The 144179-nt window shown below is 43.2% G+C and overlaps 13 protein-coding genes across 19 annotated transcripts in view; 10 read left to right on the top strand and 3 right to left on the bottom strand.

The window, feature by feature from the left end:
* Window positions 1-109, top strand: part of lmod2b (leiomodin 2 (cardiac) b) — a 6980-nt gene extending 6871 nt beyond the window's left edge. The window contains exon 6 of the mRNA XM_056578835.1: window positions 1-109. This exon is cut by the window's left edge and continues 585 nt beyond it. The gene's annotated coding sequence lies outside the window, so the exon portion shown is untranslated.
* A 3070-nt stretch (window positions 110-3179) lies between these two features.
* LOC130372607 (E3 ubiquitin-protein ligase TRIM39-like) lies at window positions 3180-5205 on the top strand. Its single transcript, XM_056578709.1, has 2 exons — window positions 3180-3217; window positions 3323-5205. The coding sequence occupies exon 2, from the start codon at window positions 3325-3327 to the stop codon at window positions 4897-4899; it is 1575 nt and encodes a 524-aa protein (XP_056434684.1). The 5' UTR covers window positions 3180-3217; window positions 3323-3324; the 3' UTR covers window positions 4900-5205.
* A 642-nt stretch (window positions 5206-5847) lies between these two features.
* On the bottom strand, window positions 5848-7743 carry LOC130372244 (protein FAM133-like). Its single transcript, XM_056578120.1, has 2 exons — window positions 6978-7743; window positions 5848-6578 (listed from the first exon to the last, which is right to left on the bottom strand). The coding sequence occupies exon 1, from the start codon at window positions 7594-7596 to the stop codon at window positions 7018-7020; it is 579 nt and encodes a 192-aa protein (XP_056434095.1). The 5' UTR covers window positions 7597-7743; the 3' UTR covers window positions 5848-6578; window positions 6978-7017.
* A 2578-nt stretch (window positions 7744-10321) lies between these two features.
* Window positions 10322-39801, bottom strand: LOC130372245 (actin nucleation-promoting factor WASL-like). The gene is given in 12 exon segments (XM_056578121.1): window positions 10322-12889; window positions 13356-13461; window positions 14159-14635; window positions 14638-14711; window positions 16025-16178; window positions 17708-17750; window positions 19209-19407; window positions 24632-24655; window positions 26091-26187; window positions 27971-28057; window positions 29331-29465; window positions 39304-39801. Coding segments are annotated over 12 exon segments (1563 nt in total). The 5' UTR covers window positions 39409-39801; the 3' UTR covers window positions 10322-12827.
* A 10613-nt stretch (window positions 39802-50414) lies between these two features.
* tmem229a (transmembrane protein 229A) lies at window positions 50415-52240 on the bottom strand. Its single transcript, XM_056578261.1, has 2 exons — window positions 50926-52240; window positions 50415-50480 (listed from the first exon to the last, which is right to left on the bottom strand). Exons 1-2 carry the CDS (start codon window positions 51949-51951, stop codon window positions 50415-50417), a joined length of 1092 nt encoding a protein of 363 aa, XP_056434236.1. The 5' UTR covers window positions 51952-52240.
* A 4297-nt stretch (window positions 52241-56537) lies between these two features.
* Window positions 56538-60509, top strand: LOC130372743 (uncharacterized). The gene is made up of 2 exons (XM_056578893.1): window positions 56538-58005; window positions 58128-60509. Exons 1-2 carry the CDS (start codon window positions 56731-56733, stop codon window positions 59823-59825), a joined length of 2973 nt encoding a protein of 990 aa, XP_056434868.1. The 5' UTR covers window positions 56538-56730; the 3' UTR covers window positions 59826-60509.
* Window positions 60510-71622: 11113 nt separating this feature from the next.
* Window positions 71623-74549, top strand: LOC130372750 (uncharacterized). Its single transcript, XM_056578906.1, has 2 exons — window positions 71623-71931; window positions 72588-74549. The coding sequence occupies exon 2, from the start codon at window positions 72595-72597 to the stop codon at window positions 73537-73539; it is 945 nt and encodes a 314-aa protein (XP_056434881.1). The 5' UTR covers window positions 71623-71931; window positions 72588-72594; the 3' UTR covers window positions 73540-74549.
* A 1624-nt stretch (window positions 74550-76173) lies between these two features.
* On the top strand, window positions 76174-89299 carry LOC130372751 (uncharacterized). Of its 2 annotated transcripts, none has more exons than XM_056578908.1 (2): window positions 76174-76380; window positions 77142-79347. In XM_056578908.1, exon 2 carries the CDS (start codon window positions 77149-77151, stop codon window positions 78085-78087), a length of 939 nt encoding a protein of 312 aa, XP_056434883.1. In that variant the 5' UTR covers window positions 76174-76380; window positions 77142-77148; the 3' UTR covers window positions 78088-79347. The 2 variants fall into 2 exon arrangements, with proteins under 2 accessions (XP_056434883.1, XP_056434882.1); XM_056578907.1 differs by lacking the exons at window positions 76174-76380; window positions 77142-79347 and adding exons at window positions 86295-86481; window positions 87241-89299.
* Window positions 89300-91760: 2461 nt separating this feature from the next.
* Window positions 91761-103101, top strand: LOC130372745 (uncharacterized). Of its 2 annotated transcripts, none has more exons than XM_056578900.1 (2): window positions 91761-92175; window positions 101378-103101. In XM_056578900.1, exons 1-2 carry the CDS (start codon window positions 92030-92032, stop codon window positions 102306-102308), a joined length of 1077 nt encoding a protein of 358 aa, XP_056434875.1. In that variant the 5' UTR covers window positions 91761-92029; the 3' UTR covers window positions 102309-103101. The 2 variants fall into 2 exon arrangements, with proteins under 2 accessions (XP_056434875.1, XP_056434876.1); XM_056578901.1 differs by lacking the exon at window positions 101378-103101 and adding an exon at window positions 93100-95179 and having other exon boundaries at window positions 91839-92175.
* LOC130372744 (uncharacterized) lies at window positions 95625-100764 on the top strand. Of its 5 annotated transcripts, none has more exons than XM_056578899.1 (3): window positions 95625-95869; window positions 96402-96476; window positions 96953-100764. In XM_056578899.1, exon 3 carries the CDS (start codon window positions 96960-96962, stop codon window positions 98061-98063), a length of 1104 nt encoding a protein of 367 aa, XP_056434874.1. In that variant the 5' UTR covers window positions 95625-95869; window positions 96402-96476; window positions 96953-96959; the 3' UTR covers window positions 98064-100764. The 5 variants fall into 5 exon arrangements, with proteins under 5 accessions (XP_056434874.1, XP_056434873.1, XP_056434872.1 ...); XM_056578898.1 differs by having other exon boundaries at window positions 96357-96476; XM_056578897.1 differs by having other exon boundaries at window positions 96331-96476.
* An 8842-nt stretch (window positions 103102-111943) lies between the features above and the next one.
* On the top strand, window positions 111944-114697 carry LOC130372749 (uncharacterized). The gene is made up of 2 exons (XM_056578905.1): window positions 111944-112112; window positions 112539-114697. The coding sequence occupies exon 2, from the start codon at window positions 112546-112548 to the stop codon at window positions 113527-113529; it is 984 nt and encodes a 327-aa protein (XP_056434880.1). The 5' UTR covers window positions 111944-112112; window positions 112539-112545; the 3' UTR covers window positions 113530-114697.
* Window positions 114698-116917: 2220 nt separating this feature from the next.
* On the top strand, window positions 116918-121576 carry LOC130372746 (uncharacterized). The gene is made up of 2 exons (XM_056578902.1): window positions 116918-117438; window positions 118397-121576. The coding sequence occupies exon 2, from the start codon at window positions 118404-118406 to the stop codon at window positions 119451-119453; it is 1050 nt and encodes a 349-aa protein (XP_056434877.1). The 5' UTR covers window positions 116918-117438; window positions 118397-118403; the 3' UTR covers window positions 119454-121576.
* A 5830-nt stretch (window positions 121577-127406) lies between these two features.
* On the top strand, window positions 127407-129950 carry LOC130372747 (uncharacterized). The gene is made up of 2 exons (XM_056578903.1): window positions 127407-127549; window positions 128011-129950. Exon 2 carries the CDS (start codon window positions 128018-128020, stop codon window positions 129056-129058), a length of 1041 nt encoding a protein of 346 aa, XP_056434878.1. The 5' UTR covers window positions 127407-127549; window positions 128011-128017; the 3' UTR covers window positions 129059-129950.
* Window positions 129951-144179: the final 14229 nt, after the last annotated feature.

Genomic DNA, 144179 nt, shown 5'->3' with positions numbered 1-144179 from the left:
TGTTTGGGATCCTCATACTAACTTGCCTGTAACTTCCCGAGCAACAGAAGAAAACTTCTAACGAAAACCAAACAGTAGTTAACAGAAACTAAACAGGAACCCATCGGGTAGGAGGACTAAAGCCACCAGGAAGAGGGATCACTGGGTCCCTTCCCTGATAGGATATTCTAGACAGAGGATTAGTTACCCTGGAGCAGGACCAAGCCCAAAAGGTTGGGTCCCAGATGGGGAGATCCAGAATATATATCATGGTGGTGGTGTGTGTGTGGGGGGGGGGGGGCGTCACATCAGCCAATGGGAGAGTGATGAGTGATGAGTGATGAGTGAGAGAGAGAGAGAGAGAGAGAGAGAGCGAGAGAGAGAGAGAGAGCGAGAGAGACTAACATAAGGGGAGAGAGTGTAACAGACAGACCGATAGACAGAGAAAGAGATAGAGAATATGAGGTCAACCTTATCACACTCATAAATCCCATTATAATCCTGTTTGTGTGTCTTGGAAAGTTTCCCTCGGCTTACAAGAGCCGCAGCTGTCCAGAGACAAGTTCCCAGTGACAGCGTACTCATTCTCTACACCAGGGGTCCCTCTCTTATGGACTTTGTTAATCTTTTTGAGGCACCCAGCCCACTGATAATGTGGTGTTTTGGGACTCATCCATAACCCAATTATCAAAAGAAGCCATACCATGAAGCATTAGTAACTAAAGCTATTGAAGTAACTATACATTTTTTCAGATCAATTAAAATGACCATGAACATTGTATTTATTACCAAAAATACTGGTTGATCATTTGGTAGATTACCTTCAGTGTCCTCGCGGGCCGCTCGAGGAGACGAGACACTCGCTGGTGTTGCTAGGGCGCCATCTTCAGTTTGGACCTGGAACTGCTAGTCGAGTCATCTCACTATTGGGTGTTATATTCTAAAGACAATTATACAGTAGTTAATTCCGACCAAGTTATTAGGTGAGTGCTGCATGCAGCGCTCAACTATTGTTCTTCATACGTTTTATTCTTTCTTTCTTTCTTTCTTTCTTTCTTTCTTTCTTTCTTTCTTATTCTATACAAACTATGGGACCTATCCAGTGGCGTAAATATCGACGGTGCAACCGGTGCACTGCACCGGGGCCCAGACGCCGTCAGGGACCAATGGTGGAAGAAAAAAATAAAGACCTATGCAATCGCCTAGGGCGGCAAATGTGTCGGGGGCGCCCTCTGGTGGCGCCCTTAATTAATAAAATTATACGAAACAAGCAAAATGAAACCACACATGTTCCCAAAACAGACAAGGGAGGGGGCGGGGGATTCATTGGAATTAAATGCCACATGGTGACAAGTGTTTGTTATCTCTGACTGATGGTCAACTCGATGGTCTGGTTCGTCTGCTCTACCCTGAGGCACATGACTCAGAGTCAAGGTCATGTTTTATGAGGTTATATTGCATCTGGGAGGTAAGCCTTACATAACATCCAATGTTAATCAATGTTAAATGACAACCATAAAAGCTTTGGTTTGAGGCACCCAGCCCACTGATGATGTGGTGTTTTGGGACTCATCCATAACCCAATTATCAAAAGAAGCCATACCATAAAGCATTAGTAACTAAAGCTATTTAAGAAACTAAACAGGAACCCATCGGGTAGGAGGACTAAAGCCACCAGGAAGAGGGGACACTGGCTCCCTTCCCTGATATGATATTCTAGACAGAGGATTAGTTCCCCTGGAGCAGGACCAAGCCCAAAAGGTTGGGTCCCAGATGGGGAGATCCAGAAAATATATCATGGTAGTGGTGTGTGTGTGGGGGGGGGGGGGGGGGGGGGGGCGGTCACATCAGCCAATGGGAAGAGTGATGTGTGTGTGAGTGAGTGAGTGAGTGAGTGAGTGAGTGAGTGAGTGAGTGAGTGAGTGAGTGAGTGAGTGAGTGAGTGAGTGAGTGAGTGAGTGAGTGAGTGAGTGAGTGAGTGAGTGAGTGAGTGAGAGAGAGAGAGAGAGAGAGAAACAGACAGACCGATAAACAGAGAAAGAGATAGAGAATCTGAGGTCAACATTATCACACTCATAAATCCCATTATAATCCTGTTTGTGTGTCTTGGAAAGTTTCCCTCGGCTTACAAGAGCCGCAGCTGTCCAGAGACAAGTTCCCAGTGACAGCGTACCCATTCTCTACACCAGGGGTCCCTCTCTTATGGACTTTGTTAATCTTTTTGAGGCACCCAGCCCACTGATAATGTGGTGTTTTGGGACTCATCCATAACCCAATTATCAAGCATTAGTAACTAAAGCTATTGAAGTAACTATACATTTTTTCAGATCAATTAAAATGACCATGAACATTGTATTTATTACCAAAAATACTGGTTGATGGATCATTTGGTAGATTACCTTCAGTGTCCTCGCGGGCCGCTCGAGGAGACGAGACACTCGCTGGTGTTGCTAGGGCGCCATCTTCAGTTTGGACCTGGAACTGCTAGTCGAGTCATCTCACTATTGGGTGTTATATTCTAAAGACAATTATACAGGAGTTAATTCCGACCAAGTTATTAGGTGAGTGCTGCATGCAGCGCTCAACTATTGTTCTTAAGGGCGCCCTCTGGTGGCGCCCTTAATTAATTAAATTATACGAAACAAGCAAAATGAAACCACACATGTTCCCAAAACAGACAAGGGAGGGGGCGGGGGATTCATTGGAATTAAATGCCACATGGTGGCAAGTGTTTGTTATCTCTGACTGATGGTCAACTCGATGGTCTGGTTCGTCTGCTCTACCCTGAGGCACATGACTGAGTCAGGGTCATGTTTTATGAGGTTATATTGCATCTGGGAGGTAAGCCTTACATAACATCCAATGTTAATCAATGTTAAATGACAACCATAAAAAGACATATAACCTGAGCACACAGGGAGAGGGACCGGGTTGTTCTTAAACTTAAACACTTCTAAATCTAAAGAAGAAGAAAACGCACAGTGCATATGACGTAAGCGACACAGTACATGAATGTGCCAACATTCCAGGTGTGGAAGGAGGCAGGAGTTAGGGGAGGAGCGGAGAGAAGGTCCTGTTCAGGAATCGAAACTTAGCTTCAAAGGTAGGTTTGAATCTAAGTTTCGAAAACTTAGGTTCAAAGAAACTAAAGCAACCCAACGTGGAAGCAGTTCTCTTTTTCAGGAGAAAGAATTATCAATATTTGGAAGAATAGTCTGCAGGCATAAACCACAACAAGGTGAGTAAAACAGAACAACTTTGAGACAAGTTAAAACCTTTCTTGCCGTTATGAAATTAGAAATATATAATTGCTCAAGACATAAACTTTGTCGTCTGTGTCTAGGAATGGCCTCTGCTACTTCTTGGTCTGAAGAGAACTTTTCATGTTCCATCTGTCTGGATGTATTCGACAGCCCAGTTACCACCGCATGTGGACACAACTTCTGCAGAACCTGTATTACTAAGGTCTGGGATGAACAAGTCCAGTTCAAATGTCCTCTTTGCAATGAGCTTTTCCGCACAAGACCTGATTTACGGATCAATACCTTCTTATCAGAGTTGTCTACTCAGTTTAGAACGTCTGAACGAGTAAACAAGCAGCATTGTGTTAAACCAGGCGAAGTTCCCTGTGACTTCTGTACTGGGACCCAGCTGAAGGCCGTGAAGTCCTGCCTGATGTGTCTTATCTCTTACTGTCAAACCCACCTGGAGCCACATCATAGAGTCGCAGGCCTGAAGAAACATCGGCTTGTCGAGCCTATGGACTGTCTGGAAGAAAGGATGTGTAAGAAACACAATCAACTACTGGAGCTCTTCTGCAGGACTGAACAGGTGTCTGTATGCCAGTTCTGCACAGAGGATGACCACAAGTCCCATCCTGTTGTTCCTCTAAAGGAGGAATATGAAGTGAAGACGGCCCAGCTTGGGAAGATAGAGGCTGAAGTTCCACAGATGATCCAGGAGAGAAAACTAAAGATTAAGGAGATCAAAGAGGCAGACAGACAGATCAATGCTCTGATAAGCCATGTTGAAAAGTGGCGGGATGATTTCAACAAAACGATCAAAGAGAAACGGAAATCCACAAAGAAACAAACTGAAGACCTCGTCAAAGAGCTGGAGCAGGAGATAGAAGATCTGACTAATAGAAGCTCAGAAGTGAAGCAGCTCTCACACACCAAAGACCACCTTCACTTCCTCCAGGCCTTCAGATCCCTGAAGGATCCTCCACCCACCAGGGACTGGACGACGGTGGAGGTCCGTACTCAGTCATACATACGTACCATAAGGAGTTCCCTGGATCAGCTGGAGGAGACACTGAACATGGAGATGAAGAAGCTGCCTCATGATGCTGAACTGAAGAGGGTCCAGCAGTATGCAGTAGATTTGACTCTGGATCCTGATACAGCTCATCCCGAGCTCATCCTGGATGGGAAAGGAGTACATGATGGAGGTTTAAAGAAGACACTCCGACACAGCTTAAAGAGATTTGTAAATTGTTTATGTGTTGTCACAAGGCAGCGCTTCTCCTCAGGGAGATTTTACTTTGAGGTCCAGGTTAAAGACAAGACTGCATGGTGTTTAGGAGTGGTCAGAGCTTCGCTCAGCAGAAGTGGTTGGATCATATTGACCCCTGAGACGGGTTGTTGGACTCTCTTCTACGACAAGGATGGGTTGGTATTTAGAGACGACCCTAATGTCCGTCTCCCTCTGAGAGCTGCGCTCCAGAAGGTGGGGGTGTTTGTTGATTATGATGAGGGTCTGGTCTCCTTCTATGATGTGAAAGCCAGGGTTCTTATATATTCTGCTACTGGTTGCACCTTCAGTGAGCCTCTCTATCCATACCTCCGTCCCTGTTCAGGTTATGGAGGTACAAACTCTGCCCCCCTGATAATCTCACCTGTCAATAAAACAGTCATTTGATAATAAAATATTAAAACGACCAAAACACCAGAATTCCTGAATTTAGAATCTATGCAAGATCTGAAATATCTGCATTAGAAGATCTTGAAGAATAGCACCCATTATAAGGATAAGAATACACTAAAGTAGATATGTGTCTGTTTTTGCTTTCACGTTTAAAGCTATACGATTGTTGCAGTTATGTTGAACATGTTTAGAGGATACATTTTTATAAATAACCTCAGTTTTTTAAATTTCTATTGGTTTTAACTTCTGACTAGTGAATAACACAACAATCCATTGTTCTTACCTTTGTGATTTTAATAAAAGGAAAAGTCAAAAAATGTAATGTGTGCGCCTACATTGTCATTGTAATGGATCATTTCTGTGGAATAGATACATTGCAATAATGTGTTTTTTCCATTTGTTTGTTTCCTAAAACCCTTATTTTGACCATTTCGAGATTGATGGAACGATTTAGATCACTGAAGAAATAGTATTTGATGAACCGGTAAATAACTCGATCCCCATCATACAACCTTTCATGTTTTACACACTTACACAAAGCTCAAAGCTACATGCTACATGTTAAGATTCTTACCAAGTACCGTGACTTTGTCTCTTCAGCCCTCCTCTCCTCTCTCCTTCCTCTCTCTTCTTCTCCTCTTCCTCTCTTACCTTTTGTTATGGGGTAGTAGAGCGAGTGAACTCAGGACCCAAATGCTCGACCCAGACAGTAAATTGAAGGGTCTTTACTGAGGATCAACAAATAGGTAAAGGCGGGACTTGAAGGCTGGAGGGTAGTTGGACAGGGGAGGGTTCGGCAACAGAAGGGTAGTACATACATACACATATATACATACATACACATACACACACACACACACATATACACACACACACACACATATATACACATATATATATATATATATATATATATATATATATACATATATATTGTTACGCACCTGGCCTAGGGGCGCCAGGCTACACAACAAAAAGACAGGAGACAACAGTTTCCCAAACAAAATAAGTATTTAATCAAACCAAACCAATCCAAGTGCTCAACTTATAATAAAAGTATGGGATGTGGAAGTCAGTAAGTCTGTAGTGTGGAGTGTGTATGCATGAGTGGATTATAGGTGTGTGTGTTGTTTTAACATAAGTGTTGAAAGGTGTGCATGGATATGGAGCTGAAAAGAACAGAGAGGGAAGGACTGGGGAAGCAGACTCTTATAGGGCGTTGGCACCCGGGCCCAGGTGCACGCCAATCACCCCTAATGACCCATTGAGTAGGCCTAGGTCTCTGCTCCCCAGTCCTAAAAACAAATGGAAGACACAACATACAGGGAACCGTCACACCCCCCCCCATAAAGACGGAGTCCCAAAGGGATCACCGGCAACCCATTTAACCTTAGATAAATATATACTATCTACTCCCTGTCATACCCAACCTCTACTCCAATGGCCGCCTGCCCACTGTCACAGGCCTTCACCCCAGCAACCGGTACCACGGAAGCACTTTAAGGGGTGCAAGACAGACAGAGGCAAAAAGGACCAACGGAGACCGGACCTCAGTCATGAGGAGCCCGTGACAGCGCATCGGCCACCACGTTCTCCGCCCCTTTAACATGACGAATGTCCAGGGCATAGGATTGCAGGAACAGTGACCATCTTATCAATCTCTGGTTTGGACACTGCAAAGAATGTAAAAAAGTCAGAGGGTTATGGTCTGTATAAATAACCAGGGGGGTACTACCGCCAACATAAACATCAAAATGTTGCAGAGCTAAAATCAAAGCCAATGCTTCCTTTTCAATGACAGTAATTTAGCTGGTAAGAGTTGAATTTCTTAGAATAGAAGCTAACAGGTTTATCTATGCCCAGGTTGTCCTCTTGCATTAGAACGGCCCCCGCCCCCACATGACTAGCATCAGTGTAGACTGTGAATGGCCTGTCTAAAGGGGGAGCTGCAAGAACCGGAGCAGTACACAAGATCTTTTTCAAAGTTATCCCTTGTATAAATCTTGGCTAGACTGCCGAAAATTTCAATAAGTCCAGCTTCAATATGAGGCTGGCAAGACAAAAGTGTGTACGTCTGTAGTGAGTGAGGTCCCAGCGATGAGGCCGCGGGTCCTAGTCGTGCTCCGAGCCCGACGCCGTCCTCTTCTTACTCTTCCTCCCGTGCTTCTTGTGCTTCTTCCGCCTCTTCTTCTTGGATTTTGTTATTCTGTCCTTCTCTTCACTGCTTCTATTTTTCTTCTTGGCGTCAACAGCCTCTTCCCCTTCAGAGACCACCGAGGACCCTGAGGAAGAGTCCTTGTGAATTCGCTCCGCCTTTCTCTTCCTGTGCCGGCTCTTCTCGTCCTTCTCATCACCTTCCTCCTTGATTTTCTTCTTCTTCTTGCTCTCCGCATCAGACTCTGCAGCCGAGCCGTCTGAAGCTTTCCTGGCCGACGACTTCTTCCTTTTCCGCTTCTTCTTTACACTCTTCTTTTCACCCTCATCATCTTCCTCTGTTACCAAGGGAACAGAGGTCACCACTGCCGGCGGCGGCGGGACCCCAGCCCAGACCTTAGCACCCACTAGGTCGTTGCCCAGGATCAGCGTCACACCCGGAATAGGCAGTGCTGGGCGCACAGCGAGCTTTGCTTCTCCCTGGAACAGTTCACATTTTAGGACAACATTATGCAAGGGAACCAACAAAATATTCATGTCTATGCCCCGGATAGGAACCTTATCACCAGTGTCAGAAACATTAGTCAAAGGGAGAACACCAGCTTGGATGAATGAATCAAAAGCCCCAGTGTCCCTCAAAATAGTTACCGGTACTTCTTCCCCACCATGCACCAAAGACACAGTCCCCTGCATGATAAATGGACGGTAAGAACTCAGAGCTACAACTGATGTATCCTCATTTGGACCGAAAGTAGGTGTAACACAAGTGGACACCGGACGAACTGGAGCTGCCGTAGCAACCCCTTTTGGTTCCCAATGACCCGCCTTAGGGGAATTTAACAAGAAGCAATCTTTTTTCCAGTGCCCCCATTTGTTACAGTGATGGCAAACCTTCCCCGAGTCACGCACATCCCTACTGTTGTTGGCGTTAGCTCTGGAATCGACAGGCAGAGGTTTATTAAATCGGCCATGCGACTCACTGGCAGCAACATAATTGCCACCGCCCGCTCTAAACTCTCCACGGTGCGTTAAAACAAAGTCATCTGCGAGCGCCGCCGCATCTGCTGCGTTGCGTGCTTTCTGCTCACTGATATATGTTGCCACACGAGCTGGAACAGAATCTTTGAACTGCTCCAAAATCATCAAATCTTGTAAGCCTTCGAAATCCTCCACCTCCGAGGCGTTACACCAGCGGTTAAAGCTCGTCGTCAAATCACGTGCAAATTCCAAATGACTTTGTCTGTCATGTTTCTTCCAAAATCGAAACCGCTGCCTATACGCCTCAGGAACGAGCTCGTATGACTTCAGTACCACCGCCTTAACACGGGCATACTCTTGACTGTCAGCCGCATTCATAGCCGAAAAAACCTCTTGCGCCCTGCCTGTTAAGACGCACTGCAGCATCAATGTGCGCGCCGAGTCAGGCCATTTACGCACATCTGCCACCCTCTCAAACATGGCAAAGAATGCCTCAGGATCACGTTCGGAAAACTTGGGCACCAGACGTAGATTGCCACTAATGTCAAACCCCCCTGCAGACCGTTCTGCAGGTTCTGAAAACACTTGTGCAGCCGCTGAAATCTTGCCATCCCCTATCAAGTCCAGTCTATTTTGCTCTACCTGCAACTTAGCCAGTTCTGTCTGCTGTTTCATTTTTTCAATAGCATACTCACTATCTAGCCTAAGTTGTTCCCGATCAGTTTGTAATTTCGCTTGCAAAATGATTAATTCTTTTTGTTGGTCGAACGTCAACCCTGACATGGCTGCTGGTGAAGGCACCTCCATTGCGGCACCTACTGCGGGAGAAAGAGACGCCTCCTCTTTCTTATCCCGTTCCTCAGTTGAAACCGCTATACCACATAGCTCTCTTTTCAAAACTTCCAACAATGTCTCCTTTAACCTTCTATCACTAGCTTCAATTTTCAACCCAAAACGATCTGCAACGTTCAGCAATTGGTCTTTGGTGCATTGATTTAAGAGCTCCACCGAGGGAGACTGAACAACGTCATCCACTGACACCATCCTGGGTATTGTGCGCTTTAAGAGCCTCCTAGCTGGCAAACCAAACAAACTAAATACAATACAAGTGTCCCCCTAGCCTATATAAACCCCAGCTAACTCCACCCTCTTCGTGTGCCGGTTGCGGAGGATTTCTACGCACTGAAGGCCACCGCAAAGGCCTAGCTCATACCAAAGGGGAGGAAAGGCAACCAATAACTGGCGACCCGCATGCCCCCCTTAGCCGTGCCCCCGAGTCGAGATATTCAGTACGAACTTCTCGCTACTGCCGCACCTGACGCACCTAGCCACCCCCCGGCCTAAACCAACGAGCTATTTTACCCAGGCAGCTAAGCGCACCTACCGGGGACACTCGTATCAAACAAATACAAAAAAAAAAAAAATAAACAACCAGCCAGGCAACTGTTGGCGTCCCAAATGACGTTTACTTAGCTGCACAACTACCAGAAATAAACAAGTCTCCAACCGCACAAAATGAACCAAACAGCTACCGTACTGTACTGAAATAACCAAACCTAATCAAATTAACTCAAATTTAAACAGATGAATTCAACTCATAACAATTAACTGCATCTCCCCAAAGTCTGAATAACAAGCCTGTAACATTGCTTTGTCTACTCACCGGACTGTTGACCAAACAATGGAACGACGGAACCTCCCGGAAAGATTCCCAACTGACGTCACTCCATTCACAAATCCAATACAGGAGTGAGACTAAATTGACGCTCCAAACTCACTGTACAAACAACTTATTGGACGAGCCCCCACTTTGTTACGCACCTGGCCTAGGGGCGCCAGGCTACACAACAAAAAGACAGGAGACAACAGTTTCCCAAACAAAATAAGTATTTAATCAAACCAAACCAATCCAAGTGCTCAACTTATAATAAAAGTATGGGATGTGGAAGTCAGTAAGTCTGTAGTGTGGAGTGTGTATGCATGAGTGGATTATAGGTGTGTGTGTTGTTTTAACATAAGTGTTGAAAGGTGTGCATGGATATGGAGCTGAAAAGAACAGAGAGGGAAGGACTGGGGAAGCAGACTCTTATAGGGCGTTGGCACCCGGGCCCAGGTGCACGCCAATCACTCCTAATGACCCATTGAGTAGGCCTAGGTCTCTGCTCCCCAGTCCTAAAAACAAATGGAAGACACAACATACAGGGAACCGTCACAATATACATACATACATACATATTTACTTACGTCATCCATCTTTCATGTCTGCGACAATTCACTGGTTATATGCTTGCATTAAATAAAGCAGTAAATAAATACATGCCATCTGGGAGATGCTTTTATCCAAAGCGTCGAGACCCTGAACTCTGATCTTAGCATGGGCCGATGCAAACACTGTGCTCCACCGAACAAGTTAGACAGGAGGACCACTGTGTGTTGAACTCACTCAACCCACCTTTTTATTCCGTTGACCCCTTCATCTTCAACGAGTTTCGACATCCCTTTAAAAAAATAAAAAAATAAAAAATGAACTGGTAGTTAAAGAAAGTGGTTTTAATCTACTTGAATTAAGCCCTGGTCGGACTTCAATAGCAGTTCTCCTGGAAGTAGAAGCAACTTTGATCCACTACTTAACCATAGTGTTATATTGCCTCACTGAAAGGTTGTACGAAAGAAATTGACTTTCGACCATCACTGCTTGTGCCAGGCTCTCTGAAGTATCGCATAAACGTTTTTATCTGGATAGACTACCGTCACACCTGTTAAATACTTACAATACATGGAGTTTGTCACAATTAAAAAAGCACATACTTTTCTGATAATATTTTAGGGGCAGGTCAGGTTGGACATCTTGCTCAGTGATCCATACAATTTGTACAATAAAATTCATTAACTCAAACAATCATGAGTCTTAACAGCTCAGATAACTATTACACCAAATGATCAGTTATTATTGCCAATTATGGAAAGTGAGCTGGGTTTAGACTGCCGTGAGCTGGTTTGTTTGCTCAGTACTAGACCTGCTCAGTACTGTTTCTATAGTTCCTGAAGTTCGTATCTAAACCAACACAAATGCTGTTCAAACCGGTTTCGTTATCCATAGCAATGCCATGAAAGGTGTACCATTACAAATGTACTAAAACAAAATGCAACTACAAGTTGAGTACAACAGAACGACTACAAGTTCATTTTTTTGTATATTTTAATTTTTTGAAAATATATTGGTGCCAACAGCGCAGAAAATGGAAGAATGGAAAATCAATAAATCACTTGGGACTAATTACAGAGCTAATTGTTGGGCCGAAAACAAAGATACGTCAAAAAAAAGAAAGAAAATAATGACAGTGAGAAACTGTGCTTCATTGCGGAACACCGTAGCCATGATGATATAAAATGTTGAATTATGACACAGTATGGTTACATTAAGTTTTATCAAGAAAGTTCATAACAAACCCTGATAAAGTCTCGACAGCTGAATCATAGAAAAATAAAGGAGCTGTAATAGCTCCTTTAAAAAAGTTTTAGGGATTTGAAGCAGTCTCTAGTTTTTTTTTGTCGTATGCTGTCCACTTTGCATGATACACTTGAAACCCCAGAAAGTATGCATATAATCTAGGTATCTTTACGATGTTTGTATACTTACTATGGTTTAAGTACAAGCGTTCAATAAGATCACTGATACTTTCGTTTCTAGTCATAAACCGTTAGCATGTAGCTCAATTCTTAAGCAAAAATATTGTATCTCTTAAATTAAAATGTATTTATTTCTTTTAGTTTTTCACAATGTACTGAACCTCTGGATTAAAACCAAAAAATACTTTAAACTGAAGGTGAAAAAAAAAAACTAGTTTAGAAAAGAAAAGTGTATCTGTAGTGTAGTGTAGTGACAAAAGAAAAAGTACAATCCCATAAAATTCACAGACAGCCACCGGTTATGTTGCGGCACACCTTGTGTATACGTGTTAATGCATAGTTGGATGTGTATTGGTTAAATGCTTGATGAGGTGTGGTTTACCTTGATAGTAAAGTGTAGGTACGATCCGCTGCGATATGGACATGAAACTAGCCCATAGTCATGCAGAGTCTTCCTCTTTCCATTTGTGCAAAAATATACCAAGACTCAGAACTCTGGAGCAAAATTTACAATTGATAAACGGATAAAGCTAAATATTTAGGAGAAGAAGAGAATTTTTTTTTTCCTTCTTCCTGTGTTTTAAGAAAATAAGAGCGCTAAACTAGGATCATTTTTCGAATAAGTAAAAATAAACTACAGAGCAATTGGATATGAAAATAGTCTTGTTGAATATAATTCTTCCCCCCCCCTGATTAACAACAATTGATTCTTTACTAACCCCGCCATTAAATCGCTTATCTAAACCAGAAAAATAAACTCTAGCTCGAGAGACCCTATGATGTCATGATTGCACGCGTCAATCGGGGGAATGGAGGGAGGATTTTGCAAAAGCATGATAGAGTAAGAGTGACAATACCCGTCAGTATCCATCACCAGGAAGAGGAAGGCAACAAAATAAATCAGGAAAGAGAGTAAGAAAAGACGAGAATAGAAAAAGAAAAAAGGTTGTTACATTAGGATACCAGATAGACATATTTACAGATTAAACAGCATATTGCACGGATTAATAATAAAAAAAAAAAAAGCTTAAAGGCAACAAAAATATACAGCAAATCATTGGAACATTTACATTTATAATCCGAATGTGAAAGATTTTTCTTTTCCTGTTATTAGTGTTGTAATAATCATCTGGGAAGGGGTGGGGGGGGGATAAGGAGCACTAGTCTTCCCATTCGTCATCGTCCTCAAAGTCCTCATCTTCGTCATCATCATCGTCCTCATCTAGATCACACGGAGCAAAACAGCAAGATGGTGAAACCTTCTTCACATGCTGGTTACCGTCGCAACATGTACTGTATTTTATCGAGACTCAACGTGAAAGGCATTAGGACTTAGTGTAAGGAATTATAGATTGTGTATGTAAGAAAAAGTGTTAGAAAGGGCAATCTGTTAACTGAAAAGAAATAAAACACATTTTTTTTAATAATATTAAAATGGAGGGTAAATATACATCGATTCGTCTTGTCTCGTTTTCTTGTTTCTTGTTTACATATACATATACATATATGAAGCTCTTGGCTTGAGTGGGAGTGAGTGAGTAAGTGAGAGAGGGTGAGTGAGAGGGTGAGAGGCTGAGTGAATCAGTGAGTGAGTGAGAGGGTGAGAGAGGGTGAGAGAGGGTGAGTGAGAGGGTGGGTGAGTGAGTGAGTAAGATGGAGAGAGAGGGTGAGTGAGTGAGTGAGCGTACCTGAGGAGTGGATGGCCTTGCTCCTCTTCTGCATCACCTCCATCAGGGCCCCTACGATGCCCGCAGAGGGGGCGGCGTTGGGGGCTGGCCCTTCGCCCTCCACCTTCTGCACCGACACAACACAAGCACAGAGGTGAACGAGTGAACCAGAGCGCTGAACGAGTGAACCACGGAGGTGAGCGAGGGAACCATGTCACGTGACTTGGGAGTCACAGGAGGCGACATACGCGTGACAGGAAGTTGCTGCTTTGAAATCAAACAGTTAACATCTCGATACCGAAATTAGGGTTAAAATAAAGTGTGACGCCAGTGACTTATAGATTCACCGTACTGAATATCCAGGACGGCTATTGACACGGAGGCAGAAGTCCACCTTTAGTTAGAGTCTCACATGAGGGGGAATCAAATGTCGTATTTACCGAATGCACAGTACAGGACAGTGAAGTTCTCGAAAAGGCCAAGACATGTGCCAATTACGTAAAAAATAAGAACTAGAAAATAAAATAGTAGGGGTTGCAGCTATACTACAGATGACCCTAGAAACACCTTTACACAAAAACACCATGCCTCTGAGAAATGTGATTATTGTTAGACTCTTTAAAGTGGATAAAAGCGTCTGCTAAGTGCCCTAAATGTAGACGCGAGTGTAAATGCTAAGCGAAGATGCTAAGCGTAAACGCTTAGTGTAAATGCAGAGTGTAAACGCACAGAGTGTAAACGCTGAGTGTAAACGCTGAGTGTAAACGCTAAGTGTAAACGCTAAGTGTAAACGCTGAGTGTAAACGCTGAGTGTAAACGCTTACGGCCTTGAGCTGGATGCCCTGGCGGATCTGTTCCAGCAGCGAGTCGCGCCCCGTGTTGGACGACACCGGCCGCTCCTTCTGGCTGTCCACCTTCTTGAGCTGCCGGCCCTCGCGGATCTGGTTGAGCAGGGCCGACTTACCCCCGCCCTCGCCGTCCCCGCTGTCCACGCTCTCCGACATGGGGGGAGGAGCCGGGGGAGGGGGGCCGGGCGGAGGCGGCGGCGGGGGAGGAGGGGCCGGGGCTCCGCCCCCACCACCGGCGGAGGAGATGGGAGGGGGAGGGGGGGGAGCCGGCGGCATGCAGGCGTGGGAGGGCGGCGGGGGAGGCGGGAGGGAGACGCGGCTGGGGGGGGGAGGTGGGGGAGGGGGGGGCCCGCCCGTGCCGCGGGAGGGGGGCGGGGGAGGCGGAGCCGAGGTGGGCGCCCGGGACGGGGGAGGGGGTGGGGGGGCGCCGCGTCCGCGGGCCGGGGGGGGGAGGGGGAGGGGCCGAGCCGTGGTGGGGGGGGGGGCGGGGGTGGAGGGGGGCCGCCTCTCGAGGGAGGGGGAGGGGGGGCTGGAGAATGAACACAAAAGAAAAAACGATAAGTCATTCAGAAAAAATGATAAAGGCGTGATAATGTCGGAAAATAGTTTGCGCTTGCGGAAGACCAATCAGAAGTCAGGAGGCTCTCGTTTGAAATGACAGAGTCAGACGGTGGCTTGTGAGATCTGGGTGGTTGGAGGAGATGCGAACACGCTCAAGCCTCTGCGTTTAGTCGGGTTGCTGGTTCCACACCATGCAAGTCACCACTTCAACTCTTCAACTATAACAGAATCTAACAGAACTTTAACAACAGCCAAACACAGCTGGGCAAAGGGGGAGCAGATCTGTATTCGAAAAAGTTAGGAGAAATGAAGCGGACAAAAACGAGCTTCACACGTTTCTTGAAAAATAAATCGGGAGGGCAAAAAATAACCACACACCCACAAGATACGACTACGTAAGTTGTGAGGTCATGTTCAAGGTCAGGGCGGCCTGTGAAATGACAGCAAGAGACTAAAGGACACGAAGAGTCCCATGCATTGACACCTACCGTTCCAGCGGGGAGGACCTGCGGGCACAACCACACCGGTCAAACCACGTCTGATAGACCGGCCATACAAAACCCCTTACATCCCAACATTATGAATGATTACAGCCTGATCAATACACACGCCCACTCCCATTTCTACCCCTTACCCCTTCCCCTTACTCCTCCCCCTTTTGAAGGGGTAAGGGGTAGAAATGGGATTGGGCCTATGAGTGCAGTAGGGTCATAAGGAACATTACATCGAATTGATCCAAACCCATGGAAGGTACCTGCATGATCTAAACAGAAAAACACTAAGGAAAGGCCACTGTACCCAACAACCGCCAGTTTCAACATTTGAAACTAAAAATGGGTGATATTATGCCACCAGGGGTGGGTGTGATCAGCCCTCAAAAGACGCTTGGAAATCTGCCTTTCCCTGTGTTTTAGTGACATCTCAAGGAGGCGTGTCCACCTAGATGCACGATGGATAGATGAGCAACGTTTGCTGCAGTCCACTGGGTAGGCTGTTAGACTGATCTATCCAGCACACATCTAGGTGGACACGCCTACTTGTGATGTCACTAAAACACAGGGAAAGGCAAAAATGTCTAACCGCAATCACACCTGGTCGAATAATAGATCCCCTTTAAATTACGAATAACATAACGTTAACATAAAAAACATTTGTTATAAAATAGCCAATACAATCTGGTCAAGACTCAATGCTGCTACACAAAGCGAAGTCTTCCAGCCTCACATGGACCAGAGGGGAGACCCTTTGGGTAGATCCTTCCTCACCAAGCGGCCCGCTCACCTTGTCTCCTGAGCTCGTTCTTCACCGCCTCCACGCCGCCCTTCTTCTCGATGAACTCGTAGATGACCTTGGACGTCTCTTTGTCCTTCAGCTGGGCCTCCGAGATGCCGCACATGTCGAACAGGTGCTTGAGCTCGGGGTCCAGGTTGTTCAGCTGGGGGGGGAAATCATGCGTTTGATGAGGTTCTGGGTGTTTGTCAGTTAAGAAAGTTTGGTTGAAGTTACCCAGTGACCCAAAAACAGCCAAGTGGTTTTAGTAGTTGGATTTCCTTTAATATACGCTTTGCTAAGGTTTGAAATAAGATGTCACTAAATAATCTTTTTATAGCTTTTTTATGTGGTGCAGAAGGGCCACGACAGGCAAAATGGCCCACTGCTCAGGTGGCTGTAGCCCCTGCCTAGGTCCATGGCCTACACCCATCTGCACGGGGAGGTAAACAACAGTGTACTGCCCCCTAGCGGTACTTAAGCAGAACTGCCCTGCATTATGTCGCAGATGCTATAGGTTCATACGTTTACTATTTAGGACTACATGAACACCTAAATAATTGCACTCTAACTACAGATATCAAGAAGGGCTAGCAAAAAAAGCTAAGCAAACCAATATTTTTTGACCTCAAGTTATTAAACGTGCAGTTCTAATACCTCCAAATAAATTTGAAAAAAGGTTAATTCTTTTTTTGGGATACCTAACGATTAATAAGCAAAATTCAGCATATGCACTCATCTACTCAAACGGCACCCAAACACAAACACGTATTTGCATTACCATTCCCATTAATACAACTAGTATGAATAACCCAGATGCCTGGATAGAATGCATTCACATCCCCCGCCACCCACACCCCAGAACATGCGTTCACATATCCACCCACCCAGGCCGTGTTGATAATCCTCCCTCTAATAACACTAGCTTGACTTCATACAGCACAATACAGTGTGTACATGCTTCCACTGTCACCCGTCCCTCTGTGCAGCGCAGCATGGCGGCTTTCACAGGCCTCCGTGTGTGTGACTCCTCTCAAGGCCGTGACACAGGGTGAGGCACGACTTACACAGGGATCGGGCTCAGTCATTCATGTGTTCATCAATGAGTTTGTTTGCGTTTATATCCATTTGATAAGGGTGGGTTAATTTGTTCCCCCGTGCATTAAGAGATGCACCGGCTCAGTCGTTCATTCAGCCATTTATGCTTTCATATAATATTTAATTCTCAAATCTTTCCGTAGCATCCATCTACCCATTTGTTAATTCATCCATCCATACAGCCAGCGATTGAGTCAACGGACGCCCAATTCATGCATAAAACCACCACTTCTTTCGTCCTATTATTTGCCATTTCATCCATCCATCCACCCTTCAGCCTTATCTCAAAAAGGTGATCAATAGCCGTGACAAAAATATCCCTTAGGGGATTTCAGACCAGTATTTAAAACCATGACTTTATTAAACCGTGAATTTTATTAATCCTCATAATCTGCCAACCTGACGCCACATTTCTCTAATCCGTCATAATTACTTTCAACCTTTTTTACGGGGCGTAGAGTCTGGATTATTCAGATTCACAGTTTCACCCCAGAATATGTTCTTGCTTAAACACGGCTGTGAGTTTAGCTTCGCAGTGTAGCGTCGCTGCCCGTTTTGTGAGTCGATTTGTATGCAAATGTGCAAGAGTTGACTTACATCAAAGCCTGTGTTGGGATCCCAGCCCACGTGTCCAATGTGCCTAAAAGGGAGGGAGAGGGAGAGTGTAAGTCAATACAGGTAGAGAGAAGTTGTAAGACAATACAGAGAGAGAGAGAGAGAGAGAGAGGAGAGGGAGAGCAAGAGCGAGAGAGAGCAAGAATGAGAGCAAGTGAGGGAGAGAGAGAGGGTGTAAGACAATACAGAGAGAGAAGAGACAGAGAAGAGAGGAAGGGAGGGGAAAAGAGAGCGAGTGAGTGAGGGAGGGGGAGAGAGAGAGGGGAGAGAGAGCATGAGCAAGTTTGTAAGACAATACATACAGAGGGAGGGAGGGCATCAAAGGGAGACACTGATCAAATGCCACATTAATATTGAACGAGTTACAAAAACAGACCTTCGGGTCCATAGAAGTGAAATACGTGCAGAGCAACAAACAGTGTGATGGTGTTCGATCCAGGGAAACATGGTTAATTGAGCCGCTTCTTTTTAAAGAAAAATCTCGACTCCAGTCTACACTGACAAAACGGTGATGGACAGCTGTCTTCCAAGGAGCCTACAACGACATCTTGGACTGTGTTCATCTAAATCCAGTTGATATTAACGCCATTGACCCCGTTCCACCATCCACATATCATACCGACCATGCTATGCTAGGCTGTGCATCATCTTAGATTATGTGGATTAATAATGCTTAATCAAAACCAGTGCGCATTAAAGTGCGTGACGGGAGGATGGGACGGGGATAGGCCTCAGACTAGTGGACCAGTCAAATGCTGTATGAACGTCTATGGTGGACCCGCCAGGCACCGACATGCAGACACAAATCTGACCATCGAGTCGGGCTTAGAAATACAATTATGTGGAGGTCTGATCCCCGACTCTATAGTTATTTGCACAGTGTACTCCCCCACCCTACTCGCCTCTAATGTCCATTTCTATAGCTATAAACGACCCTGTTGTGCACCGACGTATTGAAGCCCATAGACGACGTACACAGGCACATTTATGTATTGCTGGATGTGTCGAAAATTTAAACGATACAAAAAAAATTGTAATGTTTGCATGCACACATCTAAAACCTTCTTGTACATGTAATACATTAGCGTCATTTATCTGAAGTTTTAAACTATATTAGAAAGTATGCGCTGACTAACAATAACCCTACGATTCAGATACAATTCTATGTAGTGACTGAAAAATGTTACTCACTTGAGGAAGTGTGTAACAGAACTGAAAAATAGCAGCAGCAGTAGATAAAAATCAAAGATTCCGATAAAACAGACCGGCATCCAAACAGAACATGGCGTCCAAGGACGACGTCCATGGACGGCCTATTTTTTCTATGGGAGGGATCTTTCAGTCACTACAATGACTTTTATTGGAAGTTCGGTGACTACTAGCTAACGATATGTAGGCTAGATCGGAAGCCGGTCAATTTTATCGTATTTATTTTGATCTGGCCTACGTGTCACGATTGTACGGAGTAAGTACGGTCGCTCACTGGAAGTTGCTGGGCGTGCCGATGTCCGCCTTGGTCAGCCTCTTCTTCTTCCCGCCCTTCACCTTCTTCTCCTTCTTGGGGAAGGAGGAGAGCACGATGTTGTTCACCTGGGAGTTGTTATGGTAACGGTGCCCGCCCCCCGGGGCGTTGTGGATCTCGGGGTTCTTGATGTCCACGGTCGCCATCGGCAACGCCGGACCTTTAGTATTCAGACAAGACGGACGGACGGACGGAGGGTAAGGAGGACGTGGTTGTTAGGATGAGGTGGGGGAGAGTAGAAGTACAGCTTTAAAAAGGTGACATATTATACCACCAGGTGTGGGAGTGATTAGCCGTGACAGGCCGTTTTGAAAATCTGCCTCTTCTGACATCACAAGCGGGCGTGTCCACCTAGATGACGTATGATGGATAGATGAGCGACGTTTGCTACGGTCCACTGGGCAGGCTGGTAGACCGATCTATCCAGCGCACATCTAGGTGGACACGCCTACTTGTGACGTCAGAAGAGGCCGATTTTCCAAACGGCGGTATAATATGTCACCTTTAATTTTATTGATTTGTCATCTACCCAAATAGAACCCTTTGGTAAGAATGGTTGTTGGTTTTTCTAACGATGTACCCCAGGTGCATTACAATTAGCGGACCCTTAATTAGTGTAACGAGCGACACCTGTGTTGGTCCTAAAGTGACACCTCTGCGGAAAGGAATAAATGATGAAAGAGTCTTGAACCTGACTTAAGTTTGCTGTACAGGAAACAGATTCAAAAACAGACGGGTCTGATTAATCATCTCAAATCCAGTAGGAGCTAGACTGATTAATCAATAGCCGAGGAACAAAGAGATTGCAGGAACTTCAGGTCAACGGATATTCTGTTATGTAAACCTTTGCATAATGGTTACACAAATGTTGTTGTTGTTTGAAGAACAGGCCGCTGACCTATATTACTTTTTAAGAGGATGAATAGCGTTACGTTAACATTAGGTCATAGTCATAGCGACTTAAATTATGTCACAGAAAATTTGATGATACGTTTAAGATTATTAGAAGATAAGAGATTTTGAGCAGGTTTTAATGGAGAATTTACCAGAAGATCTGTCCAAGATTTAACCCGTGAACTAATTGATAAATCACAAAACAATCAACTACCATCGATATTTATATTTCGGCAAAATGTAGGTGCCATTAATGTGAAATCTTCCAATTTTTCTGCTTAGTATTTGTTAACAAATTGACCCATTTATGTTTAACACAAAGCTTAACAAAGACGATGAAAAAACGTCAAGATAGAATTGGATTATTCTATTATGAAGACCCTGTGTGTATACTATATAATGTGTTACTTCAATGTTGTCTACCTGAAAGAAAAAGACAAAGAATCTTGCCCTCAAATAGACGATGTTAAGACCAATTGAATATTAAAAAATGGTCAACACCCAAAACTGTCAGTTGAAACAAGGAACCCAAAAAGGGTGAATCCCATCACAAACAAAGAACGTCAATAAAGGAAATATTCAAGATTTTTCTACCTTTGAGGTTTGGTCAAACTACTAAACGGAGCCATACAAAACACACAAGTCGTAAACCAAGGTGCACCAACACACTTTCTACAACATAAACGGAACTTCAATTAATGAATCAGACAACAGTACCCGCTGATGGTTTCAAGTTAGCCTGGCACTCTACCCTTTTCTGGATCTACCAACAACCTCACAACACAAAGAACCTCACCACCTCCACTCACTACCCCGCGCATGCCACTGATCGTCGCAACCCACTCAATAAATGTCTCATCGTTAAATCCTGTTCAATAATTCCTCCAGACTCCCCTTTCTCTTTACTGGTCACGGTGCAAGAGCTGTTGTTGGACTCACTCACTCACAGAGCCATCACACAGTGCCGACAGTCCTACAGGTCCGCCTCTATGACCCAGCACCAGGGGTGGCCATGCAGAAGGTAGGGTGTAGCGTCCACCTACCTCTGGCCACCATCCCTTTAAACCAATCTCTCGCGGGGCTCACCGGCCGTCGACCCATCGCCGGCGAGACCGAGCGACTCCGGTGTTTCCTGGCGCCACATCCGCCCCCCCCTCTGTCATCCCCCCCGCCGAAGGAAGTGGCCCTGTTGACCTCCAGCAGCATCCTCTTCCCTAACGCGCTGCTGCCACGGGGACCGTCGCCGTGGCAATAGTCGAGAGACTGGCAGAGCTCCTCTTGGGGGAGGACCAGGCAACGCAAGGTGGACAGGCAGCCCCCCGGCCCCAGGGCCTGCCCGGGTACCATCCCCGTCGGGGACGACCTCCCCCCACCCTTAGCCCTCTCGACTCCACCCTCGCACACCAGCTCGTCCGCCGGCGTGGAGAGGAAGGTGGTGCAGAACATCATGGTCGCTGATGGAGATCGGGCATCAGCCAAAAGGGATAAATACTCTAATCCGTCCGGAGTGAGAACGAGAGAAGGCGTCGATTCTGGCTCCTGTTCTCCTGATTTGAATGCAGGGTGAGGATGTTGGCTGCTGGTTCTAATGTAGCAGTAAGAACAGGAGTCCACATGCAAGATATCCTTTAGATTTGGTTGAGGTTGTGTCCAGTTTGATGTTGTAGACAGCTGGTCTGTGCAGGTGGAGAAATCCTACTTTGTCCTCGGCTGTGATATGCCAGCAGAAGCAGATAAAAAATAAAAAAAAAGCCCTATGGTACGACTCCAAACTTGTTATGCAAACACCGTCAGCTCTCGTTGCTTCAGAGATACGAGATCCAGGAGCGATCGGGCCAGGGTGTGCGAGACACAAGTCAGGAGACCGATCTCTGATGGGGCAACACACCCAAAGGCATCTTCTCACATGGTGACTCGGTGAGGTGTCTCGGTTATCCTTGACCTCGCGGGAAGTGTGACGATCCTGACCCCATCTAATACAAGAAAGCGTTGCTGGGAGATGTTCCGGCCATCTCGGCACCGACTAGGTCTCCTGACCTCCTTTGGTTCCTTCCGTTGGCGTGTGGTTCTCCATGTGACTTGATCTTCTTACTTCTGCTTGATGAGCTGCATCTTCTCCCCTCGATCCCCTACTCTGTTCGGGTATCTCCGTTTGGTTTAGGCGTCTGGTGTATTTCAGCGGAGAGCTCGTCCAGATTAACGTGATTGGGTCCCAGCCCTTTGATTCCCCGCCCACAATATGTCATACCCTTATCTCCAAAACATGCTCTCTCTCTCTCACACAAACTCCCCCTTTTCTCCCTCTCTTCACACACATACACACATACAGAAGATAAATCTAATCCAAGCAAATTATTCTGTGGCTGGAGTTTACGTAACCATTTAAACCGGTCCGCGTGTAATCCCATGTTAATCTGGGAGGTTTCTAAATCATCAAGTATCTATCTCTCCTTTATATGGATATAGGAGAGCGAGATCAGGAATAGATGAGATTAGGGGAAGAGAATACGAAAGGGACAAAAGAGAACACTGAAAACACAATCATAGTTAGGGCTAACAGGAAAGGGTAAACTCCCCTTCTTAGCTCAAATTCGAACAAATAAAAAAAGGAGGGTTGGGGGGGGTGTTAATACCATGGTTACGACCCACGCCTACTTTGAGATACTTAACGCTGTCGTTGAGTATTGATATTGTGAGCGATGATGCATATGAACTGAGTCACACACACCGTATCCAAGAGGTTTAACCCTCTTTGAACACGGATATCAAACGAAGCCTTTCCCAGACGGAGATGCACGTAAAGCTCACCGCCGGTGTCCCTTCGTCGTGACGTAGGAGTATGTACTTAAGTAAGTCACAAAACAAACGCCGAGAGGAAGGTTTATAACTAGAGGGCAGAGACTGGCAAACACATAGGACTTGCTGCAGTTTTTGACTTATAATAATGACATATTTTAGTAAGGGTTTCCCATGTTGATGTTCACACAAGAGATATAAACAGGTAAAAAAAAAGACGAGTTTGGGTCGACTGTCCCTTTAAGAGAGAAGCTGAGGATCCTGCATAGGAGGATTTGTGCATTGAGACATCAGAGGTGGGAAAGCAAGTTTGCTGAAGGCAGAACCACAGTGTGTGGTAAGGGGAATACCGGAATGCAAATGCCAACCCTTATTCAACCCAAACAAAGTTTCATGCCATGATAAAAAAAAGTCGGGCGACGGTGATATAACTCAACAATGAATTACCCTCTGCGACCAACCAGCAAGATACCAAATACACTGACGCATTGTAACGACACAGAGTTGTTTGGCACCATTTGAAAACACGCCAAGAGACTATTTGAATGCAGTCTAGCAGTAGATAGATGTTGTTTAATGAGTAGCAATGGCATTACTATTCATAGTCGGTCAAGTATTTTTATCATTCTCTATACTTACCATTTCGACTTCACACCTCTGCTTTTCTTAATTCCTGACCATTTTTAATAAGGCTACTTTACATAACACCTCTTTCATGCAGAGAAAAGTATGAGCTTATTAAAACCACCATGTGTGACAATTATATCATCAACTCCAATAATCCCAAATTATAGCCACCCATATATGGGAGAGAGACAGAGAGAGAGACAGAGACTGAGACAGAGACATAGACAGAGAGAGAGATTCAGGAAGACACTGAAAGCTTGGGGTAGGTTAAGTAAAACCGGTTACCGTTAAACTCACTATACCACACTTAAATGCTTAATCCACACCAGTCAGCAAACAGGATTATGAGCATTTGGCAGACATACAGGCAGTTGACACCAGGGACATGCTACCTGATGCGATGTGACACTGTCTGAAATCACAACATTCTGCGGATTTTGAAAAGGTACGATGTTGAGATTATAGGTGGATGCCTGATGACAACCTGTTAAACAAGGATTGTCTAATTGAAAAAATTACTGACTTTGACCTTGAACAGCCTATTGAAATATTGAATCGATGTTCAATCTACTCCATCAACACTGCCATTAATTTAAATTAAGTTTAACAGGTGATTAAAAAAAAGTAACACAAAAGGAGATTCACGCTGGTCCAACATGTCACATTGCTGATTGTGTTGCCTGAAAAGAAACTTGTGCGATTGAGCTTAACTTTCCTTTAACACTCCTCATTTCGGTGAGCAGAAATTGTAATAATAATAATGATTCATTCCGATCATTTGCCCGAATTCAAATCTAACTATGCATAGTATTGAATCTATTTAATCATCAATCATTCAAATCATTAACCCAAGATAAAATATATGTAAAGATAAGGCGTAGAATAAACATTTAGTGAAAGAAACTGCACCTGACGTCGTTTCACTTAACCCCCAATCTTGTACCATTAAATGCATACGAATGCCCTGCAGCCCCAGAAAACCACCGTAGACTCTGAGTACGAGAACTTTACAGTGAGCCAGTGAAGGAACCCCAGGTAGTGAAGGTGATAGATTTTGAACAACGTACCATTTGGAGGGTCGCGTCTTTTCTCTGTGAACACAGGACAAAATAATTTTATTGCATCACCGGCGTGGTTACAGGAGAGAGGAGTGGTGTTAATGGAGAGGAGGTGAGCGGGGGGGTATTAGCTTGAAGCTTTAGTATTACATGAGCATCATAGGAGGACATTTGGTTATGTTGAAGGAGGAAGTAGATTGGTTCATCATTGATGCGTTGTCGGTTTGTGAAAGACACGCATTGAGACGGTTTGCATGGAGAGGCGAGCAAGCAGAGGGAGGATTAATGAGTATACGGAAAACTGACGAGCATCGTTAAAAGGTTTCTACCCACAGTCAGACGAGAGGTCAGGCCGCCGACTCATTTCTAACCCAGTAAGTAACAATTCATGTCGACGATGCAGGGCACATAGTAAGCAAAAGGTTGGTCGATCTGAGAGGGCAGACAGTCAGACAGAGAGTAAATAACCGGGGTTTGTCCTCTATGGCGGACGGGGGCGACACAAGCACACACATCGTTTTAGTGCAGCTGTGCGCCGTACCCTGGTGGCGGAGCAGATGTGTAGGAGGAGGGACAACGATGCGATCAGCCGTTGAGGAAGTGAGTAACAGAAGTGGAAGAGATGGCAGCATCGTTTTGAATCAGGCACGAAGAACTGAGATTTGTGGAGACACCTTTTTTTGCACAACGTGCACTTTGATATCACATGGAGCCTAGAGAGCTGACCGCACACACACAGTACTATATTAAAATGAAGATCTATCGATCAGAATCGACTACGGATATATCCAGGCAGTTTTAAGCTGTTTGTCCTTAGAAAAATGCTACACAATTCAACTTTAATTTAATCAAAATATTAAATGGTCCAAGATTATTCAGAGATATTAAACTAGAACCAATAGAGGGCTTCCTGTTTTCAACTTCAGGGTTTGGCGTAATGACAAGTATGAACCGCAAATAAGAAAGATTAGATTCAGAAATGTGATTAGGCAGGAATGTTTTTGGAGACGTTAGATTAGTAAACCGAGGCAGATTGTGGAAGGTTTAAGGTCGGCTGGAAAAGGTTGTTGTTGTTGGCATAAGCAATGGAGCCGGGCAATAAATAATGTTATTAATAACAACTGTGGATTCAAAATGATTATCACTGATATACAGGGACATAGCTTGTGTGTAACGCTGTCACTTACAATTTACTAGTTTGATCAAGTAAAAAAAATAAAAAACACATCACAGCTACTAATTATCAGTAATTATTGTAAATGAGTGTAGTGCCTCATTTACATTGAAAGAGTCAGATTAAAACCAATGACATATTTCTTAATCTCATAATATAAACTAAAACATAAAGTGTGAGTTTTGGGCGTTATTTGATGGGTGTCTGAGTACAGTGTGAGGTTTAGACTCGTGATCAGGCGAAGGGCAAGCGTTAGCTAGCGGACGTGAAGGATAAAATGTTCTCAGCACTCACCAGACTTCCTCTGTCTCCTCCCCACCAGGTCGGTCACCCCGGCCCGGAACCGCTTGGCCTCCTCTTCGCTGGCAAAGTTCAGGCCCACCTGACAGGTCTAGGGAGACACACAAACACACAAAGACACACACGAATCACCTTGGGTCTCTGATTCCAAGGGCTGCTTTGCACGACGGTATTCAAACAAGGTTATTGCTTTGATTTGTTTGTCACACACTTTTCTGTCTCTTTGGAAAAAAAAATTCTAAATGCAGTTGCCACAAACACACACACTTTATTATTTTTATAATTATTATATTTTATTTCCCCTACAGACAGTAAGTAGTGCGTTATCAACCGCCCTCATGAAATAAATAAATGTCTAAATGTAGAGAGGACATCATGTACTTGACTGTACTGAATGACCACTACTGTAATGACTGAGCACTGTAACACACACACACACACACACACACACACACACACACACACACACACACACACACACACACACACACACACACACACACACACACACACACACACACACACACACACACACACACAGTGGCTGTTTCAAATATAAAGTCTTCTTGGTTCTCCTTTCTCTCCTAAACAAGCAGCCTTACCAAGAGGCCATTGGAACAGTCAGGAGCAAAAAAAAAATTAAAATTCAAAAAAAAAAATGTACACCACGGCCTCACTACTCTTAAACACATCATTAATGTGAAGCACAAAATTACAAATGTAAAGTAGAGGGCTGGAGTCACTGAAATAAATCTTGGACGATGCAAATTCAACCAACTCTACGACGAGCAGTCGATTGATCGGCGCAAGTCATCTCTAGATAAACCTAAACGGACACAGGGCAATCTGCTCCACCTGCTAGCCCAAAGATCACGTAACTGCTGGTTTAGAGGAAGTCAGTGGGTTTCAGATCCATTCTTAGTCCCAGTCTGACTCAGAGTCTGGTTACTTTAAAGCTTCAATGTAAAGCAGGTCGCATCCCAGACCAGCCATGTCGCGCTGCCTAGGACAGCGTCACGTAGCGGAAAGACAAATTAATACGATGGGGCTGCGATCTGTGCCAAGGTGGCAATTCTGGTATGATCATCCTCAAAGCCTATTGAGTGTTAAACACGAAGGTTGATGGAGAATCGCAGACGACAGGAAAACCAATAACCAATGAGAACGTGGTCGAACAAGTGCATATCGACCCTTCAATCGACCACAACATGACAGCCCTAATATAGCATGACCTTATTAATATAAAAAACGACATCAATACTGTGAAACACTAAATCAATACTGTAAACTTGTTAAGCATGACCTCATTAATGAAAAACACTACATCATTACTGTGAAACAATCATTACTGAAGGTCAATCTGAACTAAACATGAGAAATTTCCCAACGAGCGAGTGGGCATGTTGTTCCCATCGTGTGACTGGTAAGAAACCAGGACCATGGAGTTGAGCTGCTTCGTATTTTTCTTTTCACTGTATTTTGCGCCCCAACTTCTTTCTACTTCCTACTCTTTTGTTGATATTGAGGATACATCTACATAAAAGGCAGTATATTGACATCACCACAAAAAGAGTCAGCTTTAGGGTGTTGGTATCCTCAACTGCCATCTTTGACGAGTTGTGACCAAAATTCTGCTACTACAGCTGCATACATTTTGCATCACGTCTTGCTTCATACACGCTCTACCCAGGCGCCACCCCGCACCGAACGTACACAGAGTATCTCCGATACGTGTGAACATGTCTGATGCGGCTTATCTCCTGCTGTGTGTCATGTGTGAAAGGGCGACCCCATATCATCCCGAGTTAATCCGGAGATTGTGTGTGAATGGCCTGCAGGAGAGTTAGAGACAAACGAGAAAACACGCCACTTACGTCCCCGGGAAACGTGATAAAGTAGGACTTAGATGTGTTGAAGTTGAAATTGTTGTACAGCTCCTGTTCGAAGGTCATCTTGGCCTCCTGTGGACGGAAGAATGACACGATGAATGGCCAATCGACCGACAAAACGTGCTCTCCCCTAATAACAAAAATTTGTTCATTCACGTTTTATTTCGAACGTTCATATGGTTGTCGAACAAGAATTTACATTGCGAAATTTAAGAATTACATTGGCATCTGAGATTTTATTCTTTGACCCATGAACTGGTCCTGCCTAGCTCAACTGGTAGAGGGTGGAACTGTCACTGCAGTGCTCTATATACTGTCACTGCCATATATAGAGCATCCCTATGCTAGTGGAGTGGCTAACCAGGAATAGTACTTTAGCACCTTCACTGCTAGACGCATGTTATACGACACTCTACATAGAAAGTAAACCGGCGATATGACTTAAAGCAGTGGTTCTCAAATTGGGGTACACCTAGGGGTACTTTGGCATCCTGCCAAAGTGATTTTTTTTTTTAAATAACACAAAAAAGACACCCTGAGCAAGTTTCAATTCTGAAAGCTAGACAATAGAAAACCAAGAACAAGGAAAAATGGTTGAAACGTAAAACAAGGAGAAATTAAACCAAGGGGAAAGGAGAATCCGTGAAAAAGAAAGTGAATCCAGAATCCCCAAAATGTCAGTTTCAGGAAGAATACTTCTTAGACATAAAACTAGTAGAAAAAGTTAGAGAACCACTGTCTTATGGCTGGTTCAGACTACACGATTCTCAGATATTCCTCCACGATTTAACATGTCACACTATGCGATCACAGAGCCAGGAAATCGGGCCTTGTCTCGTCAGAAGACTGGCCACACTACAAGATTCAAGGGTGCGATGCTCTAGAATCTTTAGGCTCTGTCCACACGAACCCGAGTAAATATAAAAAACGCACATTCGCAATGAAAACGATCTCCGTCCATACTATCGTTTTCGGAATGTTTTGCATCCACGTTCCATACTGAAATGATTTTGATAAACGGTTGTTGTCATGGTTACGTGACAAAGATCCCATTTGTCCACCTAGATGTGTGACGGATAGAATAGCAACGTTTACTACAGTCCACTGGGTAGGCTGGTAGACTGATCTAACCGGCACACAACTAGGTGGACACGGCCACCTGTGATGTCATAAGGGGCCGATTTTCAAAACGGCTTGTAAGGCTAATCACACTCACACCTGGTGGCATGTCATGGGACCTTTAAAGCATCCACCAATAGTCATAAACATTCGGTTCGTCCCAAACCGCAGAAGGTGACGGACGGTGGTCTCAGCCTCCTGGAGGTTCACCGGGAGAAGGACCCACCTTGAGGTCAAAGACCCTGATGAAGTAGGACCTCATGGGGTTGTCCTTCACCAGACAGGCCACCCCACAACTCCTCTTGGTCCAGTTGGAGCCCCGTTCCGCGGTGTAGACCTGGACCACTGCAGAGGCCAGCGCCTGGAGAAACATTGGAGGAACACATGGAGGTTCAAAGGTCAACGTCTGCAGTACCATCAATGAAAGAGCAGGCTGGTACACCACTGGTTAGTGACGATGGACTCCCGGCCTGGATTTGAACCCAACGTCTGCACTCACACCTGGAGGCGTCCTTGGGCAAGAAGCCCCAAATCACACCTGCTCATTCATGACTAAGCGCCTTTATTACATTATGCAATGGCCACTAAAGGACATTAAACATTAGGGGTGGGAAAAATATTAAATTTTTCGATGCATCGCGATTCTCTCTAGAACGATTCCGTCTCTTAATAATCTGAAGTTTTTTTCTTTTATTTTTTCATTAGTTCGCCTGCTACAACATTCTGTTCGTCAGATGGATATTTTTTTAATTATTTAATTTATCTTCAGTGTATATTGGCCAATCTCATTTGTCTTGACACGATTGCGATTCAGTTTACACATAGCATCCCCTCAAACTCACAGCCAGACACAAGAACTCCTAATTCAAGAGCAGCTTTTTCTTTAATGACATAGAAAAGAAAGATTAGAAAGAAAAGAAAACTGAAACCTATTTTTTACATACTTCCGTATTGTGTTGTAATGAAAGCTGCATTCATTATTGCATTGTTCATAGAAAGTCATATTTGTGACAAAGCTTTTTCTCTAATAAAATATTAGATAAGTTAATTCATCTGTTGATGTCTTTAGTGATCATCACAAAAGTAGGAAGTGATTAGCAAACCCTGAGTAGCAAACTCAGATGTATGCATATTTTTTTGAAAATCACGCATGGAAATGTACATAAAAAAATTTGTTGCATCGATAATTGTTTTAGAATCGAATCGTTGACCTCATAATCGGAATCGAATCGTGAGGTGCCAGGAGATTCCCAGCCCTAGTAAACATGAGTATCAGAAAAAATTGTACTTCATATTTTTGGATTTATTCTCTAATATACTTCATGGGATATAAATAAACCAATGGTCTTAAAGTTGTTACCATAGCATTTAGCAGTGGTTGGGGTCGCAATGGGTCGCATTAGCAATCAAACATACAGCCAATGTGGATGTGTTCTTGTGAGGCATAATAATAACCTGGCTGTAGGACACTGGTTGTGCTTCCAATATGCAAACACCATTGGTGGCTTTGTTTGAGCCACATACAACGGCTAGCTGTTTAGACACGGTGGAGTTGACAATACAATTACATTTCAATGAAACAGGTTACAAAATATTCATGGGTGCCGCCAAATGCACGTTAAAACTAGGACAAATGTGTTGACAACTGCAGCTGAACCTGATGAGGCACTCGTTTAAAGTACAAAGGGTGTTCCGTCCTCATCACAACACAGGTGAGTCACATGTCTGAGAAAATACCTGCTTGAGCAAGTGACCACAGTCAGTCAGTCAGCTGGGGAAAAATAACTCTGACCTGACCGACTGTCGAGATCAATGAAAGGCAAGCCCTGGACATTGAACCAATCGTGATCGTTTTATATGGCGGCATGTGGCTCAGAAGGGAGAGCTGGTTGGCTGGTAACCGGAAGGTTGCTAGTTTGATTCCGGGCTCCTCCTAGTGTCGAGTGAGTGTCGAGGTGTCCCTGAGCAAGACGCCTCACCCTAAATGCTCTCGACGAGCGGCCTGTCGCCTTGCATGACGGACACCGCAGTCGGTGTGTGAACGTGTGTGTGCAATGAATGGTTGAATGTTAGGCAATGTTGTAAAAGCGCTTTGAGTGGTCACTGGTTAGGAAAGCGTGATATAAATACAGTCCAGTTATCATATGCAAGCCGCCCTTGCCGACTTCTTGTCTCTTGTGCCAGCACCAAGACACCCCATTACCATTCAGTGATTCAGCCGATGCTTCCCTGAGAGCCGCATACAGTGGACTCAGATACGGGTCATTTAAGGAGCACGTTCGGGTTCGGCATCATGCCAGGTAGCCACTCCAATCTCCTGCCCACTAATCAAGGTATAATTAATACTACTTTACAGAACACATTGACTCGTGTCTAGACCAAGAGTTGTAGAAACGCACAGGATTCCCGTTGCTCCAGATAATGGTCGACCTCCCCCACTCCCAGTCCATCTGTCTCTGGCCACAGGCGGTTGTGAATCATTGATGAGGCAACATGTCATTTCATGGATACTAACAAGCGAGGAGAGCAGGAGGTCTGTGCACCAGCCTGTACGTCGGTACATCAGTTACAACCCTTTTGTCTGCAGCCGTGTCCAATGCAGAAGTGGTACTCGTTCTCAGGGACAGCGTTCAGTCAATGCGCCATCAGCTGACAAAATCCACACATGCCATGTTACTATGGTCGCACATGCCAAGAATGAAGCTTCAGTCCTGGCACGGACCTGAATATAATCGTCAATGAGGTCGCTTGCATTCGGAGTGGTGATTGCCCGAGTGTGCTGAAGTGAGAGAAACATCACCCCCACATTGCAAAACGGTGGCTGACGGTGAAGAAAATGAGACCTGTCCGTCCTTAATGTCGAAACGGAAAGAGTTCACACCACCAAAAAGCTGAAAAATGTGGTAGAAGCGAGGCCGTCTAAATTAGTCACAAGGAAATAAAAAAGGGAGGAGACACTATGACGCGCATAGTTAAAATATTCCAGATCCACTTCTTGGAATGCATTCCAATTCCATGATCACTTATTATTTCACTTCATAAACACGTAAAGATACAAACTGGTACCAGTGACCCGAATCTTAAATTGCCGTGCGCGAGTGCGGTCAACAGAGAGCAGCAGCCTCGGTGAACAAGCCCACCATGTAAAGTGAGAGCACAGTGAGCAACAAGAGTATAACAAATGGAGTACAGGAAACTAACGTATTTGGCTCCCACAGGGTCTAACTGGAAGGGGAACTGGTGCGATGGGGTCTACTATGTCACTGGGGGATATAGTCAAGAAAGAAAAAAACATAGAAGATGAGTTGGACTTTTTGCCTGGGCTATTTGTGGTTCAATAGCATTGACATTTAGATGGCACATCTCAGTTTAGTAGAACAACCCTATAGCTTTAAAAATATCCACATCTAAATGGATCGACCCCCACTTTGTTGACTCTCTCCCTTTGAGTCACACTTTTAGCAAACCCCTCACGTAATCTACGGGCCTACCAAGCGGATGAGTGGGACGCCATTGAGTCCTGCTCCGACAGTCACTTAGTTGACTGACGAGAGGAAGGAAGGCCAGGAATGTCATGACAATGACATCATCTCTTCGGGGGTGTAGCCTGTAGACCGCACCATTCATTACATTTGTGTTCGTTGGCTATGACTAGAGCCTTTCTGCAATATATCAGTTTGGAGCATGAATGCTTCACTCAACCAAAATATAAGTTGTAGAAAGCAGAAGTAATTATTAATATTAAGTCATTTGGTTATGGTGACCAATGAATGGAAAAGTCGAATAAACTCAGTATGAATGCATGATATACTTGCCTATAAATATTAGAGTAATGTCCCGAGCAAAGAAAAAAATGTAAAACAAATTTGCCCTTCCCAACTGGCCTATGGAGTACAATAACACACATTTTTAGCATACCTCTATTGTACAATAACACTAGTGCGCCAATATATCAGTGCATTCCACATTATAATAATAATAATAATAATAATAAATGAAATTTATATAGCGCTTGTAAGGACACCACATCATGTGTGAAGCCAATTTTGCTGCTCTTGATGTGAGCGTCTCAAAAATCGGCATCCCTATGACAGACACTTTCACTATGCCTAGATGTCCACTCCAATTGCCTTTCATCACCCTACTCTTAACCAGTCAACCGTCAACTGACAATCATTTTCCTAGCATTAGCCGATGACTCAGCGTTCTCCATGAAACCTCAAGGCACCACACCTTATGGGAGGTGGAGAGGAGCTAGGTTAGCCAAACAGCTATGATGTGTGAAGAATGTCTTTGGAATCTACTAGTGCTGCAGTGTATGCTGATCTTGGGCGTCGCTTTCTCACCCCTCACGGATGAGTGAATCATCGTTCTGTGAAGCACACTCTGTTTTACAGGTGCAATACAAAGTATTTAGAATTGCTACGGTTTCAATCACGATCTATGAAATACAGTCTCAAAGAGGAACGCAACTAAACATGCTAAATAATTCCTAGGAACATTTCAAAAATGTTTAGAAAAGGTCATTTAAATCACCGTAAACTAGCTATGAATGCTAAACCCTCTTTCACTTGCATCTCGAATGACTTCCTGGAGAATGGCAGGGAACCTTCTTACAACCGCCTCTTTGATACGGTCCAACACGGTTCACAGGCAAAAGTACAGTGATGAGAGGCCAAAAGATCTGAGTCCCGCTGGTTTATAAGACTCATACTGAGGGTCTTACTTCCAACGCCTTTTAACTCTCAATTAGTAACTCGTTAACCCCAGATGAAAGGCAGAGTGAGCGCACAACACTACTAGTCACAAGGCTGCAGAGACTGGGAAGTATTCGGTCCGCATCCGTACCCCAAGGGGTCTGCTCTTTTGATTGGCCAGATGCTTTTAGGACATCATGCTGGGATTCTCTAGAGGACACTGATGTGGATAACAAGCCCTCCAGTCTATGTTTATAAGTAGCTATGAAAAGAAAAGGCCTGGAATATGTCAAGTCTAATAGAATGACACCAAGATTTGTAATCTAAATGACATTCAATAAAGTTTTAGAATATAGACAGAAAAAAATCTGTAGCCAATTTGGTAGACACTGTATGAATCACAAAATGGTGAGACTTGAGCATATTCATGTTGCCCCATACCCATTCAAGTCGGCCCGGCTACATTTCTTGCGATGATGATGCGGCTCTTAAGAGCTGTGCGTTTCCCCTTTAAGAGACGGCTCCCTGTTTCTGCTGCCTGGGGCCGCCCCATCTACCCTATGAGCTCTGATTGCTCCCGACAGGACCAAAGGCCGCGGGGTGAAGAGCGCCTGCTTATGAGGTCATCAAAGCCCGACACGTGGCGTGGCGTGCCGGCCCTGACCCGACTAGTCCTAGCGCGATCCAGTCCTCGTTACGACCACTCCCTCTTGATGAATCTGTCCATACACCTTAATCCCTGTCCGTGGACATCGCTGATCCCTCACACAATAACCCACTTGTTTTTCCACCCAGACATGTACATCCCAAAACCTCTTAATACCCAGTCCAGCTCGACAAAGACAATACCCCTCGCAGACAACGTTGCCTGTTCAATTATTAATCTAACCAACTCCACATTGTGTTCCGCCCAAAATAAACGACTCCTTGTTTCCCCTTTATATTTGCCAAAAAGGCAACCTTGAGCATGAGTATATGAGCATATGTACTGTAAACAGAAGGTGAGGAGAGAAAAAAAAAAGGCAAGAGAAGGATAGAAAAAAAGCTCAGGAGTGATTACGTCAGTGACTTGGCAAGATCCTCAACAACAGAAGCAATCTGTTCCCCGCCCACAGCTCCATGGGGGGATTACATCTTTGACGAATCAGGCAATAAATAGTCGGGCTGGTTATATTTAAGGGCTGAACTTGGGAGAATAATGAGGGGCAGGATAGTGTTAATGGGTAACGCATCAACCTTGATCCCAAACGTTTAACGCTTGATGCCCTAACCTCTAATAACCTGCTCCCTAATGGCTTCTAACTCTAAATGTTCCTGAAAGTCACTTTGGGAAAAAAGCAGCTGCTAAACGGCTAAATTGTAGGCCACAGTAGAAACGGGAGAAATGAAGAACAGCCGGGCAAGCAAGAAAAAGAAAAAAGGGTATCTGGAAGGTGAAAATAGGAGGGAAAGAAGAGTCATGTTCCACCACTCCAGCAGAATTCACCCAAGGAGGTCTGCCAGGGAACTTCCTGTATGAGGGGACTGCTGATCAGGCAGTACACACACACACACACACACACACACACACACACACACACACACACACACACACACACACACACACACGCACACACACACACAATCGCTTCCAAATTGTGCCCAGTCAGTGAGCGTTTGCTGATGGCTAAAACAGCACAAGGAATAGCAATGAGAATCCCTCAATCGCCTGCTTCCTTTTGGCTACAAAAAAACACATAAAAACCAAACCCCACTGTCTCTGTGAAGTTGAATCCATTTGCTACAGAACCTAGACTTCTACTCTAGGTTAACTTAGAGGGCACGCCTATGCCCATGTCAGAGTATTTAACATTTATCTGATTTGTTGATTTTTATACCCAATCATGATTGGTTTGATTCCTAAAGTCCAAAAGCTACATTTATGTGTTGAGGAAAATTAATACTTTTAAAATCAACAATTAAAATACTCAAAAGGTTTTGGCATCAGATTTATGTCGAGAGAGAAAAATGGTGTATTGCAACGACAACGTAATTCAGAGCAGCCTGACTTGGCGACCAAGCAGGTGTCCGCTGTGGGGCTGCCACGCTAGGCTATAATCACCAGCAGAATTGACTATCAACACGATCATTAGCAGGTTGCCCTGTGGGCAATAGACGGTCATCGATCCTGTGACAACAAAGACAGACAACAACTCACAAAACCCTCTGGGTATCTTTAGGAAAGCAGGAGCCCTTAAGGTAAACCTAGGAAAATATTACAGTGCATCCACATGAAGGACACGGGAACTTTGTCCTAGGTTGCATCGGTGCCAGCTAAAATATAAATAAGAAATTAAAATCTATTGTGGTGACATTTCCAAAGGGGTGTGACACCACGCAGACATTAGTTGACGTTTTTTTCATCCCATTTACATTCCCGGTTCAATGGTGCAAACACGTGTTTTATTTGAATAAGGCTTTAAAAGGTGAAATCTATAGTACCACAAGTAAGTGCCGACTGGAGGAACTCAAAGGCTTTCGCATCCACTTTTGGTGGATCTGAAAGCGCTTTACATTCAGGGCAGAGCTTCAGTGTGAAGCGGTGCCAGACCACATAGTAGAAGATAGTACTTAGCATTGTGTGGCATCTTATCAAAGCTATCTTGTTGTACGCAGGGAATGGGTTAACCTGGCAATTGAAAATGCTTAGCACTTGTTTCTATGAATATCTTCACCGTACCGACAGCGATATATTGTTTCTCTATCTTCTGACAAATGTATTTATTGTAAGTCTCTTTGGATAAACTAGTCTGCTTAATGCTCTACATGTACATGCAAATAGAGAGGGTAGAGCGAACGCATTGGAAGGTTCTACTTTAGGTCTTGTTCTTTGTTTAATAGGATGCCTGGTGATAAAACAGGCCTATCATCAACTGTATTGCAATAATAACCCCTTCTAAAGTAAACATGCAGCACCAACCAAACACAGTTGGTGCAGTGCATCCTGCAAATGTACCCCGTTGACTCTCACAAATGGTCCTCTCCTAACTCTCACACACATGCACACAATCACACACATGCATTCATGCGTGCAGTTACACAGCCAAGTCAAGGATTGTCAGGAATTTTCTGGCTATAGCCCGCCTGGGTCACATGGTGTACGACTTGTCAGCCGAGTACCTGAGTGATAACGTCACCAGGAAGTGTAACACAGACACACCTTCCTGCCTTTGGGGGCACAGGGAAAGTCTATGCAATGGCCTTGCAGCATAGCTAGTTAAGACGCTTACATTGACGTTAAACAATTAGGTTAAGTCATGTATTCATTACGTGCTGCAGCACAACGCTAGACGATATGATTAAGTCAAGACACTTGATTCATTTGACTGTGTTGTCTGCTTCTCTTTCTTCTTGATCCTATCCTGCTAAACTAGTACATGAAAGTAACAGGGTTAGGGGTTTGATTTCTTCTTTGGCCGACCATGCCACACTCACGGCATTGCAGGACAAATTGGAGAAAAGCATTCACAAAATGGCATCTATTTAACTTCAGCCTCCATGTCAACTGAAATGTCAGTACAGCACACCACGTTTTTGCTTACTAAACCTCTCGCCAGTCGTGAATCAACAGTTGTGACAACAAGTTTGCTCAGCCGCAGCTGCTAGGACACACCACAGTGGCTGGTTTTATTCACCTACGAAGCAGGAGAAAGGTTATAGAAAGTCAAAGATTATGGACTTTGCATTTCCCTCCATGACTTCATGTGATTGAACAAAGTGAGGCCGATGTGGTCCATGAGGAAGGGGCTATCGCACATCCTTGATGCATATCTGCTTTTCAGAGTCCACCATCATGATCACGAAGAGGAAGTGGGACAAGAAGCAGTAAAAGGGAAAGTCTTGCACTGTGCATCATTGTGTACTGTGAACACAGGTAGAAACAAATGAGTCATCACCCTCCCAGTACCTCGTAACAAGTGGTGTGTGTATCGCGCCCATACATAATAACGTGATACCATTTATAGAATTTGTGACCGATTTATTCCCAACCAAAACAGAAGCACTCCACACTGTCGGCCATTAGCATTACAATGTTGAGATTGATTTTGTCAGCAGCATAACAGAATTTGATAAAGTGTTTACTAGTATACTATAGAAACGTTTATCCAAAGCATGTACAGAATATAGTTAGACGTCTTGCTGAGGGATCCCTCCACTTTACACTGCGAACACGGAGGAACTAATCGAGCAAGGAGACTACCCTACTAGACACTACCCAATGTACTACAGCCCACCTTCAGAAGCTGAAGGGGGAAGAGAGGCAGCGAGCAAGAGGACTGATGCATCTTTTTAATAAAGATGGCAAGCAAACATGAAACCAAGAGAAAACATACACCTTGGCAGCTTGATAGCTCCACTAGCTAGGTGCGCTTAACACGTAGCCATAGCGCCATGCAGCAACACAGGTTTGATCCCCACCTGTGGACCTATGCTACAGCCTCCACTTCAACCAGGATTCCGGTCTCTCTTCATTGTCCAGTCCATAAAAAGGCACAAAATTAGCCCCAGAATCATTAAACTCATTGGCTAATGCCAGTCATAATGACAACATTATGAATTTAAGTCTTCATGTCTGTAGGGATAGTAAAAGTTTGATTGATCAGCATGGTATGCATCAGCAAAAGCTGTTTCTCAACTGAAGCGTTTATAGACGACTAGTTAGATCGATTCCCCCCCAAGAGGCATGTCGTTATGCACAAAATAAAACTTCAACAAGCAATTCTAAACACCTTACAGAGTGTCGGCTATATTATCCAAGGCATGGTGTTCAATCGTGACAGAGAAGCTGGTCCTGGTGGAGTTCCAGGATTCCTAGTTGACATGGAATGTCCAAAACACAAGACATTCTGCATGTACACACAACCCGCCAATGGTTGTCCTATGTTGTTTTCAACATGCAAACATGCAAAAATAAAGCTAGACTGTTTATGGGGTTTAGGTCTTTAATCCTAAGTCTCAAGTGTTGGTGAGAGCCCAGAACAGGGAATTCCTGACTAGTTTCAGGTATGTCCAGCTTCCCAGACATACAAACATGTCCCATGCATTCCTTACCTCCACGCATAGTCAATGTCCGAGCCGGGATTCGAACCCACTTTCTCGCTCTTCCTGAGTAACCCTGACCCAGTGCTATTAAATGATCAGACTTCATATACCTCAAAAATACACCCCAGGACGAATCAAAGCTTCACCTCACGTACGGCGACTACCGCACCTGGGGACTGGGGAGCCTCTCTCTACTGGGCCGGATAACTGGGGGACGGGAGCCTCTAACTGGGCCGGACAACAGGGGGACAGGAGCCTCTACTGGGCCGGAGCTCCAGGGGACTGGAGACTCTACTGGACCGGAGCACCCAGGACTGGGCCGGAGCAGGCGGCGATGTGGTGCATAAAGACCCGGGGACGGGAGCCTCTACCGGGCCAGAATGGGTGGCGGTGCGGTGCGGTCCATTCGGGATCACTTACCATGCATTTCCTGCCGAGGTGGTTGAAGAGACATTCGTTCTCCTGTGGTGTCAGGAGAATGGACCCCGCGCTGGGTTGCCGCCGTTGCGACGGGTGTCCGCTCATGGTGGATGGGGTGATTAATGCAAGTTTTCAATCCGACGTGGAAGTCAATAGACCAATCCCCCAGATAAAAGATAAATAAACAAGCCTCCTGTTCCGGTCATTCGGGCCTTCCGACAGGACTCCTCGCACTGACGGGACTCGGGTCGGGTTCGTGATTTCCCCCCCCCCGCCGCGGTTCTGCAGGATCCTCGGTGTCGAAATGAACGTGCGGTTAGGTGAAAGCAGTACTATGTCCCGTTTGTCTCTGAAATGCTGTGGAAAACTGCGGTGTCAGTCTCCTGAAGACGGAAAACAGGTAACTTTTCCTTGGGAGTCCGGCCGCCTCAGAGCCGAGCTACTTCCATTCAACATGGCAGTGCATGGACGATACCACTGTGTCTGGGAAGGATAGGGGGGGTCGGTCCTCGGTGCTGTCCTAGATGATCAGAAATCCTGTTTCCTGAGACCCTTTGAATAAATAAAAGCATTTAATCATGTAATGAGATATTCTGAAAATTAATGTATAACCGTTTGTGGTGGAAAATAATGAAGTGGGTTATGTCGAGTTTTTTTTCCACATACCCCAAGTATGGGATGGATGGTACGTGCTTAAACGGCCCGTAGTTTTGTCCATGACTGGAATGTGTGTGTGTGTGTGTGTGTGTGTGTGTGTGTGTGTGTGTGTGTGTGTGTGTGTGTGTGTGTGTGTGTGTGTGTGTGTGTGTGTGTGTGTGTGTGTGTGTGTGTGTGTGTGTGTGTGTGTGTGTGTGTGTGTGTGTGTGTGTGTGTGTGTGCGTGTTTGTGTACGCGCACAGAGTGGAAAGATAAGGGGGGGGGGGGGGGGGGATATAACCGATTTTTTTGGTCGTGGGAGAAAATTATGTGAAGTGTCTTGCAGCTGGAAGCCTCTCAAGACGCTTTAAGGCGATGTCACCAGTAGCCCCAAAAAGTCAAATATATCCCTACTTATAAATTTCAGTGGCATTATTTACATGGCGTTTTCATTCCATGTAGGGTTGTCCATCAGGTTGGTTCCTTGGCAGCCCACATCTAGGAGATGATGTAAGGTTAATTTTGGGTCGGGCAGAGAACTATAAATACTCCAAACAAAAGAAACAGTTCTCCCTCTCTGCTCCACTTATGACATTTCAACTCAGGCCAACAAGATTGCAAATACACCTGCAATTAGCGTAAAGCCTGCAGAATGTCTTAACTTGGTAGTTTAGCGCACACCATTGTTTTTACGTTAAGTTAAGTACGTGTAACATATTTTCATTGGAAATTACAATCTAAGACCATTTGAATGCAGCCTGTGATCCAAATAGGCTCTGGTTTCAGAGTTCAAGCTTCCCCAACCTGAGAAAGTCAGACATTACATCATAGCAACAAAAACATTGCAGCATAGTGGTCACATTAATTATTTATTCATTTTAGGCTTTTATCCAGTGAACGCAGAGACAGATGATGAAGGATTAGACTGTGAATACAGAGACGGATCATTAAGGAGCAGGTAGGGGGTCAGACGGTGAATACATAGACAGATGAAGGATTTTAAAGTGAATACAGAGAGACAGATCCTTGAGGAGCAGGTGGGGGTTGACAGTGAGGGACAGATCATTAAAGAGCAGGTGGGGTTTGACAGACAGATCATTAAGGAGCAGGTAGCGGGTTAGACGCTGAATACATAGACAGATGATGACTGTGAAAACAGAGACGGATCATTAAGGAGCAGGTAGGGGGTTAGACAGTGAATACGATGAGGAAGGGTTTTAAAGTGAATACAGAGAGACAGATCATTGAGGAGCAGGTGGGGGTTGACAGTGAGAGACAGATCATTAAGGAGCAGGTGGGGGTTGACAGTGAGAGACAGATCATTGAGGAGCAGGTGGGGTTTGACAGTGAATACAGAGACAGATCATTAAGGACCAGGTGGGGTTTGACAGTGAATACAGAGACAGATCATTGAGGAGCAGGTGGGGTTTGACAGTGAATACAGAGACAGATCATTGAGGAGCAGGTGGGGTTTGACAGTGAATAAAGAGACAGATCATTAAGGAGCAGGTAGGTTGGCAGTGAGAGACAGATCATTTAAGGAGCAGGTGGGGTTTGACAGTGAGGGACAGATCATTAAGGAGCAGGTGGGGTTTGACAGTGAGGGACAGAGACTGGATTAATACATTAATAACTCATATTCTGTGTTTGTAGTTGTAGTCTTTTGAAGGTTCAGGGCCTCATGGACAACAACAACAGCTTAAAAAATCGTTATAGACCTATAGAATCTCCATATCACCTATAGTACCCTTCTCATGATTCATTTGAATGTTATTCTAATGTGTACAGAACAGACCCGCAGACATTCTTCTCCAGAAAAGCCTTAAGGGGAAATTCTCAACCGGTCAGACCTGAACGAGACGCTCAGATTGCTCAAAGTTTGTCCCTTCGCATTGAATTGAAGCTGTGACGTTGGAGAGAAATATGTTTGTTCGCCACTAGGTGGCGGCATTGTACCATTTAGTTCTATATCGGCCATTAATGGTCGATATAATGTTCAATAAATATCAAATTGAAGTATATAGGCCAACAGAACAGCAGGCTACATATTTTAAAAGTATAAGTAAAACTGTAGCCTACAGAGGTGAGACGAAAAAATATACAGGGTTGATTATTATTTAGTATATTTAGTCATTCCAGTGAACTTTAACAATTCTAAACAAATATTATTTCACTGCCCTAATTCATGCATTCAGCCCAAAGTCAATCATTACGCAAATATACCTAAACATTGTGTTGTTTAGTATGGACGTATAGGCCACATTTTTTGTCCTGGTAAGATGTAATGTAAGAACGCACTACATTTTAACACATACAATTTGAGTCGCCCTACAAATTGAACTCGAAAATATGGTAAGGTTTAGATGACAGAAAACAATAAATCCTCATACTGACAATAAGTTGCAGTCATTCACAAAGGGAAAAAAACCTTCCTGGCAGGCCACCACTTGATGGCAGCAGAGAGCTTCGTTAGGACACCATGTTCTGCTGAAGCAAGACTCCGCATCAACAACTCTGCACCGCACTCTTCGGACTTCACTTTCTAGGACAGGGCGGGAACACAATGTTCCTCTGCTCCTTCCTCTGGCTTCCTCTATTTTATACTTCTGGTCACGTTTGAGTGGACTTCTTGACACTTGCAATGACTTGGAGTAACCTCAACGGTTCCATTCAAAACAAAAAAAAACCACGCAATATATTTGAAAGCAGGAACAACATGCACCCCTTAAATACTGGTAAATGATTAACTTTCATTGGTTGGCCGGTTCTCACTTTGTAAGGCACCCTGAATGGACTTTGTGTTTGAAGGGTGCCACATAAATAAACCTGCATTTCCATTGCCTCAACTTATTTATGCTGCTTATGCAACGTGTTGTTGATTTTTTTATCCACTGACAATCGTCCTTAATGTTTCAATGTCCCATTTTCAAGGTGCCTCACGAGATGTCCCAGCTGACAGTGAATCAAATCGGGATCGGGATTACATTTACATACATTTGTATTTTCAATAGAACAGACTACAAGGCGCCACCATCAGCTCCCACTTTGAATATCAGAATCATGGCTCTGGTGTTGTCCCGATGAGCCAGTGTGGTGCCCGTTTTAGATCCATGCAAATCGCTAACGTCCTCATCAACCCGAACAGACTATCATACAGAAACAGGCATGTAGGCCTACAAGGTGAGACGTCATCTCACGTTGGTGCGCAGGTATAGCGTCTGACTGCCTAAATATGTTCCTTTGTGCGTGATACTGTTTGACACACTTTGCGATGTTGTTAGGTAAAAGTGTTACTTGTAATAGTCCCATTTGTAGTAATCGATGGATGTTCCTTAGCTGGTGCTTTAACCTCTTTAAAAAGTCAACCTCCACTACCCTAAAAGGAATGTTTGTTCCTTCGAAACCACGGACAAACTGGAAACAATTTGGTTGAATACATCAGGGTGAGCTTGGGTTACTCTGACCCAGCAGGGAGAGGTTTTCGGGAAACTAAGTAGAGTTTGGTTTCTAAGTGTAAGAATCCCCAACATCCCCTTACATCACCTTCTGTCATGTGTGTGTGCGTGTGTGCGTGTGTGTGTGTGTGTGTCTGCGTGTGTGCGTGCGTTCCTGCGTGTGTGTGTCGAGGGAGGGGGCTTGACAGTGTAGAATGCATGGGGGGTCGATTGAGGTTAATTACATTAAATGAGGATCTCCGCCGACCGTACAGACATTACAACAATCCACAAGTTATTGTGAATAAACGTGATATGACCGGTTTTGCAAGTGCTGAAGCCCCACGCCCAACCACTGAATCGCTGTTTGGATTTGCTTCAAATATTCGGCCACGTCATTGTGGTGTTATGAGAGCTTCTCGCTCTCCCTGCTCAATAAATCATAGGTTGCTCAAATGTGTCACATTCCTTAAACTTAATCGCTCTCATCTGAAGAGGATGATGATCAATTTGCAAACAAATACATTTGCCTCTAGGTATACGTCTGTATGTGTATGCACATTCCAAGCTCAACGGCTAGAGCAAGGGTCGGTGGTTCAATTCCCACTTGGGTTAATGTATGAACCAAGTGCTTGGCAAATTGGTTATATGAACATTCTTACTTTATTGTTTATCTTTCTTCAGACAAATATACTTATCATAAGTCTCTTTGGGTAAAAGCGTCTGCTAAATGCCCTAAATGTATACATAAATGTTAATGCATGATTTGTAGACACTTTAATGCATGATAAAAAAACACAATTGAATACAGATTGGATTTGGTTCTGTCCGTTGTCGTCTCAGCCACGTGAAGCATTGCCACTCTCCAGAGGACTCTTTTGCTGCCCTGGCCGTGCAGACTCCCTCTCCTTTGCCTAGGTGTGGTACTGGGAAGGTAACCCCACACCACAGACCTCCGAAAAGGGCCGCCGACAGACACAGCCTTCTGGCCGGACAAAAGGGGGTTTATCAAAGAAGTCCTCGGGGATGGGTCTCTCTCTCTGTAGGCCGGGTTTGACGGCCGGACAATGACTTTAGTGACAGACGGAGCGAACCAAAGGGGCTGTGTGGCTTGCCTTGTCTCCTCCGGTCTGAGTCCACCTGTCCCGGTTTCTGTGATGGCTCAGTGCATTGTTGACCATCACTGGGGAAGGGAATAGATGGTTTGCACAATGCATTTGATATGCCTGGTCTTTGTGTGTTGAGTTTATCGCAACGATCGGTTCTCTGCCTATACAACCACACACGTTCGGCCGTCGACCTCCCCCTTCCCCCCACAGTGTCTATATGTTTGCCTTTAGTTTCTCCTGTATTCACTTCGTTTCATTCCCTCTTTTCTTCCACATCCTGAATCCTTGTCGGTGCAACTCCTGTGTTTGAAACTGAACCTGTACTTGTTGCAGGTTCAATAATGGCTCTCAAATGGTGTGATGCCTCGTTATATTGGCCTATTCTGGAATGTTAGCCTGCGTCCGGTGACTGACAATTTTCTGTCTGTCAAGATGGCTGAATGTTTTGTTAAAATGTTATATTTTATAGGTTTTCCCTTAACTTAACAATACATTTTATATCAACGTTTCTAGACGTGTATCAACGTGTGTTTTATCTGTTTGTTTGGTGTTCAGAGGGGGGGGTGTTTACAGTTTTCGTATACATGCAAGTATGTGCTTGTTTACGGTCTGTGGCCTATTACCATTTTCTGTGACATATTGTTTTCCGTATTTTATGCATGAACATGCATAAAATAGCAGCCAAGAAATTGCTTCTTGGCTGCTGTAACGGGATGCTGTGACCATAACCCTAACCCTACCTCTAACACATTATCACACATTATAAAGAGACCTTTTGGTGTCCACAAGGCGACCCTAATAATCACCTTATTAGAAAGATCTACTGGCCAAATTCCTATCGCATTCTTTGGAATTTGCATTCCAAACAAAACTTTTCTTTCCAATGCGTTTCGATGGAGCATTTCATGTTGCTTCATGATCACTTCCTGTAGGGCTAGAGCCCCATCATTGATGATCATGTATGCCCTGGAGGCCCTCTTTGATATCAAAGAGACCCTAGCCCTCTAGCTCGCTGCTAAGTGTACTTGACCGCTAGGTAACCCACTAACTGCATCACTTCCTTCAGGGCTTCGGCCCCTAAAGTGATATGTTTAGTATACCTCAATGCCCTTATGGGGCTCACGAGGGGAACATCGGGGCCCGCCTACAATTTCCGACCATGGGGATCCTGCATGTTCCCCCCAGGTGCAACGGCAACGAGGCCTAGGGAAACGGGAACACCCACACCCACACACACGCGCACGACGCGCACACACACACACACACACACACACACACACACACACACACACACACACACACACACACACACACACACACACACACACGGACAGATGAATTTGACAGAGTGCTGCTCTCCATTAGCAACCTATCAATAACATTCGATGGAGATGAAAACGTTTTTTACGACCTTGTTTTGCTAGGCAGTAATGCACATTTTTCAGTGTTAATACAGTGTTCATTTTCTAGGAAGCAGACTTTGAGAACGTAGCCTAATTTAAGGCTAGTAGACAATTCTGTCCAGTCACACACTCACATAGGAAGTGGTAAGCAACTTGATTACTTTCTGTTCCTCATCACAGCTTCCTCTTCTTATCAGAGGAACAAAGAACAAAAAAAAAAAAAAAAACACAATTATATTTTTTTTCCCTCCTGGCGCATATTTTTGCGCCCCTTCTATATCTCCAACCAATATTTTGACATTAAAAAAAATAAATCTAACATTAGGGTAAAATGAGCCAAAAATCGAAAACGGAAGGGGAACCTACCTCCTTGGTTTCGTCAGAACATGCTAGTACTATAAGGCGTTTGGTTAGAGTGTTTTCAAGAATCGAGAATCAAGAACGAAATCAAGAAAATGAAGAGGCAAAAGCCATCCGGGGCGCAATTTTTTCCTCTGTGGATTTTATTCTTGAATTAATGTTTGTTCATCGTTGCGATCGTTGTTGTGTTTATGTGAAAGAAATGCAGTTACAGGGCAAAACTGTTTTTCAAGGTTGCAATTCAGTTTTCGTGGGGAATTAACGAACTATTCTTTTTTTTTTTTTTTTTTTTTTGCGGAGGTGGGGGGGGAGCGCCAGGAGTGAAGCTCGCCTAGAGCGCCAAATGTGCTGGGGCCGCCCCTGAACGGAGCTATCCAACATTTTGGCATGAGACAGGGTTGACAGGCAAGAACTTGTTTGTTCTGCTCCTATTGGCGTCTCATGAGGTGAATATTGAATGGGAGGAGGAAGTTTGAAGTTTGAAACTACAATGGAAAGGGTTTGGCAGAGATAACCTCCTGGATTACGTGTGCATCGGAAAGTCTGTGGGTGGGGCTAGGGCGGCAATTTAAGGTGTTACCTTTATTATAAGAAACAACATGCCCACGGACACACGCACACGCACACACACACACACACACACACACACACACACACACACACGCACACGCGCGCACACAGGTGGTGGTAGTTAGTATGAATCCAATTTCTAAACAAACAGCATTGGGCTGTGCTCCCAAAGGCCCCATCAGAGTGAAAATATAGCCCTTATGCCTGCTTTATCGCACCATGTAAGGAATACAACTGTTGGTCCAGCCTAGATTGAACATTGAGTGGTGGTTGTAGGCTTGCTGTGAAAACTGTTATCCAAAGCAAACTGACATCACACCCAGAGGGCATTTGGTCGAACCCTTATTCAAAGTGTGGTCAGTTGTAAAGAAGTCAGTTGTAAATGTGGATTAAAATACTTGAATCACGTCGGTTGTAGACATGGTGGGGCATGTTACTTCCCTCCCTCTGTTGGCTGTAGTTTGTCAATGACGGTTGAAGTCCATAGCTACAGTCCTTCTACACGTATTATTCGTTCTACTTTTATTTAAATATCTTTGTTTACTTTCTGTCCTTACAATATCCATTGTATTGCGTTGGGTGTTACTGTGTTGAATTTCTTTCGCCCTGTTAAGCACACAAAATACATGCTCTTATCAACTATCTGTGGAATAGTCAGCAGGGAAGCTGCTGAGAAATTCAAACCCAAACTTAAAACCTCTCCCTTAACTCTCTAATTGGTCTCCTAAGACTCTCCGTTCGCTCTCACTATAGCTAAACCAACCTGTTAGCCGGCACTTGCCTGTCCCTGCTGCTGATAGGTGGATAAGAGGTTCTCTACATGTGTCAGGTCCACCCCGCCTGTCTACCCATAATCCTCTCTGTTTAAGTGTGTTGCTGTGATCGTGACTGGACGCCTGGACACCCCCTGACTGCTCCCAGCCTTCTCACTGGCCATATTTCATATTTTTATACATGTATATGTTTATATATAAGCCCTTTTAGATGAAAAATGCAATTGACTTGACTTGACTTTTACTTATTCACTAAAATATCAGTATGTAAATAAGTGTTATAATAACCATTATCATTATTTATTGTTATGGTCATCATGTACAAATCCTGCTGAATATTAGTCACCATACAATCAAAACATGTTTACATACATGGGATTATTTATATTATATTATTTCTACAATTATATACTGGCTGTTATCACAGTTGACACAACAGAAGGTCTTCCTATAAGGTACGCTCCTGTTGCCTCATGGTAATGAGCCTTATGGAGGCTGTTCGATCGCACAGATTCAGGGATTCCCCTTGGTGCGTTGCCACTTCAGGTCCTTCAGGTCTGTGTCCCCTGTGTGCGTGTGTGTGCGTATGTGTGTGTCCTCTGTATGTGCGTGACCCATGTGTGCGTGTGTGTGTTTGTGATTCCCCTTTGATTGTGTGTATGTCCCCTGTTTGTGTGTGTGTGTCCCCTGGGTGTGTGTGTGTGCGTGTGCGTGTGCGTGTGTGTGTGTTGCCAGGGTTGTAGACGTTGTCTGCAAACACATACATACACAGATGCATTGTATTGGCAACTGTGAAATAGAAAAGTTTTGTTTCACAATTGAAAAAAAGATATAGTGTATAACGTACCTTGTGCGTTTGGGATTATTACAAAGATTTACACTGTGTTATGCAATCCATGTTGCTGTTGGTGTGATCCACAAACAGTTCCAAGGCACATAGTCCTAAAGGTCAAGTTGTACGACAACTGTTAATAATAAATCCTCTTCCATAATGTGATTTCAACCTGAATCCTGGTATTCTGCATTCACAAACAGCACCGGAACTAGTAAACTAGAATATTTAATTTTGTATTTAACATTAACCGTATCCTAGAAAAAGAATATTTGATATAAATTCATGAAGAGGATTCAATGATTAATCACACAGCAGGGACATCGTTAATGAAAGAGAATAGCACCTTCATTCAACCGAGAATTCATTTAACCGGCAAAGGGTCAGCCGATAAAGAAAAACAAGAGCACAAGCAATGTCCGTGTTTCACCAGAGGGGGTGCTGTTCTGTGTGTTCCTTCTGGGTCACTTTTTAACTAGTGCTCTGGCCATGGGTTGCTCTTCAATTTAGACTGTCCCCTGAATCATTTTTGTGATGTTTTCAACTATTCCAAAACAGAGTTATATATTAGGTAAATAATAAAACAAGACTGTCATCAATGCTGACTCAGCATTGAATCAGCAATGTCTTGTTGTTTGTGGTTTGTGTACACAATAACCAGCACCTTCTAGATGTACAAAAGGAGAAGTGGAGCGTGACAGCGTTTTGCTGTTCAGCAACTTCATGCATGTCTCCGGTTTTCCCTGGAGCCCTTCAGTTGTTTTTCAAACTGATGTGTTTTCCATCAGCAAACAATAATGGCCATGCAGCAAGCCACAGGCCGTCACGTGTGAGCATTCATAAAAGACGGTGCATAAAACATACTTGACAGCTCTTGCCAAATAGAAATCAATTATGCACTAATGGGCGCATTTAACTGCCTTTTAACAACAACAAAGTAGCCTAGAACAAACATATTCTGGAAAGGCATTATTTAAATCGTGGCTTGTTGGAAAATAAAGAAAAGAACATTGTAAACAATAATGATTGCCTGACAAAGACACACAATTATTTAGCAATTTAATCAAACAATCTCCTCACATGAAAATAAACCATATGTCAGGCGATAACAATGGCTGCCAGCGGGCCGTCATAAAAGTGTGTTTCCGGTTTCGCTAGCGAGACAGATGCCCCATAGTAAACACAGGGCTATTGTCTCTCCAGTCCAGCTGCCTCATTGGATATCGAGGCAAGGCACTCCAGCATAGGGGACAGGGGGAGATTCATTGGATCCATTGAATGATTCACAGTATATTCAGCCCCATCGCTGCAGGTCAAATCCAATCGGTTACACTTCGCTTCCTCTGGCTTCATGTGACTGCGAGTGTTATCCGTTCAACTCTTTCATACGTCAATAGGTTTCATTCAAGGACGTGGCCCGATGTGGACACAAACGCGAACAACGGTGGTAAGAAAGTGGTATGTCCTTTAGAGAGAAAGAAAACAAGTAGGCCTAGTCTATATATTTGTTACTGACACAATAAACAAGGAACAATTTGGGATTGAATTTAAGGCGTCTTTAAAATATTTGTCTTCTTATATTTTCGTTATTTTATGCTTAACAGCAAATATTGACGTATCGGTCTGGCCTTGGTCTTCCTGGAGGCTATGTTCCATTTTGCACAACATGCAATAAAAACAAATTGTAAAGGCATGCTAGTGAATAGTTTTAACGCACTTCCAACACCAAAGAGGGGTGTTGAGTTTACTTACAAATTACAAAAAATGGTGATACTGTTTGTCTGAAGGAGGCCTATAGGACCCAATGTGAATAACATTCCCAACGGTGAAATCACAATCATTAGAAATGGCAGTGTAGGACCGATCAATGAGTCAAACCTAAAGAACATACTCATACCCAGACAAGATAGCAACAAATATCCTCCCAAATCCCGACGCATAAATATCCTCCCAACTTTCAATTCTTAACAACCCGGTTTCACAAGAGATTTCCGTCACACCTTCACCAGGAAGTTGCTATTCGTGTTTGGCACCGAGAACAGGTCAGGCCGGTTTCCACTCTGTAATGGAACACCCACATGCTCACTAAGGAAAGGTCCCTGACACAAGGCCCCGGCCGGGAGCCACACAGTCGACAATAACAGGTCTAAGCCAGGGTAGGCCGAGACCCTAACGCCAAAAAAACTATCACACTCAACTCTGTCAGGAATGTAAATAAATCAATGAAAACGTCAATCAACTTGATCCACAATAATGAAAGGGCGTTGCTTACACTGGAATTGTTTTTATTCTAACTTGGGACCGTGTGTAAATAAATATAGTTAAAAACACCAGAAAGAATAAACAATAACAATCCCACATAAATAAAACGCCTCGTTTGCAAATTCCAGTGCCTGGGGGTGCCTTATTCATCGTTCATAAAACGACTCTTTACACAACTTACAACAACTTTTTACTTAGATCCATCTTCCCACTCTCCCCCTCCTCCTCTCCCCCCCCATCCTCAACCTCCCCCGACCCCCCCACCCACTGGACACGGAACAGCACGTTGGACAGGACGTCCTGGTACAGACTCAGTCCCATCCAGCCGGGCAGGTACACGATGGTCACCAACCCCATGAAGTTACCCGGGTAGTGGGAGTAATCCCACGAGCACGCGCCCACCTGCCTCAGCGCGAGTCCCGACGTGAGCTCCCAGGCGTAGATAAAGGCCACGTAGAGGGGCAGCCGCCGCCACGTGCCCCAGCCCCACGCGTAGCGCAGGCGCACGTACAGCTTCTCAACCACGAAGCTGCAAGTGCCGTACATCAGGAAGGACCACAGGGACGTGTGGCCGCCGAGCGCGCGCCGCTCCATCAGGTTGAAGGCGGCGGTGAACACCACCTCGTCCAGGAAGCCGTGCATGCCGTAGAACACCAAGTGGGCCATGTCCGGGAGACCGTTGAGTCCGTGTTCCGGGATACCCTTGAGGCCCCCATGCTCGGCCACCTGAACCCCGTTTTTGTGCTCCGTGAAGCCGGGGTGGGGGCGGGGGTGGTGGTACCGTAGTCGGGACAGCCACGGGTGGAAGACGCGGGAGAAGTATAGCGCCACGAGGTACTGCACCGCGATCTGCAAGGGGGTCACCCCAGCCAGCGCGAGCCCCGGTCCCGCCCGCGAGCCTATGTTTACACTCTCGAGGAGGAGGATGTGCAGGCCAATGTACACGCAAGGGTAGAGCACGAGCGAGAACACCGCGGGACCAACGGGGAACAGCTTCCTCCGCGCGTGGAGCCGCTCCAGCGCCCAGTGGGTGAGGCAGTGAGCGAGGCACAGGTACGGCGAGGAGTAGCCTACCAATTTGGGGTCCCGCTCGAAAACGATCCCCCAGAATGAAGACAGCAGGACGTCCACGGCCACCCCGTGCATGCCATAGAAATAAAGCCGCATCCAGCGCGGGAGAGCCGTGGTGTTCTTCGTGGTCTTCGTCGCATCATCATCACCGGTCGTGTTTAGTCCGGTGTTTGCGTCTCCGCACCGGCTGGCCATCATCTCCCGAGGATGAGGAGGGTTACTGCGAAAGCTCGCCGCTGCGGGTCTTTCTTTGACGCATGTTGTTTTGTGTGTGTGTGTGTGTGTGTGTGTGTGTGTGTGTGTGTGTGTGTGTGTGTGTGTGTGTGTGTGCGCGCGCGTTTGTGCGTGTGTGTCTATGTCTGTGTGTTTGTATGTGTTCGTCGAAGTGTTGTGTGGAATAGTCTCTGCTGCCAGGAGGCTGGCCGTCTGATAACTCTTGTGAGAGACTCACGAGAGAGAGAGAGAGAGAGAGAGAGAGAGAGAGAGAGAGAGAGAGAGAGAGAGAGAGAGAGAGAGAGAGAGAGAGAGAGAGAGAGAGAGACTCTCTCTCAGACTTCGGAGCTGTTAATGACGGACGACGACAATGGAAGCGCGTTCATTTCGACATCGATTAAACCCGTTGGTAGGCTACTTTACGACAGTCTCACTGATCTGCGGTTATATGGGGAGTTTCACCATGACGACGAGGCACCACCACACTGTCTATTTCTGGAAACATCCGCTTGAACCAGTTAAAGTGGCCTCTTTCTGTGCTGTTGCATGGTCTCATTCAGAGACAATTATTTATGAGACCCAAAAATAACCACACAACCAAGAGATGTTTGTTACGTGGAAAAGATAGTACAAAAACATGTTTATTCAGCCCACATTGTCCACGATAGGACACGGCATTATTACACAACGTGCCTGGAGCTCATGTTGGCCTACTGGGTTTGTTATATCCTGTAGGACTGTCTGCAATTTAATCACGCCGTCTGCACGACACTATAGAACTGCAGTAAGACGGTTCTACCACAGGGGGGAGCCAAAGTACAGGCAATGAACTGATAGGAGAAAGACTGAGATATGTAGATAGATGGGGACAATTTAATCTTGCAATAAATGGTGCAATCAAGTGGTATATTTCACAAAATATTCACTGACTAGCTACACTGTAAATGGCGCAATACATTTCCAGTGTAAGCAGGGTAGGCATAAAATAATAAAAATACTTTCCCTTACTGCATATGCTGCGGAAATCATTCCAATCATACTTATTATGGAGAGAATGTTGTTTTGAGAAGCTTATATCGGACGAGAATTGATCAAATGTAACAGACAACATGCGTGTCATTATCAGAATTCATGAGAAAGATGGATAGATGCATTTCCTACACTAAACACTAGATGACACCATCGTCACACGTTTTCAAATCGCCATGGGTGGGCCCAACCTCTTTACAGATGCATGCATGATGATCAACTCTTGCTGCAATCACCGAATTACGATAACAATTTTCACACTTAGCTATCTCTGAGCTAATCTAATTACACTGTATTGTTTTGAGTTTTCGTCTTTTATGATTGAATGATAAGATTGGTCTAGTGGTTATGTTGCGTTGACTGGCAGCCAAATTTGTTGGGTTAGACTTTGAGCCCAAGGGGCGGCAGACTACCCTGCAGGCATCCCCGAGGGAGATGTCCTAACCTCTACCTGATCATTCATGACATTTATCCAAGGGGATTCCCCATCAATCGGTTAGGAATGAAGCATCTGCTAAACCACAAAATGGTGTGAATGACTCCTGCAACAACCCAGTTGACAACCAAATCCCTCTGGTGGAAATTTCGATAATGGTAAATGGTAAATGGACTTCATTGGCCACCTAAAGCGCTTTACAATATTGCCTATAACATTCACCCATTCAAACACACATTCACACACTGACGGCGGTATCAACCATGCAAGGCGACAGCAAGTTCGTCAGGAGCAGTCAGGGTGAGGTGCCTTGCTAAGGGACCCCTCAAAACTCAGCTAGGAAGAGGCGGGGATCAAACTAGCAATCTTCCTGTTACCAGCCAACCCGCTCTACCTCCTGAGTCACATGCTTCCCTAATAACGAAGAAAATCACCTCAAACTCGAATGGCCTGAAATAGTCAGCCCAAAGGCTCACATTTCAGTGTGGATCGATCCAAACATCTGAGCCAAACATAGCCGGCTTATCCCCTGTGGGGCTCCAAATAGAACAGGAAGTCCCTCAATCCTTACAGATTGCGCTTGGCAGAGGTTCCGCGGACGTTCCTCGACAGATTTCCTCATCAGACTTGTGTTCTTAAGCTCGTTATACTGTTTGCTTTAAGAAAAAACAAAAAAAAACAGAACGTCCACTGCGATTGGGTGATTGATCCGACAGTCCTCTGACCCTCCCTCGAGAAGGGATTGAACACGACTCTAGTCTCTGGGCTCTTAAAAGCGCTCTGGAAATGTAATTTCAGAAGCCATTTCCTCCAGTTTGACCCGTTATTGAATGGAAGAGGGAGGTGGGGGGGTGGCTGGTGCCACTGTTTCCGATTGTGTGGTTCTTTGCGTTTCCTGACCCTGCTTGACTTTATAAACGCGCCTTTGTCTCGTCAGACGCCCTGTGTGCACAGGCTGTTTGTTTCCTTCTTTCTCACCTGTGAGAAACAGAGCGCATCCATCAGTGTCAGAGCGGATGCAAATACCCGCACGCATGTGACGTTGTGTCCTGGTGCACGTCACGTGTGAGAGGGAAATGCGTGCGCCTGTGTGTGTGCGCATGTTTGTGTGTGTGTGTGTGCATCCAAGAGTTGAAGGTTATGCAGTCGGCGAGATATCAGTCCTCCAGATACACAGAAAATGTTTGTCGCACTATTCCCAGAGCTGTGTGTGTGTGTGTGTGTGTGTGTGTGTGTGTGTGTGTGTGTGTGTGTGTGTGTGTGTGTGTGTGTGTGTGTGTGCCTTCCCTTTCTCATTAGGAATTCCGTTCACTTGAACAGAAAGGGCCACACCCAGCAACACAACTCAGCCTCTTTCTCTCTGTAGCATGGCCTTCTGGTAATATGGTTATGGATCATTGAGGATACTCCTTTCATTTTCTTTCTTTCTTTTTGTTCCTTTGCTTTTTATCTGCCCCCTGAAAACCATTTAATCTGGGCCCTCTCTCTCTCTCTCTCTCTCTCTCCCTCTCCCTCTCCCTCTCCCTCTCCCTCCCTCCCTCCCTCTCTCTCTCTCTCTCTCTCTCCTCCCACCATTTGTCCTCAACTTTTACTGTTTCTTCTTACCCTCTTACATGCCCCTCTGCTCCCCTCCCAGTCTCCCCTCCTCCTCCCAGTCTCCCCTCCCAGTATCCCCTCCACCAGTGTTAAATCCTCAAATCCCAGCTGCAGCCTCCCGATGGCCGTCTCCTCGCGCCACGTTAACAACTTCCAGTCGCGGGGTTTGTTGATCTGCTCGACTTCGGGAAACATGTTGACAGGAGACGCATCTCCCCGTTCCGCTCCCTCACCTCCTCCCCTCTCCTCTCATCCCCTTCCCTCTCTCCTCCGCTCCTCTCCTCTCTCCTCCTCTCCGACCTCCATTGCCCTACTCTCTCTTGTTATCTTTCCTCTTTCCAAGCATCGTCTCCTCCTCTCTGTTCTCCTCCCCTATCCTCCTCCTCTTCTTATTTTTCTCTCTCCTTGCATCATCTATTCCCTCTCCCCTCCTTCTCTCTCTTCTCCTCCCCTATCCTCCCCCTCCCTTCTCCACTTTTGCTTGCCTCGCCTCGCCTCTCCTGTTCCGTTCTCCTCCCCTATCCTACTCTCCCTTGTTATTTTTCCTCTCCTTGCATCGTCTATTCCCTCTCCTCTCTTGTTCTCTTCTCCTCCCCTATCCATCTCCTCCCCCTCCCTTCTCCACTTTTGCTTGCCTCTCCTCTCCTGTTCTCCTCCCCTATCCTACTCACCCTTGTTATTTTCCCTCTCCTTGCATCGTATCCATCTCCTCCTCCTCCTCTCAACGTTTCTCCCCTGCTCCCCCTCCCTTCTCCTCTTTTGCTTGCCTTGCCCCTCCTCTGCCCCTTACCCCGCTCATCATCTATTCTCCTCACCTTGCGTCACCTACCGGCCTCTCCTCTCCGTATTCATGCTAATATCTCCACTCCTCTCCCAGTGAACCGGATGTAAACGCCCACATCAGACTGTACCACTCTATTGTATTTATCTCCACATCGACGTATCCATTCATGATATGTTTATGTTTTAATGTCCAAATGTTCTGCCTGTTTCTCGCCTTGATGCAGACATGTTTTTGATGGATGTTATCCGTATTGACCGGGGTTATCTCTGTCCGCTCCACCTTGCAGCTTCATTCTTCCTGCTTTATCTCACCCCCCCCCCCCCACCACCCCTCTCACCCCCCTGCCCCGCATCCCTCCCCCCTCCCCAGTGAACTCTGTGACCTTCCCCTGAACCTTTTGACCTTGTTTCCTTGAATCACTTCCTCCTCCAGTGCACAACAGTTTCAGAACTAGATGAATAATTAAGTGAGGGTGAGAGATGAGAATACACAACAGAATTAAACGTAGCATAAATAAATAAATAAATAAACAGATACACAGTGTAGACGGAATAACAGTCTGCAGCCTCATTACAATATTTAGGACATAAATCTAACTAGACAGACACATAGAGAGAGAGATAGATAGAAGGACAGATGGAGAGAGGTACTGTATTGTGTTTCATGTGGTGCACATCCTATAGGGGTCCTGTCGCCATGGGATACAGAATCCATAGAAATGTTAAGCTTGCTGGTAGTTCTACCATGAGGACTCAAATCACGCGCGGCTGGCCGCCAATCACCAGCTACCAATCACCTGCCTACACCTGCTCTATAAAGAGTAGTCTAACATATGTCTTGCTGCTCAGGTCTTCGTTCAACGCATGAGCTGCTTACTGTGCTTTCGATTTCGCTTCGCTAAATCTCGTCGCCTAGTACCATGTCGTTTAATACATACCCAGAGGCCGTAATGTCGGATTTCGATGAGGACGCTTTTCCTCCATCTCCTGCCGTATCACGTAGGAGTTCGCGAATCCAATTAAAATCGGCTTCTTGGGCGTCTTGGCCAACCAAAAAACTGCTGGAACTCCTGACCCAAGAAGGCGTCCCAGTGGAAGTCGGCTTGTCGCGGGCGGATGCCCTGCAGCTTGCCGACACAGCGCTGGGGGAACATCTCCACGCTCCACTCTCCCCAACGTTCACTCCGGATGCCGCCGCCGCTGGCTCCGCTGCTGCGACGACTACAAAACCCGGCAAAAAGCGCGCTGGTCGGCTTACTACTTCCGGCCCGGCCAAGCGAGCGCGGAAAGCCGGTAATTTCGTTCCACGGGATCCTCATCACCACCCCCAACAAATCCCCGACGCGGACCTTCGCCAGGTTCTACACACCCTCGCCGAGTCGGTCCAAAGCCTCGGCGCCAGGATGGATGCTGTTGAAACACCAGGCCGCATTCCCGGACGGGTCCAGGCCCTCAACCCGCCGTCGTTCATCGCCACGGCGCCTTTTTCCTTCCAGCTACCATCCGGCTCGGCTCCTTCCGCCTCCATAGGCTATGCTCCCGGCACGTGCTCGGGTACCACGGCTACTGCAGCCCCCGCGGTAGCCCCTTTCGCGTATTCGCTCGCTACTGCTCTACCAGTCCAGCTCCAGGGTAGGAGCTTTATTACGCCCGCCGCGGCTACGGTTTCTCAGACCACAAAAAATAATATAATCCAGGGCAGAGACGTTAATCTCGCGGCGTTACTGTTACCCTCCCCCGCCATAGAGCGTCAATGGGTTGATTGCGGTGACGTGTCCGTTCTTCTGAAAACGTCAGACCCTAGACTTACGCGCAATCTCTCTTTTGGCGAGTTCGTCATTACATTCGGGATTTACAGAGACATTATGTGCCAAGTTTATCCGGATAGGAGGGCAGAACTTGACGCTTACCTCGCTATTATCGCCGACCTCAACCAGCGCTACGCCGGAACGTTATTTTATGAATATCATAAAGCATTTTCTGCCAAGTCGGCCCAATGGATCTCCATGCTTAATGTGAGGATTGATTGGTCCACTACGGACACCGAGCTTCTGCTCCACCACTTCGGTGGCCATCAGTCAATTTCTTGCGCTATCTGCAGTTCCCACGGGCACACAACGGTGCTATGCCCCAAGACCGCTACTACCGCCCCCGTCTATGCCCCTAAAACGCCACTCGTCCATAGTGACGTTAACGTAAGACCACCGTGCGATCGTCTCGGACGGGCTGTCGTTTCTTTCAATGGGAGGCCTATCTGTAATAATTTTAATGAATCTGTCTGTTCTTACTATCAATGTAAATTCTCCCACATTTGCAGCTTTTGCAGGGACCCGCACCCGAAAACTACCTGCCCCCGCCGCCAAAGGCCGGCAATTCAAGGGAGGGGCCATCCCTCCAAGAGATTTTAAAATCTCACCCATCTACCCCAATTAACATTGCTTCTCTTGCATCATTCCTCTCATCGCACCCCGACTCCGGTTTTGTAGACCATCTCATCACGGGCCTTTCACAGGGGTTCCGGGTGGGAGTCCTTTCTCCATTGTCCACTAAATATGTGGCAAAAAATCTCCAGTCAGCTCTGGCAGAACCAGAAATAGTGTCTGCTCTTCTGGCTAAAGAGCTTCTCAAAAATTATGTTATCGGCCCATTTAGTTCTCCCCCCTTTTCTTTCTTTAGAATAAATTCTCTCGGCGTTGCTACCCGGAGATATTCAGGGAAAAAACGTCTTATTTTTGATATGTCTTCTCCTCACTCTGACTCTTTCGCTAGCGTTAACGAATGTATCCCACCAGAACCATTCTCGTTGTACTATGCCACTATCGACCACGCCATCGCGTTGATAAAAATCGCAGGCCAGGGAGCTTGGCTCGCTAAAGCCGACATTACAGATGCTTTTAAAATAATGCCCATTCATCGGTCCGATTGGCCGTTGTTCGGTGTGAAATGGCAGTCTAAATTCTATTTCGCAGTTAGACTAACATTCGGGTGTAGGAGCAGCCCCCACCTCTTCAATTTGCTATCTGAGGCCCTATGCTGGATTATGCTAAACATATGTAGGTTGCCATTCGTTCTACATCTGCTGGACGATTTTTTGCTTATTGACTTTCCATCCAACCAAACCAGCGTCCTGGATACTCTTAAGAGAGTGTTCAGCGAGATCGGAGTTCCCTTATCTGAAGAGAAAACAGAGGGGCCAGTTACCGCAATCGAATTTCTAGGGATTCGCTTAGACTCGGATAGGATGCAAGCATCCCTCCCGGACGAGAAACTACAGAGGATCAGATCGTTTCTCAATGCGTTTATAACGTCTGCTGGAGTTACTAAACGTGAAATGCTCTCACTCCTAGGCCACCTCAATTTCGCTATGCGTATTATACCACAAGGGCGCTCGTTCATCTCTCGCCTCCTAGATCTGGCACATTCGGTCCCAAAACTGAACGACGTGATACACCTCAACGAAGGCTGCAGGTCCGATCTCAAATTCTGGTCGTTCCTCATCGCTAACTGGAACGGAATTTCCTTCTTCTATAACGACACGCCTGAATCATCTGATTCTCTCGAACTATTCACTGATGCGGCCCCCTCGGTCGGGTTTGGGGGTTTCTTCCAAGGCCAATGGTTCGCTGGGAGATGGCCGGTCGAATTCCGCACATTCGCCTTCGGGTCAGAGTCGTCTGCGTTGTTCGAGCTCTACCCTATTGTGGCAGCTAGCGTTCTGTGGGGCCAAGCATGGCGGCGTAAACGTATCACCATGTTTTGCGATAACGAAGCAGTGGTGGCTATCATTAATAAAAAGCGATCTGCATGCCCCACTATCATGTCCATGCTCAGACGTCTCACATGGCAGTCCGTCACTCTCAATTTCATCATTAATGCTGAGCATATACCTGGTCACCATAATAGTCTTGCTGATTCTCTCTCTCGTTTCCGTTTCCAGGAATTCAGACGTCTATGCCCCGCAGCGAATACGGACCCAATAATCAGCCCACCCTTCCACGAACTCCGGCTGGATTAGGCAATAGGCTAAATTCGTTGCTAGACTCCGCGAGTGTTTTTATGGCAAAAGCTTTAGCGCCATCTACCCTCAAAGCTTATAGCTACGCGTGGTCCCTGTTTAATTTATTTTGCATTTCCATGCACGTTTCAGTTCTTCCAGTGTCGGTATCTATTGTCTGCGCTTTTATCGTCCACTGCTTCGAATCTCATAGACATAAATTGTCTACGATTCGGGGGAATATAGCTGGTATTCAATTTTATGCTAGATGCCAAGATCCTGGCTCTCCTAGTCTATTTTCGGCTCCCGCAATCCGTCTTTTATTGAAGGGCATGTATAAATCGGTGCCAAAAGTACCAGACAAACGCTCTCCTATCACACTCGATATATTGAACAGATTAGTGTGCGCTCTTAGAGCTGGGAAATTCCATCCTTATTTTAACACATTACTTGAGACAGTGTTTCTCACAGCATTCTACGGGTTCATGCGTCCAGGGGAATATACGTCTCCTACTCAGACTTTTTCCCCTACACGGGGCCTGGCTTTTGCTGATGTCACCTTCTCTGCAAGGCATTTTTCCATCTTCTTAAAACGGTCCAAAAGCGATAGCCTAGGGGCAGGTGTTACTATTATCATCTCAAGAATCAACAACTCTCTCTGCCCTTACGCTTCCATGCTCCTTTACCTCAAGCTCCGGCAATGCACGCCTCCCGAATCACCTCTGTTTATTTTGCCTAACGGCTGGCCAATGACTAAAGAGTGGTTTAGAGTCCATCTCGCGAAGGTGGTAGAAGGGTGTGGCCTACCTTCTCCCCTCTACACTGGCCACTCCTTCCGGATTGGAGCGGCAACTACAGCCGCTGAACAAGGGTTGCCGGACGCGTCTATCAAACGGCTGGGAAGGTGGTCTTCCACAGCCTACGAATCCTACATCCGGTCGAATTCAAGGTTCTTCCATCAAGCGCACACGATGCTCTCTAACGTCGGTCAAGGCAGGTTTAACACGTTTTCAACTATAGCTGTTTCTGGCGGCTGTTTCCATTCCAGGGTTATTCTAGTCTTAGTGTCAAGCTGTTATTCTAGTCTATTCGTTTTAGTTACGCCTATATTCTTTCTAGTGTTATCGAAATGTATTGTACTATGTATTTAACTATAGTTATTGTCATACGCCCAGCATGCCTGTTGCGTCCCGTTTTTTTTTACGCGATAAAGGTTCGTGATGATGATATTTTGTCATTATTTTCGTTGCTAAAAGCAACATTATTGCAACTACTGGTGGTGGTGGTTATCGGGTACTAAATTCATAAAGCAAAATTCGGTGTCATAACTCAGGTTAACCTGCAGCAACCCCGGCGAGTGTGACCACGTCGGTGGATCATCTAGAAAACACTCTTGAGTTCGCTGTCACGTCAGTGGCGTTCATAGGAAAATAAAACTCAAGGTTGCAGCGGCAACCCCGGTGAGTGCGTTGCTCACGTCGGTGGGAACAACTCGGGCACTCGTGAGTATGACCACGTCGGTGGCACGTTATCTAATACTCATGGTTTGACTGCAGTAACCCCGGTGAGTGCGTTGCTCACGTCGGTGGGAACAACTAAAAGCACTCGTGAGTTCGTTGCGCACGTCGGTGCGGTACAACTCAGAACTCTAGTTCGTTGCAGCAACCCCGGTGAGTGCGTTGCCCACGTCGGTGGGAACAACCCAAGCACTCGTGAGTTCGTTGCGCACGTCGGTGCGGTACAACTCAGAACTTCACGTTCGCTGCAGCAACCCTGGTAGTGCGTTGACCACGTCGGTGGGCACAACTCGGGCACATGCAAATTTAATTACCACGTCGGTGGCATAATATCAAACACTCAAGTGCAGGGCACTCGGAGTTCATTGAACACGTCGGTGTTTAACACGGAAGTACACAATATTTGCTGCAGCAACACCGGTGAGTGCGTGACCACGTCGGTGGCACATCAAGGGCACTCGTGATTTCGTTGACCACGTCGGTGTTCAACATGAAAGTTCACAATACTTGCTGCAACAACACCGGTGAGTGCGTGACCACGTCGGTGGCACATCAAGGGCACTCGTGAGTTCGTTGACCACGTCGGTGGTTCAACGCGAAAGCACTCAGGTCACGCAGCGACCCCGGAGAGTGAATCGACCACGGCAGTTGGTACAGCACGAAAGCACTCGTGGCTCGCTGCGTAACAGCTGCAGAGTGCTCTAAATTTTAATTGATCTCGCTGAGGTATTTTAAGTCAACTGCTTTTACGTGATTCATCGATCTCGCTGACGGTTTTTAAGCTTATCGTTTTACGGTACGTATGATTGACTCTTAATATGTCGTATATTGGGTATGCCTTTTATCTTCCAGAAGCAGTATAGATCCTTGTCCACTTCTTCTACGCGGGTATGTATGGTCTCATTACCCCCTTTCGATATTCTATTTTTGGGGTCGGCTCCGCCCCTGCCAGTCCCGGCAGGACATGCCGAGGTATCTTAGCTACTTCCGGCGTAGGCCTACGTCCTCTCTTTTGGGGAAGGCTCCGCCCCTGCTAGTCCTGGCAGGATACGCCGAGTCCGCACGTTATCCTGGATCAGTGACGGGGCTCATGCCAAAGATTCACCATGCAAAATATTCCCATGTCGTTATTTAAATAAATCCTGTTCATACTTATCGGTGATCAAGTCTTTATGGGAGAAATGTTAAGCTTGCTGGTAGTTCTACCATGAGGACTCAAATCACGCGCGGCTGGCCGCCAATCACCAGCTACCAATCACCTGCCTACACCTGCTCTATAAAGAGTAGTCTAACATATGTCTTGCTGCTCAGGTCTTCGTTCAACGCACCTCCATCCACCCCACCACCACCAGGTCGGCCCAGTCTACTTGTCCAGGGGAAGGCTCCGCCCCTGCTAGTCCTGGCAGGATACGCCGAGTCCGCACGTTATCCTGGATCAGTGACGGGGCTCATGCCAAAGATTCACCATGCAAAATATTCCCATGTCGTTATTTAAATAAATCCTGTTCATACTTATCGGTGATCAAGTCTTTATGGGAGAACCGTGTGCTCTGCTCTGATTGGCTGAGCCTGCCCCTGGCCAGCGTGTAGCATGGCCTTCTGGTAATATGGTTATGGATCATTGAGGATACTCCTTTCATTTTCTTTCTTTCTTTTTGTTCCTTTGCTTTTTATCTGCCCCCTGAAAACAATTTAATCTGGGCGTCTCTCTCTCTCTCCCTCCCCCTCTCCCTCTCCCTCTCCCTCTCTCTCTCTCTCTCTCTCTCTCTCTCTCCCCCCCCCCTTCATCTCACTTTCCCTCAAACTGTCACCCTTTCTGTCGGCTCACTCTCCCCCTCCCTTTTTGTATGTTTTCATTCGATCCATCTCTCCCTCCACCCCTCTATCACCTCCCCCCCCCCCCCCCCCTCTCTCTCTCTTGTTTACTATCCATCCATCCATCACACACACTCCCACATTTTGTCTCCGCAGGGCACTCAGATCCTGTCTCCCGTCGCGCGTTGGAGGAGGGGGGAGGGAGAGAGGGGGGGGGGGAGACGGAGGAGGAAGCACAAAAGGGGATTTCACAGCGAGAGCTCCATCTTAGCGACTGATCTCGGCTCCTGTTTTCAGCAAATTATCACCTCAGCGGGGGGGCGGCGGGGACACAATCGCTGACGACGTGTGGACACAGCGCAGACGTAGCAGGAAACCAAGTAGCGTTTCCGTCGCCGTCGGGTTGGTTTAGCGGTGCAGCACAGCAGTGGGTGTTTGTCTGGGACGAATCAGGGGCAGCAGACGCACAGCAGCCCGCGTCCAGTCCAATAAATGGAAGGCCAGATTCAGAGTGTGTGTGTGTGTGTGTGTGTGTGTGTGTGTGTGTGAGAGATAGTGTGTGTGTGTGTGTGTAAGTGCATTCGGGTCTGTGCGCCTTTGTATAAATATCACAGAACAGTCAGTCCGACAGCCACTAATGCAACGTAATGGTACATTTACGCCTGAAGGGGTCCGGTTAAAATAAACAGCTCTGGATCCACACACACACACACACGCACACGCACACGCACACACACCATCTCTATCTCACGCACACACTCTCACACACACACACACACACACACACAAACACACCATCTCTATCACTCACACACAAACACAATCTCTCTCACACACACAAACAAACTCATTCACTCACACACACTCCATGTCTATCTCTCGCACAAACACACACACGCCATCTCTCGCACAAACACACACATACCATCTCTATCTCTCACACAAACAAACACAACAACACACACACTATCTCTCTATCCCTCACACAAACATCATCTCTCTCATTCACACCAACACCCACACTCACACACACACACACAGACACACACACACACACCGCTCCAGGGGTTACAGACTCTGCCCGACCTTTGACCTGAATGTCTTATTAGCAGAGCGGAGACTTTGCGTACCCAGGCTTGAGGCGGACTCATCGTGTTGTGTTATACTTATAGCCGCGATGCGTCTATCCCATACCCTCGTTAAGGATTAAATAATGCACCTCTGTGCACTTCTCCTCAAAAAACGAGTTCACAAACCACGGTGGATGAATGCTGGCCAGGCAGGAGAAGGATACAGCGGAAATTGCGCAGGCGGAAAATCGCAATCAGCCAAGAGGATGTACGACATTGGCCTGGTTTCCCCCACTCACATGTCATCTGGAATGGAAGCGTTCCGTGTCGCTGTATATGCCAGATGTCAAAATGAAATCCTGTCCGTGCTGTACGATGTAGACTGGAGCGGAGCGCAACAGATGTAGGCGGGATTGCGTATTGGCTTTAGGGTGGGGGGGGGGGGGGGGGTGGGGGGTTGACTCCCAGCCAAAAGGTAGGGTTTCAGTCTCAAATGTCCCCGGTTGACCCGTAAGCATCCTTGAGCAAGGACGCCTAATCACTTGACCCTGTCCTGAACGACTGGAATCGATGGATAAAAGCAACTACTAAAGTAGGAGGAAAAGCCAGGAGCCTGAAATGTATTCCTACTATCATAACTATTATTAACGGAGATTGCATTGAAACATTTACATTGAGGGCATTTAGCAGACGTTTTTATCCAAAGCAACTTTGTTAGTACATTTTTCAGAAGAAAGAGAAACAACAATATATCGCTGTCGGTACAGAAAGGATCTTCATAGAAGCAAGTGACAAGCCTTAACAATAGAAACAAGTAATAGCAGTTATGCACAATTATGCCGAGGCATGGAATTGTATTAACGCTGGTTATACCTAATTAAAGACCCATATTCTAGGCACTTTTTTTCACACTTGATAGAGAAATCCTGAGGAATTCGATCTGGACTGGAAGCCATCACCCATCGTGCTCATATACCCCGGCCAGTTGAAGAACGTCCACAATTGACCGGGAACAGATAATAACCTAACACCAAGCACACACACACACACACACACACACACACACACACACACACACACACACACACACACACACACACACACACACACACACACACACACACACACACACACACACACACACACACACACACACACACACACACACCGTGACCCACATTTCGGATAGAGGTGGTGTAGAGGCCTACACACAGCAGGTGCAGCTCGTTATTATTCATTGCGACTCTTTCGGATTCGTCTCCACCGTAGCTGTGATTACTGACTCGTTTTGTGATTGCTACACACAAAATAGGCCATTCGGAGATGCACTTGTGTTTTAGCTTTCAGATTTAGATCAATTATTTTCCAAATGTCTGATTATGAGCCACTTGGGTCATAAAGCTAAATCCGGGCCGGCTCTCATTTCAATTCCCTAGGCGAGATAGGCATTTATCTCTTTTATAAATTAAGATTACTTCTCAAACAAACAATTAACAAATTAACAAATATGTAAACAAATCAAAAAAGCTGAACATCATAACTTGTGATAAACAGGTAGGATAACGTTAAGACAATAAATCCTCAAGCAAGAAAACTTTGCACTGTTCGCAGAGAACATTAAGAACTTACAAAGAAGTTAAAAATAGACAAAGCAATATTTTTCCATGAAAGAATTATGTGCAGTAAAAGTCACCAAAGTCCGACAGTCCTAGTCAAGAATCAAATATTCTTTGCTTCAACATGTATTGGAAAGGAGAGAGAGAGAGAGAGAGAGAGAGAGAGAGAGAGAGAGAGAGAGAGAGAGAGAGAGAGAGAGAGAGAGAGGAGAGAGAGAGAGAGAGAGAGAGAGAGAGAGAGAGAGAGAGAGAGAGAGAGAGAGAGAGAGAGAGAGAGCGGTAGAGAGAGTGAGGAGTATAGAGGGAGGGATTGATGTTGAGTGTGTAGGAGAGAGAGTGAGATGTGAGGGCTGAGAGTTCTAGGTCGGGGAATGGGGCGTGGTATCCCCATGGTTACGACCCACGCCATCTTTGTGATAGTTTTCTAGCAGTCGTTGCGTATGAGCAGATAATTCTTGAGTGTATCTGGACGGTTATAGAGATGATAAAGTTTGCCCAATCGCAATCAAAAAGGTGTCACTGCTACTGCGGAGTATCTAGCTATACTATAAATACAAAAACATATTGGGCTTTCCTTCACTCGTCCTCCACTCCTCCTCCTTTCCCTGTTTTCTAAACTGAAGGCTTGGACGGTTGGACCTCATCATTGTGGAAAACTCAGATCGCTCTTTGATCGGTAAGTCTCAGACTTGTTGTGTTGCGTATCAAACAGTGATCTGTATAGATCAGTCTATGGAGAATAAAAGTAATTCATATCCGTACATTCTCATTAATACATACATTAATCTGGCATCATCTGGAAAAAAAGGAATTATTGCAGCCCGGAAAAAATGACGTGTATTCGTGTGCGCTATCCATCAGTGTGTAGACAGTCTTACTCATCTCTCTAATGATATCATGAACCCATCAGGCTCCACACATCATCATCATCGTGCATCACTTGTCAATGTGAAATTTGGCCTACTTCTGCACCACAGCCTGGATGCAGAGAGCAGATGCTATTACATTTACTTACAATAACACTTAGAATACATTTTTACGAAAGCCACTTACAAATGAGGCTGAATTCATTTTAAGTAATACTAAGTTGTAAGAAGCTACCAATTTTTTTCCCGACCTGCTGTTTCAAACAAGTGGAAAGGATGCAGGGAGGCTAGCAGGGTTTAGCATTTATTGACAATTATAAGCGGTAGTGCAATAGTTACATTACCAACAAAACCTTTCTAGTGCTTTCTAATTTCAACAGCATTAGTACACCTCAAATCTCTTTACGTTCCTTGTTCTCACCTTCCTAATACATTTAGAAACTCAACTTGGCGTTGTGAATATTGAGATTCAGGCTCTCAGCGCATTGTAGGAAAGAACCGCAACAACAACATCCTCATCGTCAACAACACCCACATGGGATGAACCGAGAGCCTACCTTAGCTAACGAGGTCCCTGGGCAGTCGGGGTTCCGTGTCGCAGCCGAGTGGTTGGTTTCCTCTCTGGCGCTTTGCCTCGGTGAACATTTGATTGGCTTTTGATGGAAGTGTAAGCGGGGAACCTAGATGCTAACCCTAGCCCTTGATTTGAACTATGTGTCCACCTGTGGTGTAACAAGTTTAATACGATATCGAGGTTTCTCTCAGATTTGTTTTTCTTGATTGTATAAATAATAAATACTGTATTCTCATATTTTGTAACTTAAGCAGACGTTTTTATCCAAACCGACTTCTTCAAGATACATGTCATTAAAGGGATATGCAGAGATATCAATAGATTGGCATTTTCTTGTTTGTTTTATCAAGATTCCGATTTTTTTTCAAATTCAAAATGCGTAATTTTGCATCCAGAAGGGGAGATTGCAGGGTTAGCAATTACTTTCTGTTAGCCACTTCCATTGACTTTCAGAGTTACAGCTCTGGTTGATGGGAAGGGAAATAGATTACAAATCACTTTCCAATGATTTCCAATGTTCTTTGAATGGGGGCACACTCAAAACGAGTTAGTAACATAATAACATAACAACATGGGTTTGTATGCATATAGGTTTTATACATAGAAATCCTGCCCAAATTGTCTATGTCCTATTCTGTACATGTGCCGCCTCTTATTCTCTGTGAATGATAATAAGCAAAGCTTGATTTCCTTTGTCCTCCATTCCTTCGCCTGAACTCTCTTGTTGAGTGAAAAATAATTTCTGCCTGCCACTACCTCGAGACATGCTTGACTGACAGTACATCTTTCGGAAAGCGCTTATCACCTTTTTCGACTTCTCTTACATTGAAGGCCCGAGGGCAATCGTTGCAGAGGCTTAAGCAAGTGGAGAGATCGCCTGTGAAGTGATTGATTTACGATGAAGACTTGCTAAATGAGTGGAGCTCTGTAGTGGTCACTTACAGGTGACCTGCCGAGTTGGGCGCTCAATCAGTCAGGACTTGTTCTGAAAATTACACCCTACCTTTTTTAATGTCCCTCGACAATTACCAGTTGCCTATTCTTAAGTCAATTAAAAACATTTTTATACTGTTAAACTTAATATTCTTTATCTTAATGCTGTTGCTGCATTTTTGCATATTCAGTTTGTTCGCAGTTTAACAACCCTGCAAAGTACAACATACTAGCTAACTGAAGCAACCTAATGCAATGTTCCAAACTAGCTACATGTAATAGCCCAGCCAAATGCAATAACTTAGTAAGCTACAGAGACCTCGCCAACTGTTATTACTTTTCTCAATGTAACTGGCTAACTGCCATTACATAAAACCAATTGCAGGACAGGGGTTTGTGTGGGTGTATCAGTTTACAGTGATAACTCTATATGACTGTTGATTTGCAACGCATTGATAATGTTGAAAATGTTTTAATATTCAGCGAATATTTATATTTAAAAAATTATCTTTGAATTAGTAAATGTGTTCTGTGTTGTGTTTTATCAAGGTCAACCATGTCGGAAAGTTATCTGATGGGCTTTTTAGTCCTCTTTCTATCAATTCTTCAGACTGAATCAACTATCAGAATTGTCAACTCAATCAACGACCTGAAGAAAATCCCCTTCGACCAATCGGTGCCCCAGCACAGCCTTGTGCTGCTCCACTGGTTTGCCAACACCATAGAAATAGACAACAACGACTTGATAGAGCTGATCTTTGAAACAAGCAATGGAGACTATGGCACACATCACTATGGAAACTATGAGGGAGTCCTGGATCCAGTGCCCTTCGGCCACCGGTACTAGACCCTCGGCAACATCAACCCCATGATCAACAATCAGAGAAGGTCTTTGCCCTCTTATTACACCAATGACCTAAACCATCTGTTGGGGCGTGAAGTCCTGAACAGGGCTTGCATCATATTCACACTCTCATCCCAGAACACCATCGGCCAGGTGTACATCACACAGCACTACCAGAACAGTCAGGGTCTGGGGTCTGGGTACGACCCAGTGCACACCTACCGGATCAGCATCAACCTCTTGAGGGAGCTCAGAGTCTTCTCCTTGGACCTAAGAGAACACTCCGAGCTGTCAGAGATCGGAGGCGACTTCGGGAGCAGCATCGGCAATTCCGAATCTCACTTTAAAGGAAACACGACTGTTCTGGTAGTGCTGTGTGATGTGTTCGAGCAAGCGAACGTTGTGTTCGAGCAAGCGAACGTTATGGATCAGCATCAACCTCTTGAGGGAGCTCAGAGTCTTCTTCTTGGACCGAAGACAACACTCCGAGCTGTCAGAGATCGGAGGCAACATCGGAAGCGGCATCAATGACCACGAACTTTCGTCTGTAAGAAAAACGTGGGGCCAGCTGGCGTGTGTCGGACTGCTGTTGTTCATCGTGATCAACGAGAGGAATTTGCCTTGCAGACTCAACAGAGCTCGAGAACCGAAGCGTTCTCCAAAACGTAACGTTGGAGAACCGAAGCTTCCTCTGAAACCTAACGTTCGAGTACCGGAGAGTCCTCCGGAACATAACGTTCAAGCATTAAACGACTACAACTACATCCAACCTAATCAGGACTGGGACAATGATAAATGTTGACCTACAAAATACAAGATACGCAGAGTAATATTAGGAATAATGATAGGAATAACCATAATAACAATAATGATAGCCTATAAGAAATATAATGATAATAACATAATTCCAGAATTTAATTGATACTGCACTTTTCAAAAGCAGATTACAAAGTGCTTGACAGAATAGAATGAAACAAGAAGAAAGTACAGAATAAATTATGGATAATACAGGGAGGAGTGATGATAGTGCTCTACAAGAACCAGCGGGACACCAGTGGGGAACCCTTGAAATATCAGTTCAACTAAAACGCTATCGGGACAGGCTCCACAACAACATACGTTTTTGCATTTGCTCTACCAGGGTGGCAGACAATATGTGAACAATATCTTAACAATTGTAAACCTATGTTAACTCCAGGGAAACACGGTTGTATCTGGTAATGTATTGATCCAGATGTGTTTAATCAATCTTTAAATGAGAATGATTCAGACCGGGTAAATGTTTTGCACATGACAAATCAAGTACTGCTGGGTGTGTGTGTGTGTGTGTGTGTGTGTGTGTGTGTGTGTGTGTGTGTGTGTGTGTGTGTGTGTGTGTGTGTGTGTGTGTGTGTGTGTCTGTCAGATTCAGATTCAGATTTTATTTGTCACATACACAATACATTGCAGTGAAATGAACCAGTTACATTCCGTCCAAGAAACATAAAAGACAGTGTGGGGAGACAGGACGGAGAGACTGTCAGGCGCTTGTTCAACAAGAACCATGCAGCCCGCGTTAGATAAGAACGTTTAAAAAGCTAAACAAGAGGGTGACCAGGGGAACAATACCCCAAACGATGCTCCTTTAAGGGGGGCACAGTGTAGGGATTAGCAAAAAAAAACACCTCAACACATAAGCATCAAATCAAAAACATCACAAACACATATGGGAGGGGGGAAGGGAGTTGGGAAGGGGAGGTGTCACAACTCAGACACCGGGAGGCGGACGCAGCCGACAGGCGCATCACATCACTCGCGGCATACTGTGCTGCAACGAGGGAAGGGGAGGGGGAGGGAGTCCAGTAGGCGGTGAGTCCAGGGGGTGTGTGTGTAATCTGTCTTGTGTGCGTGTGTGTGTGAGCTCAAGGACTCCATCTCCAATGGACTCAACAGTGTCTCTCCCATCTTGGTGACGAGGACACGGCCGTCGCCGTGGAGGAGACGACCTCGAAGAGTTCCGACCAGAGACAAAGTTCACAGGAGGTGGAGGGTGGGGGGAAGGGTGGCAGGGCTTCTGTCTGCATAACAACCAGGGGAGTGGAGAGATATCAGCCTTCCAAGGCCGAAGTGGGGCAGCCGAATAAAGATAACGATTGCTTTGGGTCAGGCCGACTCTGCAATTTTTTGCCAACCTTAAAGTCTCTCTGATACTCTCTGTAGTGTTCCATTTCCAGAATCCAAAAAGCCACACACAATTGTGTGTGTGTGTGTGTGTGTGTGTGTGTGTGTGTGTGTGTGTGTGTGTGTGTGTGTGTGTGTGTGTGTGTGTGTGTGTGTACGTGTACGTGTACGTGTGTATGTTTGTATGTTTTATGCTTATAAATAAGTGTTTTTTCATTTTCTCTGTACAATTAGGAAGTACAATCATTATGTGCCTGAATAAATGTATCTTAATCTGTAAGATTAAGATAGTGTGAGCAGTGTGGTAAAGCCGTTTTTATCTCGGGTCCAATTCCTACGTTAGGGCGCAGGAGCGAGTGTTTTAGTAGACTATTAAGCCTTAAAACTTGTCTTCGGGCCAATTCCGGGGAAATGAACGTGGGCTTCATTGAAAATGTCGGTGTGTTGTGGGACAGAGAGTCGCTCTACTCGAGGGATGGATTACATCCAAACGTGAAAGGCTCACGCCTGCTAGCAGCTAACCTTCACTACACAGCGACATGCAGCCATTGCCGTGTCCGTCCTCGAGGATGACTGCCTCTCTCAGCCATCTGTCCACTTCCGGTTGAATCTACGAGCCCTCTGACAGAGAAAGTTAAACAGGGTTGTATTTAAAGCCACAACAGATCAGGACTACGAGCTCAGACGACGGCAGACAGGATTCCACACCAATACTGAACCGTAGCCTAACAGGTAAGCAGCTCACACCTCAAAACTAACGAGACATTGATTTTAATTTAATATTTTCGAAATTAAGAACTATATGTACGGATTTGTATTCATAATCCACTATGTGTCAGGGTCACAATGTGTGATTTGTTATTATCTATATGTATTTTTTTATTAAACTAAGTAACTTATTACCACAACAGGTTTTATAACTAATAGCAGGACAGGGGTCTGTGTGGGTGTATCAGTCAATAGTGATAGCTTTTTTTGACTATTATTGTAAATGCTTTTTTAACTGCCATTATTATCTATCTATCTTACTATTTTTTTTGCATATGTTTTCTTTTACTTATCTATTATCTTATTTTATTGGATGACAATGTTTATACGTGAAACACTTTGAGTCTGCCTTGTGTATGAAAAGTGCTATATGAATAAAGTTGCCTTGCCTTGCCTTGCTGAAATTGTAAATCATTTATTTGGAACTGTTAAAAGGAAGTTTTCCTGTTATTGAAAAATAATGCACATCCTTGGAACTTTATGATCAAACAGAATCTAGTATTTAACAATTCATGGTATCCTAAGATGAATACACAATTAATAGGATTACGATTTTTAAAAGTCAATTGTCCGTATTGAAAAAACTTTTCCTTGAATGTTTTTTGTTGCGTTTCTTCAAGGTTGACCATGTCGGAAAGTCATCTAATGGGCTTTTTAGTCCTCTTTCTATCAATTCTTCAGACTGAATCAGCTATTGGAATACTCAATTCAATCAACGACCTGAAGAAAATCCCCTTCGGCCAATCGGTGCCCAAGCACAGCCTTGTGCTGCTCCACTGGTTTGCCAGCACCATAGGATTTGACAACAACGACGCGATAGTGCTGACCTTTGAACCAAACCACGGAGACTATGGCACTCATCACTATGGAAACTATGAGAGAGTCCTGGATCAACTGCCCTTCGGCCAACGGTACTACACCCTCGGCAACATCAACCCCATGATCAACAATAACGGAAACTCTTTGCCCTCTTACTTCACCGGTCAAATAAACCATCTGTTGGGGGGTGAGGAACTGAACAGGGCTCGCATCATATTCGCACTCTCCTACCGGAACACCATCGGCCAGGTGTTCATCACACAGCACTACCCGGTCAATCAGAATCAGGGGACTGTGTATGACCCAGTGCACACCTACCGGATAACCATCAACCTCTTGAGGGAGCTCAGAGTCTTCTCCGTCGACCGAAGACAACGCTCCGAGCTGTCAGAGATCGGAGGCAACATCGGAAGCGGCATCAATGACCACGAACTTTCGTCTGTAAGAAATACGTGGGGCCAGCTGGCGTGTGTCGGACTGCTGTTGTTCATCGTGATCAACGAGAGGAATACGCCTTGCGACAGAGCTCGAGAACCGAAGCTTACTCCAAAACGTAACGTTCGAGCAAGCGCAATTTGGTACACATCTGTGAATCTTCCGGAAAACAACTTCAACTACAGGCAACTTAATCAGGACTCGGATGATGATCAACCTTGCTATACATGTCCTTCTGTGTTCAAGATATGCGGAGTAATAGTAGCAATAATAATAGCAATAACCATAATAACAATAATAATTATATACATTGAATGAATTATGTTTTTTTATTTCTGTGAAATGCCAAACCTGTGGCCCATCCCATATAGGATTACAGGACACCGATATAACTGCACAAAGCGTGCAGTTCATACAAAATCCAAAACACACCATACAATACATTTCATCCAGCACCGAATAAACACACTTAATATAAAGAGACATATCCGGTTATATGTTGATCCAGATGTGTTGTCAATCTTTAAATGACAACGATACAGACGGACAGGTTAAATGTTTTGCACTTGATAATTACTGTTGAGTGTGGGTGTGTGTGTGTGTTTTATGCTTATAAATAGGTGCTCTTTCATCTTCTCTGTACATTTTGTAGGAAGTACAATCAGTAAGTGCCTGAATAGATGTATCTTAATCTGTATATCTTTGTTAATAGGTTTAATGCTCAATAAAGGAGACAATTAAATTAGAGATGTTTGATGTTCGCAAACAAAAACACTGTTTGCGATAACGAGTTAAAGGGACTGCCTTCATTATTATTATTATTATTCTGCACTGGGAGTGAGGGCGGGCGGTACCACTACAAGTTAGTAGGGGTGTTCCCGTGTGGGATGATACATTTTTTCCAGCATTTGGCTGTGCTACTAGGTAAAAATAAAAATAAGGTAAAATTCAAGACCTGAATGACATTGGATGACAGTGAGTTCACCGACAACCAGCAAGGACACCTGGAATTAAATACAAAAACACTGTTTTCAATAGCGAGTTATGGTACTTCCTTATTATTATTATTATTATTATTATTATTATTATTATTATTCTGCTCTGCAGGTGAGGGTGGGCGCTACCATTACATGTTTGTAGGGGTGTTCCCATAGGAGGGAATGTTACATTTGTGAATACTTGAAATATGCAGAAATACAGTGAGGGCTCTGAACTTGATTATTATGGAAGCATGATTCTCATACATGTATGGTCAATACTTTAGAGTTAAGTTGAAAGATCTCTGTAATGTTTTTTTTTTAAGTTTGTAGGCTTACTTGACAAATGTGTAAGCATTTTTGGATCTTAGGATCACCGGGCCCTATTTTAACGGTCTGAAACGCAAGTGGGAAGCGCAAAGCGCAAGTAGCTTTGTGGGCGGTTCTACGGCGCTATCGCTATTTTACAGGCGGATACACTCACTCGCGGTAAAACAATGTTTTTCACGATCAAATACTCATCAATCCTAAAAGTTATGGGCATGTAGGCCTACACGATGTCTCTGTCAAGAAAATATGTGTTTGCTGTACGGTGCAGATGCATTTATTTAAAAGTACAACTTATTACCGCTGCATCAGCTGTTCTTTCCCAAATTATTTACCAAGAATGTGCGGCTAGGTAGATGAGAGAAGCAAAGTGTATGCGCGAGGTGCACAAGCAATCCGTATGCATCGCATGCGCATGTATGCATCCGCCCTTAAAATAGCATCTGAACAACGCGCCACTGACTTTAAACCAGGTATTTCCTAGTCAGTAGCGCAATGGTATTCAGAAACGGCAAAATACCGTTTGCGCCAGAACACGCCTCCTCCTTCCGCCGAACCGCCCCTTGGGGCGCATGATCAATCCCTAATTTACCGGCGAGTGGCGGTGGTGGGAAAAGAACGCTCTGCGCCAGTTGTAAACTAGCAACGACACATGCGCCCAGTGCCGCTGCTAGCTATTTTGGGGCCCTAAGCATAACTCCTTTATGGGCCCCCCCCCCCCGAATTCCCCCTACCAGCCCCCTGTGCTGGATTGTTGACCGGGGGGGGGGGGGATTGTTGACGGGGGGGGGGGGGGGGGGGGGGGTCATGTGCGGCTCCTAACACTGGGCTGGTGGATAATTCAATATATATATATTTTTTTTGCCATGGGCCCCCCCTCTGCCTTGGAGGGCCCCCCTCCCTCTGCCTTGGTTTTAAGTTTGTATCCATAAATACAAACTTAAAACCAGAAGTAAGAATTAAATTTTTAATTTTTAATTTTAATTTTTATTTTTTGGGGGGCCCCTCAGGACTTGGGGCCCTACGCGTAGCGCGTAGTGCGCGTTATGGGAGCGGCGGCACTGCATGCGCCAGTGACTAAGTCACTTGCGCCGGATGCAAGATAGGGCCCTTAGAGTTTAAGAGGTCATCGATGGGAAACGTTGTATTCTAACAATTTTCTAAATTCAACAATTCAGAAAGAATCTTGGTTATATCTTCCAAACGAAACCGAATATTTAATCACTGAACGAAAGTTATGGTAAAAAAATTCACATTTCTTGCAACGATTGTTATTAAAACCCATTTAATGCTGAATCAATATGAAACATTGCATTTTTCATTGAGATGAAAATAAATGTCAGTCGTCTTGTTGTATTCACAGACTGACAGAAAAATGTGACGTGGACGCCCGCATATAGAAAAGAACAGGTCAAAAAACATCGCATTTTAAGAGCATTTATTGTAAAACGACTACGTATTCCGCGAAGTGTTAAGACCTGAATGACATTGGATACCAATTGTCACACACCAACAAACCAAACCAGTCAGAACACACTTCTGGGTGTGTTGACAACAAACATTGTACGACTACAATTGGTTCCACAGAGAATGTGGGCGGACTTCCAAAATTCCAATCATGCCACCTTTTATGCCAAGTGACATACAACTTAAATTGTACCTCTTTGAAACAGGTTCTAACATCAGTTGCCCGCCCCAAACAAGAGAAGGAAGGACTATTCAAAAATCAAGAGTTTAATTTACGGGGAAATAGAAAGTTAAGCAGGGTCGTATTTAAAACCACAACCGATCAGGACTGCGAGCTCAGACGACGGCAGAAAGGATTCCACACCAATACTGAACTGTAGTCTAACAGGTAAGCAGCTCACACCTCAAAACTAACGAGACATTGATTTTAATTGAATGCTTTTTAAATTCAGAACTATATGGGCAGATTTTGTGTTTATAATCCACTACGTATCAGGGTCACAATTTTTGCTTTATTATTGTATATATTTTTATTCTCCAATGAAGTAAGTTTTAACCACAACAGCTTTTATTACTAATAGCAGGACAGGGGTTTGTGTGGGTCTAGCAGTTGATAGTGATAGCTCTATTTGACTGTTGTTGCTGGATTTGTAGATTATTGATTTGGAACTGTTAAAAGACAGAGGTGTCCAGTTATTGGAAAATAATGCACACCATTGGAACATTATGACCAATCAGGATAAAGTATTTAACATTGCATGGTATACTAAAATGTAATAAACAATGTTTCACAGATGATCTATATAAAAAAATGCAATTTTCTTTAAATTAGTAAATACAATACGGCTTTATTAATCCCACTAGGGGCAATTTGTTTGAGCAGATTGTTGTACATACAGTAACATACAAACAACAAATACACATGCAAAACTACGGAGCGTTTAGTAGTCAAATTGAACGACTTGGAATGGCGGTTAGTTCTACAAGCAGGTAAAGCATAACAACGCCCTGATGGCAACAGAGGAAATTCACTTGCAAGAACATAAGAAGCCAAAACCACTACTGCTTTCTGGAAGATTTTGCCGATTGTAAAAAAATATCTCAAGTCCCTTTGTTGTTTAAATGTGTTCTGTACTGCGTTTTTTCAAGGTTGACCATGTCGGAAAGTCATCTTATGGGCTTTTTAGTCCTTCTATCATTCCTTCCTACTGCATCAACTATTGGACTTCTCGACTCAATCAACGACCTGAAGAAAATCCCATTCGGCCGATCGGTGCCCAAGCACAGCCTTGTGCTGCTCCACTGGTTTGCCAACACAATAGAATTGACCAACAACAACAGGCTAGAGTTGAACTTTGACCCAGACCAAGGAGACTATGGCGCTCATCACTATGTAAACGTTCCGGGATTCCTGGATCCGCTTCCCTTTCGCCACCGGTACTTCACCCTCGGCAACATCAACCCCTTGATCAACAATCAGAGAAGGTCTATGCCCTCTTATTTCACCAATGACCTAAACCGTCTGTTACGGGGTGAGGTACTGAACAGGGCCCGCATCATATTCTCGTACTCGTCCCAGGACACCGTCGGTCAGGTGTTCATCACACAGCACTACCAGGCCAGTCAGGGTCTGGGGACTGGGTACGACCCAGAGCACTCCTACCGGATCAGCATCAACCTCTTGAGGGAGCTCAGAGTCTTCTCCTTGGACCGAAGAGAACACTCCGAGCTGTCAGAGATCGGAGGAGACTTCGGGAGCAGCATCGACTATGACAAACTTTATTCGTTAAGAAACACGTGGGGCCAGCTGGCCTGTGTCGGACTGCTGTTTTTCATCGTGATCAACGAGAGGAATACGCTTTGCGACAGAGCTCGAGAACCGAAGCTTACTCCAAAACGTAACGTTCGCGCAAGCGCAATTTGGTACGGATCTGTGAATATTCCAGAAAACAACTTCAACTACAGGCAACTTAATCAGGACTCGGATGATGATCAATCTTGCTATACATGTCCTTCTGTGTTCAAGATATGCGTAGTAATAGTAGGAATAATAATAGCAATAACCATAATAACAATAACAAAAATATACTATTAATGAATTATGTTTTTTTATTTCCGTGAAATGCCAAACAAGTGGCCCATCCCATATAGGATTACAGGACACCGATATAACTGCACAAAGCGTGCAGTTCATACAAAATCCAAAACACACCATACAATACATTTCATCCAGCACCGAATAAACACACTTAATATAAAGAGACATATCCGGTTATATGTTGATCCAGATGTGTTGTCAATCTTTAAATGACAACGATTCAGACGGACAGGTTAAATGTTTTGCACTTGATAATTACTGTTGAGTGTGGGTGTGTGTTTTATGCTTATAAATAGGTGCTCTTTCATCTTCTCTGTACATTTTGTAGGAAGTACAATCAGTAAGTGCCTGAATAGATTTATCTTAATCTGTATATCTTTGTTAATAGGTTTAATGCTCAATAAAGGAGACAATTAAATTAGAGATGTTTGATGTTCGCAAACAGAAACACTGTTTGCGATAACGAGTTAAAGGGACTGCCTTCATTATTATTATTATTATTATTCTGCACTGCGAGTGAGGGCGGGCGGTACCACTACAAGTTAGTAGGGGTGTTCCCGTGTGGGATGATACATTTTTTCCAGCATTTGGCTGTGCTACTAGGTAAAAATAAAAATAAGGTACATTTCAAGACCTGAATGACATTGGATGACAGTGAGTTCACCCACCTCCAGCAAGGACACCTGGAATTAAATACAAAAACACTGTTTTCAATAGCGAGTTATGGTACTTCCTTATTATTATTATTGTTATTATTATTATTATTATTCTGCTCTGCAAGTGAGGGTGGGCGCTACCATTATATGTTTGTAGGGGTGTTCCCATAGGGAATGTTACATCTGTGAATACTTTATGTATGCAGAAAATCAGTCAGGGCTCTGAACTTGATTATTATGGAAGCATGATTCTCATACATGTATGGTCAATACTTTAGAGTTAAGTTGAAAGATCTCTGTAATTTTTTTTTTTTAAGTTTGTAGGCTTACTTGACAAATGTGTAAGCATTTTTGGATCTTAGGATCTTAGAGTTTAAGAGGTCATCGATGGGAAACGTTGTATTCTAACAATTTTCTAAATTCAACAATTCAGAAAGAATCTTGGTTATATCTTCCAAACAAAACCGAATATGTAATCACTGAACGAAAGTTATGGTGAAAAAATTCACATTTCTTGCAACGAATGTTATTAAAACCCATTTAATGCTGAATCAATATGAAAACATTGCATTTTTCATTGAGTAGAAAATAAATGTCAGTCGTCTTGTTGTATTCACAGACTGACAGAAAAATGTGACGTGGACGCCCGCATATAGAAAAGAACAGGTCAAAAAACATTTATTGTAAAACTACTACGTATTCCGCAAAGTGTTAAGACCTGAATGACATTGGATACCAATTGTCACACACCAACAAACCAAACCAGTCAGAACACACTTCTGGGTGTGTTGACAACAAACATTGTACGACTACAATTGGTTCCACAGAGAATGTGGGCAGACTTCCAAAATTCCAATCATGCCACCTTTTATGCTAAGTGACATACAACTTAAATTGTACCTCTTTGAAACAGGAAACATGAGTTGCCCGCCCCAAATAAGAGAAGGAAGGAAATCAAGAGTTTAATTTAAGGGGAAATAGAAAGTTAAGCAGGGTTGTATTTAAAACCACAACCGATCAAGACTGCGAGCTCAGACGACGGCAGAAAGGATTCCACACCCTTACTGAACTGTAGTCTAACAGGTAAGCAGCTCACACCTCAAAACTAACAAGACATTGTTTGCTTTTTTATTGTATATATTTTTATTCTCAAATTAAGTAAGCTATAACCACAACCGGTTTTATTACTAATAGCAGCAGGACAGGGGTTTGTGTGGGTGTATCAGTTGATAGATAGCTCTATCTGACTATTGTTGCTGGATTTGTAAATCATTGATTTGGAACTGTTAAAAGACAGAGGTGTCCAGTTATTGGAAAATAAAGCATGCCCTTGGAACATTATGACCAATCAGGATAAAGTATTTAACATTGCATGGTATACTAAAATGTAATAAACAATGTTTCACAGAAAAAAATGCAATTTTCTTTAAATTAGTAAATACAATATGGCTTTATTAATCCCACTAGGGGCAATTTGTTTGAGCAGATTGTTGTACATACAGTAACATACAAACAACAAATACACATGCACATCTACGGAGCGTTTAGTAGTCAAATTGAACGACTTGGAATGGCGGTTAGTTCTACAAGCAGGTTAAGCATAACAACGCCCTGATGGCGACAGAGGAAATTCACTTGCAAGAACATAAGAAGCCAAAACTACTACTGCTTTCTGGAAGATTTTGCCGATTGCAAAAATATCTCAAGTCCCTTTGTTGTTTAAATGTGTTTTGTACTGTGTTTTCTCAAGGTTGACCATGTTGGAAAGTCATCAAATGGGCTTTTTAGTCCTCTTTCTATCAATCCTTCGTACTGAATCAACTATTGGAATTCTCAATTCAATCAACGACCTGAAGGACATCCCATTTGGCCGATCGGTGCCCAAGCACAGCCTTGTGCTGCTCCACTGGTTTGCCAACACAATAGAATTGACCAACAACAACAGGCTAGAGTTGAACTTTGACCCAGACCAAGGAGACTTTGGCGCTCATCACTATGTAAACGTTCCGGGATTCCTGGATCCGCTTCCCTTTCACCACCGGTACTTCACCCTCGGCAACATCAACCCCTTGATCAACAATCAGAGAAGGTCTATGCCAGGGGTGCCCAACCTTTTTTGACCCAAGATCTACTTTTCAAGTAGCCAACCTCCCGAGATCTACCAGCAAACCTACCTTCAAGCGGGGGGGGGGGGGGGGGGGGGGGGGTAGAGAACAATTGTTGACGGGGGGGGGGGGGGGGGGGGGGGGGGTTGTATCGTGAACCTACGGACTTCAGTGGGGGTTTCATTCCGTCTGCGCACGGCACCTTCTCAACGATAATCAATAATCTTCCTCCCACTCAGGGTGAAAATGGTAGGTCTTAGCTTGTTTCCCCTCAGCCATGCCAACGTTTAGGAGTGTGTAACTACTGTTGACGGCTTTCAACTGCTGTTAACAGCACATGCGCTACCGCGCGTATATGTCCCGCGCAAATTTAATTTCATTAAAAAAAAAAAAAAAAAAAAGTTTTTTTTTTTTTTTTTTCCACCCCTCGCGATCGACTTGGGATCTGTCGGCGATCTACTGGTAGACCGCGATCGACTGGTTGGGCACCCCTGGTCTATGCCCTCTTATTTCACCAATAGACTAAACCATCTGTTAGGGGGTGAGGTTATGAACAGGGCCCGCATCATATTCTCGCACTCCCAGAACACCATCGGCCAGGTGTACATCACACAGCACTACCAGGCCAATCAGGGTCTGGGGACTGGGTACGACCCAGAGCACACCTACCGGATCAGCATCAACCTCTTGAGGGAGCTCAGAGTCTTCTCCTTCGACCGAAGACAACACTCCGAGCTGTCAGAGATCGGAGTAGACTTCGGGAGCAGCATCGGCAATTCCGAACTTCACTTTATAAGCAACACGTGGGGCCAGCTGGCGTGTGTCGGACTGCTGTTGTTCATCGTGATCAACCAGAGGAATATGCCTTGCAGTGCCAACAGAGCTCGAGAACCGAAGCGTCGTCCGGACCATAACCTTCGAGGAGGCGCAACTCCGCCAATGTACAATCTACAAAGCTACAACAACTACAGGCCGCCTCCTCAGCCCCGGGGGGAGGATCAATGCCTTACAGTAATATTAATAATAGCTGTAGCTGTATATGTATACAAATTCAGATATTAATTTCTGCATATTTCGACAGCAGATTACAAAGTGCTTGACAGGATAGGACCAAACCAGAATAAAGTACAGAATAAATGATAAATAATACAGGGAGGAGTGATGTCAGTGCTCTACAAGAACCGTCGGGACACCAGTGGGATCCTTCACTAGAGTACTGGGCCACACTGGGGAACCTTTGAAACATCGGTTCCACTAAACAAACGGCATCGGGTCAGGCTCCACAAAGGCATACGTTGTTGCCTCTTTCAGGGTGTCAGACAATATGCGAACAATAGCTAAACAATTTAAAACGTATGTTTTAAGCACACCCTGTAAATCGTTACATCCGGTAATGTGTTGATCCAGATGTGTTTCATTAATCTTTAAATTAGAACGATTCAGACAGACAGGGTAAATGTTTTGCATTTGACAATTACTATTGTGTGTGTGTGTGTGTGTGTGTGTGTGTGTGTGTGTGTGTGTGTGTGTGTGTGTGTGTGTGTGTCGGTGTGTGTGTCGGTGTGTGTTTGCGCATGTGTGTTTTTTATGCTTATAAGTGGGTGCTTTAAACGATTTTCTTTTCTCTGTACATTTGCTCGAAAGTACACTCAGTATGTGCCTGAAAAAAAAAAAAAAAATTCTGTATTTCTTCGTTGGTAGGCTTAATGCTCTCTGCATTAATTGAGACAATTAAGTGAGAATCTTCAAATTAAATGCAAAAACACTTACACACGATAGTGAATTACACGTAGGCTACTTCCTTATTTTTCTTCTTATTATTATTAATCCGCAATGCGAGTGAGGGCGGGCACTACCATTACATGTTAGTAGGTTTGTTCCAACGGGGAATGTTACATTTTGGTGGGGGGATTATTGGTGAATACTTTAAATATGCAGAATTACAGTGAGGGCTCTGAACTTGATTATGATGGAAGCATGATTCTCATACATTTATGTTTCATAATCTTAAATTAAACATTTAAAGATTTCTGTAATTGTTTTTTTCAGTCTGTAGGCTTACTTGATAAATGTGCAAGCATTGGCAAGTGTTATGTTTTGATTGCTGGATTCAATTTATTTGGCATATAATGCATGTATTTACATCCCACTTGTTCTTCAAAATCAGCACCCTTACTTTTGTAGTAACCTAGAACAAAATCAATAAAAACATTTTTGTTTATTTGTGTTTCTTACATTTTTGCTAGTGCTCCTAACCTTCTGAAGTTTGGAACACCAGGGCTACCAAGTAAAAAAACAATCCCAAGACCTGAATCACATTGGATGACAAAGAGTTCCCAAACCTCCAGCAAGGACACACTTGGTGCAAGCTGTTCTATTCAGTGTTAGAGTAACGAGGTGTTTTGAAGAACATTGGAAGACAGCCATTGGTCCCCAAGGGAATGCGGAAAGAAATCCAACGATCCAGTCTGAGAAAACGCCAATCATGGCAATTTTTACAAACCCCTCAAATCATATCGCTTCAAACAAAGTCTCCCCCCGCCCTTTCCTTTACTGTATGGTTACAGGAAATAAACAGAGTAGTTCCATTGTAGCCGCAATGACGCAACACTTAAGTGCCCCCCCAGCCGAAACAATGGCCAAGTTTGGTTTTCTGCGACAACATCGTCCATATCAACCAGCGTAGCAATGATAGAGAACTCACTTTAAAAACCGGTTCTAACACGAGCAGTAGTTCCTCTGTCACCACAATGACGCAACACTTATATCCCACCCCCCACCCGACAAGAGATCCAAGGATTCGTCACTCCTGCATCGAGAGTTTCATTCAGTGAAACGGGAAGCGAAGCAATGTTCTGCATTCTGTTTTCATCGGCACGACTAAAGGCCGGTTTATAGCCCTCCATGGAGTGCTGCACGTAGACCGTGGACCTATTAAAGAAAGGACAGCGGATAAAAAAAATGGCACCCTCTCATTCCTCTGAAAACTGCTCAATGGCGCAGGGCAACATCAAGGAGAGATTTGCTTCTGCATCATGGGAGCCAACCACGCCTTAGTTCATGACGTGCCGGATGCAGAAATATTCTCATTGTTTAGCATTGTTAGCATTGTAGCATCATAAGCGAGAGGTATGTCTACACATCCCTCAGCGACTTTAAGTGATAAATAGTCAACAAAGTGCCTAAGAACCATCAACGTCATTCATGTCAAGTAAAAGGAAGAACCTCGGACACGAGAAGTTAACGGAGGGCACTGAGCCCTCTCGGATGCCGGGCCGAAATAACGAATCCTTTCAGCTGCCCACCCCTCCTTCTCCTACAAACAACGGCTTATAAAACGCTTGAGGAGGCATTTTGAAAAGAGACAACCTACATTTTATTAATTCATGGTATAAAGATAATTCTGAACCTTTGATTGATATCCAGACATTTTTTTCGGAGACACATTCCTGTTCCCCAGTTGTATTGGAGGGAACGGAGATATCTATGTCTGGGCCCCTTGATTCGAGGTACCCGTCCACCGTCTGCTTAAACAGCTGCAATACCAGGCTTGGCCGCTGAGCACTTGTGGATTGCGGAAGCATGCACTGCTCCTGGGGGCTTGACGTAGACACGGAGAGCCCTCTCCATAGCGGGAGAGCCTGTCGGAGAACATCTCCGTAGCTTACGTACGCATCCAATATTTTTAACTATCCGTCGACGCAACAGAGACATTAAGGGCTGTGATTGGTCCTCTAACAAAATCATTTCCGGAATCACTTCTCTGGTTTGATTTTGCACTTTGGTTACTTTGTACATTGTTTACCTTGCAGGCTTGCACATTAAGGACCAATAAAACACCAAATAGGATTTGTAAAACTTTGGAAGTTTATTTACAAAACTATTCACGTGTTTTTTAGTCAACACATAAGATCAATCGGGCGGCAATTGCATTGCGGATCTGACATCCCGACGGAGAGCTTTGAATGCTCGAGGGGTCTCCATAGTTACGGAGACCGGATTCGAATTACGGATACGGAGTAGTTTACTTTGGCCTTACGCTACATGCCCACTGCACCGTCAGTCAACGGACGTGGGAAGGCGTGGCTGACTGATGGGGGATTAGTCTTTGCAGAGGCATCCGTCAGCCATTCAAATCACTTCGCCGGGTTCTTCCCGCTTCTTTCTGCTTGTTGCGGGGCAAGATTACCCGATTTCCCGCTTTCCAGTAAGTGCCTGAATAGATGTATCTTAATCTGTATATCTTTGTTAATAGGTTTAATGCTCAATAAATGAGACAATTAAATTAGAGATGTTTGAATTAAATACAAAAACACTGTTTGCGATAACGAGTTAAAGGGACTTCCTTCATTATTATTATTATTATTATTCTGCACTGCGAGTGAGGGCGGGCGGTACCACTACAAGTTAGTAGGGGTGTTCCCGTGTGGGATGATACATTTTTTCCAGCATTTGGCTGTGCTACTAGGTAAAAATAAAAATAAGGTAAATTTCAAGACCTGAATGACATTGGATGACAGTGAGTTCACCGACCTCAAGCAAGGACACCTGGAATTAAATACAAAAACACTGTTTTCAATAGCGAGTTATGGTACTTCCTTATTATTATTATTATTATTATTATTATTATTATTATTATTCTGCTCTGCAGGTGAGGGTGGGCGCTACCATTATATGTTTGTAGGGGTGTTCCCATAGGAGGGAATGTTACATCTGTGAATACTTTATATATGCAGAAATACAGTGAGGGCTCTGAACTTGATTATTATGGAAGAATGATTCTCATACATGTATGGTCAATACTTTACAGTTAAGTTGAAAGATCTCTGTAATGTTTTTTTTTTAAGTTTGTAGGCTTACTTGACAAATGTGTAAGCATTTTTGGATCTTAGGATCTTAGAGTTTAAGTGGTCATCGATAGGAAACGTTGTATTCTAACAATTTTCTAAATTCAACAATTCAGAAAGAATCTTGGTTATATCTTCCAAACAAAACCGAATATTTAATCACTGAACGAAAGTTATGGTGAAAAAAATCACATTTCTTGCTACAAATGTTATTAAAACCCATTTAATGCTGAATAAACATGAAAACATTGCATTTTTCCTGGAGAAGAAAATTTATGTCAGTCGTCTTATTGTTTTCACAGACGGAGAGAAAAATGTGACGTGGACGCACGCATATAGAAAAGAACAGGTCAAAAAACGTAGCATTTATTGTAAAACTACTACGTATTCCACGAAGTGTTAAGACCTGAATGACATTGGATACCAATTGTCACACACCAACCAACCAAACCAGTCAGAACACACTTCTGGGTGTGTTGACAACAAGCATTGTACGACTACAATTGGTTCCACAGAGAATGTGGGCAGACTTCCAAAATTCCAATCATGCCACCTTTTATGCCATGTGACATACAACTTAAATTGTACCTCTTTGAAACAGGTTCTAACATGAGTTGCCCGCCCCAAACAAGAGAATGAAGGACTATTCACAAATCAAGAGTTTCATTTACGGGGAAATAGAAAGTTAAGCAGGGTTGTATTTAAAACCACAACCGATCAGGACAGCGAGCTCAGACGACGGCAGAAAGGATTCCACACCAATACTGAACTGTAGTCTAACAGGTAAGCAGCTCACACCTCAAAACTAACAAGACATTGATTTTAATTTAAGGCTTTTTAAATTCAGAACTATATGGGCAGATTTTGTGTTTATAATCCACTACGTATCAGGGTCACATTGTTTGCTTTGTTATTGTATGTATTATTATTCTCAAATTAAGTAAGTTTTTACCACAACAGGTTTTATTACTAATAGCAGGACAGGGGTTTGTGTGGGTGTATCAGTTGATAGTGATAGCTCTATTTGACTATTGTTGCTGGATTTGTAAATCATTGATTTGGAACTCTTAAAAGACAGAGGTGTCCAGTTATTGGAAAATAATGCACACCCTTGGAACATTATGACCAATCAGGATGAAGTATTTAACATTGCATGGCATACTAAAATGTAACAAACAATGTTTCAGAGATGATCTATATTAAAAAATGCAATTTTCTTTAAATTAGTAAATACAATATGGCTATATTAATCCCACTAGGGGCAATTTGTTTGAGCAGGTTGTTGTACATACAGTAACATACAAACAACAAATACACATACACATCTACGGAGCATTTAGTAGTCAAATTGAACGACTTGGAATGGCAGTTAGTTCTACAAGTAGGTTAAGCATAACAACGCCCTGATGGCAACAGAGGAAATTCACTTGCAAGAACATAAGAAGCCAAAATACCTACTGCTTTCTGGAAGATTTTGCCGATTGCAAAATTACCTCAAGTCCCTTTGTTGTTTAAATGTGTTTTGTACTGTGTTTTTTCAAGGTCCACCATGTTGGAAAGTCATCAAATGGGCTTTTTAGTCCTCTTTCTATCAATCCTTCCTACTACATCAACTATTGGAATTCTCAACTCAATCAACGACCTGAAGAAAATCCCCTTCGGCCAATCGGTGCCCAAGCAAAGCCTTGTGCTGCTCCACTGGTTTGCCAACACAATAGAATTGAGCAACAACAACAGGCTAGAGTTGAACTTTGACCTAAACAATGGAGACTATGGCGCTCATCACTATGGAAACTATGAGGGATTCCTGGATCAGCTTCCCTTTGGCCACCGGTACATCACCCTCGGCAACATCAGAACATCACCCATGATCAACAATCAGAGAAGGTCTATGCCCTCTTATTTCACCAATGAATTAAACCATCTGTTGGAGGCTGAGGAACTGAACAGGGCACGCATCATATTCTCGCTCTCGTCCCAGAACACCATCGGCCAGGTGTACGTCACACAGCACTACCAGGCCGATCAGGGTCAGGGGACTGTGTATGACCCAGAGCACTCCTACCGGATCACCATCGACCTCTTAAGGGAGCTCAGAGTCTTCCGCTTGGACCGAAGACAAGAGCTGTCAGAGATCGGAGGAGACTTCGGGAGCAGCATCGGCAATTCCGAACTTCACTTTATAAGAAACACGTGGGGCCAGCTGGCCTGTGTCGGACTGCTGTTGTTCATCGTGATCAACCAGAGGAATGTGCCTTGCAGACCCAACAGAGCTCGAGAACCGAAGCGTCTTCCGGAACATAACTATCAAGGAAGATCAACTCCGCAAATGCACAATCTACAAAGCTACAACCACTACATGCCGCCCCCTCAGCCCCGGTGGGAGGATCAATGCCTTACAGTGTGCCAGGCACTGGGATTCTTATTATTATTATTACTATTTTTGATAATAGCTACAGCTGTATCTGATCCCAAATTCAGACATTAATTTGTGCAGCAGATTTCAAAAGCAGATTACAAAGTGCTTGACAGAATAGAACCAAACCAGAATAAGTACAGAATAAATGATAAATAATACAGGGAGGAGTGATGTCAGTGCTCTACAAGAACCACCGGGACGCCAGTGGGATCCTTCACTAGAGTACTGGGCCACACTGGGGAACCTTTGAAACAACGGTTCCACTAAACAAACGCCATCGGGTCAGGCTCCACAAAGACATACGTTGTTGCCTCTTTCAGGTGTCAGACAATATGGGAACAATATCTAAACATTTTAAAACGTATGTTTTAAGCACACACTGTAAATCGTTATATCCGGTAATGTGTTGATCCAGATTTGTTCCATCAATCTTTAAATTAGAACGATTCAGACAGGGTGAATGTTTTGCATTTGACAATTCAAGTACTACTGTGTGTGTGTGTGTGTGTGTGTGTGTGTGTGTGTGTGTGTGTGTGTGTGTGTGTGTGTGTGTGTGTGTGTGTGTGTGTGTGTGTGTGATGCTTATAAGTGGGTGCTTTAAACGATATTATTTTCTCTGTGCATTTGCTCGAAAGTACACTCAGTATGTGTCTGAAAAAAAAAAATTTTATCTGTATTTCTTCGTTTGTGGGCTTAATGCTCTCTGCATTAATTGGGACAATTAAATGAGAATGTTCAAATTAAAGGCAAAAACACTTTACGATAGCTAATTACGCGTAGGCTACTTCCTTATTATTATTATTATTATTATTATTAATCCGCAATGCGAGTGAGGGCGGGCGCTACCATTACATGTGAGTAGGGTTGTTCCAACGGGGAATGTTACATTTTGGTGGGGGGATTATTGGTGAATACTTTAAATATGCAGAATTACAGTGAGGGCTCTGAACTTGATTATTATGGAAGCATGATTCTCATACATTTATGTTTCATAATCTTAAATTAAACATTTAAAGATTTCTGTAATTGTTTTTTTCAGTCTGTAGGCTTACTTGATAAATGTGCAAGCATTTGGCAAGTGTTATGTTTTGATTGCTGGAGTCAATTTATTTGGCATACTTAATGCATGTATTTACATCCCACTTGTTCTTCAAAATCAGCACTCTTACCTTTGTAGTAACATAGAACAAAATCAATAAAAACATTTTTTGCTTATTTGTGTTTCTTACATTTTTGCTAGTGCTCCTAACTTTCAGAAGTTTGGAACACCAGTGCTACCAAGTAAAAAATTAATCTCAAGACCTGAATCACATTGGATGACAATGAGTTCCCCAACCTCCAGCAAGGACACACTTGGTGCAAGCTGTTCTATTCAGTGTTAGAGTAACGAGGTGTTTTGAAGAACATTGGAAGACAGCCATTGGTCCCCAAGAGAATGCGGAAAGAAATCCAACGATCCAGTCTGAGAAAACAACGCCAATCATGGCAATTTTTACAAAACCCTCAAATCATATCGCTTCAAACAAAGTCTCCCCCTGCCCTTTCCTTTACTGTATGGTTACAGGAAATAAACATTGAGTAGTTCCTTTTTAGCCGCAATGACGCAACACTTAAGTGCCCCCCCTGCCGAAACAATGGCCAAGTTTGGTTTTCTGCGACAACATCGTCCATATCAACCAGCGTAGCAATGATAGAGAACTCACTTTAAAAACCGGTTCTAACACGAGCAGTAGTTCCTCTGTCACCACAATGACGCAACACTTACAACCCACCCCCCACCCGACAAGAGATCCAAGGATTCATCACTCCTGCATCGAGAGTTTCATTCAGTGAAACGGGAAGTGAGGCAATGTTCTGCATTCTGTCTTCATCGGCACGACTAAAGGCCGGTTTATAGCCCTCCATGAAGTGCTGCACGTAGACGGTGGACCTATTAAAGAAAGGACAGCGGATAAAAAAATGGCGCCCTCTCATTCCTATGAAAACTGCTCAATGGCGCAGGGCAACATCAAGGAGAGATTTGCTTCTGCATCATGGGAGCCAACCACGCCTTAGTTCATGACGTGCCGGATGCAGAAATATTCTCATTGTTTAGCATTGTTAGCATTGTAGCATCATAAGCGAGAGGTATGTCTACACATCCCTCAGCGACTTTAAGTGATAAATAGTCAACAAAGTGCCTAAGAACCATCAACGTCATTCATGTCAAGTAAAAGGAAGAACCTCGGACACGAGAAGTTAACGGAGGGCACTGAGCCCTCTCGGATGCCGGGCCGAAATAACATTTGTTTCACTACGAATCCTTTCAGCTGCCCACCCCTCCTTCTCCTGCAAACAACGGCTAATAAAACGCTTGAGGAGGCATTTTGAAAAGAGAAAACTTACATTTGATTAATTCATGGTACAAAGATAATTCTGAACCTTTGATTGATATCCAGACATTTTTTTCGGAGACACATTCCTGTTCCCCAGTTGTATTGGAGGGAACGGAGATATCTACGTCTGGGCCCCTTGATTCGAGGTACCCGTCCACCGTCTGCTTAAACAGCTGCAATACCAGGCTTGGCCGCTGAGCACTTGTGGATTGCGGAAGCATGCACTGCTCCTGGGGGCTTGACGTAGACACGGAGAGCCCTCTCCATAGCGGGAGAGCCTGTCGGAGAACATCTCCGTAGCAAACGTACGCATCCAATATTTTTTAACTATCCGTCGACGCAACAGAGACATTAAGGGCTGTGATTGGTCCTCTAACTGACAAAATCATTTCCGGAATCACTTCTCTGGTTTGATTTTGCACTTTGCTTACTTTGTACATTGTTTACCTTGCACATTAAGGACCAATAAAACACCAAATAGGATTTGTAAAACTTTGGAAGTTTATTTACAAAACTATCGATATGTTTTTTAGTCAACATATAAGATCAATCGGGCGGCGAATTGCATTGCGTATCTGACATCCCGACGGAGAGCTTTGAATGCTCGAGGGGTCTCCATAGTTACGGAGACCGGATACGAATTACGGATACGGAGTAGTTTACTTTGGCCTTACGCTACATGCCCACTGCACCATCAGTCAACGGACCTGGGAAGGCGTGGCTGACTGATGGGGGAGTAGTCTTTGCAGAGGCATCCGTCAGCCATTCAAATCACTTCGCCGGGTTCTTCCCGCTTCTTCCTGCTTGTTGCGAGGCAAGATTACCCGATTTCCCGCTTTCCAGTATCGTCAGAGCCCGAGTCGCGTCACAGTGCTTAAATTTGTATACGTGATCTGATTGGATGACGGATCCGTCGCTGCCGAAAAAGTTTAACATTTTTCAACTTCTTGAAGGAGCCGAAGGCTCCAACGGAACGGACGGATCCACAATGCATTGCGCGTCCGTCCCCATTCAAAGTCAATGGGGATCAGTCAACGGACGGAGGTAGTGGGCACGGGGCGTTAACCCTCTCAGCCCAGTCGTCCTCCGCCTGTGGCGTAGTTTACCACGGAGTTTACCACATTGATTTTAGTTTAATGTTTTTAAATTAGGACCTATATGGGTTGATTTTGTATTTATAGTCCACTACGTATCAGGGTCAAAATGTTGTTTTGTTGTTGTATATATTTTTGTTCTCCAATTAAGTAAGTTGTAACCACAACAGGTTTTATTACTAATAGCAGGACAGGGGTTTGTGTGGGTGCATCAGTTGATAGTGATAGCTCTATTTGACTGTTGTTGCTGGATTTGTAAGTCATTGATTTGGAACTGTTAAAAGACAGAGGTTTCCTTTTATGGAAAAAATAATGCAAATCCTTGGAACATTAGGCTATGACCAATCATAATCTTGAATTGAACAATGCATGGTATCCTAAGATGAATATACAATTTATAGAATTATGTGTTTTGTGTTGTGTTCTTCCTGGCTTCTCATGAGATGCCGCCCCCCCCTCACTACTCAAGAGTTTCCTTTACGGTGAAACAGAAAGTGAAACTTAAAATTTACAACATAACAGAACAGGACCGCGAGGTCAGGCAACGGCAGAAACGATTCCACACCAATACGGAGCAGACGCCTAACAGGTAAGCGGCTCACAAATCAAAACTAATGTTTTGCATATTAAGAAATATGGACTGATTTTGTATTTATTATCAACTTTGTATTTGGTTCACAATGTGTGTTTTGTTATGCTAAATTTTTTTGAATGATCAAATTTTGTATGTTATAAACACAACAGGCACACAAGCAGCTCACACCTCAAAACTAACAAGACATTGATTTTAATTTAATGCTTTTTAAATTCAGATCTATATGGGCAGATTTTGTATTTATAGGTAATCCACTACGTATCAGGGTCACATTGTTTGTTTTGTTATTGTATATATATTTGTATTCTCAAATTAAGTAAGTTATAACCACAACAGGTTTTATTACTAATAGCAGGACAGGGGTTTGTGTGGGTGTATCAGTTGATAGTGAAAGCTCTATTTGACTATTGTTGTTGCTGGATTTGTAAATCATTGATTTGGAACTGTTAAAAGACAGAGGTGTCCAGTTATTGGAAAATAATGCACACCCTTGGAACATTATGACCAATCAGGATAAAGAATTTAACATTGCATGGTATACTAAAATGTAATAAACAATTTTTCACAGATCTATATAAAAAAATGCAATTTTCTTTAAATTAGTAAACACAATATGACTTTATCAATCCCACTAGGGGCAATTTGTTTGAGCAGATTGTTGTACATACAGTAACATACAAACAACAAATACACATGCACAACTACGGAGCGTTTAGTAGTCAAATTGAACGACTTGGAATGGCGGTTAGTTCTACAAGCAGGTTAAGCATAACAACGCCCTGATGGCAACAGAGGAAATTCACTTGCAAGAACATAAGAAGCCAAAACCACTACTGCTTTCTGGAAGATTTTGCCGATTGCAAAAATATCTCAAGTCCCTTTGTTGTTTAAATGTGTTATGTACTGTGTTTTTTCAAGGTTGACCATGTTGGAAAGTCATCAAATCGGCTTTTTAGTCCTCTTTCTATCAATCCTTCCTACTGCATCAACTATTGGAATTCTCAACTCAATCAACGACCTGAAGAGCATCCCATTCGGCCGATCGGTGCCCAAGCACAGCCTTGTGCTGCTCCACTGGTTTGCCAACACAATAGAATTTACCAACAACAACAGGCTAGAGTTGAACTTTGACCCAGACCAAGGAGACTATGGCGCTCATCACTATGTAAACGTTCCGGGATTCCTGGATCCGCTTCCCTTTCGCCACCAGTACTTCACCCTCGGCAACATCAACCCCTTGATCAACAATCAGAGAAGGTCTTTGCCCCCTTATTTCACCAATAGACTAAACCATCTGTTAGGGCGTGAGGTACTGAACAGGGCCCGCATCATATTCTCGCACTCCCAGAACACCATCTACCAGGTGTACATCACACAGCACTACGAGGCCAATCAGGGTCTGGGGACTGGGTACGACCCAGAGCACACCCACCGGATCAGCATCAACCTCTTGAGGGAGCTCAGAGTCTTCTCCTTCGACCGAAGACAACACTCCGAGCTGTCAGAGATCGGAGTAGACTTCGGGAGCAGCATCGGCCATTCCGAACTTCACTTTATAAGCAACACGTGGGGCCAGCTGGCGTGTGTCGGACTGCTGTTGTTCATCGTGATCAACCAGAGGAATATGCCTTGCAGTGCCAACAGAGCTCGAGAACCGAAGCGTCGTCCGGACCATAACCTTCGAGGAGGCGCAACTCCGCCAATGTACAATCTACAAAGCTACAACAATTACAGGCCACCTCCTCAGCCCCGGGGGGAGGATCAATGCCTTACAGTGTGCCTGGCACTGGGATTACTAGCAGTAATATTAATAATAGCTGTAGCTGTATCTGTACCCAAATATTAATTTTTGCAGCAGATTTGGAAAGCAGATTACAAAGTGCTTGACAGGATAGGACCAAACCAGAATAAAGTACAGAATAAATGATAAATAATACAGGGAGGAGTGATGTCAGTGCTCTACAAGAACCACCGGGACACCAGTGGGATCCTTCACTAGAGTACTGGGCCACACTGGGGGACCTTTGAAACATTGGTTCCACTAAACAAACGGCCTCGGGTCAGGCTCCACAAAGGCATACGTTGTTGCCTCTTTCAGGGTGTCAGACAATACGCGAACAAATAGCTAAACAATTTAAAACGTATGTTTTAAGCACACACTGTAAATCGTTACATCCGGTAATGTGTTGATCCAGATGTGTTTCATTAATCTTTAAATTAGAATAATTCAGACAGACAGGGTAAATGTTTTGCATTTGACAATTACTATTGTGTGTGTGTGTGTGTGTGTGTGTGTGTGTGTGTGTGTGTGTGTGTGTGTGTGTGTGTGTGTGTGTGTGTGTGTGTGTGTGTGTGTGTGTGTGTGTGTGTGTTTGCGCATGTGTGTTTTTTATGCTTATAAGTGGGTGCTTTAAACGATTTTCTTTTCTCTGTACATTTGCTCGAAAGTACACTCAGTATGTGCCTGAAAAAAAATATTTTTATCTGTATTTCTTCGTTGGTAGGCTTAATGCTCTCTACATTAATTGAGACAATTAAATGAGAATGTTCAAATTAAATGCAAAAACACTTTACGATAGCTAATTACGCGTAGGCTACTTCCTTATTTTTCTTCTTATTATTATTAATCCGCAATGCGAGTGAGGGCGGGCACTACCATTACATGTTAGTAGGTTTGTTCCAACGGGTAATGTTACATTTTGGTGGGGGGATTATTGGTGAATACTTTAAATATGCAGAATTACAGTGAGGGCACTGAACTTGATTATTATGGAAGCATGATTATTATACATTTATGTTTCATAATCTTAAATTAAACATTTAAAGATTTCTGTAATTGTTTTTCTCAGTCTGTAGGCTTACTTGATAAATGTGCAAGCATTTGGCAAGTGTTATGTTTTGATTGCTGGATTCAATTTATTTGGCATACATTAATGCATGTATTTACATCCCACTTGTTCTTCAAAATCAGCACTCTTACTTCTGTAGTAACCTAGAACAAAATCAATAAAAACATTTTTGTTTATTTGTGTTTCTTACATTTTTGCTAGTGCTCCTAACCTTCAGAAGTTCGGACACAAGTGCTACCAAGTAAAAAAATAATCTCAAGACCTGAATCACATTGGATGACAATGAGTTCCCCAACCTCCAGCAAGGACACACTTGGTGCAAGCTGTTCTATTCAGTGTTAGAGTAACAAGGTGTTTTGAAGAACATTGTAAGACAGCCATTGGTCCCCAAGAGAATGCGGAAAGAAATCCAACGATCCAGTCTGAGAAAACAACGCCAATCATGGCAATTTTTACAAAACCCTTAAATCATATCGCTTCAAACAAAGTCTCCCCCCGCCCTTTCCTTTACTGTATGGTTACAGGAAATAAACACAGAGTAGTTCCTTTGTAGCCGCAATGACGCAACACTTAAGTGCCCCCCCTGCCGAAACAATGGCCAAGTTTGGTTTTCTGCAACAACATCGTCCATATCAACCAGCGTAGCAATGATAGAGAACTCACTTCAAAAACAGGTTCTAACACGAGCAGTAGTTCCTCTGTCACCACAATGACGCAACACTTACAACCCACCCCCCAAAGTTAAGCAGGGTTGTATTTAAAACCACAACCGATCAGGACTGCGAGCTCAGACGACGGCAGAAAGGATTCCACACCAATACTGAACTGTAGTCTAACAGGTAAGCAGCTCACACCTCAAAACTAACAAGACATTGATTTTTATTTAATGCTTTTTAAATTCAGATCTAGGCCTATATGGGCAGATTTTGTATTTATAGGTAATCCACTACGTATCAGGGTCACATTGTTTGTTTTGTTATCGAATATATTTTTTATTCTCAAATTAAGTAAGTTGTAACCACAACAGGTTTTATTATTAATAGCAGGACAGGGGTTTGTGTGGGTGTATCAGTTGATAGTGATAGCTCTAATTGACTGTTGTTAATGGATTTGTAAGTCATTGATTTGGAACCGTTACAAGACAGAGGTTTCCTTTTATGGAAAAAATAATGCAAATCCTTGGAACATTAGGCTATGACCAATCATAATCTAGAATTGAACAATGCATGGTATCCTAAGATGAATATACAATTTATAGAATTATGTGTTTTGTGTTATGTTCTTCCTGGCTTCTCATGAGATACCGCCCCCCCCTCACTACTCAAGAGTTTCCTTTACGGTGAAACAGAAAGTGAAACTTAAAATTTACAGCATAACAGATCAGGACGGCGAGGTCAGGCAACGGCAGAAACGATTCCACACCAATACGGAGCAGACGCCTAACGGGTAAGCGGCTCACAAATCAAAACTAATGACATGTTTATTTTATTTGAATGTTTTGCATATTAAGAAATATGGACTGATTTTGTATTTATTATCAACTTTGTATTTGGTTCACAATGTGTGTTTTGCTATGCTACATTTTTTTGAATGATCACATTTTGTATGCTATAAACACAACAGGCATTATGACCAATAGCAGAACAGGGGTTTGTGTGGGTGTATCAGTTGATAGCGATAGCTCTATTTGACCGTTGTTTTTTGCAGCGCATTGATTTGGAATTACTAAAAGACAGAGGTGTCCAGTTATTGGAAAATAATGGACACCCTTGGAACGTTATGACCAATCAGGATCAAGTATTTAACAATGCATGGTATACTCAAATTGAAAAAACAATGTTTAATCTTCAGATAAGAAGGGTTAGAGGGTTAAAAAATGCATTTTTCTTTAAATAAGTAAATATGTTTTGTCTTTTTTCAAGGTCGAACATGTCGGAAAGTCATCTGATGGGCTTTTTAGTCCTCTTTCTCTCAATACTTCCTACTGAATCAACTATTGGAATTCTCAACTCAATCAACGACCTGAAGAAAATCCCCTTCGGCCAATCGGTGCCCAAGCACAGCCTTGTGCTGCTCCACTGGTTTGCCAACACAATAGAATTTGACAACAACGACTTGATAGAGCTGACCTTTGAACCAAGCAATGGAGACTATGGCACTCATCACTATGGAAACTATGAGGGAGTCCTGGATCGACTGCCACCCGGCCAGCAGTACTACACCATCGGCAACATCAACGGAATCTCTTTGCCCTCTTATGTCATCGGTCAGGTAAACCATCTGTTGGGGGGTGAGGAACTCAACAGGGCCCGCATCATATTCTCGCTCTTGGACCAGGACACCATCGGTCAGGTGTTCATCACACAGCACTACGAGGCCAATCAGGGTCTGGGGACTGGGTACGACCCAGTGCACACCTACCAGATCACCATCGACCTCTTGAGGGTGCTCAGAGTCTTCTCCTTGGACCGAAGACAACACTCCGATATGTCAGAGATCGGAGGCAACATCGGAAGCGGCATCACTGACCACGAACTTTCGTCTGTAAGAAACACGTGGGGCCAGCTGGCGTGTGTCGGACTGCTGTTGTTCATCGTGATCAACGAGAGGAATACGCCTTGCAGACCCAACAGAGCTCGAGATCCGAAGCGTCCTCCAAAATGTAACGTTCGAGAACCGAAGCTTCCTCCCAAACAAAACGTTCGACAACCGAAGCCTCCTCCGATACCTAACATTCGAGTACTGGCGAGTCCTCCGAAACGTAACGTTCGAGCAAGCGTTACTTCACACATATCTGTGAATATCCCTGAGAGGGACATCAACTTCGAGGAACGTAACGTTCGAGCAAGCGTTACTCCGCACATATCTGTGAATATCCCAGAGAACGACATCAACCTCAGACCACCAAACCAGGACTGGGACATTGTTCAATGTTGCTATAAATGTTGGTGTGCGTTCAAGATATGCGGACTAATAGTAGGAGTAGTAATAGCAATAAGCATCACAATAAAAATATGCCTGTACCTACCTTAATTTATAGAGCACCTTTCGAAAGCAGATTACAAAGTGCTTGACAGAATAGAATGAAACCAGAATAGGAGAATAGAATAGGTGAAACCCTGACCCTAAGTGCAGAATAAATAAGTATACATAAAATCATAGAACTAAATATAAACGTTTGGAGATGTAGGGCAGTGCTGGACCAAGCCTAGCTTTAGGGTGATGACAGTAGGGGTGAGAGCTGGCCCCCTTGGGAAGGCAAAGGTTCACTGGAGTGGAGTTCCACGCCATACCCTTCACGGTGGAGTGATGTCGGTGCTCTACAAGAACCACCGGGACACCAGTGGGATCCTTCACTAGAGTACTGGGCCATCTTGGGGAACCTTTGAAACATCGGTTCCACTAAACAAAGCCATGGAGTTAGGCTCCACAAAGACAGACGTTGTTGCCTTTGCTTTACCAGGCGATATATGAACAATCTCAAACAATTTGAAACGTATGTTTTAAGCACACACTGTAAATGGTTATCTCAGGTAATGTATTGATCCTGATGTGTTTAATCAATCTTTAAATTAGAACGATTAAGACAGACAGGGTACATTTTTTTGCACTTCACAATTCAAGTACTACTGTGTGTGTGTGTGTCGGTGTGTCGTGTGTGTGTCGGTGTGTCGTGTGTGTGTGTGTGCGCACTCGTATGTGTTTTTTATGCTTACAAATGGGTGCTTTCAACTTTTATTTTCTCTGTACATTTGCTAGGATGTGCACTCATTATGTGCCTGGATGAATGTATCTTAATCTATATTTCTTCGTTGGTATTTTTTTGCACTTCACAATTCAAGTACTACTGTGTGTGTGTGTGTGTGTGTGTGTGTGTGTGTGTGTGTGTGTGTGTGTGTGTGTGTGTGTGTGTGTGTGTGTGTGTGTGTGTGTGTGTGTGTGTGTGTGAACGGAGCGCTGTACAGGACTGAGGCTGCGAGGGAAGCTTGCCTGCCTCCAGTCAGCTGATCACTCTGTGTCCCACTCGATTCTAAAAAAAAATGCAGCTATCGATGAGGATATCCGAATTTTTACAGTAAAGGCACGCCTCCAGGTGTGAATCTGTCCACCTGGTATCCCAATAATCATGACTCTCACTGTCTACACCATGGACAGCGTCAGACCACAGAGTCTATGTCCCACATTTTAAACGGCTGTAATGTTTACCAAGGACTATACATAGCCAGGCATGACAGAATTGTTGACATTATCACCAAAGATGTGTCACCCATGTTTGATTCCTCTGTTTTGTTCTACAAACATTCATGTGTGAAACCAGAAATGTTTCAATGCAATGACCCCCAATGTATTTCAAGGTATAACAGCAAATACACCAGATGTCATTGTGATTGATGAGAATAGCAGAGAGGTTTTCCTATGGGAAGTTTGTTGCACTTTCGACTCAAGTTTAGAGGAAGCTTTCCTCACTAAACAAGTTAAGTGCCAACCATTAGTGCAAGCTATACGTTTAGGCTATAAATGCCAGCTCATCGTTTTTATTTTCGGCAGCCTAGGTCATGTCCACAGGCTGGTGGTCAGAGGCTTGAGAATTATGAGGTTGTCCAAATGTAAAGCAAAGCAGCTTGCAACATATTGCTCAATCTCCTCCATTATAGGCAGCCGAGCTATTTGGAGGAGGAGGTGTTTTCTGTTCCCATAGATTTTCTCTGTCTGTTAACAGACTGTGTGCAACCAACGTTGATTGAATAAGCTCATGTGTACGTATTGCCTATTCTGTGCATGTTTGACTCAAGTACTGCAACATGTTGTTTCAAGGATGTAGGGCATCAAAAGAAACTGAAAATATTTGTGCCCTTGCAATGTATTTTATAAATGCGGACACAAATAAAGATATTGAAATGTGTGTGTGTCGGGGTAAATAAGACGATTATATGAGACATGTTTGAATTAAATACAAAAACACTGTTTTCAATAGCGAGTTATGTTACTTCCTTATTATTATTGTTATTATTATTCTGCACTGCAACTGAGGGTGGGCGCTACCATTATATGTTTGTATGGGTGTTCTCACAGGGAATGTTACATTTGTGAATACTTTATATATGCAGAAATACAGTGAGGGCTCTGAACTTCATTATTATGGAAGCATGATTCTCATACATTTATGTTCAATTCTTTACAGTTAAGTTTAAAGATCTCTGTAATGTTTTTTTTTAAGTCTGTAGGCTTACTTGACAAATGTGTAAGCATATTTGGATCTTAGGATCTTAGAGTTTAAGTGGTCATCGATAGGAAACGTTGTATTCTAACAATTTTCTAAATTCAACCATTCAGAATGAATCTTGGTTATAACTACCAACCTAAACCGAATATATAATCACTGAACGAAGGTTATGGTGATAAAATGCACATTTCTTGCTACAAATGTTATTAAAACCCAGTTAATTCTGAATCAATATGCAAATATCACGCTCATGCGCACCAACGTTAATCTGTTGAATCGTGTCCCAGAGCACAATAGTCCGACTTTTTTTCGTGCTACACAGAACAAAATGTAAACCAATGCATTCTGAATGGGAGCGTTCTCAGACGATTAACGTGCTCCACGAAACGAAACGAGAGAGGTAAGCAGTTAAGCAGCTCACACCTCAAAACCAACAATACATTGATTTTAATTGAATGTTTTTTAAATTAGGACCTATATGGGCAGATTTTGTATTTATAATCCACTACGTATCAGGGTCAAAATGTTTGTTTTGTTCAAATTGCTCAAATTAAATAGGGCTTAAATTGTAACCACAACAGGTTTTTTAACTAATAGCAGGACAGGGGTTTGTGTGGGTGTATCAGTTGATAGTGATAGCTCTATTTTACTATTGTTGCTGGATTTGTAAGTCATTGATTTGGAGCTCTTAAAAGACAGAGGTTTCCTGTTATGGTAAAATAATGCAAATCCTTGGAACATTATGACCAATCAGAATCTAGAATTGAACAATGCATGAACTAAGATGAATATACAATTTATAGAATTATGTGTTTTGCGTTGTGTTCTTCCTGGCTTCTCATGAGATGCCGCCGCCGCCGCCCCCCCCCCCCTCACTACTCAAGAGTTTCCTTTACGGTGAAATAGAAAGTGAAACTTATATTTTACAGCAGATCAGGACCGCGAGGTCAGGCAACCGCAGAAACGATTCCACACCAATACGGAGCAGACGCCTGCTCCGTATTGGAGCAGGCGATATAGGCCTACTAAAATTGAATAAACAATGTTTAATCTTCAGATAAGATTTATATAAAAAAAATACAATTTGCTTTTAATAAGTAAATATGTTTTGTGTTTTTTCAAGGTCGACCATGCCGGAAAGTCATCTAATGGGCTTTTTAGTCCTCTTTCTCTCAATCCTTCCTACTGAATCAACTATCAGAATTCTCAACTCAATCAACGACCTGAAGAAAATCCCATTCGGCCAATCGGTGCCCAAGCACAGCCTTGTAATGCTCCACTTTTTTGCCAACACCATAGAAATAGACAACAACGACTTGATAGAGCTGACCTTTGAACCAAGCAATGGAGACTATGGCACTCATCACTATGGAAACTATGAGGGAGTCCTGGATCGACTGCCACCCGGCCAGCAGTACTACACCCTCGGCAACATCAACCCCATGATCAACAATAACGGAAACTCTTTGCCCTCTTATTTCACCGGTCAACTAAACCATCTGTTGGGGGGTGAGGAACTCAACAGGGCCCGCATCATATTCTCGCTCTTGGGCCAGGACACCATCGGCCAGGTGTTCATCACACAGCACTACCATGCCAGTCAGGGTCAGGGGACTGTGTATGACCCAGTGCACACCTACCGGATCTCCATCAACCTCTTGAGGGAGCTCAGAGTCTTCTCCTTGGACCAAAATCAACAGTCCGAGCTGTCAGAGATCGGAACCAACTTCGGGAGCGGCATCGACTACGACGAACTTTGCCTCATAAGAAACACGTGGGGCCAGCTGGCGTGTGTCGGACTGCTGTTGTTCATCGTGATCAACGAGAGGAATACGCCTTGCAGACCCAACAGAGTTCGAGAATCGAGGCGTCCTCCGAAACGTAACAATCGAACAAGCGCAACGCCTTACATATCTTTGAATATTCCCGAAAACGACTACAACAATAAGCCACTCGATCAGGTCAGGGACAATGATCAATGTTGTTTTAAAGCCTGCATGATAATGTTAACAATAATAATAATAATTATTATTATTATGTATAATAAAATATAATATACAAAGTGATCGACAGAATAGGATAAAACCAGAATAAGGAACAGTATAAAAAAGACAGTAAATCCATACGATGATAGATACATTAAATATGAACGTTTTGAGATGCAGGGCCGTGCCAGACCAAGCCTAGCTTTAAAGGTGACGACAGTAGAGGTGAGAGCTGGCCCCCATTCACTGGAGTGGAGTTCCACGCCCTACAGGGAGGAGTGATGTTGGTGCTCTCTGAGAACCAGCGGGACACCAGTGGGAGTACTGGGCCACACTGGGGAACCATTGAAACATAAGTTCCACTTAGCAAACGCTATCGGTTCAGGCTCCACAAGATTTAGCCTTTGCTTTACCAGGGTGGCTGACAATATGTGAAGACATATCTAAACAATTAAAAATGAGGGAAACCAAAAACTCCAAGGTAAATTACAGGGAAGCACATGCTGTACATTGTTGTACCTGGTAATGTGTTGATCCAGATGTGTTTCGTCAATCTTTAAATGAGAATTATTCAGACAGGGTAAATATTTTGCATTTGACAATTCAAGTAATACTCTGTGTGTGTGTTTTATGTTGATTTTTTTTTTTCTTATTTTCTCTGTATAAATATGCAGAATTACAGTGAGGGCTCTGATCTTCAATATAATGGAAGCATAATTCTCTACCCCTACATTTATGTTTAATGATCTTTAGTTAAGTTTAAAGATTTCTGCAATTGTTTTTTTTCAGTCTGTTGGCTTACTTTCCCTGTATTTACATCCCACCTGTTCTTAAAAAGAAGAACTCTTACTATTGTGGTAACAAAAAATCAAATCAATAAAAAAATGTTCTTAATTTGTGTTCCTTACATTTTTGCTGATGCTCCTAACTTTTTGAAGTTCGGAACACCAGTGCTACCAAGTCAAAAAGTAAATCTCAATACCTGACTGACATTGGATGACAATGAGTTCACCAACCTCCAGCCAGAACACACCTTGTCAATGCTTTTCTATTCAGTGTTAGAGTATCAAGGTATTTTGATCAGCCATTTGTACCCAAGAGAATGTGGGCGGGCTTTGAGGAAAGAAATCCAACTATCCAGGGGTAGAAAACTAGTCCAATCATGCCAATTTTTTTAGCCACAATGAAAAAAACCTTCAATCATATCGCTGGTTCCAATATGATTCCCCCCCACCGCCTTGCCCTTACTGTATGTTTAAAGGCAATAAACATACAGTAGTTATTTCATTGCACCAATGACAAAACACTTAAATCCCCCCCCTGCCGAATCAATAGCCATGTTTGGTTTTCAGTGACGGCAGCGTCCTTATCAACCATTGTAGCATTCAAATTCAAGTTCCATTGTTTGTCAAATACACAACAGTCATAGCTTGCAAGTGCCTTGTATCCCAGGCACTCCTCAGCAATGCAAACAAATACAATATATAGTTTAAGAAGATAAAAGAGTAAAAAGAGATTTTGTGTGTGTGTGTGTGTGTGTGTGTGTGTGTGTGTGTGTGTGTGTGTGTGTGTGTGTGTGTGTGTGTGTGTGTGTGTGTGTGTGTGTGTGTGTGTGTGTGTGTGTGTGTGTGTCAGGATATTAGGGTTAAAGAGTTCATCGATAGAAAATATTTGCATTCTAACAATTTTCTGGTGAGACCCAAAAGAATATTGGTTATAACTACAAACAAAACCGCAGATACAATCACTGAGCGAAGGTTAAGTACAATAAAACTTCTTGCTACATATTTAATCAATATCAAAACATTGCATTTTCCACTGAGAACAAAATAAATGTCAGCTATCTTGTTTGTTTTCACAGACAGACAGAAACATGTGACGTCAACACAGGCCTATAGAAAAGAAGAGGCCAAAAAATGTAGACGAATCATAATTTCCACTGTGGACCAACGCAGCTATACTACATGTTGGTGTGAGATTGGGTTATCACAAAACAGACAGACAGCCAGGGCTGTTGCAGATTTCCCTGGAATATCGATCTTTGTTCCAATTAACACATGACCCAATACAGGAAATCTTCTTGAACTTTGCAGGGTAAGACTGCATGTTTGAAAGGCACTTTAGCATTGTGGACACAAAAGAAACACAATGAAAAACTAAATGTTTTGTTTGTTCTGGTTACGAGTCAAAGATGTAAGCTGGTTACGTCTATAGGGGAGTGGGGGAACCGCAACACATTAGTACGTCAAACTGACTGGAGGAACAATAGCATGCCAGCAACAGCAAACTAACACACAGGTGTATTTATTAGATTATAAATATCACCTTCACAATAGTGAAATAGGTGCGATTTATCAAGGTGCCGATTACTCTAATTGGCCTACGGACAGCTCCCAGATTGGACATGGGGATGGCAGATGGTGTAGGAACAGCCAATGGCAGACTGAGACCTATACAGAGAACAAGAGGGGAGACCGACCAAAACACAAGGACAGCAACCACACATAACAGTAACAGTGCTTCTTACATTTTGGTGTGTGCTCCGGAATATATGCTGGTGCTCCTAAGCTTTTGAAGTTTGGATCGTAAATGCTACCAAGTGAAATAGTGATTGTCAAGACCTGAATGACATTGGATATCAATTGTCTCACACACCAACCAACCAAACCAGTCAGAACACACTTTTGGGTGTGTTGGCAACAAACCGCTTTTGTTGCACCGCTTTGAGACAGGTTCCACACCCCAAACCAGAGATCCAAGGACTTCAAATCAAGAGTTTTATTACAGGGTTGTATTTAAAAGCAAAACAGATCAAGACTGTCAGCTCAGACGACGCCAGAAAGGATTCCACACCAATACTGAACCGTAGACTAACAGGTAAGCAGCTCACACCTCAAAACTAATGATGAGCACTTATTTTGATTTTATGTTTTCCAATTAAGAACTACATTTAAATTTCGAATCGACTATGTTACAATGTGTGGTTTGTTATTATATATTTATTCATTCTTTATTATCAAATTAAGTAAGTTATAACCACAACAGGTTTTATTACTCATAGCAGCACAGGGGTTTGTGTGGGTGTATCAGTTGATAGTTATAGCTCTATTTGACTATTGTTGCTGCTGGATTTGTAGATCATTGATTTGGAACTGTTAAAATAAAGAGGTGTCCAGTTATTGGAGAATAATGCACACCATTGGAACATTATAACAATCAGGATAAAGTATTTAACAATGCAGGGTATACTAAAATGTAACAAACAATGTTTAATCTTCAGAGATGATTTATTTAAAAAAATGCAATTTTCTTTAAATGAGTAAATACAATACAACTTTATTAATCCCACTAGGGGCAATTTGTTTGAGCAGCTTGTTGTACATACAGTAACATACAAACAACAAATACACATACACAACTACGGAGCATTTAGTAGTCAAATTGAACGACTTGGAATGGCGGTTAGTTCTACAAGCAGGTTAAGCATAACAACGCCCTGATGGCAACAGAGGAAATTGGAAATGGAAATTCACTTGCAAGAAAATGTCCAGAAGAAGCCAAAATACCTACTGCGTTCTTGAAGATGTGCAGATTGCAAATATAAATCAAGTCCCTTTGTTTGTTTGAATGTGTTTTGTGTTGTGTTTTTTCAAGGTTGACCATGGCAGAAAGTCATCTAATGGGCTTTTTAGTCCTCTATCTATCAATCCTTCCTACTGAATCAACTATTGGAATTCTCAATTCAATCAACGACCTGAAGAAAATCCCCTTCGGCCAATCGGTGCCCAAGCACAGCCTTGTGTTGCTCCACTGGTTTGCCAACGCAATAGAATTGAGCAACAACAACAGGCTAAAGTTGAACTTCGACCCAAACCATGGAGACTATGGCGCTCATCACTATGGAAACTTTCAGGGATTCCTGGATCCGCTTCCCTTTGGCCATCGGTACTTTACCCTCGGCAACATCCACTTCATGAACAACAATGAGAGTAGGTCTTTGCCTAATTATTACACAAATGACCTAAACTATCTGTTGGTGGGTGAGGAACTGAACAGGGCACGCATCATATTCGCACTCTCGCCTCAGAACACCATCCACCGGGTGTACATCACACAGCACTACCAGGCCGATCAGGGTCAGGGGACTGGGTACGACCCAGAGCACACCTACCGGATCAGCATCAACCTCTTGAGGGAGCTCAGAGTGTTCTCCTTGGACCGAAGAGAACAGTCCGAGCTCTCAGAGATCGGAATTTACTTCGGGAGCAGCATCGGCAATAACGAACTTTCCTTGCTAGAAAACACGTGGTGCCAGCTTGCGTGTTTCGGACTGCTGTTTTTCATCGTGATCAACCAGAGGTATTTGCCTTGCAGACCCAACAGAGATCGAGATCAGAACCGTCCTCCGAAACGTAGGGTTCGATCAAGCAGCACTCCTCAGTCAACGATGTATTATCCACCATACCATCCCATCTACGGGCTACAGGCTGCTCGTCAGAACAGGGACAATAAGCTTTGCATTACAATAGCATCCCTGACACTGGCATTCATAGGAGCAATGATAATTATAGCAGTATGCAACCATCTTCAGATATGAAATTGTGTAGCAGATTACAAAGTGCTTGACATAATAGAACAAAACCAGAATAAAGTACAGAATAAATGATAATTAATACCGAGAGGAGAGATGGTAGTGCTCTACAAGAACAACCGGGACACCAGTGGGATCCTTCACTAGAGTACTGGGCCACACTGGGGAACCTTGGAAACAACGGTTCCACTGAACAAACGCCATCAGGTCAGGCTCCGCAAAGACACAAGATCTTGCCTTTACTTTACCAGGAGGGCAGAAAATATGTTAACAAATTGCAGGGAAGCAAAAAAAACAACACATTGCTATCTGGTAATATGTTGATCCAGATGTGGTTAATCTATCTTTAAATGAGAATGATTCAGAGAGACAGGGTAAATTTTTTGGTAAATGTCTTCAAGTAGAAGTGTGTGTGTGTGTGTGTGTGTGTGTGTGTGTGTGTGTGTGTGTGTGTGTGTGTGTGTGTGTGTGTGTGTGTGTGTGTGTGTGTGTGTGTGTGTGTGTGTGTGTGTGTGTGTGTGTGTGTGTTAGAATTAAATACAAAAACACTGTTTGCGATAGCGAGTTAAGGGTACTTGCTTATTCTTAATATTTTTATTCCACACTGCGAGTGAGGATGGGCACTACCATTACATGTTAGTAGTTCCGAGGGGCAATGTTACATTTCCGTGGTGGGATTATTGGTGAATACTTAAAATATGCAGAATTACATTGAGGGCTCTGCATCTTGAATATAATGGAAGCATAATTCTCATACATTTATGTTTAATGCTCTTTAGTTAAGAATTTAAGGATTTCTGTAATTTTTTTCAGTCTGTAGGCTAACTTTCCCTGTATTTACATCCCACTTGTTCTTAAAAAGAAGAAGCACTGTTACTCTAAACAAAAAAATAAAAATATTTTTATCTTAATTTGTGTTCCTTAAATTTTTGCTGATGCTCCTAAGTTCATAATACCAGTGCTACCAAGTGAAAAAGTAAATCTCAAGACCTGAATGACATTGGATGACAATGAATTGACCAACTTCTAGCAAGGACACACCTTGTTCAAGCTTTTCTATTCAGTGTAAGAGTATCGAGGTGTTATGAACAACATTGTACGACAGCCATTGGTCCCCAAGAGAATGTGGGCGGGCTTTGAGGAAAGAAATCCAACGATCCAGGAGAAAACAACTCCAATCACACAAATTTTTGTGGCCACAAAATCAAAATCCATAATAATAACATACATGTTTAATAAATAGAGACCCTAATCTCTACAGCCCCTTTCGAAAACAGATTAGATTAGATTAGATTCACTTTATTGTCATTGCACAGTAACTGGTTACAATGCAACGGAATGTAGGTGTGTCTAACCTGAGTGCAAGCACTCTTACAGTTTGAGCAACATGTATAAATATACTTACAGTATAATATCTGTGCAGCAAACGTTAATTACAACAGTTATACAGTAAAGTGCATGCAGGGCAGAAAAGTGCGATTGAGCATTAGGGACTAGGCAGAATGAGATATGTATGGGTATTTTAGCTGTCTGACAGCTGAGGAGAAGAAGCTGTTTATATTCCTGTTAGTTTTGCCTGGGAGGCTGCGGTAGCGTGCCCCAGAGCGGGTGCCACGTTCAAGGGTAAACAGTCCATGGTTGGGGCGAGAGGTGTCCTTTATGATGTTGCGTGCTTTTCGAAGGCACATCTTCTCGTATATTGAGGTTATGGTAGGGAGAGTGGTTGTATCGTCTGCAAACTTGACGATTGTGTTTGAAGCATGAACAGGACTGCAGAGCAGTCATGTGTGAAGAGGGAGTAGAGGAGGTGACTCAGCACACATCCCTGAGGAAGACCAGTGTTCGGGATGAGTGTTTGGGAGGTGAGCTTATCCAGTCTGACATGCTGGGGTTTGTTGGTCAGAAAGTCCAGTATCCAATTGCGTAGGAGGGGATTGATGCCAAGGACCCTGAGCTTATTGATTAGTTTGGAAGGGATGATTGAATTGAATGCCGAGCTGAAATCAATAAACAGCAGCCTTACGTAGGTGTTACAGAGGTCCAGGTAGTAAAGGGATGGGTGTATGGGATGTGTGACTGTGGTGATGGCGTTGTCCGTGCTCCTGTTCTGACGGTAGGCAAACTGATAGGGGTCTGGTGTGTGTGGGAGTTTGGTGTTCAGGTGGTCTAAGACCAGCTTCTTGAAGCATTTCATGATGGTGGAGGTGAGTGCCACAGGTAGGTAAAGATTCAGGCTCTTTGGGGAGCTGTGTTTAGGGACAGGCACAATTGAGGTGGATTCGATTCACACAGGGACTTTTGCTTGGGCTAGAGACAGGTTGAAAATGCTGGTCAGGACCCCTGTCAGCTGCTCTGCACAGGTGTTGAGTACACGTCCGGGGATGCCATCGTGGCCAGCAGCCTTGCGTTTGTTGGTTCTGCTCAGTGCTGCCTTCACCTCTGTAGGGGAGAGGGTGAGGGGCAAGTGGTTTGCAGGCAGAGTGGCCTTGGTGGCCACCTCATTGTTGTTGCAGTCAAAACGAGCATAGAACTTATTTAGCTCATCTGGAAAGGAGTCGGTGGACAGGGTGGAGGCATGAGAGGGTCTGAAATCTGCAATTGCTTGCAAGCCCTGCCACATGCGCCGGGGGTTAGATATGCTGAAGTGCTCCTCAACCTTTAGTTTGTGGCTATGCTTAGCCCTCTCGGCGGTGGGCATATTCGCAGAGCCATCAAACCGAAAGTTAAGCAGGGTTGTATTTAAAACCACAACAGATCAGGACTGTGAGCTCAGACGACGGCAGAAATGATTGCACACCAATACTGAACTGTAGTCTAACAGGTAAGCAGCTCACACCTCAAAACTAACGAGACATTGATTTTAATTTAATATTTTTTAAATTCAGAACTATATGGGCAGATTTTGTTTTCATAATCCACTACGTATCAGGGTCCCAATATTTTTTTTGTTATTGTGTGTATTTTTAATTCTCAAATTAAGTAAGTTATAACCACAACAGGTTTTATTCCTCTCAAAATTACTGGAAAGAGCCGTCGCAACGCAACTGAAGCAATACCTGCTCTCCAATAACCTATCCGAAACATTCCAATCCGGCTTCCGAACCCACCACAGTACTGAAAGCCCTACTTAAAGTCACCCACGACCTCCTACTCTCCTCTTACTTCGGCTTCCTCACCATTCTCCTCCTCCTCGACCTCAGTGATGCCTTTGACACGTCAATCACTCCATCCTCCTCAGCCGTCTGCAATCCATTGGCATAACTGACTCCGCCCTCTCCTGGTTCACCTCTTACCTGTCTGAAAGATTCCAATACATCTCCATCAACAACCACAGATCCCACACCATCCCTGTCTCACACAGAGTCCCCCAAGGCTCAGTGCTTGGCCCCATCCTCTTCATCCTCTACATACTCCCACTAGGTCACATCATTTGCGCCATGGTCTTCAATTTCACTGTTAAGCTGACGATACCCAACTATACATCACCACCACCACAGCCATTACTCCTGCCATCCTCTCCACTCTCACCAACTGTCTCACGGACAAAAAAACCTGGATGGACCACAACTTCCTCAAACTCAACGGCAATAAAACTGAAATTATCATCTACGGCCCAAAAACCATCATCCCAAACCTCCCAGAACTTCTCACTTTGCATCGATGGTCACTCTGTCACTCCCTCCCCCCTGGTCAGAAACCTCGGCATCATCATGGACCCCACACTCTCCTTCAAGTCACACATAAACCGCGTCAGAAAAACATCCTTCTTCCACCTCCGCAACATTGCACGCCTTCGACCCACCCTTTCATCCTCAGCTGCCGAAACACCAATCCACGCCCTCATCACTTGCAGACTCGACTATTGCAATAGCATTCTGTATTGCCTCCCCTCCACTATTCTTCAAAAATTGCAATATGTACAAAACTCTGCTGCCCGACTGCTTACTAACTCCCCCTCCAGAGAACACATAACTCCCATCGTCCCAACAACTATGCTTATAAATTGGTTCTTTAAACTTTTATTTTCTCTGTACATTTGCTAGGATGTACACTCATTATGTGCCCGGATAAATGTATCTTAATCTGTATCTCTTCGTTGGTATTTTTTTGCACCTCACAATTCAAGTGTGTGTGTGTGTGCGCGCGCGTGCGTGCGTGCGCGTGTGTGTGTGTGTCGGTGTAAATAAGACGATTATATGAGACATGTTTGAATTCAATACAAAAACACTGTTTTCAATAGCGAGTTATGGTACTTCCTTATTATTATTGTTATTATTATTCTGCTCTGCAGGTGAGGGTGGGCGCTACCATTATATGTTTGTAGGGGTGTTCCCATAGGGAATGTTACATTTGTGAATACTTTATATATGCAGAAATACAGTGAGGGCTCTGAACTTTATTATTATGGAAGCATGATTCTCATACATTTACGTTCAATTCTTTACAGTTAAGTTGAAAGATCTCTAATGTTGTTTTTTTTAAGTCTGTAGGCTTACTTGACAAATGTTTAAGCATTTTTGGATCTTAGGATCTGATAGTTTAAGTGGTCATCGATAGGAAACGTTGTATTCTAACAATTTTCTAAATTCAACCATTCAGAATGAATCTTGGTTATAACTACCAACCTAAACTGAATATATAATCACTGAACGAAGGTTATGGTGATAAAATGCACATTTCTTGCTGCAAATTTTCCTAAAACCAATTTAATTCTGAATCAATATGAAAAGATTGCATTTTTCACAGAGAAGAAAATAAATGTCAGCCATCTTGTTGTTTTCACAGATGGACAGAAACATGACGTGGACGCACGCAAATAGAAAAGAACGGGTCAAAAAAACGTAGGCATCGCATTTTAAGAGCATTTATTTTAAAACTACTACTTATCCCGTGAAGTGTTAAGACCTGAATGACATTGGATACCAATTGTCACACACCAACCAACCAAACCAGTCAGAACACACTTCTGGGTGTGTTGACAACAAACATTGTACGACTACAATTGGTTCCAAAGAGAACGTGGGCAGACTTCCAAAATTCCAATCATGCCACCTTTTATGCCATAAGACATTCAACTTAAATTGTACCGCTTTGAAACAGGTTCTAACCGGAGTTTCCCGCCCCAAACAAGAGAATGAAGGACTATTCACAAATCAAGAGTTTCATTTATGGGGAAATAGAAAGTTAAGCAGGGACGTATTTAAAACCACAACCGATCAGGACTGCGAGCTCAGACGACGGCAGAAGGATTCCACACCAATACTGAACTGTAGTCTTAACAGGTAAGCAGCTCACACCTCAAAACTAACAAGACATTGATTTTAATTTAATGCTTTTTAAATTCTGAACTATATGGGTAGATTTTGTATTTATAATCCACTACGTATCACGGTCACATTGTTTGTTTTGTTATTGTATATATTTTTATCCTCAAATTAAGTAAGTTATAACCACAACAGGTTTTATTACCAATAGCAGGACAGGGGTTTGTGTGGGTGTATCAGTTGATAGAGATAGCTCTATCTGACTATTGTTGCTGCTCGATTTGTAAATCATAGATTTTGAACTGTTAAAAGACAGAGGTTTCCTGTTATGGAACAATAATGCACATCCTTGGAAAATTATGACCAATCAGAAACCAGAATTAAATTCATGGATTACTAAAATGAATATACAATTCATAGAAATATGTGTTTTGTTTTTTCCAGGTCGACCATGTCGGAAAGTCATCTGATGGGCTTTTTAGTCCTTCTATCAATCCTTCCTACTGCATCAACTATTGGAATTCTCAAATCAATCAACGACCTGAAGAAAATCCCCTTCGGCCAATCGGTGCCCCAGCACAGCCTTGCGTTGCTCCACTGGTTTGCCAACACAATAGAAATAGACAACAACGACTTGATAGAGCTGACTTTTGTACCAAACCATGGAGACTATGGCACTCATCGCTATAGAAACGTTGATGGAGTCCTGGATCCACTGCCACCCGGCCAGCAGTACTACACCCTCGGCAACATCAACCCCATGATCAACAATAACAGAATCTCTTTGCCCTCTTATGTCACCGGTCAGCGAAACCATCTGTTGGGGAGGGAGGAACTCAACAGGGCCCGCATCATATTCTCGCTCTTGGACCAGGACATCATCGACCAGGTGTTCATCACACAGCACTACCATGCCAGTCAGGGTCAGGGGACTGTGTATGACCCAGTGCACACCTACCAGATCAGCATCAACCTCTTGAGGGAGCTCAGAGAATTCTCCATGGACCAAAATCAACAGTCCGAGCTGTCAGAGATCGGAACCAACTTCAGTAGCGCCATCAACAACGTCGAACTTTTGTCCATAAGAAACACGTGGGGCCAGCTGGCGTGTGTCGGACTGCTGTTGTTCATCGTGATCACTGAGAGGAATTTGCCTTGCAGACCCAACAGAGGTCGAGAAACGAAGCGTCCTCCCAAACAAAACATTGGAGAACCGAGGCGTCCTCCGAAACGTAACAATGGAACAAGCGCAACGCCGTACATATCTTTGAATATTCCCGAAAACGACTACCACCATAGGCAACTCGATCAGGTCAGGCACAATGATCAATGTTGCCCTACAGCCTGCAAGATATGTGTAGGAATAATAATAACAATAATAATAATAATAGCAATAACCATAATAGCAATAATAATATACAAGTCCAGAACTTAAAGCATAGGGCACCTTTCCAAAGTAGATTACAAAGTGGATGACAGAATAGAATGAAACCAGACTAGGAGAATAGAATAGCTGAAACACAAAGTACCGAATAAATAAGATACAGAATACATACAATCATTGACACAATAAAGATAAACATTTGGAGATGTAGTGGGGTGCTAGACCCTGCCTAGCTCTAAAGGTGAAGAGTATAGTAGAGGTGAGAGCTGGCCCCCATGGGAAGGTCAAGGTTCCCTGGAGTGGAGTTCCACGCCATACCCTACAGGGAGGAGTGATGTCAGTGCTCTACAAGAACCACCGGGACACCAGTGGGATCCTTCACTAGAGTACTGGGCCACACTGGGGAACCTTTGAAACATCGGTTCCACTAAACAAACGCCATCGGGTCAGGCTCCACAAAGGCATACGTCGTTGCCTCTTTTCGGGTGTCAGACAATATGTAAACGATAGCTAAAGAATTTAAAACGAATGTTTTCAGCAAACACTGTAAATCGTTATATCAGGTCAATATAAACGTTGATTCAGATGTGTTTAATCAGGGTAAATGTTTTGCACTTGACAATCCAAGTTCCTGTGTGTTTATGGGTGTGTGTGTGTGTGTCTGTGTGTCTGTGTGTGTTTAATGCTTATTCGTTATTATTTTATTCAAGGATAGCCTCTTGAGATGTACCATCTAATTTTCGAGGGGGTCCTTACAATAATGACAAATAATACAAAGATAATATATATATGTATTTTAATTTCTCTACATTTGCTAGGAAGGACACTCGGTACGGCCTGGATGAATGTATCTTAATTTATCTTCGTTGCTTTAGTAGGTTTAATGTGCTCTGCATTAAATGAGACATGTTAGTTACCGGTACTTCCTCATTATTATTATTATTCAACACTCAGTCAGGGCGGGCACTACCATTACATGTTAGGGTGTCCCGAGGGGGAATGTTACATTGCCGTGGCGGGATTATTGGTGAATACTTAAAAATGCAGAATTACAGTGAGGGCCTTGATCTTGAATATAATGGACGCATAATTCTCATACATTTATGTTTAATGATCTTTAGTTAAGTATTTAAAGATTTCTTTAACTATTTTTTCAGTCTGTAGGCTTACTTTCCCTTTATTTGCATCCCACTTGTTCTTTAAAAAAAGAACTCTTATTATTGTGATAACAAAAAAAACTAAATCAATAAAAACATTTTTGTCTTAATTTGTGTTCCTTACATTTTTGCTGATGCCCCTTACTTTTAATAAGTTTGGAGCACCAATGCTACCAAGTGAAACAGTACATTTCAAGGCCTGAATGACATTGGATGACAATGAGTTCACCAACCTCCAGCAAGGACACACCTTGTTAAAACTTTTCTATTCAGTGTTAGAGTATCGACGTGTTTTGAAGAACATTGTACGACAACCATTGGTCCCCAAGAGAATGTGGGCGGGCTTTGAGGAAAGAAATCCAACGATTCAGGGGTAGAAAACTACTCCAATCTTGCAAATCTTGTCGACAAAAAAACTTTCAATCATATCGCTGGTTCCAATATGATTTCCCACCTACCGCCTTTCCTTTACTGTATGTTTAAAGGAAATAAACATAAATATACCCACAAGCGGGGTTAAACGGGGTCCGAGCAAAATTAAAAGTCAAGGACACACTAATGGAAGCTATATAAATTTGACATAATTATGAAGCAAAGACGTTGATGAAGATGTTCCAGTTATTTCAATACTGTGCCTCGGCTTTCAGGTGAGCTGCAAAGCAATGGCCGAATGTCATGTTCAGCTTGTTCATAATGCTATAATGTACAAGGTGCCCATTGAGCCACTGATAAACCTGAACTGCAGCCTCATTCACTGCAGTTCAGGTTCTGACCATTCACATGGTCAAAATCTCTATTGATAAGCATACAACATCCAGAAAACTCCAAGCACACATTTCTCAAGTGAATTGAGGGCTTTCTTAAAAGCATATAACTGAAACATCTTTGAAATTCTGGGGAAATGAAAACCTTTGTAGTCAAGAACACTAACGGAAGAAATATAAATATGACAGTTAATTATGAAGGAAAAATGGTTAACGAAGAAGTTCTCCTTAATGCCATACTCTGTCTTGGCCGTCAGATTCGTTGAAACTAATGAACCGGAATGCGGATTGCCTGATGAATTTCAGGTGCTGTTCAATGTTGTGTTTCTTAAATGAGTGGCAATGACAGAATGTCATGTTCAACTTGTTCATAATGTTCTAATCAGGATTTGAACTCTCCACCTAAGGAACACCAGTACAATTCATTATCCCGTTGAGCCACTGACATTCCTGCATGCAGCCTCATTCACATGGGGAAAATGTCGATTGATAAGCACGCATCATCAAGAAAACTCCAAGCACACATTTCACAAGAGAATTAAGGGCTTTCCTAAAATAGTACAGATCTGAAAATTTGCACTGTTAATGGTATCCACCTAATGATAGCCGTATGGTAGTCATACAATAACAAAATGGTCATATAGGCAAAATGGGTCGAGACTGTGGACGGTTGGATTTTCTATGAAATTGTTGGAAAAGGAAACATTTTTAGAGCAGAAGACCAGGGTGAAAAAGATGCATCTGATTTTAGAAATTAATATGATGAAAGAATATTGAGTCCAGGTCAATCTAGTAAGGTGAAATAAGGCTAGTTCATAATTTATTTTTAAATAGTGCCACCTTTGGGTGCAATACCACAATTTGGGTCTATTTTTAGTGGGGGGTATTGGTATCCACCTAATAATAGTTGTATGTTTATTTATACAATAACAAAATGGTCAAATAAGGAAAATGGGCAAGCTGCTCCAACTTTATTGGCCAATATTTCTTAAAGGGAATTAAATAAAAAAATTCTGTTTGATTTTTGTGAGTCTTGGTCTAAAGATTTTCTTTGGCAATTTTGGTGGATTTTTTTATTATTTTTGTAGCCTTTTAATCTTATCATGTTTGGCTTTTTTTTTTTTTTATAGATTTTAAAGTTTAATATGATGAAAGAATATTGAGTCCAGGTCAATCTAGTAAGGAGAAATAAGCCGAATTCATGATTTTTTACAAGAGCGCCACCTTTGGGTGCAGTACCATAAATTTGGGTTGATGGGTAGTGGGGCTTATTGGTAACCATACCTGACAATTTCAAGAGTTGTCAATTTACGGTATAGGCTGCAGTATGACTTTTACAGAATTTGAGAAAAAAAAAAAACGTTACAGAAACAATTGGGGACCAAGTAGCTTTGCTGCTCGGATCCCTAAATATACAGTAGTTCCTTGGTAGCTGCAATGACGCAACACCTAAATCCCTCCCCCCACCCTGCCAAATCAATAGCCATGTGCCAAATCAATAGCCATGTTTGGTTTTCAGTGACAGCAGCGTCCATATCAACCACCGTACCAAGTTCAAGTTCCTTTATTTGTCAAATACACAACGTAACAGGCAAAGCAGTCATAGCTTGCAATGACATTTTTGTATGTTAACAATGCAAACAGATATACATTCCAGCCATCTTGTTGTTATCGCAGACAGAAACATGTGATGTGGATGCAGGCTGATCGAAAATAATTTTCACACATTTCAACATTTTAGAGCCATTATTGTGAAACTACTATGTTTTCCACTGTGGACCAACCATGCTACATGTTGTTGTGATACTGGGTTATCACAACACACACGGACAGGCAGGGCTGTCATTCAAAAGGAGGCCATCCTTCTGACTGTTCTTGCAGATTTCCCGGAATATCGATTGCAAAACCCAAAAAGTTGTTCCTGTTCTGTGAAACAGAAAGTTAAGCAGGGTTGTATTTAAAACCACAGCAGATCAGGACTGCAAGCTCAGACAACGGGAGAAAGGATTCCACACCAATACTGAACTGTAGTCTAACAGGTAAGCAGCTCACACCTCAAAACTAACAAGACATTGATATATATATTATAGTTTTTTAAATTCAGAACTATATGGGCAGATTTTGTAATTATTATGTATCAGGGTCACAATGTTTGTTTTGCTATTGTATTTATTTTCATTCTCAAATTAAGTAAGTTATAACCACAACAGGTTTTATTACTAATAGCAGGACAGGGGTTTGTGTGGGTGTATCAGTTGACAGTGAAAGCTCTATTTGAGTATTGTTGTTGCTGGATTTGTAAATCATTGATTTGGAACTGTTAAGACAGAGGTTTCCTGTTATGGAAAAAAAATGCACATCCTTGGAACAATATGACCAATCAGAATCTAGAATTAAACAATGCATGGTATACTCAGATGAATATACAATTTAAAGGATTATGATTTTTAAAAAGGTAGTCTCTGTTGTTACGTATTTTAAGCACATAAGGTGCCCCACATAGCCACAAGGAACCAAGATCGAACACACAAGCTGCATTACCCCCCACATAGCCACATTGGAGGAAGATTGAACACATAAACTGTAATTACTATTCATAGCCACAAGGGGAGCAGAACCCGACATACAAGCTGCAATAACTACTCCAGCAACAGATGGCAGCACCTTTAGACAGGTGAGGAAGGCGGAGACAATACGTCACATAGGCCACTCCTACTTGATACAAACCAGAGCGGGAGTGAGATTTGAGGTCAGAGACATAGGGCAGCCCCGTTGATAGTTTAGAAGATAGCTCTGCGGTATTTCTCTCAACGCGTGTTCAATAAAATTCCCCTCCTTTTGCTTCATGGTTACCACACCGAAACACTAACAAATAAAGTGAGTTAAAAGCAATCCGGATTGGACTACTTTCTTCAAGAACATGACGGTGTTGAACAAACTTTTCAATTATTTTTAACTTTTCTTTTTACAATGTGATTTGTGTTGTGTTTTTTCAAGGTCGACCATGCCGGAAAGTCATCTGATGGGCTTTTTAGTCCTCTTTTTCTCAATCCTTCCTACTGAATCAACTATTGGAATTCTCAACTCAATAAACGACCTGAAGAAAATCCCATTCGGTCAATCGGTGCCCAAGCAAAGCCTTCCGCTGCTCCACTTTTTTGCCAGCACCATAGAATTTGACAACAACGACTTGATAGAGCTGACCTTTGAACCAAGCAATGGAGACTATGGCACTCATCACTATGGAAACTATGAGGGAGTCCTGGATCGACTGCCACCCGGCCAGCAGTACTACACCCTCGGCAACATCAACCCCATGATCAACAATAACGGAATCTCTTTGCCCTCTTATGTCGCGGGTCACGTAAACCATCTGTTGGGGGGTGAGGAACTCAACAGGGCCCGCATCATATTCTCGCTCTTGGACCAGGACACCATCGGTCAGGTGTTCATCACACAGCACTACGAGGCCAATCAGGATCTGGGGACTGGATACGACCCAGTGCACACCTACCGGATCACCTTCAACCTCTTGAGGGAGCTCAGAGTCTTCTCCTTGGACCGAAGACAACACTCTGAGCTGTCAGAGATCGGAGGCAACATCGGAAGCGGCATCACTGACCACGAACTTTCGTCTGTAAGAAACACGTGGGGCCAGCTGGCGTGTGTTGGACTGCTGTTGTTCATCGTGATACACGAGAGGAATTCCCCTTGCAGTCCAAACAGAGCTCGAGAACCGAAGCGTCCTCCAAAATGTAACGTTCGAGAACCGAAGCTTCCTCCCAAAAGAAACGTTAGACAACCGAAGCTTCCTCTGAAACCCAACGTTCGAGTACTGGCGAGTCCTCCGAAACGTAACGTTCGAGCAAGCGTTACTCCGCACATATCTGTGAATATTCCAGAGAACGACATCAACCTCAGACCACCAAACCAGGACTGGGACATTGTTCAATGTTGCAATAAATGTTGGTTTGCGTTCAAGATATGCGGACTAATAGTAGGAGTAGCAATAGTAATAAGCATAATAATAATAATATGCAAGTACCTACCTTAATTTATTGAGCACCTTTCGAAAGCAGATGACAAAGTGCTTGACAGAATAGAATGAAACCAGAATAGGAGAATAGAATAGCTGAAACCCTGACCCTAAGTGCAGAATAAATAAGACACCAAATACATATCATATAACTAAATATAAACATTTGGAGATGTAGGGGAGTGCTAGATCAAGCCTAGCTTTAAAGGTGATGACAGTAGAGGTGGGAGCTGGCCCCCTTGGGAAGGCCAAGGTTCACTGGAGTGGAGTTCCACGCCATACCCTTCACGGTGGAGTGATGTCGGTGCTCTACAAGAACCACCGGGACACCAGTGGGATCCTTCACTAAAGTACTGGGCCATCTTGGGGAACCTTTGAAACATCGGTTCCACTAAACAAAGGCCATGGGGTCAGGCTCCACAAAGACAGACGTTTTTGCCTTTGCTTTCCCAGGCAATATATGAACAAAAGAAGAAAAGAGAAGAAAATAAAAAAAATCAGCCATCTTGTTGTTTTCTCAGACCGACAGAAACATGCGACATGGACGCACGCATATAGAAAAGAACGGGTCAAGTACAAAAACAATTAAATACAAAAACACAGTTTGCGATAACGAGTTAAAGTTACTTCCTTATTATTATTATTACCGTCTTATTATTATTATTCAACACTGCCAATGAGGATGTGCACTACCATTACATTTCCGTGGGGGGATTATTGGTGAATAGCATAATTCCCAAACATTTAAGCACATACTTGTGCTAATGCGCTAAGTATTTAATTTCTACATTTCTGTAATAGTTTTTTTCAGTCTGTAGGCTTACTTTCCCTGTATTCACATCCCACTTGTTCTTAAAATAATAATTTGGTTCATATATTTAAACATGACTTTTTAAGTCTCAACCCATATATATTCATACCTACATTTTGATTTCTTGCAACTGATTTAAACAATACATACATATATATATTGTGTGTGGGTTTGTGCTTATCTGTGTGTGTTTTGCATTCTAATATGAAAATGTATTTTGGGTGTGGTTTCCATATAAGTCTGTACAGGTTTCTGCCACAACCACACATGTACTTTTTTTCAGCACATGTTTTCTTTTTTATAAACTTGTATGTGAAATTAACGAAAAAAAACGAAATCAATTAAAACAATTTTATTATAATCCGTGTACCTTACATTTTTGCAGATTTTTGCTGGTAGCTCTGTTTTTTTTTTGCTGTTAGTGCGCTACCAAGTAAAAAAGTAATTCTCAAGACCCAATCCCAAAGTGAGCCCTGAGGATTTAGGACTAAGGACTCACAGACTTAATTGATCTCAGGTGCTTAGTGAGCGAGTGTGTGAGGCCACATGGGCTCAGATAGGTATATGAGACTGGGTTATCACAACACAGACAGACAGGCAGGGCCATTGCAGATTTCACAGAATACCGATCCCTGTTCCCATTCACACATGACCCAATACAGGAACTCTTCTGGAACATTGCAGGGTAAGACTGCATGTGTGAAAGCCGCTTTAGCATTGTGGTCACAAAAATAAACACAATAAAAAAATAATAATTTATTGTTGGCGCTTCTTACATTTAGTTGGGGGCTCCGGATAGTTTGCTGGTGCTCCTAAGCTTTTGAGGTTTGGATCACAAATGCTAACAAGTAAAATAGTGATTGTCAAGACCTGAATGACATTGCATATCAATTGTTTCAAACACCAACTAACCAAACTAGTCAGAACGCACTTCTGGGTGTGTCGGCAACAAACATTGTATGACAACCGTTGGTCCCAAAGAGAATGTGGGCAAAATCCCAATCCTGCCATACGACATAACGAATAAATTGTATCATTTTAAAACATGCTCTAACATGAGTACCCCTCCTTCCCGCCCCAAACAATGAATCAAACAACAAAGTTGTTCCTGTTCTGTGAAACAGAAAGTTAAGCAGGGTTGTATTTTAAACCAAAGCATATCAGGACTGCAAGCTCAGTAGACGGCAGAAAGGATTCCACACCAATACTGAACTGTAGCCTAATAACAGGTAAGCAGCTCACACCTCAAAACTAACGAGTCATGGATTTAAATGTAATGTTTTGCAAATAAGAAAAATGTACAGATTTTGTATATATAATCAACTATGTATTAGGCTCAAAATGTGTGTTTTTGTTTTGCTTTATTTTTTTTAAATGATCTGCTGTAACAATCACAGCAGAGTTTATTACCAATAGCAGGAGAGGGGTTTGTGTGGGTGTTGGCAGGTGACAGTGATGGTGGCTCTATTTGACTATTGTTGTTGCTGGATTTTCAGCGCATTGATTTGGAACTGTTAAAAGACTCTTAAAGGAACATTATGACCAAGCTGCATCAAGTCTTTAATAATGCATGGTCAAATAAGATTGAATACACAATTTATATCATTATGATTTTTAAAAAGGCAATAGACCATATTTCACCAACTTTTCTTTCAATGACTAAATGTGTTTTGTGTTGTGTTTTTTCAAGGTCGACCATGTTAGAAAGTCATCTTATGGGCTCTTTAGTCCTCCTTCTTTTAATCCTTCGTACTGAATCAACTAATGGAATTCTCAATTCAATCAACGACCTGAAGAAAATCCCATTCGGCCAATCGGTGCCCAAGCACAGCCTTGTGCTGCTCCACTGGTTTGCTAACACCATTGAAATAGACAACAACGACGCAATAGAGCTGACCTTTGAACCAAACAATGGAGACTATGGCACTCATCACTATGGAAACTATGAGAGTGTCCTGGATCCAGTGCCCTCCGGCAACCAGTACTACACCCTCGGCAACATCAACCACATGATCAATAATTACAGAAACTCTTTGCCCTCTTATGTCGTGGGTGACCTAAACCATCTGTTGGGTAGGGAGGAACTGAACAGGGCCCGCATCATATTCTCGCATCATATTCTCGCACACACCACTCACCAGGTGTTCATCACACAGCACTACGAGGTCAATCAGAACCGGGGGTCTGGGTACGACCCAGGGCACACCTACCAGATCACCATCGACCTCTTGAGGGAGCTCAGAGTCCTATCCTCGGACAGAAGAGAACAGTCCGAGCTGTCAGAGATCGGACGCAACTTCGGTAGCGCCATCGACAGCGACGAACTTTCGTCTATAAGAAACAAGTTTGGCCAGCTGGCGTGTGTCGGACTGCTGTTGTTCATCGTGATCAACGAGAGGAATTTGCCTTGCAGACCCAACAGAGCTCGAGAAACGAAGCGTCCTCCAAAACGTAACGTTGGAGAACCGAAGCTTCCTCCCAAACAAAACGTTGGAGAACCGAAGCTTCCTCCCAAACAAAACGTTGCAGAACCGAAGCTTCCTCCCAAACAAAACGTTGCAGAACCGAAGCTTCCTCCCAAACAAAACGTTGGAGAACCGAAGCTTCCTCCCAAACAAAACGTTGGAGAAGAGCAGCTTCCTCTGAATCCTAACGTTCGAGTACTGGAGAGTCCTCCAAAACGTAACGTTCAAGCCTGCGCCACTCCGCACATATCTGTGAATATTCCAGAAAACGACTTCAACCTCAGGCGACCTAATCAGGACTGGGACGATGATCAATGTTGCTGCAAATGTTGGTGTGCGTTCAAGATATGCGTAGTAATAGCTGGATTAATAATAGCGATAATCACAACACTAATAATAATAATAATATACTAGTCCCGAACTTAATTTATAGGGCACCTTTCGAAAGCAGATTACAAAGTGCTTGACAGAATAGAATGAAACCAGAATAGAAGAATAGAATAGCTGAAACCCTAACCCTAAGTGCAGAATAAATAAGAGACCAAATACATACAATCATAGATAAGCTAAATATAAACGTTTGGAGATGTAGAGGGGTGCTAGACAATGTGTAGCTTTAAAGGTGATGACAGGAGAGGTGAGAGCTGGGACCAATTGGAAGGCCAAGGTTCACTGGAGTGGAGTTCCACGCCATACCCTTCAAGAGGGAGTGATGTCAGCGATCTACACAGTCTGTCCCAGTGACTGGGTCATGACCCACGTGGGGGTCGCAGGAGATTTGAATTTGGTCGCCAAATAAATTCAACTAAGAAAATATCGATGTATTCTTTTTTTTACACATTACCATTTCAATAACTTAAAAACAAGAAGTATGTGTTTGATAGTACTGAATGTTTGTATTATTCTAATAATTGTAATAAATACATTGAATCTAGTTGAAAGGTTAATGTACATTGTGAGAGGAAATAACAACAATGAGATAGCCAAAACAAGGGCACGTGAACGCCGCCTACATGCATTTATTTGGTCTCATTTAAGGCCGAGTATTTAATACATGTATTATGTTTTCAATAACAAGTGCATAAAACAAAGCTGTCATTCATCTCTTCGAAATGGCTGGTTTAAGTTCATATATAAGCAGATGCGGAATTGGCAGTCGAAACTTTCAGGAATGTTCATTTATGCACAAATTTGTTCTTCTCACGATTTTATAGATTAGTCTTATTGTGAATTGGGTTGCGATGGTTTGTAATTTAAAAAAATGTGGGTCCCCATAAAAAAAGTTTTGGAAAAACTGCTCTACAAGAACCACCGGGACACCAGTGGGATCCTTCACTAGAGTACTGGGCCACACTGGGGAACCTTTGAAACATCGGGTCAGGCTCAAGAAAGACACATGTTGTTGCCTCTTTTCAGGTGTCAGACAATATGGGAAAAATATCGAAACAATTTAAAAGGTATGTTTTAAGCACACACTGTAAATAATCCTTATATCAGATAATGGCTTGATCCAGATGTGTTCAATCAGTCTTTAAATGAAAACGGTTCAGTCGGACAGGGTGAATGTTTTGCACTTGACAATCCAAATTCCTCTGTGTGTGTGTGTGCACGTTTTGTATGCTTATAAATTGATGCTTTAAAAGACTAGGCTTAATGCTCTCTGCATTAATTGAGACAATTAAATGAGAATGGTCGAATTAAATAGAAAGACACTGTTTACGATAGTGAATTACGCGTATTATTATTATATTATTAATCTGCAATGCAAGTGATGAAGGGCGCTACCATTCCATGTTCGTAATGGTGTTCACATGGGGAATGTTACATTTTGGTGTGGGGGTTATTGGTGAATGCTTTCAATATACAGAATTACAGTGAGGGCCTTGAACTTGATTATTATGGAAGCATGATTCTCATAAATTCATGTTTAATGATCTTAAGTTTTTAAAAATGTGTTCATTTGTGTTTTTCAGTCTGTAGGCTTAATTTATAAATGTGCAAGCATTTGGCAAGTGTTTGATTTCTGGATTCAATTTATTTGGCATACTTAACCTATGATTTTACATCCGACTTATTCTAATAAGCACTCTTACTATTGTGGTAATAAAAAACACAATCAATATTTATTTATTTTTGTAATTTGTGTTTTTTTTGGCTAGTGCTCCTAACTTTCTGAATTAAAATAGTAAATTTCGAGACCTGAATCACTTTTTTTTTTCTTTTTCTTTTTTTTATTATACAGGAAAGTATTACAAGTAACAAAGTTACAATATAATCGGGCCTGTCTCAGTAAAATAACTGATTTCCAGCAGGTTCCTGTTTGCAGCACAATATAACATACAGGGACAAGGCACATCGCACGTCACATTTACATACAAAACATAAAAACAGGGACATAGCACGTGTAAGTCAGTGTTTGCAAGTGTATGTGTTGAGGAGTAACAATTTATATGCTTTTTTGAACTGTTTGATGGATTGTAATACTCTAATGTGATGGGGAATGCCATTCCAGACTTTGGTGAAAGTGTGGATGAAGGACCTCCGTCCATAGCCGTTATTGAAAGCAGGCACTGGGTGGAGGGCCATGGAGACAGATCTAGTGAATCGCACTTGGGGCATGTTATGTGTTGGTAAGGGGAGATGAGTGTTTGTGAGGTGCTGTGTTGGAGGTGAAAATAAAATGTGATAGCATGACTGTAAATACAATTTTGAAAGGACAGAGCGTGAGATTGAGTGAGTGCAGTGGTGTGTTCATTTTGGAAGATTACTGTGGATCTTTAAAGCTCGGTTGTATAGTCGTGCGATGGATTCAGTAACTTCCTTGGTGGTGAGAGGCCATATTGGTATACAGTAGGAGATGGTTGAGAATACAATCGCATGCAGGTAGGTTTCGGAGACAGTTGAGGATAGGTATGGTCTAATCTTGTTATATACATATAGTTTCTGATGCGACTTTTTAGTTAACTTGGAGGTGTGTTCGCGGTAAGTGAGGTGTGAGTCAAGTAACACACCCAGATACGTATATGTATTGGTAATGACAAGATTTTGATTTGAGAAGATGATGGGACTGGTAAAGGACAGATGCTTTCTGGATGAGTGGAAATACATGCATTTAGTTTTTGTAACATTGATGGTTAAGTGATTGTCAATTAACCATTTATGCAAAGATTGAAGATCAGATGACAGTTTGGAGTTTATGGTATCATGGTTTGAGTCGGACAGAAAGAGCACGGTGTCATCAGCATACATTAGGCATTTAGAGTAGTTACACACTTGCGGGAGATCGTTAATGTATAAAAGAAAAAGCAAAGGCCCTAGGATACTTCCTTGTGGAACACCCATGTCACATCCTAAGGGCTGAGATGTTGCATGGTCAATTTTGACAACTTGTGATCTGTCTGTTAAAAAAGAGGAAATCATATCTAGAACAGAGGGTGATAGGTTAAAAGAGTGAAGTTTGGATAATAAAATCAGGTGGTCTACTGTGTCAAAAGCTTTACTAAAATCAATAAAAATTGCTCCAGTGGTGTGTCTTCTATTTATAGAGTTCTGAATTTCCTCAGTGAAGAGTAGTAGAGCTGACGTAGTGGACCGCTTTGCACGGAAACCATGTTGGCAGTCACTTAGCCCGTTGTTGCTTTCAAGATAGAAGCTTAATTGATTGTGTATGGTTTTTTCAAGCAGCTTAGATATTGTTGGGAGTATGGCTATAGGTCTATAGTTAGAAACCAGACAAGGGTTGTCAGCTTTGAAAATTGGTAAGATTTGGGCTTTTTTCCAGTTGGAGGGGAAAATGGACAGCCTAATACAAAGGTTGATTAAGTGGTAGAGAAGAGGTATAAGGCTGTTAGCATGAGTCTTCAAAAACATAGTGTTTAAGCCATAACTATCACGACTGTGGGAGTTTTTTAGAGCGTTTATATTCTTTATCAGATCGTCTTGTGTGACTTCAATTGGACGACAATGAGTTCATCAACCTCCAGGAAGGACACACTTTGTGCAAGCTTTTCTATTCAGTGTTAGAGTATCGAGTTGTTTTGAGGAAGAACATTGTACGACAGCCATTTGTCCCCAAGAAAATTTTGGCGGGCTTTGCGGAAAGAAATCCAGAAATCCAGGGGGAGAAAACTAGTCCAATCACGCCAATTTTTGTAGCCACAATGAAAAAAAACCTTCAATCATATCGCTGGTTCCAATATGATTCCCCCCCCCCCCACCGCCTTTCCTTTACTGTATGTTTAAAGGAAATTATCATAAATGTACAGTAGTTCCTTTGTAGCCGCAATGAAGCAACACTTAACCCCCACCCCCCCTGCCGAATCAATAGTCATGTTTGGTTTTCAGTGACACCAACGTCCATATCAACCACCGTAGCAAGTTCAAGTTATTTTATTTGTCAAATACACAACGTAGAAGGCAAAGTAGTCATAGATGGCAATGAAAATGTTGTGTTAACAATGCAAACAAATATCCATTTCAGCCATCTTGTTGTTTTCGCAGACAGAAACATGTGACGTGGATGCAGGCTGAAAGAAAAGAACAGGCAAAAAAACTTTGCCATTTCACAATTTTAGTGCCATTATTGTGAAACGACTACGTTTTCCACTGTGGACCAATTATGCTACATGTTGGTGTGAGACTGGGTTAACGCAACACAGACGGACAGGCAGGGCCACTGCAGATATCCGTAATATCGATTCCAAAACCAGAAAAGTTGTTCCCGTTCTGTGAAACAGAAAGTTAAGCAGGGTTGTATTTAAAGCCACAACAGATCAGGACTACGAGCTCAGACGACGGCAGAAGGGATTCCACACCAATACTGAACCGTAGCCTAACAGGTAAGCAGCTCACACCTCAAAACTAACGAGACATTGATTTTAATTTAATGTTTTGCAAACTAAGAAATATTGACAGATTTTGCATTTATAAACAACTATGTACTAGGGTCAAAATGTGTGTTTTCTTTTGCTTCTTTTTTTTAATGATCAAACTAAGTAAAAAACAATCACAACAGAGTTTATTACCAATAGCAGGAGTGTGGTTTGTGTATGTGTTGGCAGGTGACAGTGATGGCTCTATTTGACTATTTGTTGTTGCTGGATTTGCAGCGCCTTGATTTGGAACTGTTAAAAGACTGTTTAAGGAACATTATGACCAAACAGGATCAAGTATTTAACATTGCATGGTATAATAAGATTGAATATACAATTCTTATTATGATTTAAAAAAAAGAAAGTCCGTATTTCATTTTAACTTTTTTTTAATTGAGTAAATGTATTCTCTGTTGTGTTTTTTCAAGGTCGACCATGTCGGAAAGTCATCTAATGGGCTTTTTAGTCCTTTTTCTATCAATCCTTCGGACTGAATCAACTATAGGAATTCTCAATTCAATCAACGACCTGAAGAACATCCCATTCGGCCAATCGGTGCCCCAGCACAGCCTTGTGCTGCTCCACTGGTTTGCCAACACCATAGAAATAGACAACAACGATGCGATAGTGCTGACCTTTGAACCAGACCATGACACTCATCACTATGGAAACTATGAGGGAGTCCTGGATCCACTGCCCTTCGGCCAGCAGTACTACACCCTCGGCAACATCAACCCCATGATCAACAATGATGGAAACTCTTTGCCCTCTTATTTCACTGGTCAACTAAACGATCTGTTGGGGAGTGAGGAACTCAACAGGGCCCGCATCATAGTCTCGCTCTTGGACCAGGACACCATCGGTCAGGTGTTCATCACACAGCACTACGAGGCCAATCAAGATCGGGGGACTGGGTACGACCCAGTGCACACCTACCGGATCACCATCGACCTCTTGAGGGAGCTCAGAGTCTTCTCCTTGGACCGAAGAGAACAGTCTGATCTGTCAGAGATCGGCGGCAACATCGGAAGCGGCATCAATGACCACGAACTTTCGTCTGTAAGAAACATGTGGGGCCAGCTGGCGTGTGTCGGACTGCTGTTGTTCATCGTGATCAACGAGAGGAATTCTCCTTGCAGTCCCAACAGAGCTCGAGATCCGAAGCTTACTCCAAAACGTAACGTTCGAGAACCAAAGCTTCCTCCCAAACAAAACGTTGGAGAACCGGATCTTCCTCTTAAACCTAACGTTCGAGTACCAGAGAGTCCTCCGAAACATAACGTTCAAGCAAGCGCAACTCCGCACATATCTGTGAATATCCCAGAGAACAACTTCAACCTCAGACGACTAAACCAGGGCTGGGACATTGTTCAATGTTGTCACAAATGTTGGTGTGCATTCAAGTTATGTAGACTAATAGTAGGAATAATAATAGCAATAAACATAATAATAATAATGTACGTGTCCCTAACTTAATTTATAGAGCACCTTTCGAAAGCAGATTACAAAGTGCTTGACAGAATGAAACCAGAATAGGAGAATAGAATGGGTGAAACCCTAACCCTAAGTGCAGAATAAATAAGACACCAAATACATACAATCCTAGAACTAAATATAAACGTTTGGAGATGTAGAGGCGTGCTAGACAATGTGTAGCTTTAAAGGTGATGACAGTAGAGGGCAGAGCTGACCCCATGGGAAGGCCAAGGTTCACTGGAGTGGAGTTCCACGCCATACCCTACAGGGAGGAGTGAAGTCAGTGCTCTACAAGAACCACCGGGACACCAGTGGGATCCTTCACTAGAGTACTGGGCCACACTGGGGAACCTTTGAAACATCGGTTCCACTAAACGCCATCGGGTCAGGCTCCACAAAGGCATACGTCGTTGCCTCTTTTCGGGTGTCAGACAATATGTAAACGATATCTAAAAAACTTAAAACAAATGTTTTCAGCAAACACTGTAAATCGTTATATCCGGTAATGTGTTGATCCAGATGTGTTTAATCAGTCTTTAAATGAGAACGGTTCAGACGGACAGGGTAAATGTTTTGCACTTGACAATCCAGTACTTCCTCATTATTATTATTATTCAACACTGAGTCAGGGCGAGCGCTACCATTACATGTTAGGGTATCCCGAGGGGGAATGTTACATTCCCGTGGGAGGATTATTGGTGAATACTTTTAATATGCAGAATTACAGTGGGGGCTCTGATCTTGAATATAATGGAACCATAATTCTCATACATTTATTTTTAATGATCTCCAGTTAAGCATTTAAAGATTTCTGTAACTCTTTTTTCAGTCTGTAGGCTTACTTTCCCTGTATTTGCATCCCACTTGTTCTTAAAAGAAGCACTCTTACTACTGTGGTAACAAAAAAACGAAATCAATAAAAAATTGTTTTTCTTAATTTGTGTTCCTTACATTTTTGCTGATGCTCCTAAAGTTCTGAACACCAATGCTTGCCGGGATATGATTGAAGGTTTTTTATCATTGTGGTATAAAAATTGGTTTTATTGGAGTAGTTTTCTTCCCCTGGATTGTTGGATTTCTTTCCCCACATTCTCTTGGGGACAAATGGCCGGTGTATAATCAGTGTTGAGAGGGATACTTTTAAAATGTATCCAGTTACAGAATACATGCCCAAAAATGTAATATGTAACGTATTCCGTTTCATCACTCAATCTGAGTATTGTATTCTGAATACTTGGATTACTTAATTTTATAAGTGTAGGAATGCGGCATCTAATCCTGCTTACTAAACAGGCCTATTCTGGTGTGCTCTTCCGTTCAAACTTGCTGAATGTGATAGGCCCAAGACTCCCTGAAAGTGCACTATTTTATGTAATTTGCTGTAGTGGAACAAACAATATCAAACAATAATTCCCATAATGTGCGCGGCTGAGCGGGTGCCTGTTACGTCCAAAGAGGCGTATGCTTTGTAGAACTGGATCGGACCGAGGTGCGTTCGCTTTCACATCTCAAGCGAACCGTACCAGGGTTCGTTTGGAGGCGAACTGAGACCAGCTGTTCAGGGAGATCTCGGTCGGCTGATTTGGTTCACATCGAAGTGAGTCGGTTGCATTCACACCAACGCAAACGTACCGAACCAAGGGACCAAACTCATTTAGTGCGCACTAAATGCTGTTGGTGTGAAAGCACGAATAAACTACTGAAACAGAAGTATCATCATGTAATCCATTGATTTCATCAATTTAACTATTCTAAATACCAACTATTTAAATTGTAACTAACGGAATACAGTTAGCTATAATTTGTATTCTGAATACGTAAAGCCGGTACATGTATTCCGTTACTCCCCTACACTATGCATACATAATGTTCTTCAAAATACCTTGATACTCTAACACTGAATAGAACAGCTTGGAAAAGGTGTGTCCTTGCTGGAGGTTGGTGAACTCATTGTCATCCAATGTCATTCAGGTCTGGAAATGTACTGTTTCAGTTGTTTGTGTGGGTATCAGTCAACAGTGATAGCTCAATTTGACTATTGTTGTTGCTGGATTCGAGCACATTAATTTGGAACAGTTAAAAGACTGTTAAAGGAACATTATGAAAGAGCAGGATCAAGTATTTAACAATGTATGGTCAAATAAGATTTAATAAATAATTGATATCATTAAATGATAATCATAATTTACCAACTTTTCTTTAAATTAATAAATGTGTTTTGTGTTGCGTTTTTTCAAGGTGGACCATGTTGGAAAGTCATCTAATGGGCTTTTTATTCCTTTTTCTATCAATCCTTCCTACTGAAGCCATCAGTTGGGGAGTGAGGAACTGAACAGGACCCGCATCATATTCTCGCTCTTGGACCAGAACACCATCGACCAGGTTTTCATCTCACAGCACTACGAGCTGTCAGAGATTGGAGATGACTTCGGAAGTAGCATCAACAACTACAAACTTTCGTCTGTAAGAAACACGTGGGGCCATCTGGCGTGTGTCGGACTGCTGTTGTTCATCGTGATCAACCAGAGGAATTCGCCTTGCAGACCCAACAGAGCTCGAGAACCGAAGCTTACTCCAAAATGTAACGTTCGAGAACCGAAACTTCCTCCCAAGCTCTCTCCCCTCTACCTTTTAGTTGTTTTATTTTTCTAATGTTTTGTGTGTATCTGACTGTATGCTTCTGCTGCCTGTCTTGGACAGGACACTTGAAGAGATGTTTAATCTCAATGAAGTATTATTCTGGTAAAAACATAATAAAATAAACATCTAAACTCTCACGTCAGGTAGCCAATGTACAATCCAAAATCTTGACCTCACACCCCCCTCATCCCTCTCCCCAACACAAGCCCATGCTTTATTTCACTATAGCTAGGTCGTTTTTTTTTTTCTTTGTAGCCGTTTTTTATGATTTTCAACTAACCAATAGTAATTGTTATGCATTAAATGTCAATGCACTTTGATCCCTGAATAACAGCAAAGCTATTTAATAATTTATTTGCTTGTATAGTCCACAACACTTTCCATTGAACAATTACCCCTGTAACCCATAAATTGACTCATTTTATAATGTTATCAAATGCTCACACACTAGCTGCTTTCAGACACGCGTGTAAATCCTGATATTCTCCTGCTATTCTCCTGATGGGCCGTATGTGGGAACAACATACCTTGACATTTATACCCTGAAAATCTCCTGATTAATACTACCCCTGAGGTAGTATTTTCTCAATAGGAAATGTAAATGACCTTTTTCTTATTTCTCACACCACTTGAGGGCGTGTTGATGATGCTTCTGTCATTGAGTGGCCCCCTAAATGATAGTCAGCCTGGGTAACGCTTTATATTAAGGTCCTTGTATTAAGCCTTTGTTAATAGGGAATAAGACACTTATGCTTATTAACATTAATTGGTGTTAATAATTGTTAATAACATATAGTGAGATTATATAACTTTTATAAGCACTTATAAGAAACGTATTAACTATTTATTGATTGCTTAACATTAATAATAGTCTTATGAGTGTCTTAGGTGCTAATAAAAGCATTACAAAGCCATTTATTGAGCCTTACTAACTTACCTATTGTGTCATTGTTAAACCTTTACTAAGCATTTTTTATGCTAATTAATGTTGATAAATCCTTTATTAAACTGCTAATTATGCATTTTGCAGGTACGGGATCTAAAGTGAGAACAATGCGAGGTTCTCTTTCACTGGCCACCTTGTGATTGCTTCCTTAGTACAAGGAAATATGTTTGAAAGGTACTGCCATTCATTTCCTGCTGATGCTTTGAATGCCACTGTGAAGGCATATCCAACGCTGAACAAGGCAAAGCTCAAGACGGAACTGTGTCTGATCTATGAGAATCCTGAATTCAAGGCCTGCTGTGGGGCACTGGCACTGTGCCAGGTTATCATGAGCTACAACCTCTAGGAGACATTCTCTGAGACTGAGTTTGTTGAACATTCTCATAACTACTCCTATGACAACAGCTGAGAGATGATTCTCAACTTTGAAAATACTTAAGAAATTTCCTGGGAAATTCAATGGGCCAGGAACGTCTGAATGCACTGGCCATGCTCTCCATGGAGAGGGAACTAGTCCTCGTCCATGCGTGATTTCAATGAGAAAGTCGTTGACCGCTTTGCTGCACTGAAAGAGAGGCGAGCAAAGTTTCAGTACAAGTAATGTTAAACGCAAACACACACGGGAGTCTCTTCAACCCCTGCTGTTACATTGAACATTTCAAAACCCCTCTCTCTCTCTCTCTCTCTCTCTCTCTCTCTCTCTCTCTCTCTCTCTCTCTCTCTCTCTCTCTCTCTCTCTCTCTCTCTCTCTCTCTCTCTCTCTCTCTCTCTCTCTCTCTCTCTCTCTCTCTCTCTCTCTCTCTCTCTCTCTCTCTCTCTCTCCCCCTTTCAAGTGTATATTGTTCTCCGCAAACCTATGGTGGCATCATGCCTTCAGTGTGTCTTGAACAACCACACAAAAAAGGTTGCACATATTATATAGATATTTTATGGTATTTTTCTAAATGCATACTTAACTGTAGACAGTTTAATGCGTGATTTTGTCAATTATTTTGTCAGAATGCACCAGAATGCTTCGTTTTTATATGAAAATCACAAAGATCTTCGGGGGGAGGATGCCCCCAGACCCCCCTACAGGGGTTTGGTTTACAAGCTTTCAGCCCCCCCTAAAATAAAATTTGCCAGTCGCCACTGATTTCTTATGAGTGCCTATACAGTTCTTATAATCTTCAAATCTAAAATAGAATGAAGTACATAATAAATTATGGATAATACAGGGAGAAGTGATGATAGTGCTCTACAAGAACCAGCGGGACACCAGTGGGGAACCTTTGAAATATCGGTTCAACTAAAATGCCATCGGGTCAGGCTCCACAAAGACATACGTTTTTGCATTTGCTTTACCAGGGTAGCAGACAATATGTGAACAATATCTAAACAATTTTAAACGCATGTTAATTCCAGGGAAATGACAGGGAAGCACACCCTGTAAATCGTTATGTCTGGTAATGTATTGATCCAGATGTGTTTAATCAATCTTTAAATGAGAATGATTCAGACAGACAGGGTAAATGTTTTGCACTTGACAAATCAAGTAGGCTACTGCTGTGTGTGTGTGTGTGTGTGTGTGTGTGTGTGTGTGTGTGTGTGTGTGTGTGTGTGTGTGTGTGTGTGTGTGTGTGTGTGTGTGTGTGTGTGTGTGTGTGTGTGTGTGTTTTATTTTTTATTTTAATGAATAAGTGTTTTTTCATTTCCTCTGTACAATTAGGAAGTACAATCATTATGTGCCTGAATAAATGTATCTTAATCTGTATTTCTCCGTTGGTAGGTTTAATGCTCTCTCTATTAAATTAGATGATTAAATGAGAAATGTTTGAATTAAATTAAAGAAAACGTTTGTTTGCGATAGCGAGTTACACGTACTTCCTTATTAGGGAGCCAAGCATAAACCGAAAGGCAACCTATTGTACTCGTTAGTTTTATTATCATTATTCTGCCACGTTTGATTTACACAGCCTAAACCGCTCGCCAACTCTTTATGAAAATTTCTACAGCTTAGGCGCCTACTTCCTTATTAGGGGGCCAAGCACGAAGTGCGCTATCACGCGTTGTATGCCAGGCGCCTTGGTTACTGATGTCCTGGTTAAGCGCCGGGAGATGCTGTCTACACTCCCATCTACAATTTTGAGGATTATTGTCAATGTCGGGTCAAATGACTCTGCCCGTTGTCAATCAGTTATTGCTCTCATTAGCTACCTTGAGCAGTGTGGTAAAGCTGTTTTTATCCGTCCACTTCTGGTGGAATCTACGAGCCCTCTGACAGAGAAAATTAAGCAGGGTTGAATTCATTTGATTCATTGATTCGGAAGTGTTAAAAGACAGAGGTTTCCTGTTATTGAAAAATAATGCACACCCTTGGAACCTTATGACTTATCAGAATCTAGTATTTAACATTGCATAGTATACTAAAATGAAAATATAATTTATAGGATTATGATTTTAAAAGAGGCAATAATCCGTGTTGAACAAACTTTAATTTTAACAATGTGTTTTTTGTTGTGTTTTTTCAAGGATGACCATGGCAGAAAGTCATCTTATGGGATTTGTAGTCCTTCTATCAATCCTTCGTACTGAATCAACTTTTGGAATTCTCAATTCAATCAACGACCTGAAGAAAATCCCATTCGACCAAATGAGCATGTTGGAATTAAATACAAAAACACTGTTTGAGATAGCGAGTTAAGCGTACTTCCTTATTATTATTAATATTATTCCACACTGCGAGTGAGGATGGGCACTACCATTACATGTTAGTAGGGGTGTTCCCTGGGGGAATGTTACATTTCCGGGGGGGTTTATTGGTGACTAATTAAAATATTCAGAATTACAGTGATCTTGAATATATAATAAAAGCATAATTCTCATACATTTGTTTAATGCTCTTTAGTGAGGTATTGAAGGATTTCTGTAATAATTTGTTTTCAGTCTGTAGGCTTACTTTCCCTGTATTTACATCCCACTTGTTCTTAAAAAGAAGCACTCTTACTATTGTGGTAACAAAAAAATTTAATCAATAGAAAGAATATTGTCTTAATATGTGTTCCCTACATTTTTGCTGATGCTCCTAACTTTTAGAAGTTCGTAATACCAATTCTACCAAATTAAAAAGTAAATGTCAAGACCTGACTGACATTGGATGTCAATGAGTTCACCAACCTCCTGCAAGGACCCACTTGGTGCAAGCTTTTTTATTCAGTGCTAGAGTATCGAGGTGTTTTGAAGAACATTGCACATCAGCCAATGGTCCCCTAGAGAATGTGGGCAGGCTTTGAGGAAAGAAATCCAACGATCCAGGCGGAGAAAACTACTCCCAGCCCGCCAATTTTATAGCCACAATGAAAAGAACCTTCAATCATATCGCTGGTTCCAATATGATTTCCCCCCCCCCACCGCTTTTCCTTTACGGTATGTTTAAAGGAAATAAACATTAATATACAGTAGTTCCTTTATAGCCGCAAAGATGCAACTCTTAGATCCCCCCTTGTCGAATCAATAGCAATGTTTGGTTTTCGGTGACAGCAGTGACCAAATGAACAACTGTAGCAAGTTCATGTTCAAGTTCTTGCCACTGTAGCATAGTGTCTGCAAAAATGTTTTGTGTTTGTGTGGGGGTTGGGGGGTCTTAGGGTTTAAGAGTTCAACGATAGAAAACATTGTATTCTAACAATTTTCTGATGAGAATATTGGATATGACTACAAACTAAACACCATATACAATCACTGAACGAGGGTAATGACAATTAAATGCATTTTTAAATGCATTTTTTATGCTACAAATGTTATTAAAACCCATTTAATGGTGAATCAATATGAAAATATTGCATTTTTTACTGAGAAGATTATAAATATCAGCCGTTTTGTTTGTTTTCACAGACAGACAAAAACGTATGACGTGGATGCAGTGCCTATAGAAAAGAACTGGTCAAACAATGTAGCCATGTCAGAATTTCAGAGCAGTTGTTGCAAAGTGACTACGTTTTGCACTGTCGACCAACGCAGCTACAATACATTTAGATGTGAGACTGGGTTATCACAACACAGACAGACAGGCAGGGCCCTTGCAAATTTTCTGGAATATCGATCCCTTTTCCCATTCACACATGACCCAATACAGGAAATCTTCTGGAACTTTGCACGGTAAGACTGCATGTGTGAAAGGCGCTTTAGCATTGTGGTCACAAAAATAAACGCAATAAAAAACAAGGAATTTATTGTTGGAGCTTCTTACATTTCGGTGGGTGCTCCGGATAGTTTGCTGGTTCTCCTAAGCTTTTGAAGTTTGGATCAGAAATGCTAAGAAAAATAGGGATAGTCAAGACCTGATCACATTGGGTATCAATGGTATCACACACCAACAAACCAAACCAGTCAGAACACAGTTGTGGGTGTGTCGGCAACAGACATTGTACGACAACCATTGGTCCCAAAGAGAATGTTGGAAAAATCCCAATCCTGCCACCTTTGTTGCTACACAACATAACAAATAAATTGTACCGCTTTAAAACATGTTCTGTTCCAAGATGAGTTAACCCCGCCCCAAATAAAAATTGTTTTCCTGTTCTGTGAACCAGGAAGTTGAACAAGGTTGTATTTAAAACCACAGCCGATCAGGTCTGCGAGCTCAGACGACGGCAGAAGGATTCTACACCAATACTGACGCGTAGCCAAACAGGTAAGCATCTCAAACCTCAAAACTAATGACATTTATATTTTATTTTAATGGTTTGCAAATTAAGAAATATGGACAGATTTTATATTTATAATCAACTATGTATTAGGGTCACAATGTGTGTTTTGTTATGATATATATTTTTTAATATCAAATTAAATAAGTTATAACCACAACCAGTTGTATTACTCATAGCAGCACAGGGGTTTGTGTGGGTGTATCAGTTGATAGTGATAGCTCTATTTGACTATTGCTGATGCTGGATTTGTAAATCATTGATTGGAACTGTTAAAAGACAGAGGGCCCTATTTTAACGGCCTGAAACGCAAATTAGAAGCAAAAAACGGAAGTAGCTTTGTGGGCGGGTCTCTGAGGAAGCTGTTGCTATGGCGAAGTCACGCCAATTCCGGTAGAGCCCATGGAACCTATGAGATTGAAAAGAAACTGACGGGTTGATATTTTGTCAGCGCATTTGCTGTCTCCCCTGAGAGAGATGCATGATCACATGAATTTCAAACTTCAAATGGCTAAGTTTATGTTCAAATAATATGGCCTAATTCACGCATGGAATAGCGTTTCCTTCTACAACTTCAGAAACACTGAGTCGTCATATACATTTCGGCAAAGAGATTACTTAACACATTGGCCTATATGATATGCGGTCCTGGGGCCGCAACTATGTCTATTTAATAATATGTGGCAAAACATTAAAAAAACATTGTTTCTTTTCAGTTTTGTATAGGCTACATTATCAACTTTTGTTCATAATATGCATGTGTCCCCCGTTAATATGCATTGCTATGGACTGTATTCTGCGTTACGCGTTTAGTTTGCGTGTGTTTAAACAGACACACGTGCGCCGAGCATCACCCAAATTCATTTATTCTTTTAAACACTCACTCGTGCGTAAAACTAGGTTTCCTGACGATCAAAAACTCATCAATCCTAAAAGTTATGGACTTGTACGTGATAGTCCGTATTGAACAAACTTTTTAGTAAATGTGTTTTGTGTTGTGTTTCTTCAAGGTTGACCATGTCGGAAAGTCATCTGATGGGCTTTTTAGTCCTCTTTCTCTCATTCCTTCCTACTGAATCAACTTTTGGAGTTCTCAAATCAATCAACGACCTGAAGAAAATCCCCTTCGGCCAATCGGTGCCCCAGCACAGCCTTGTGCTGCTCCACTGGTTTGCCAACACCATAGGATTTGACAACAACGACTTGATAGAGCTGACCTTTGAACCAAGAAATGGAGACTACGGCACTCATCACTATGGAAACTTTGAGAGATTCCTGGATCCCGTGCCCAACGGCCACCGGTACTACACCCTCGGCAACATCAACCCCAATATCAACAATCAGAGGTCTTTGCCCTCTTATTTCACCAATAACGACCGGTTTGGGCATCTGTTTGGGCATGAGGAACTGAACAGGGCCCGCATCATATTCACACTCTCCTACCAGAACACCATCAGTCAGGTGTACATCACACAGCACTACCAGGCCAGTCAGGGTCAGGGGACTTTGTATGACCCAGTGCACACCTACCGGATCACCATGAACCTCTTGAGGGAGCTCAGAGTCTTCTCCCTCGACCGAAGAAGTCCTTCAGAGCTGTCAGAGATCGGAGGCAACTTCGAGAGCGGCATCGACTACAACAACATTTGCATCATAAGTAACATGTGGGGCCAGCTGGCGTGTGTCGGACTGCTGTTGTTCATCGTGATCCACCAGAGGAATACGCCTTGCAGTGCCAGCAGATCGCAACAAAAGAAAAAAACATTTCGATTGCAATCATTACGTCTATACGATACACAAAGCGACAACAACTACTGGCAGCCTCCTCAGAACCAGGCGGAGGAGCAATGCCTTCTAGTGATCCTGTTACTGGCATTCCTAGCATTTCTATTTTTTTTCTTATTCTGAAATGAATTTGTGAAGCACCTTTCAAAAGCAGAATACAAATTGCTCGACAGAATAGAACAAAACCAGAATAAAGTACAGAATAAATGATAAATAATACAGGGAGTAGTGATGTCAGTGCTCTACAAGAACCACCGGGACACCAGTGGGATCCCTCTCTAGAGTACTGGGCCACCCTGGGGAACGCCATTGGTTCAGGCTCCATGAAGATAAACGTTTTTGCCTTTGCTTTACCAGGGTGGCAGACAATATATGAACAATATCGAAACAATTTAAACGTAGGGAAACCAAAAACTCAGGGAAATTCAAGGGAAGCACACAAAAAACATATCGTTATATCCGGTAATATGTTGATCCAGATGTGGTCAATCAATCTTTAAATGAGAATGATTCAGAGAGACAGGGTAAAGGTTTTGGTTAATGTCTTCAAGTAGTACTGTGTGTGTGTGTGTGTGTGTGTGTGTGTGTGTGTGTGTGTGTGTGTGTGTGTGTGTGTGTGTGTGTGTGTGTGTGTGTGTGTGTGTGTGTGTGTGTGTGTGTGTGTCTTATGAATAGGTGTTTTTCATTTTCTCTGTACATTTGCTAGGAAGTACACTCATTATGTATATGGATACATTTATCTTAATCTGCATATTAATTAATCAATAACATGTTATTAGGGGTGTTCAGAGGGAGAATGATACCATTCTGTGAGGGAATTATTGGTGAATATATACAATATGCAGAATTACAGTGAGGGCTCTGATCTTGAATATAATAGAAGCATAATTCTCATACATTTATGTTTTATGCTCTTTAGTTAAGCATTTAAGGATTTCTATAATAGTTTTTTTCTGACTAGGTTTGCTTTCCCTGTATTTACATCCAACTTGTTCTTCAAAATAGGCACGCTTACTATTGTGGCATCAAAAAACAAAATCAATAAAAACATTTGTTATGATTTGTTTTTCTTACATTTTTGCCAGTGCCCCTAACTTTTTGAAGTTCAGAACACCATTGCTACCAAGGAAAGTAAAGACCTGAATGACATTGGATGACTTCATGACGACATCGACTTCATCAACCTCCAGCCAGGACACACTTGGTGCAAGCTTTTCTATTCAGTGTTAGAGTAACGAGGTGTTTTGAGGAAGAACATTGTATGACAGCCATTGGTCCCCAAGAGAATGTGGGCGGGCTTTGAGGAAAGAAATTGATCCAGGCAGAGATAAGAACTCCAATCATGCACATTTTTGTAGCCACAATGAAAAAAAACATTAAATCGTGTTGCTGGTTCCAATATGATTTCCCCTCCACTGCCTTACCTTTACTGTGTGTTTAAATTAAATAAACATGCAGTAGTTCCGCAATGACGCAACACTTAAATCCCCCCCCCCCCCCCGCCGAACCAATAACCAAGTTTGGTTTTCAGTGATACCAGCGTCCAAATCAACCAACATTGCAACGTTAAACATGTTCTAACACGAGCAGTAGTTCCTCTGTAACCACAATGATGCAACACTCCCCCCCCCCCCCTCCCCCCGACAAGAGATCAAAGGACTTGTCACTACTGCATCAAGAGTTTCATTTACAGTGAAACAGGAAGGGAAGCAACATTTCCGCATTCCGTTCCTCGCCACAACCAACCCTTTCGGCCCAGTCGTCCTCCGCCTGTGACGTAGTTTAACACGGAGCGCGCGGCGAGGTCAGGAACCTCGTTAAGGTCATGGCGACCCCGTTAGCGGGACGATCCAGTGTTCGCGAACATTGTTTTTGGGAGTGGGCGGTGGGTATATCCACAGAGCCATCAAGGCACAAGCACGCAAACGCATTCACGCGCACGCACACACACGGACACACACACGCACACACACACACGCACCAGTGTGTAAGAGACTCACAGGGAGTTGTGTAGGGGTTTTCTCTGTGCATCAGTGGCCTGCATCAAGTTACCCACAGCCCCCCCGAGAGATGAGCCGAACCCGGGAGGATGACGGATGGAGCGAAGGGAGGACGATGAGAAGCCACAGTGTCCCATCGCTTTAAGATGGAGCTGTTCTGGACGGGCCTATCATCTATGCGTCATCTAATGAGAGGACAAACGATTGCACAATCGTTCCAAATCAGGGATTTGGCATCTGGTCTCTTCACGCCTGCTTGACCTGGGCAGCGGTCAACAGGCAAGACTGCGTTCCATGTGATAATGACGTCCCACGATTCCTTGCAGCAGGAACATTAAAAGAGTCTCACCATGAGCATCTGAGAGATCAGTAAATCGATGCATACAATCACACCTTTATTCACCTAACCCACCGGCCTGCACATCAAAACTAAACATAAGGAACTTCAACTATCAACGGTCTGTTCCGACCGAGTGACCAAATACTCTCACTTCCTGATCTTCATTAATCATCTACTACTACACCTCTCTCTCCCTCCCCCTCCCTCTCCCCCTCTCTCCCCCTCCCTCTCCCCCTCTCTCTCTCTCCCTCCCATTGACGGGCAGCAGCAAGAGCCCTATAGTGAAGTGTCAGGAGAAGTCATTAATGCTCACCATTAGAGTCTGATACAAAGCATGGCAGAGTGAGGGGGCGTATGAGGCAGGGTATGGATGTGTGGGGGTGCACGCACATTCACACTATAACTGTGTGTGTGCATGCATGCACTAATGCATGCGTCTGCACCCTCAAGTGTAGAGGCAATAAATGTGTTTTGAGGGTGTGTACATCTGTAAGTGTACTGGCACACACATGTGTCTAACAGTGTGCGTGTTTGTGTGTCAGTACACTAACACATGGCACTGAGCCATAGATAGACAACAGAAATATAACGTGAATAACTTGTATTAACTTGTAGCAATTATAAAGCTTTCTAGTCTGACTACACTATTATACACGCTATATATATCCCACCGCACAGACATGGGTTAGACAGGACTCTCTGTCTGCAGCTTCGCCCCAGACAGGTCAAACTATGTGCATCACACTGTGCTTAGGGATTCAAAATACTATTCGGAGAACAGTCATTTGAGGGTTGGCATCAAACGGTTTCGTTCAAACCTCCAACTCTTCTCTTTACAAACTGCCTCTTATCATACTTTGTTAAGCAAATAAAAGCTAGGTATCAGGACTGATTAATACCTTTAATTATCTAACATGTTTTGTATCCAAAACCACTGGATGACGAGTTTAATTATGAGAAAATATTATCAGCACTAATCAAAGATTTTCCAAAAACTGTCATATTTTTCAAAATTTTCCCTTTTTGTCTGTGTATCTCTTGATGCATTTTCTTAATGATATATTGTTCTGGTTAACACACGTCGTCACACTACGGCAAGTAAATATCTACTTCATTTTTCTATTCCTATATCGATCTCCTCTGTATAAATCTTTATACATCTGTTCTTCATATCATCTTTTCAACTCGAATACTACTGCTAATAATATAAAATGCAATAACACTACAAAAGCTGGCAAGCTGTGTATTTTGGTGCAGCATTGATGAATGCTTCTTATTGAGGAGGAACAGTTAATTGAACAACATAGCACATTGTTTTGAAGGCCGAATGGTAAAATGGCTTCTGTTGACTGCAATACAAGTGTTTTCTATTGGTATACCAAAAGCCTAGTGTGTCTCTGTGTGTCACTGCTCTAATGATCACATTAGAAATCAGCTCACGCATGCACTCAGGGTGGAACAGGCACATGGACACAAAATCCTGAAACACACACACACACACACACACACACACACACACACACACACACACACACACACACACACACACACACACACACACACACACACACACACTCCTTGGCATTCAAACAAAGCAGTGAATTGTTAATTTCTCTGAATGTTTGCACATGTGTGCAGACGGATTAATGTAATGTGTGTCTAATCTCTGTGTGTGCGTGAGTGCGTGTCCGCACCCTTGCCTCCTACATGTGTGCATGGGTTGGATGTGCAGGCCTGATGCCTGTGTGTATCCACCCCCCACACACACACACACACACACACACACACACACACACACACACACACACACACACACACACACACACACACACACACACACACACACACACACACACACACACACACACACACACACACACACACACGGTCCCCTGGCCGACCCCACCCTCTCCTCGGTTCAATTTGGATTTGCATAATCCCCCCGCTAATTTCCATTGGGCGCGTCCAAGCAACCAATCTCTACAGGTGACACAGGGGACTCATGTCCCATGATGCACTGCTCCGACAATAGAGCAGCAGGCGAAGGGAACAGGGAGAGGTAGGAGAGGATGATGAGGATGAAGATGAGGGGGAGTGGGAGGAAGAAGAATAGGATGAAGATTAAACGGGGGAGGGAGATAAATACCGGTGACCCCAGATAAGGAGACGCCATCTTGTTCGTTCAGGTAAACAAACGCGGGGCACTTTCTGGAAATGAGCCAGGAACGGTTTGATTAGGGAACACAGCAAAGTGAAATGGGAATAGAGAAGAAGTGAAAGTGAAACTAAAGACAATTCTTGACTCACAACACAAATAAACAAACAGAACCAGTCAAATACAATGAAAAGATGGGATGTAGAAAAAGGCTGGGATTCTATGGAGTCAGAAGTTTGCACAACAAACACACATACGTTCACATACGTGTTCTGATCCAGCTCTCAGCTTCACACCTCTTGACCTACGACCCTTGGGACCACAGGCCACGACAGAGTCAACAGTCAAATCCCCAGCTGTGTCAACCAACACCAGCCATCTTGCTATCCAGTAGACTAAACTCACATGGACTATACCAGTAATCAATAACACAAATTTTATATCATATTCATATAGAGAGAACAACCAAACTGTATGCTGTATTTTTTTGTATTATATGTATTATATTGTATTCGGAATGATGGAAGAAGAAGAGAAGGGAGGATAAGTTGGCTAACGGTAATCATTTTA

This window comes from Gadus chalcogrammus, chromosome 19 (genome assembly GCF_026213295.1).
Source record: "Gadus chalcogrammus isolate NIFS_2021 chromosome 19, NIFS_Gcha_1.0, whole genome shotgun sequence".
In the NCBI taxonomy this organism is placed as follows: domain Eukaryota; kingdom Metazoa; phylum Chordata; class Actinopteri; order Gadiformes; family Gadidae; genus Gadus; species Gadus chalcogrammus.
Note: the sequence above shows the minus strand (reverse complement) of the source record. Positions and strands in the feature narration are given on the sequence as shown.

Coding starts and splice junctions, on each gene's coding strand:
- LOC130372607 (XM_056578709.1), top strand. CDS start 3,325: ATGGCCTCTGCTACTTCTTGGTCTGAAGAGAACTTTTCATGTTCCATC.
- LOC130372244 (XM_056578120.1), bottom strand. CDS start 7,596: ATGAATATTTTGTTGGTTCCCTTGCATAATGTTGTCCTAAAATGTGAA.
- tmem229a (XM_056578261.1), bottom strand. CDS start 51,951: ATGATGGCCAGCCGGTGCGGAGACGCAAACACCGGACTAAACACGACC. Junction 50,481..50,925: donor TGGGGGGGTCGGGGGAGGTT/GAGGATGGGGGG, acceptor GTTCCATTACAG/AGTGGAAACCGGCCTGACCT.
- LOC130372743 (XM_056578893.1), top strand. CDS start 56,731: ATGTCGTTTAATACATACCCAGAGGCCGTAATGTCGGATTTCGATGAG. Junction 58,006..58,127: donor TCGTCCATAGTGACGTTAAC/GTAAGACCACCG, acceptor CCACATTTGCAG/CTTTTGCAGGGACCCGCACC.
- LOC130372750 (XM_056578906.1), top strand. CDS start 72,595: ATGTCGGAAAGTCATCTAATGGGCTTTTTAGTCCTCTTTCTATCAATT.
- LOC130372751 (XM_056578907.1), top strand. CDS start 87,248: ATGTTGGAAAGTCATCAAATGGGCTTTTTAGTCCTCTTTCTATCAATC.
- LOC130372745 (XM_056578900.1), top strand. CDS start 92,030: ATGCCGCCCCCCCCTCACTACTCAAGAGTTTCCTTTACGGTGAAACAG. Junction 92,176..101,377: donor ACGGAGCAGACGCCTAACAG/GTAAGCGGCTCA, acceptor TGTTTTTTCAAG/GTCGACCATGCCGGAAAGTC.
- LOC130372744 (XM_056578895.1), top strand. CDS start 96,307: ATGTTCTTCCTGGCTTCTCATGAGATACCGCCCCCCCCTCACTACTCA. Junction 96,477..96,952: donor ACGGAGCAGACGCCTAACGG/GTAAGCGGCTCA, acceptor TCTTTTTTCAAG/GTCGAACATGTCGGAAAGTC.
- LOC130372749 (XM_056578905.1), top strand. CDS start 112,546: ATGTCGGAAAGTCATCTGATGGGCTTTTTAGTCCTTCTATCAATCCTT.
- LOC130372746 (XM_056578902.1), top strand. CDS start 118,404: ATGCCGGAAAGTCATCTGATGGGCTTTTTAGTCCTCTTTTTCTCAATC.
- LOC130372747 (XM_056578903.1), top strand. CDS start 128,018: ATGTCGGAAAGTCATCTAATGGGCTTTTTAGTCCTTTTTCTATCAATC.